General features: G+C 41.7%; 3 protein-coding genes across 3 annotated transcripts; 2 read left to right on the top strand and 1 right to left on the bottom strand.

Moving 5' to 3' along the window:
- Window positions 1-27,984: 27,984 nt before the first annotated feature.
- On the top strand, window positions 27,985-63,267 carry trip10b (thyroid hormone receptor interactor 10b). The gene is made up of 14 exons (XM_079552638.1): window positions 27,985-28,308; window positions 38,147-38,262; window positions 39,859-39,912; window positions 39,992-40,139; window positions 41,662-41,724; window positions 43,180-43,284; window positions 43,373-43,501; window positions 47,400-47,546; window positions 50,970-51,131; window positions 57,928-58,037; window positions 59,769-59,901; window positions 60,104-60,159; window positions 62,630-62,784; window positions 62,879-63,267. The coding sequence occupies exons 1-14, from the start codon at window positions 28,285-28,287 to the stop codon at window positions 63,019-63,021; spliced, it is 1,545 nt and encodes a 514-aa protein (XP_079408764.1). The 5' UTR covers window positions 27,985-28,284; the 3' UTR covers window positions 63,022-63,267.
- A 7,608-nt stretch (window positions 63,268-70,875) lies between these two features.
- On the bottom strand, window positions 70,876-104,657 carry sh2d3a (SH2 domain containing 3A). Its single transcript, XM_079552625.1, has 19 exons — window positions 104,560-104,657; window positions 103,535-103,626; window positions 102,799-102,916; window positions 102,558-102,616; window positions 99,468-99,619; window positions 91,288-91,327; window positions 89,828-89,947; window positions 88,023-88,166; window positions 83,011-83,264; window positions 81,513-81,598; window positions 80,961-81,080; window positions 80,489-80,646; window positions 79,347-79,511; window positions 79,078-79,239; window positions 78,705-78,820; window positions 78,376-78,547; window positions 75,745-75,856; window positions 73,211-73,396; window positions 70,876-71,077 (listed from the first exon to the last, which is right to left on the bottom strand). The coding sequence occupies exons 2-19, from the start codon at window positions 103,622-103,624 to the stop codon at window positions 70,884-70,886; spliced, it is 2,448 nt and encodes an 815-aa protein (XP_079408751.1). The 5' UTR covers window positions 103,625-103,626; window positions 104,560-104,657; the 3' UTR covers window positions 70,876-70,883.
- A 2,703-nt stretch (window positions 104,658-107,360) lies between these two features.
- On the top strand, window positions 107,361-135,683 carry vav1 (vav guanine nucleotide exchange factor 1). The gene is made up of 28 exons (XM_079553195.1): window positions 107,361-107,430; window positions 109,417-109,512; window positions 110,259-110,375; window positions 114,956-115,072; window positions 120,257-120,315; window positions 120,403-120,468; window positions 122,604-122,712; window positions 122,811-122,903; window positions 122,994-123,062; window positions 123,138-123,241; window positions 124,590-124,689; window positions 124,770-124,865; window positions 124,968-125,036; window positions 125,384-125,470; window positions 125,538-125,623; window positions 127,145-127,280; window positions 128,059-128,168; window positions 128,287-128,388; window positions 128,609-128,703; window positions 128,883-128,905; window positions 129,938-130,108; window positions 130,204-130,269; window positions 130,338-130,369; window positions 132,499-132,609; window positions 132,681-132,768; window positions 133,002-133,137; window positions 135,055-135,206; window positions 135,315-135,683. Exons 2-28 carry the CDS (start codon window positions 109,426-109,428, stop codon window positions 135,369-135,371), a joined length of 2,538 nt encoding a protein of 845 aa, XP_079409321.1. The 5' UTR covers window positions 107,361-107,430; window positions 109,417-109,425; the 3' UTR covers window positions 135,372-135,683.
- The last annotated feature ends 8,496 nt before the right edge of the window (window positions 135,684-144,179 follow it).

Below are 144,179 nucleotides of genomic sequence, written 5' to 3'. Positions count from 1 at the left end.
CAGTGGATAGTGTGGATACAGTGGATAGTGTGGATAGTGTGGATAGTGTGGATACAGTGGATAGTGTGGATAGTGTGGATACAGTGGATAGTGTGGATACAGTGGATAGTGTGGATACAGTGGATAGTGTGGATACAGTGGATACAGTGGATAGTGTGGATACAGTGGATAGTGTGGATAGTGTGGATACAGTGGATAGTGTGGATAGTGTGGATACAGTGGATAGTGTGGATAGTATGGATACAGTGGATAGTATGGATACAGTGGATAGTGTGGATACAGTGGATAGTGTGGATACAGTGGATAGTGTGGATACAGTGGATAGTGTGGATAGTGTGGATAGTGTGGATACAGTGGATAGTGTGGATACAGTGGATAGTGTGGATACAGTGGATACAGTGGATAGTGTGGATACAGTGGATAGTGTGGATACAGTGGATAGTGTGGATAGTGTGGATACAGTGGATAGTGTGGATACAGTGGATAGTGTGGATACAGTGGATAGTGTGGATAGTGTGGATAGTGTGGATAGTGTGGATACAGTGGATAGTGTGGATACAGTGGATAGTGTGGATAGTGTGGATAGTGTGGATACAGTGGATAGTGTGGATACAGTGAATAGTGTGGATAGTGTGGATAGTATGGATACAGTGGATAGTGTGGATACAGTGGATAGTGTGGATACAGTGGATAGTGTGGATACAGTGGATAGTGTGGATTCAGTGGATACAGTGGATAGTGTGGATACAGTGGATACAGTGGATAGTGTGGATAGTGTGGATAGTGTGGATAGTATGGATACAGTGGATAGTGTGGATACAGTGGATAGTGTGGATACAGTGGATAGTGTGGATACAGTGGATAGTGTGGATACAGTGGATACAGTGGATAGTGTGGATACAGTGGATAGTGTGGATACAGTGGATACAGTGGATAGTGTGGATACAGTGGATAGTGTGGATACAGTGGATAGTGAAAGTCTCCTCAGCCCTACACTTTCCCCACATTTTGTTACAGCCTCATTACAAAATAGATTTTAAAAAGAGAGATTTACAATGTTTTTACAAATGGATTAAAAATAAAGCTGAAATATTGCATGTACGTAAGTATACACAGCCTTTGCTATGACACTCTGGACTGAGCTCAGGAGCATCCTGTTTCCACTGATCGTCCTTGAGATGTTTCTACAGACTGACCAGAGTCCACCTGTGCTAAATGAAATGGTTGGACTTGATTTGGAAAGGCACAGACCTCTCTGTAAGGTCTCACAGCTGACAGATGCATGTCAGAGCAGAAACTAAGTCAAAGGAACGGTCTGTAGACTCGGGGACAGAAAAATTGTTGCAGCATTGAAGGTCCTGAAGAGCACAGTGGCCTCCATCGTTCGTAAATGGAGGAAGTTCTGAATCACCAGGGTTCTTCCTAGTGCTGTCCGTCTGTCCCAACTGAGTGATCACGGGAGAGGGGCCTTGGTCAGGGAGGTCAGGGAGACGATCAAGGTCTCGGTCACCTCCTCTGTCCCCTTCCCCAGACACAGTTCCTTTGACTTCAGGGCTTAGTTAGGCGCGAGAGAGAGAGAGAGAGAGAGACCAGTCAAGTCCAACCATTTCATTTAGCACAGGTGGACTCTGGTCAGTTTGCAGAAACATCTCAGTGGAAACAGGATGCTCCTGAACTGAGTATCATAGCAAAGGGTGTATTGTGCACTTATGTGATATTTCACATGATGTGTTTTTAATCCATTTGTAAAACATTCAACGAACTTTGTCAGTGGGCCTATGTGTTATTGTGTGTAGATTTATGAGAAAAAAAACAAATTTAATCAATTTTGGAATCATAAAAAAACATGATAAAATGTGGAGAAAGTGTAGGGATGTGTAGACTTGTCTGTCCACTGTAACTTAAATAGAGCCTGGTGTTGATCAATTGAACAAACCTGAAGGGTTAACTGGCTGATACAAACAATAACAAGTGAACAAGTTACCACAGTGCCAGTGTGTGTATCAGCCAGTGAACCCTTCAGTTTTTGTACAGTCAACCAAGAAGAGACCGTCTGCTGCTGACTTTTGGTCTTTTTTCCCCCTTCTCCTTGCACTGTGAGGATTTCACACTAACCCCACAATAACCTCTACTGTCCCTCCGATCCTCATCCCAGCATGTGTCAGGGACTGACTGGACCGTGTCGAAAGCTCAGCAGTCACTGGTTGCACGTAAAAAGCCACTTGAAATTCAGCCGGGTGCTTATTTACTGCTGTGGAGGATCTGTGTGACATAAACCCGTGGGACAGCGGGAGGGATTAGAATGAGGAGGCGAGATAAGAAGAGGAGACAGGTGTAGTGTACCGAATTAGCTGTGGGTACAGAGGCTACGGACTCACGTCATTTTCATTCCAAACACGTCAATGTTCGGAGTTGGTCTGAGCGCTAAAATCAACTTGCTTGAGCTTTTGAGCATATTATGTTATGACCTCATGCAGAAACTCTCGGGGCCTGATTTAGTAAACATTTACAGTTTGCTCACGTGCAAACATGATAGTGCGTACTATCGCGGAGCAGGGTTGCCAGGTCTGGGCAGCCAAGCCCGCCCAAAAATATCTGATAACCGTGGAAAACCCACAGACATATGGCGGCTGGAATTTTCAATATTATTTACTCGTTAACAGAGCCCATGTGCTCCATGATGAGAAACCGCCCCTACCTCCCTCCCTTATTGGAAAAGCAGCTTACAGAGCCTTGGATTTGCCTTCGAAATAGTGATTTTGATCAAAAATGAGATAGAAATAGACAATTTCACATTGATTACATTAAGGCAAAAAAACATGTTTTTTTCACCCGCAGAATGGCTTTAAACACACCCAATTCTGGCAACCCTGTCCGGAGGAAAAAGCGTGTGCAGTTCATATGTGCGTGTCTAATAAACGCCAGGAGGCCACTGGCAAAGTTAGCACATGCCACCTGATTAATAAGCAAACTGGGCGATTTTGCCACAATGTGCAACATTTGAGGCAGAGAAAATAGAAATGTTATTGTTCAGCAAGTGCTGTAGTATTTTTCAGTTTGCGCACACCAACTTTTTCAAATGTTTGTATCTGGATCACCTACAAAGATGAAATCATAATAGCGTTGTTTTGAAGTTATAAAGAAAATACATGTTACCTGTGGCGTTGTGTCCTGTTGCTCTCCTACACTGACCTGCAGTTCACAGCTGTTTAGAAAGGCTCCAGGAGTCTGTCCCATGTTTCTTCATCCGTATGAAATCCATGTGGTCTGTGCTGTTCACCTGCCGTCTCCAAAGTCTTCAGACTGTTTCTTGCCAGTGGCTGTGGCCTGTGCACGCTGTACACACTGCACCTGACGGTACGCACTGGTTTGTTTTGTTTTTCCTGCGCCAACACGTGCACACACACACAATTAAATATCTGATGGCAACAGACACAAATCACAGCCAGAATTGGCTATTTCTTTATAGCCTGGAAGATTGATTTACTATGACAATAATTAATATGTTTTTTAAGTAAAGTGATATTTATTGATTGTGGACATCTTCCATTTATCCTTCATAAATGTTCCCTCAGTGGTGGTGGTCAGATCTGTGCAGTCACAACAGCACTTCTGCCAGTCTACCCCAGAGCAAACTGAAGGAGAAGGGTATAGCTGCAGACCAGGAGCCGAGACAGAATTATCATGAAGCGAATCCACCGTGATAGTGCGCCCTCTGCTGGTAAAGACGGATATACGACGGTCTTATGTCTTGGGAAGATTGATTGTGATCAACGAACGTGATTTCATTTTTTTATTTCTTATGAAAAAAATTATAAAAAATCCCAATTACACGCTACACAAATAATGCAATTGCATGCTGTAAAGTAAATATATAATTAATTCATAATGATGTATTAAGGGTACCTTTTACTTTCTGTGGCAAATTATTGCATATTTTAATTTGAAAGAATCTTGGCCAGGACACTCTTGAGATTTTTAATCTCAACGAGTTATGGATAAATAAAGGACAAATATAATTAAAACTAATGGCACATTGTTGCATGTAGTATGTCATTCCAGACTAGTTTTGACCGTATTGTTATTATTATTATTATCATTATTAGGCCAGAATTACAACATTTGATTTTTACACATTAATGACATCAGTGTTGATCTTTTGTTTTACTGAAGTTGACAGAAAGATGCTGCTGAATTTAGGAAACAGGGAAGACCCTGACGGTACAAATGTTATTTTTTTACTTTGTTATTGCATCTGCAAGCTAACATTATTAAACCATTTCTCTCCTTTCTTTACTCATTACAGCAATGGCCTGTTACCACAATAAACATTTTATTTTGTTCCAAAATATTGTCAATGTCCCTTATTGAACAAATGAAGGCACTGTCCTACAAAATACAATGAAATATTGGAGTGAGACATACAGTTTTCATTTCATAAAATAACCCAAATAATAGTACATGTAAACTAAGTTACATGTCAACACTAAATTACACAAAATAATCCCAACAATACAACTGTAAAGCATGAGCTAAATACCGTCGTATATATCCGTCTTTATCAGCAGAGGGCGCACTATCACAGTGGATTCGCTTTTCACCGTAGATCTGTCTCGGCTCCGGCTCTGCAGCTTTCCATTATTGAACTGAAGCTACATACAGTACGTAGCTTACCCACCACTGCCTGTGGAGTGAATAATGAACTAATTTCTGACACTATGAAAAAAGGCCGAGCGCTTTGGGAAATTTGAGTATGATGGAAGGCCAGGTTCATAATTGACTTGTTGAATTGAAAAGTGCCACGCAAATAAACTTCCATTCCATGTGTGTGAATGAAGAAGTATGGCGCTGACGGAATAATGATGGAGCTTCTTTCTAACTTGAAGAGAGCCCTCTCACACGGCGTCAGGTCAGCTGCTCCTGCTTTAGTTCCAAACTCCGGAGAGAGTCTGTAAAGTAAAGTTCTGTGACAGTTTCTGCATCGTTTTCTGAATCCTGATAAGACTATAGGGGCTTCCAAACGCGTGATCAGCAGCTCATCAGATGTAAACAAAAGCACCATCTCCAGTATCAGTTCTCGGCCTTTTGTCATTACTTTACATAAAAAGCAGGTGAAGAGAGAAGAGGCCGTAACATGAAGATGACTTAGTGGTCAAATAGGGATCGTGACAGATTAGCGTTAGCCAGACAGCCACCGCACAAACACAAGTCAATGATTTCCTATGATCTCTGTTTGGAGAAGGGTTTGCCAAGTGATCTCCGTGGTTTTTAACGTTCTCAGGGAGGAACTGGAGGATAAGTAAGCCAGGATTAACTTTCAATTCGAGTAAACACGAAGGGCTTTGGATGCAATCAGTCCCCGGCAATAGCTGGGTTATCCTTGTTTGATGAGGGCTAGGTTAAACTGCACAATTGCACGGTTCTGGAACAAAACTGCACTCCTCTCGAAGGGCTTCAGCAATCCAGGTAAGGAAAGCACTTAATTTACATGTCCCAGAGGTGTAGCCATGGACCATTTGAGCCTCGTGAATGGGCACTTGTGGTTTGCGGTACAGATCAGGTCATTGGTATAGATGTTACAGGGTCGGACATACCATCATTTTTATGCCTATGTGTGAATGGTGCGTGGTTGCCTTGCGGAACATAAATAGGGCAGCATTCCCGTTGTTTATCCCACCTGACCTCTCACCCCGTGACGTCACCCGCCGACCAGGAGCTAGCATGGCTGTGAGCAGTGGTTAATGTGGACTTTGGGAGGTGGTGGAACTCTAATCTGGGAGCCTCCGAACGCTGCATTAGGTGGATATGTGTATGTATCTATAGAAATAATAAAAACATTTATATTACTTTTAATGACATACTTTTAATGACTTGACAGAATAAATTTCTTTAAAGGGGGGGGGGGTATTATGCAAAATCGACTTTTTCATGTTTTTATGTCATTCCCTCATTAAAAACATGCCTGAAGTGTTGCCTTGGCACATTCACATATTTTGGAGTAATCTGTAAAAACTCTGATGGCAGCCATTTTAGGGATAGGTTTGCCTGAGTCCTCCTAGGAACGCCCCCACCTCCTGGAGACGCCTTCGAGCTTTCGTCACCAGCCGAGTAACCAACCACTGCTCCTCAGCAGAACCCCTCCCCACTGATGCCACAGACAGCGTGTGGAGGGGGCGTGTCGGAAAGGGTCAGAGGTTCTTAAAGAGACAGAGGCCTATTTTAAGACATTCATTACAGCCATTTTGAGAGAGCAATTTTATACAAGGCAGTTATTCTAATTTACTGCATTTACAGACCAACAGAAGGTTTGGTCATCATTGTAGTGTGATATAGACTGGTGCTGTGTGATTGAAACAAGCATAATACCCCCTCTTTAACAATATGCTGTTTAAGTCAGGCTTACACAGTGATGAAAATCAGAACTGTCTACATTATGATTACTTTCCTAAAAATAATTTAAAAATAATAATAAGCAACACTAATGTTTTTTAATAGATGCAATTAGACTATGTTTATTATTTATTCTAAGTGTTTATTGTTTTTTATATGTGCTGTCAAAATCCTGTGTAAGTGTTTCCCAGTGGGGCCCCTCTGCTGTGGGGGCCCAGTCCCTCTGCTGCCTGTGTCAGCTCCGCCCCTGTCCTTCCTCTGCACCTCACACTGAGCTGAAGAGGAGACACAGGCTCCAGATGAGGCTAAAGACTAAACTCTTGCTTTTAAACCGAGCAGATTCAAAGGATCAGATCCAAGGACAGATTGTGTGAAAAAGGCCAACACTGTGCCGTAACTGTTTTACTGCCATTTCTCTTCATTATGCTTCCTAAATTAATCTATAAAACCAGAAATATGTGGCCGATTGTTGTGGAATAGGGAGTGGTAAAGAGATCATTGTTGTTAGTAACTATCGGCCGGGTGCTGTTTGTAGCTTCTCGGCTGTGCAAGGTTGTGTGTGTATCTACTGAGAGTCCGGATGGGACCATAGGGGTATGTGCAAGTTTAGTGCCTGTAAACTGTTATATAGATTATTGTAACGTACTAGGCTGCTGGTCGGTGGTAGAGCCTCCACTTGGGTGAAAATCATATGAAACAATAACCATGTTTGTTTTGAACTCATGAAACGTGAACCTGTTGGTTTGAATGAATGAAAATGAACTGTGACTGCAAATAAAATGTGTTTGTTTAAATACAAGGAAACAAGACTCATTAATAAACTAGAAATGCAATGGCTGCGCCATTGCGATTGACTGCGGAATTGCGGGAAGCGAATGCAGAAATTGCATAAACTGTTCAAATTGCATAAATTGCTTAATTTGCATAATCTAATTTGCATAAACTGGTAAAATGCATAAAATGTCATGTTGCATAAACTGTATAAACTGCATAAAGTGGTAAAATGCATGAATGGGTTAATTTGCATAAATTATGTAAATTGCATAAACTCTTTAAAATTCAAAAGTCCTAAATGGCATAAACTCTTAAGTTGCATAAACGGTTTAAAATGCATAAAGTGGTTAATTTGCATAAATTATTAATATTGCATAAACTTTTATATTCCATAAACTGGTCAAACTGTTGAAATGGCCTCAGTGCTTGATTGGCAGAAGCTGCACAAATGGCTGAAAGGCCTGGAGTCTCCCCATTGGCTGGATTTCCCCATACACACTAATGCAACAATTTCAAACTCTCGTATAAAAAAACTGGAAAACTGCAGAAGGCCAATTTTTTCTCAAAACCCACAAGTTGCAGAAGCTGAACCTGCACAAAGTGCAGAAATTGCAGAAAATGCAGAAAAAAGTGCAGAAAAGCATGGATTTGCAGCAGCCCCATTATAAGTCAATGGGAAAAATCTCCGACATTTTGGCCGATTGCGGAAAAAACGTAAGTTGCAGAAGTCCCAAAAGTAATAGCACCCTTCTCCTCAACATGCGGAACGTTTTGATGCATAACTTGCATAAATTGCACAAAGCATGAAGGTGCTGAAAGCTCTAGAAAATCGGGAAAAAGATGGAAGAGGAATAATAACTAGAAATGCAATGGCTGCGCCATTGCGATTGACTGCGGAAATGCGGGAAGCGAATGCAGAAATTGCATAAACTCTTCAAATTGCATAATCAAATTTGCATAAACTGGTAAAATGCATAAAATGTCATGTTGCATAAACTGTATAAACTGCAAAAAGTGGTAAAATGCATGAATGGGATAATTTGCATAAATTATATAAATTGCATAAACGCTTTAAAATTCATAAACTGGTTAAATCCCATAAAGTGGTTACTTTGCATAAATTATTAATATTGCATAAACTTTTTAAATTCCATAAACTGGTCAAACTGTTGAAATGGCCTCAGTGCTTGATTGGCAGAAGCTGCACAAATGGCTGAAAGGCCTGGAGTCGCCCGATTGGCTGGATTCGCACATACACACCAATGCAAAAATTTCAAACTCCCGTATAAAAAAACTGGAAAACTCCAGAAGACCAATTTTTTCTCAAAACCCACAAGTTGCAGAAGCTGAACATGCACAAAGTGCAGAAATTGCAGAAAATGCAGCAAAAAGTGCAGAAAAGCATGGATTTGCGGCAGCCCCATTATAAGTCAATGGGAAAAATCTCCGACATTTCGGCCGATTGCGGAAAAAACGTAAGTTGCAGAAGTCCCAAAAGTAATAGCACCCTTCTCCTCAACATGCGGAACGTTTTGATGCATAACTTGCATAAATTGCACAAAGCATGAAGGTGCTGAAAGCTCTAGAAAATCGGGAAAAAGATGGAAGAGGAATAATAATAAAGAACATGAAAACCAATAATTGACTGCGGAAGAATTCCGCAGTCAATCAATTAACTACATTTGTATTCCTGTCTCTATCCTTCGTTAATACGAACCTGTCCCTTAAGCGTGGGGTAACTTTAGTTTACTCTAGACAACAATAAATAATTTGAGTTAGCCGAAGGGATAGTGGGGCTTAAATGGTAACATCTTGATCTGCACCCCTGTGCCCCCACACACCACAAAAATAACTTTGAAACCTGCTTGAGAAGAATATTATCGTTTCAAAAAGCTTGTGTTTCCTCCTGTGAAAACTCTGAATGGGGTGATGTTTTGTTTTAACAATGTGTGCGCTGTAGACTTATAATAAGGTAATTGTAGAAAAGCACTTACTTACTTACTTAGTTGTATAAAATCTGTCTAAAGACTGGCATGCTGGCCCTTTAAAGTGCATATGACAGGTTTTAATGCTCTTGAAATTATGACTGATTTAGGTCGACAACATCTATCATTGTTATAATAATAATGCGTTGGTTTTACATAGCGCTTTTCTGCACACTCAAAGACACTTTACATTGCATTATTCATTCACTCCATACTCGGTGGTGGTAAGTTACTATTGTAGCCACAGCTGCCCTGGGGTAGACTGACGGAAGCGAGGCAACCAGTCTGCGCCCTCGGCCCCTCCGACCACCACCACTAACTCACACGCTACATTCGCCAGGCTTCCTGGTGTTACCAAACGGTCTCCCATCCAAGTACCGACCAGGCCCTTCCCTGTTTAGCTTCCAAGGTCTGACGGGATTGGGCAGAGCAAATGGTATGGCCACAACTTTGTAAGTAATAATCATCATTTTATTTCAGACTCACTCATTGCCCATTGACATTACATGGTCGGCACGGCAACAGTTTCAAAGAGTTTGCCTCTATCTATGTCACTTCCTGTCAGCGTCCAATAAGGAAGTGAAACTATAAACATCACAAAAAATTGTCAAACTAAAGAAAGCTGGGTAAAAAAAAAAAAAGCAAAATCTTAAATATAGGTTTGAGCAAAAATAGCATCTAATGTGCCATAAGCACTTCAAGGGGCGGAGCCTACCGGTGCGCAGCATGTGGGAAGAGAGAGGAAAAAAGGAGATAAGAAAGAAGACGCATCATTATGTAGTTTATTTAAAGGGACTATACAGAGTTTAAAAATGTTAAAATGATGTATTTTCTTCCCCCTACATGTTCCAACAGTGTCCTCATGTGTACAATGAGCCCAGACCTGTTCACCACATCTGCCTCTAAAATCCTGCACTGTCACTCAAAAATGTGTCACTTCGGGTCCGAAGTGCCGTCATGCACGAGCTTAATATAGAAGGTGCAGTTACATGTATGACCTGAGGTGGCAGTAATGAGTTTAAAATGACCAACGTGCATCTAGCCCCTTTAAGTTTCAGTTCACCGTTTATTTGTCATCCTGCTTTGATGTTTGTGCGTGACATACAAGTAAGTTGTGTTGAAAGTCATGAACCCAGTTTGAGTGGTAAACGTTTTTTTTATATAGCTCAAAGATGGCAGTTGCTGACCACTACAGCCCCACTGGTAAGGGAAACAGTCACTGGAGGTTTGGTTTTCAATGTTTACTCACTTCTTCACAATCCATGATTTCTAAAGAAGACAGATAAGTAGAAAAATACTTCAGTTTGTGAAACAAGTATGAAAAGTGGTCCAAGTGTCCAACCCTCTCTGTGAACAATCTGGGTGTCCACGAAAAATTCCAAGATTGAAAAATAATCTGATGTGCAGATTATTGTACATATACATTGATTTTTGTTTGTCTCCCGAGGGAGAGATATGTATGGGATACAACTAGGTTCAGTTATCCTTGCCCGATCATTCATCCAGTGCCATTTAAAGGGATATTTCAGGATTTTTGACGTAGGGCCTCATTTCCTAGTTATCCAGAGTGTTGTTAATTTCTGGAGATATTTTTTTTGTAATTTATGCAGTTCTTATATTTAAAGAGTTACGTGGTGCTAGGCTAATGCAAGGCTAGCGCATTTCTACGATTTCAGCTAGCCTGCATTAAAAACAGTCTGACCCACTCCACAGTGCACCTGAGGGAAATCACTTATAACACCAGACTAACCATATAAATGTCTGTGTCCATAGAATAATTTTAACCATTTTGCATTTAAAATACCTTATATTTGAGCAGCATCAACTTCGTGGTTGTATAAGCTACGCAGCGGCGGAGTGATCTGCTAGAAAATAGTCCCTCACAACGCGATCATTCATGTGATGCAAGGTCAGTTATTTTTCAAAAATTATTCTATCGACACAGACATTTATATGGTTAGTCTGGTGTTATAAGTGATTTGCCTCAGGTGCACTGTGGAGCGGGTCAGACTGTTTTTAATGCAGGCTAGCTGATACCATAGAAATGCACTAGCCTAGCGCCACGAAACTCTTCAAATATAAGAACTGCATGAATTACAAAAAAAATATCTCCAGAAATCAGCAACACTCTGGATAACTAGGAAATGAGGCCCTATGTCAAAAATCCTGAAATATCCCTTTGTCCTGTGTGACCTGTTCACCGTCCGGGTCAGTACATGAGCCCCCTGCCCTGGGCTCGGCTTTCCCGCGATGGGGCACCCTGTAAACTCAGTCTAACTAGATCAGAACTACTGTATTTCCTTCCAACTAATTGACATGGGGCTATTAACAGCAGTTCGGACACTAAACCAAACTACAACTAGTAGGCTACTAGTGCAATATTCTACAGAAAGTAAAGCTCGGTACAGCATTAGTAAAGCAGGATTAGCTGACACTGAAGCCCGTGCTGAGTTACACAGCAGTTTAAACCTTCACTAAATCAACAAGACACTCTTTCTCTGAGCTACTGGACTCACAACAGTAATTTGACCTTACCAACCAGCATTATACAGTCACTGTTTCTCCAGTAATGCACAAGTGTCATCTCGCTTTAAATTAATGACAGAATCCACTTAAATCCGCGAATCCATGAATAAACAAACCCCTCTGTCTCTCGTTCGTCATCCCAATCTCCCTTTAGTCTTTGTTTCATCAATTGATCAGCACTTTCATATGCACAAACCGTATTAGCCGTCTTGAATGAGTCATCACGGACCTGTTCAAATAGAAATCAGTGTGAGCGTTTGGGCTTCCGGACGTCAGTCTTATTACATCTAAGTGTAGGCTCGACGCTCTTTTGATTACGACTTGTTGTCTTTTCCTTTTTGGATTTGCCTATGAATTGCTGCGAATTAAAACGAGCTGCATGATCAGGACTTTGGAAATGAAGGAAGAACGAGTCATTTTTATGAAGCGATTCCAACGAGCCAATCCTTTTTACTTTTTCCGTTTCAGGTTTGACAAACATATTGGATCTGTTGCGAGGACCAGCTTTATCCAACTTCGTCCTTGCAAAAAAATCAAGGAGTATTTGACACAGAGAGACTTGGAGAAGACGATCCATGATTCTCTCATCCTCATCCTTTCACATGGCTGAATCAGAAGTGCCTGAAGTCCAAAATGCTGCGGCCTCAGGCACAAGAAAACACCAGCACATTATTTCTATTTGCTCTTTGTTTCACACACACTTCACTGCTTCTATTTGGTCACTGGTTTCCTGATTCTTTGCTTGTGCTTCGGTGACGGTGGAGTCGTTTTACTCCCTTTCTCTGACACTTGACACTTAACATGAACCTCGGCTCTTTCCTTCCTCCTCCCTCTGCGGGATATTATTTAAATATGTGTGGGTTTTAAGTGTGTAGAAGCTGTCCGTCCGTCCGTCCAGCCTCATGTCATGATAGATCCCATTTAACACATTTTTGTGACCCAGTGCATTCTTTATTGCGTCCGTGTTTTCAGAAGTTTACTGAAGCGGAAAAGGCATTTCAAACTGTCATGAAGCTCTTTCCAGATGGTGTTTCACTTGTGTCTTTATGTTGTAGCAGAGGTGGTTATGTTGCTCCAAATTCTGACAGATGATCTCCTGTGTCCTTTTTCCTAAATGTGTGTGTTGGACTCAGAACCTCAGAACAGCTGATGCCACAAAGCGTTATCCACACCGCCCTTCAGCACCTGCCGCCACACGCAGTTATTAACAGTTATTAATGCACAGTAATGTCCTGCACCTGCTGTGGGAGCCACGTGAGGTCTGAATGCAGCTTTACTCTCCTTCCAGAGCGCCGAGGTTAGTTTGTGTCGAAGATCAGGCTTGTGTCCAGAGGAGACTGAGCCTTTCAGTAGTGGCCCCTACACTGTGGAAGGGCCTGCCTCTCCATGTGTGCACAGCTCAGTCTGTGGAGGAGTTCAAAATTTTAGCCAACTGAGAATGTTCTAGGAATTATATTGACATTTACTGTTAGAGTAAGCGCTCATGGTATGATCACATCAAACACGTCGAAAGCGTCAGGTGTGGAGATTTCTATGTTTTGGCAATGTGAAGGAGTGCACACGTGTGAATAATTACCGGTGTGAACAGTGTGTTGGACAGAGGGCGAATGCGGAGGCCTAGCGAATGTAGTGAGTGGTTGGTGGTGGTCAGAGGGGCCGGTGGCGCAAATTGGTTGCCTCGTTTCCATCAGTCTACCCCAGGGCAGTAGCTTACCACCACCGAGTGGAGTGAATATAACACCAGACTAATGATGTAAATGTCTGTGTCGATAGAATAATTTTAACCATTTTGCATTTAAAATAAGTTATATTTTCAGCTGCATAGGCTTCGTGGTTGTATAAGCTACGCGGCGGCGGAGTGATCTGCTAGAAAATAGTCCCTGAAAATGCCATCATTCATGTGATGCAAGGTCAGTTATATTCCAAAAAATATTCTATGGACACAGACATTTATATGTTTAGTCTGCCATTATAAGTGATTTGCCTCAGGTGCTCTGTGGAGCGGGTCAGACTGTTTTTAATGCAGGCTAGCTGATACCATAGAAATGCGCTAGCCTAGTACTAGCCTATGTCAAAAATCCTGAAACATCCCTTAAGTCAGGGGTGTCCAAAGTGCGGCCCGGGGGCCAAATGCGGCCCCCAGACCAATTTTTGGTGGCCCTCTGCTTCTTGCTGAATCGGGACACATTGTCAGAGATAGTCCTTTTTATTTGAAATGTAATAATTCTACACAATTCTAACCAAACAACTAACCTTTTACTGTGAGACAGAGCTGGCATGAAGGTTTTGAGCATAAATAAAGGTGTGGGGCACAATTTAAACCTCTGCTAGTCAAAGGTTTTGCGGCACTAACCACCGATCTATGGCCCTTCACCCTGTGTACGCTTCAGTATGCGGCCCCACAGGAAAAAAGTTTGGACACCCCTGCCTTAAGTCAAACGGAGCCTGCAGTATGAAATCCTTGCAGACCCAGGCATTCCAATCAGAGAATTATACGCTTCAATAAACTAATGAAAGCAACAGACCCTGGATTACAAACAGGTTTTGAACAGGATTTTATTATGACATGATCACTGGATAGACAGGTACTTGAGGCACGGCTTTAAAGTGACAGTGACATAATCCTGTTCGAATATCAACGCAGAACCACTAATAACGCCGCTGATTGTATTTACATCCGGTAAATACCATGCGCCACCATAAATAAAAAAGTAGTTTGAAGTACGAATACCAAAGTGCCAGGATGTTCTCATGCATGTGCTTCCATAGTCACTGCACTGAACGCAGGATCCAGCTGTTCTATGGAGAGCCTTACAGATGCAGGGCCCACTAATGCATTCCTGTGGTAACTTCCCTGTGCCACAATAGCAGTGTCGTTTAGTACGGTTTGAGGCGCAGACAGGGCATCAGGTATTCTTTCTACACACTTCCACAGCCGCCTCATGATTCAACACGCGACCCACGACACACGTCTGTAGCCCAGGGTTGCCAGGTTGAATTGAGAATGGCCCTGGTGAGTGGAGTGTTATCGCTATTGTTCCACCACAAAGCTTGTAGTAGTGGACAGGGGCGTACACACATGTTGAATGTTATTGTTTCCTGTTGGTGATCGAATATTGGTAAATACTAAAAATAAAATACAAAAAATATCTGGTTAAACTAGAGTTGGGTAATAAACGATGAATCGGTGGAAACTGTGTATTGAGTGAAAGAAGGAAAAAAATCCTTTGTAAAGTGCTTTGTGACTATGTTGATGAAAAGTGACCTATTTGGGTGGATCAGTCATCACTTTTTAATACTTTTTTTTAATTGAAATGATGTCTGTAAGAATTTAAATAGTAATGAGGAAATACAGGCTCTAGACTAGAGCTAAAGACTTTGACTGGGGCTCCTCCTGCTGGCAGCTGTAGGAATAACTTATTAAAAAAAACTAAACTTCGATTTACGGCGTGGTTTACACCTTCAGCTCAGCCTGATAAACATAGTTTGAACAGAATGGCTCAGAACCGATACAAACTGTGATATAAACTACAATTATTGTGCAAATTGTATTTCAATGTCATAAAGGTTAAAAAAAAAAAGGTTTTCAATTAAACTCATGGATGGCGCTTTGTCTCAGGGCTCTTTGAATCACTGACATTAATCTCAGATGCCTGTGATAATAAGTTGCCAGGTTAAGTGCAGAAATGGAAAAAAAACTACTGAAAAAGGACGTTCCACATTATTAAGCAGATCACCATTTTCAAGCAATATGGGGAAGAAAATGGATCTCTCTGCTGATGAAAATCGTGAAATAGTTAATTTCCTTGGTCTAGGTACCTTCAATATTTTACAAAAGATTAAGCTTAATCATCATACTGAAAAGAGATTTGTGGCTGATTCAGAGCACACACGGGTTTGAGCAGATAAAGGAACAATAATGGTTTCTGCCAGACAAACACAGATGAATAGAACAGCTGCTACAAAGCAGCAAACAGGTATTTGAAGCTGCTGGTGCCTCTGGAGTCTCCTGAACATCAAGGTGTAGGACCCTCCAGAGGCTGCAGTTGTGCATAAACCTTCTATCCGGGCCTCCCCTAAACGGTTCATTGAAGCTGATGAACAGAAACGGCTGCAGTGGCTCAGAAATACATGAGGACTCATTTTCAAACAGTCTTGTTCACTGATGAGTGCCGTGTAACCCTGGATGGTCAGATGGATGGAGTAGTGGATTGTTGGTGAATGGCGACAATGTCCCAACAAGGCTGTGACGTCAGTAAGGAGGGGGCGGAGTCATGTTTTGGGCCAGAATCATGAGGAAAGAGCTGGTCGGCCCCTTTAGGATCCCTGAAGGTGTGAAAATGACCTCTGAAAAATATGTGGGGTTTCTGACTGACCACTTTCTTCCATAGTTCCAAAAGAAGAGCCGTGCTTTCCCCCGTGCAGTTGGATTATGGGATTTAAAAACATTCCACCATAGAAAACGTCGCCATAGAATTACCCGAGGATTATGAAATCTCACCGCAAATGAATCAGATTTCTCGCTCAGCCCTAATCACTAGAGGCCTGATATAGTAACTTATGAGGCATTGATTCGAACAGGTGCTGGGATTGTGAAAGTATGAGTCAAAATTCGTTTAAGCAACAGGATCTGGCAACCCAAAGTGTGCTTAAAGTAAAGTCCTGCTTTTTAATTACAATTTCCTCTCGAGAACCAAAACAACACCGCAATCAGATCTTATTATAAAATAGTGCCAACTCAGCGCTTCTCACGCTCCTTCTGTGCAGCCCAGAGCCGGGTCCGCGACACCGTTTACAACTCCAAAACAAACGTCTGACTCCTCCACGCTCGCTAAGCTCACCCAGGGACAGCTCGGCACTGACACGTACAACAAGCTACCGCGCTTTATTTATGTGCCTTTGTGACAGAGCAGCGCCAGAGGACACGGCCCGGTAAAGAGGCTAATTAAAGTCTCTACGGCCACGGGGGACGAGCGCCGCGTTCCTTCTGTTTAAGCACGCTGAAGTGGAAGACACCACTCCGGTCCAACGTCCGGCCCCCGGGGAGAAGGGAGCGCTAACGGGGCGTGAAAATACTCATCCCACCTCCGTCACGGTGGGAGGAAATAAACCGACAGAAGGCCTGACAGGACCGTACGAGTGCTGGATGAAAGAGGATAAATGTGTGGTTTGAGAAGTGCTTTTTGGTCAAATGCTTTGTTTTATTCTATTTATGGAGCAGATTAAGGTTACTTTCGGACAAATCCTTGCCTTTGTTCCTCTACTTTTGTTATAAAAACACTTGTTTGCAGAGACAGTTATTCTGTTTGTGTGCTATCATGTTTTTTGATTTGATTATTACTTTAAGTTGTGGACCTTGACCCATAAGCTCTATAAAAAGTTCTTTTTTCGATTACCATAGTGATTTTGTCTGATTTTTGTCAGTTATGTGGTTAAAACGGCCAAATGTTTCACCGGTTGCTGACAGTGTGTAAAGAAAGAGGAGCCGCACACACACACACACAGAACTGGGCTCGTCCATTCAGCGTGCCTTGAACACATTTTTAAATTATAATTCTTGCGAGAGCTTTTCTTTCATTTGGATAAAGAATCTGGCTCATGCACGAAACATTTAACCTGTTAGTTTAACTTTTTAAAAAAGGTCTGTGCCACACATTTCTACAATAACTGTAGCCAGTGCATTATATTTCACTGCACGGTTTAGTAGAGGCGTTTTAAACAGAAAGAGGATGATTGAAAGTAGAGGTCGACCATATCGGCCAGCAGATATATCGGGCCAGTATTTTGGTATTTTACAATATTGGCTATTGGCCTATCTAGCGCTGATTAAAGTGATAGTCTGAAAGTCTAAAGGTTTTACAAATTTTATAAAATGTACAAAAGCGACCACCTCGTCTTTCATTTTGATGTAAAGTGAGTAATAATATATCTATAGGATCTCAGCGAGTAATCAGTCTAGAATCCTCCCTCGTCGAACAATGATCTTTTCCTGTGAACCAGCCCGCGAGGTCCAATCAGGAGGTAGGGGGAGGAGCTTGATCGTTTACTTTTGAAAATTCTGTTCCTGCTCTCCTCATTAGGGTGACCAGATCATACCCAGCCAAATGTGGGACATGAAGCATTTTTAAGAGGGACAAAGCAGGACAATGAGGGACATTTTTAAGGACATTAAATTACATTCAATTGAAATAATATCATTATTTCAGATTCCCATTAATAAATACCCACTGTGCAATGATAATAGCTTTTAATTAAGGGCAGGCAAAAAATGTAATAACAGTCTGCAGCAAAGAGGCAGAAGAAAAATGTATAAAATATTTCATTTTATTTAAAGGTCGTATATCATGCAAAATCGACTTTTTGGAGCTTTTAGCCATGTTGTTATGCTATTTCCTTATCAAAAACACCCCCAGAGTGGTTTGTGGCTTCATTCACGCAGCTCTCAGTAATCCTCCTGAATCCTGCTCTCTGAGCAGCTGCTCCTCCCTCTCCTGGTGAACGACTGAGTGTTCAGTTGTGTCGTAACAGCGGAACGGAAGTGCTCGACGTCTGTAATGTAATGTCTTAATTCTATGCTTACGGCCTGATTTTAATTTGTAAAACAGCGTTTTCATTATTTCTGTCGTAAGAGAGAAACAAAGAGAGAAAAAAAAAGAAAAAGAAAAAAAAAAGAAAAAAGGATGTGCCCGAGGTGCTTCCAGGTCAGCTGAGGCCAAAACAAATCCTGAGCGTCTGAACAGATCAGTCATGTTTGTGCTGCAGCTGAAGATGGAGCTCGTTATAACTGGACACACCTGTTCTTTATTCTTACCTAACGATAATGTCACAGAGAAAAAGAAGCGCGTTTGGCTATGGAGTTTATTCAACCTTTTTCAGTAAGAGGCCACTCAGCTGTTTTTTTCTCCGGGATTCAGCGACTATCAGCCAAAATATTGTTTTTCTGTGACTGTCACTGATGGATGTTTGGTGAACCTTTGCCAGAATCAAAGTGGATTAACTTTTATAACCAACGCGAGTCCCATAATGTAAACAGCGATGGACCAGAGCGGTGAGTCAATCCAATCGCGGGTTAGCTTGTGTGTTAGCATATTAGCATGTGTGTTAGCCATTTATGAAGCTGTGTTGCAGATGTCAACTCCTTATAACTGCATCGTGAAGCAATTTCACTTATTGCTGTTTATTTATATTACGGTAAAGTATGTGCGGAGAGAGGGGGCGGAGTTACCTGAATCGAAGCGTTGTGTCTTCCGGGTTCGAAAAATACCTCCTGAAAACACTTATATTTATCACAAAAATGAGTGCTCAATAATGGTAGAGGTACAATATATCATATAAATGCCTATACTTAACTTTGGAATGGCTAAAATAGCATGATATAGCTCCTTTAATGAATTTTACATTGATTTAATATTGAACTATAGCAAAGCTGTAATTTTGTGACAAACCCATTGAAGTGTTCAGACCTGTGATTGATCTCGTGTCTCTGTAGCTCCTGTCACTGAAGTGTTCGACTTTAAACAGACCCTCATCAGTGAGCCACTTCAATCAATTATGTCTGTAAAACACAGAGAAAGAAAGTTTTCCCCCTTGTAGTTTCGTCTTGTTCCCTCGTGGAGTTCTCATTCGAGTCTGCAGCATCTGCAGTCTGCACAGGAGCGAATGAGAGGCGGGCTTTAGAGTAGAGTATCCAATCAGAGACAACCTAACGCGTCAAACCACAATGCTATTGGCTGTCACAGTCGGCAGTCACAGCGAGGGGAGGATCCTGCCGAGCGCTGTCTCCATGTCTGAGGAATGAAATAAAGTTTGTGCAGAGTTAAATTCGGGACACGACTCCAATTTGCGTGATGTGGGATTTGAGTTCAAAATGTTGCACAATGCGGGACATCTGGTCACCCTACTCCTCATTTTGCAAACTCAGAAGGGCTTTCTGGATAAAGACGGGAGGAATTTTATTGTTTACTTTCAAATTTCACTTTACAAACTTACAGACTGTCGCTTTAAAGGCTGATATCTCCGGAACCGAAAGTGATAAGGGACTTTTTTGTATTGGGAAAAAAAATAAAAAAATAAAATGAGTCCCTGCACAACTGCCTCGACATCAGGGCACATGAGAAACATCGCGGTGAAAATTGGTCACAAGTTTCTGCATCTCGGATCATATTTTATACATTTTATGTTGCAAACTTTTGCTTGCAGACTTATGGTTTTTAGTTTGGGAATCTGCTGATGTTTGTCTTTAAAACAAGTTCCCTCTGAAGAACCTACGAAACATGAATGTCCTGAATGAATCAGCTGTATGCCCCTTCTGTAACAGGCCACACACATAAAAATCGGCCAAAAAACGTCAGACATTCATTCATAAAACCTATCAAAATCACCAAATATCGCCATCGGCCTGAGAAAACCCCATGCATATCACTCGACCTCTAACTAAAAGTGAAAACGTTATTGATTACACCGTTTTTTTTAAGGCTGAAATGCGATAGGCAATTCTCTATAGTGAAAATAAAGGCAAGCCCTTGTGTTGTCGGTGCAGCTCGCCAAGATTAATCACATCTTACCTCGCGGGCAGTGTGTGTGTGTGTGTCATGATGAGTCTTTTGCAATTTTAAACCCCAAAATTATCTTTTTATTATGACCCCAGCCCAAAATGATGACAGTGTCTTCCTGCAGTTTTGTTGACTTTATTTTGGAGTCTGTACAACATGTGCCAGGGGAATTCAATTTGAGTCATATCCTCTCTTGCTATGAAGGAAATGAGTCATCATGTGTCTTTATCACCGAGGAACCTTGGAAGTTGGAAGCCTACAGTTGAGATAATAAAAAAATAATTCTGTTCTTACGTCTTTTTTCCTACTTAGACATACTGTATACACGCAATGAGTAAACAAAAGTGCGACTGCCGTGTCACTCCTCGTAAATACACTAAACATGCAACTAAAGTATTTCACATTTTAAACTTACAGTGGTTTATTATAACGGAATGTGCCAGTAATAGCAGAAAACCCCCGGCTGTGCAAATCAAACCCAGAGATTAGTTTGAGTGTACAGCACAGAGTGCCGACAGGAGGTGAAGTGCCGGCTCACTTCAGGCTAACCTTTAATTATGTGAAAAAGCCGTGTGCAGAAGCCGACCACCGCTGACAGGGGACGTGGATTTCCTCTGTCACCGTGTTCATAAAGCTGGAGTGTTTATATTCAGCCAGGAGAACTGACTTCCCACGTCTTTCATCCTCACAGTGCACGTCATTATGAGCCCCTTCTGAGGGACTGCAGCTTGTTAAGATGTTTCACCATCTGAACAAACTCTACTCAAAGTCAAGTGTCCCATATATATTGGTCATGTGGTGTTAAAAAGTGCAGAAATACTGTTCACTACTAAATACTGTTACTATACTGTTTTAAAGTAGGAAACAAATGTTATATTTGTTATATATTTGTGAATGATTTGTTTGACAGAAGAAAACCGAAGTGTGGTCGGATGGTGACTAAGAGAGGGAAGGTAGTCCACACAGACGGGGTCTCACTCCCAGAAGGAACAATAGCAGACATTGAGGACAGTTACAAGTACCTCAGAATCCCACAAGCAAATGGCAACCTCGATGAGGTGACAAGGAAAGCGGCTACGGCCAAATACCTCCAACGAGTAAGGCAGGTCCTAAGAAGCCAGCTCAATGGCAAGAACAAGTCCCGGGCAATAAACAGCTACGCCCTACCAGTAATCAGATATCCTGCAGGAATAATAAGCTGGCCAAAGGATGAGATACAGACCACAGATGTTAAGACGCGAAAGCTCCTAACCATGCACGGAGGGTTCCACCCCAAATCCAGCACTCTGAGACTGTCGGCTAGCCGTAAGGAAGGAGGCCGAGGACTAGTGAGCGTGAGAGCCACTATCCAGGATGAAACAACCAAGATCCATAAGTACATCAAGGACAAGGCTCCAACAGATGACGTGCTCAATGAATGTCTCAGACAATGGAGAACAGAAGATGAGGTGCTGGAGGTCCCGTCATGGGAGGACAAGCCCCTACACGGCATGTACCACCGAAACATAACTGAAGTGGCGGATATACAGAAATCCTACCAATGGCTAGACAGAGCCGGACTAAAGGACAGCACAGAGGCACTCATCATGGCTGCACAGGAGCAGGCCTTGAGCACCAGAGCAATAGAGGCCCAGATCTACCACACCAGACAAGACCCCAGGTGTAGACTGTGCAAAGGGGCCAATGAGACAATCCAGCACATAACTGCAGGGTGTAAGATGCTGCAGGGAAAGCTTACATGGAGCGCCATAACCAAGTGGCTGGTATAGTGTACAGGAACATCTGTGCAGAATATGGGCTGGAAACTCCAAGGTCAAAGTGGGAAACACCTCCAAAGGTGGTCGAGAATGACCGAGCCAAGATCCTGTGGGACTTCCAGATACAGACGGACAAAATGGTAATGGCGAACCAACCGGACATTGTGGTGGTGGACAAAGAGCAGAGGAAAGCCATTGTGGTCGACATAGCAATACCAAGCGACTTCAACATCAGGAAAAAGGAACACGAGAAACTAGAGAAATACCAGGGGCTCAGAGAAGAGCTGGAGAAAACCTGGAGGGTGAAGGCATCAGTGGTGCCCGTGGTCGTTGGGGCACTCGGGGCAGTGACCCCCAAACTGGAGGAGTGGCTACAGCAGATCCCAGGAAATACATCAGACATCTCGGTCCAGAAAAGTGCAGTTCTAGGAACAGCAAAGATACTGCGCAGAACCCTCAAGCTCCCAGGCCTCTGGTAGAGGACCCGAGCAGGAGGAAAAAGAGACCGCCCGCGGAGGGTGAGGAAGAGTTTTATATATATATATATATATATATATATATATATATATATATATATATATATATATATATATATATATATATATATATACATATATATAGGTAAAATATCACCACCACACTCAGCTTGACGTTTACTTACGTTTTCTTCTGTAATTTTTGTTAAATGTGAACAGGAAGTCGTCTTCACCTTTCACTGGCCAAACATTCTGCTGTTAAAATAACTGGTTTGTTTTCATCATGACTTTTTTTGAACTTAAGTCAAGTTTATTCGATGCTTAAGGCAGGTGAAAACCCAGATTTCACCTCCTTTACAGACTCCAAAGTTTACAGTCTTGGATTCAACATTATTTAGATTTTTTAGTGGGATATTTTAAATAAGTAATTCCCTGGCTGTTTCATTGAGCTTTAAACTGAAAAAGAAAAAGAAGGGAAAAAAATCACTTCTAAATACCTTATTCTAATACTAAACTAAGATCCAACTTGAAATTAAGATTACATCGTCAATTTGAGTTCAGACTGTGCACTTTTTAGGAATATGAAAGTAGCTGGATCATATGTCTTATAAATGAACATGTTCCTGTTTATTCTAGAAATAGTTCAAATTGAATAAACGCATTTAAATGTATGTTGGACTTAGGAACACATACATTTGTGTCTGCCTCCATCTAGTGGCAGAGTGTGGTCAGTACAGCCCATTATTCAGATCTGAGGTAGGGGACTTTATTGAATAATGCTGCAGGTGAATAAAGGTTATTTTTTTTGGCACATCTTTTCATATGAATCTAAGATAAATACATAGAGTCCACATTTATATTCATGTGATGCATCATTGTGACCAGCAGAGGGCGCCTGGAGTATAGCACTTTAAAAGCACCCACTGGCAATAGTCTTGCTTTGGATTATTTTCGTCCTGAAAAGATAAAGTTCAGAGAAGGTCTGTGGACATACATGGGCATAAAGGAGAACCTGAGTTTATAGAGACTGAAAAAGAAACTGATTCTGATCCTGTCTGGTCTGGTCAAAGTTTCGTTTCCACATTGGCTCTTTTCATTAGCAGTATACAGTGTTGTGAAATAAATTGTACAACACACACATATAATCAGACAATCATTAACAACACACACATTTTCTGGAGAAACTGATGAAAACCAATACACTATATGTTACTTATTGTTTTTTTTTATTTGTTAAAGCCACACCTGCCAAAACTGCCAGTGGGATAGGACCAGCTTTCTTTGCCCATTGGCAGATAAATCAACCTGAAATAACAGAACAGGTGAACTAATCTCGGTCCACAGCCCAACTAAATCTTAATTACTCCAAACAACTCAAATTTGGATTATTATGCTCAAATTGAGACATTTAATTAAACGAATCTCGCTAATTACTTTTTGCAGCGCTCTTGGCCAGGTCTCTTTGAAAAACAGATTCATCTCAAGGGACTTCCTGATTAAATAAGTTCAATTAGTGGCAGTTGGATGAGGGGTTGGGATTTCGAACATTATTATAATATTGTCCATGACTATTATGCATATTATGGCAATCTTAATTCGTACATTGTTACGGATACTTGTGTTTCCTGGGTTAGTATTCTTATACTTTCGTCCAAATACATTGGGTATTTAAGAAACAGGTGAACAATGGATTCAAGTTGTGTGAAGTTTTTTTTTTTTAATGTGCATTTGTCTTTATTTGTTTGATAAATAGGTTCTATTATGAAGTATTCTATGATTTGCACATTTGTTGATACATGTTTAGTTTTTTTTCCGTTTTAGCACGGTTGCACTTTCACAGGAGGACATTTAAGGAAAAGAAAGACGCCCTCTGCTGGCATGTAATTCAACTGCATTTTATGTCATCTTTAAACTTACAGCTACACATTCATGTTAGGCTGTTATACCACAAAAACTACCAAGGCTGAAGTGTCTAAAGGAGTTTTGTAATGACGCCGCTTTACACTATAACAAATACAGTTTTAATTTTTTGTGTCATAAAGTCTCCTTTTATAATTAAGTCTCTCAACGTGTTTTGTAATAACACACTATCAAATAATGCATTGCTTAGCAGTTCATAACAAACGTTCCCTTATAGCAGCGGTCTCCGTGTCTCTGGTTCTGAAAGGGCTTTGTTCTCGTTGCCTTTTATTAGTCATTATCTAAGCCAGTGGTTCACTGAAAGGAAATGTATATGTATATGTATACGTTTTTACCACTTTAAATCAGTAGGGGAGACAGGGGCTATTTTGTGCGGGGTTATTTGTCAATTTGCTTTTTATTGCCACACTAGAGGGCGCTGTACGCTGTTACTGATATATAATATGTGTATTGGTATTCCTCTTGTCTTCCAATAATAATTCTCTCATTTGGACTGAAGACATGAGGACAGGACACATTTGAATTTCTGTAATGAGAGCTTTCCTTTAGTTAGTGCCTTAAGACGGGAATGTTAGCTTTGGTTTGAGCCGTTTTAAAGCTAATTTGCTAAATCCGTTTGTTTGTTTGTGTGTTAGCTAGCTAACATTGTTGTAAAGTGGACACTCGGGGGTATTTGTCACAAAAACTGAGGGGTCTTTGTCACATGGGGAATAAATGATGGGACTTTTTTTTTTCTTTTGTGTCTAATTTCTGATCACATTATATTTTAAAGAGCCTGTATGTTTGGGTTATTTTAGTGAATTTATTTTTTGGAAAAAAAATAAACAGTTTGTTCAAATGAGTGTCATGACCACATCTGGCAATGCATTGCAAATTTCAAGTTAACATTAAAAACAATAGTGACAACCAACCCCACGCCTTGTGACAACTTGCCCCACATATAGGGCACATTGTCACAGTCGATTTTGTTGTGTTTGACGGTTAATAACTATAAGAGAGTGAGGTCTACTTCAAGTCAAGGGTTCAAGCTTTCATTTAATGCATGTCCAAAGTCATTTCACAGTGGCACAGCGGTTAGCTCGTGCGCTTCACTGACGTCACTTCCTGCTCCTCCTCCCTCATTTTGGATTGGTTCCCCAGTAATCAAGTTAATTACCCTCGCTTGTTGCAATCACTATAAGAAGCCTGCACCCGCTCACCTTCCTTAGCAGCCTGCCATTAACCCGAGAGAAGAAGAAAACCTTCCTCCATTGTTCCTCCTCACATGGGGAGGCTTTCCTTCGTAAGAGTTTTTGTTATGCACATTTATTTAGTTTTTGTATTATAATAACTGCCAGTTTGAGTTACTGCCTTACTCTTGTGTTTGTTTTGTTGCAGAAACCCGTGTGTGTCACTGCCCTCACTTGTTTGCATATCAAAGGCTTTGCCCAATAAATATTGTGTGAACTGCTCCCGCATACTGGTTTCTGTGGTTAATAGTGCAAATCATCTGAACTTCAGATATCCTGTCAAACTTTGGGTTTCACAGTTTGCATGTTCTACCTATGTGTGGGTAGGTTTCATCCGGGTACTCGTGTTTCCCCTACCACTAAAACATGTAGGCCAGGATGAATGTAGTGAGTGTGTGAGTGGTCGGAGCGGCCGATGGCACAGACTGGTCTCCTCACTTCCGTCAATCTACCCCAAGGGCAGCTTTTTGAAGGTGATGAAATCAAATAAACTAGTATATTATGAAATGTTCTGCAATGTAGATAAAACAAATAGAAAAAGAGAGGAGTTTACTACAGCAAATAGGCTGTATTTAAAAGGGGAGTTTTGTTTTTGCCATGTTATCAAAATCAGTATTAAATCGAGTTTGAAATTTTAGTATCATGACAACACTACTGAGCCACTTCTTTATGTTTATTATTACTTTTTTTTTTTTTTTATTGTTGCAGCCTTTTAAAACTGCCATTGTGTTGTGCTGTACTGACAGTAATAAACGAGTCTTCTTTAAAATGTTCCAGTTGTTTCTACTGAGTATTTTCAAGGCAATCGGTTTCCTGGAATTTTATTAGTAAAGGGATAAATGCACTAGAAGTTGAAATATGCAAGTATTCCGCATTAGAAAAGCTCAATTGAACAGTACTGGAGATTGGTGAGTTAACAGCACTGGAGATTGGTGAGTTTACAGTACTGGAGATTGGCAAGTTCACAGTACTGGAGATTGGCGACAACAGTACTGGAGATTGGTGAGATAACAGTACTGGAGATTTGCAAGTTAACAGTACTGGAGATTGGTGACTTAACAGTTCTTGAGATTGGCAAATTAACAGTACTGGAGATTGCCGACTTAACAGTACTGGAGATTGGCGAGTTAACAGTACTGGAGATTGGCAAGTTAACAGTACTTGAGACTGGCAAGTTAACAGTACTGGAGATTGGCGAGATAACAGGACTGGAGATTTGCAAGTTAACAGTACTGAAGATTGGCGAGTTCATAGTACTGGAGATTTGCAAGTTAACAGTACTGGAGATTTGCAAGTTAACAGTACTGGAGATTGGTGAGTTCATAGTACTGGAGATTTGCAAGTTAACAGTACTGGAGATTTGCAAGTTAACAGTACTGGAGATTGGCGAGTTAACAGTACTGGAGATTGGCGAGTTCATAGTACTGGAGATTTGCAAGTTAACAGTACTGGAGATTGGCAAGTTAACAGTACTGAAGATTGGTGAGTTCATAGTACTGGAGATTGGCAAGTTAACAGTACTGGAGATTTGCAAGTTAACAGTACTGGAGATTGGCGAGTTAACAGTACTGGAGATTGGCGAGTTCATAGTACTGGAGATTTGCAAGTTAACAGTACTGGAGACTGGCAAGTTAACAGTACTGGAGATTGGCGAGTTAACAGTACTGGAGATCTGCAAGTTAACAGTACTGGAGATTTGCAAGTTAACAGTACTGGAGATTGGCAAGTTAACAGTACTGGAGATTGGCGAGTTAACAGTACTGGAGATCTGCAAGTTAACAGTACTGGAGATTGGCGAGTTAACAGTACTTGAGATTGGCGAGTTAACAGTACTGGAGATTGGCAAGTTAACAGTACTTGAGATTGGCAAGTTACCAATACTTTACTAATAATTTCTTTCAGTGTAGTTTTGAGCTGTAAAACATCACACAATGTTGGAGGGGCCCTGTCGGATCTTTGGAACGATTAGGGGAACAGAATGCTCTGGACAGTGGGAGTGGCTGAGGAAAGCTTTACAAGTGTTTTATACATTTGTGTAATGTCATTGTTAAGTGTAACATAGCCTACAAAATTATTACGAAATGTGATTTTATTACACAATTTTATTACATTTTGAACAGTTATTACACAGCCCACGCTAATGTGTAATTGCAAAATGTGGCTCTGCAAGTGTATAACATGTCTAATAGGAAAAAAGAAAAACAGGAAGGAAAAATATGACTGACTTGAGAGGGCTGCACACACACACATCTCTGGACGCTCCACTTCCTCCGCTGATGAGAGAGCGCAGAGCAGAACCCTTGCGCCCCGGTCTTCGGTCCCGTCCTGAAGTAGACCCCTCCCATACACCCTGCCTCCCCTCCTCGCCTCTCCTCCTCCTCCTGCCTGAGCTGCAAAAGAAAAGAAAAAAAAAAAGTCAAGTAAAAGCGCCTGTCTGGCACTAAACGCCGTGCGCCCTGGAGGAGGAGGAGGAGGAACAGGACTTGCGAGAGAGCGAGAGGCGTAAACCAACTTCCTTTCCCTAAACATTTCCTCGACTCTCGGGCCGCCTGCACCTCCGGAAAAACCGCGGAGAGTTTCTTTGGATCGCTGCAGCCGACTCTCTTCGCGCAGCCTGGGGGAAAAGTTCGGTGTTTTTTTTTTCTTTCTTTTTTTTTTCTACAGCCTTCGCGAACATGGACTGGGGAACGGACTTGTGGGTAAGTTGACAGCTGGCACCTCCACAAAAAACACCGCGTTCGCTTCTACGCACATCCCGGGGGGAGTTGGGTTAAAGTTGTTGTGGTGGTGCATTCTTGTACTTTTGTGCGTGAGTGCCTGGTTGTGTCACGGGAGCGTAAAGGGTGCACAGTGCCAGGAGGAGTCACGTCCTGCCGCATACCTTTACGCGAGGAACTCCGGACAAAAGTACCTGATCCGCTCTTATCTGCGCTAAGGCCCAACACTTCATAAATTACGCGCACTGACGCTACCCTTGTGTTTTAGAACTGGTTTAATCTGTTTTCTTTCTTTGTTTAGTCCACGTTAACTCGGGGATGGTACCTGGCTAAACACTGTAGTTTCGATTTAGATCCTGGTTCTGTCTGTTTGGACACTTTTGCAAAGGCGACACCTGGTTCAGGACTAGTTAATTGTAGTTTTAGTTTAACCTCTACTGTATTCGTGATTTGTTTAGTCCTGGTCTAGACATTGTCCAGGTTAATCAAGGTGTGTTTAGTCCTGTTTTGAATAGGCCTGGTTTTGTACTAGCTTGAAGGCTATAGTTTTGGTTCAGATTTGGTTTGGAATAGTCCCTGATTTAGGTGCCCACAAGCTTAATAGCTCACGACCTGGCTTACACCTATTACTTTAGATCTGGTGTAGTCTTGCTTTGGTTAGTCCTGGTTTAGTACTTGCTTGAAGGCTCGTTTTGGTGTAGGTTTGGTGTAGCTTTGGGCTACACCTGGATTAGTCACTGATTTATTAGCCCACAAGCTTAATACTGGCTAGCTAAACACTACCTTGCTTATCATATTAGATCTGGTTAAGTCTTGATTTAGGCCATGTTCAGGTTACGATAGGTGGTTTAGTCCTGGTTTGAATAGACCTGGTTTAGAACTTGCTTGAAGGCTATAGTTTTGGTTTAGGTTTGGTGTCCCTTTGGGCTGCCTCTGGATTTAGTAGCCCACAAGCTTAAAGGAACCATCGTTTTGCCATTCTGAGATATGTTCTTACCTGAGCGTAGACGAGTTGATACGTACCTGTCTGGTCTTTGTGCGTGCCTGTGGAAGAGCGTGGCAGCTTCCAACTTCACCCCTTGAGCTATAGGAGTACGCTGGGAGAGACCAAATGCTAACAACATCTTTGATCGCTGTGCGTGACTGAGGGCACGCACAACGACCAGACAGGTACGCATCAACTCGTCTAAGCTCAGGTAAAAACATATCTCAGTATGTAAAAGCGGTGGCCTGTTCCTTTAAGGTAGCTAAATGGTCGGGACAGTGCATGTTTATGAACATATATGGGACTCATGCATGTAAACACGGCGCGCCAGATTGTAGCTTTGGGCTCATTTCCATCCGTTGTCCCCCATGCGCACTCTCAAACACTCATTCATCCTATTGTACATGTTTTAGAGGTAGGGGAAACTGGAGTACACGGAGGAAACCAACACAGACACGGGGAGAACATGCAAACTCCACACAGGAAGGCCCTGTCCAGGTGGGAATCGAACCTGGGACCTTCGAGCTGTGAAGCACAGGTTATGCTAGGTTTGTTTAGTCCTGGTTTAGGCCTTGTTCAGGTGCAGGTTCTGCCAATGTACTCCTGGTATGAATAGACCTGGTTCAGTACTAGCTTGAGCGTTTTGGTTTAGATTTGTCCCTGATTTATTTTCATTTATTTTATGAATTCATTTGAACAGGGACAATGCACATTAATCAACATCCCTGTAAATGACCCGGTTTTAGCTCTAAAGCTAGTTTTCAAGCGTAGTCCCTGGGCAAGATGTAGATCGCCAGGAGCAAACGATGCACTATAACATTCATTATTAGCACATAAAATGGTAAAACAACTCACTAGTCTCACTAATCTCACACACAACCTATGGCAGGGGTAGGCAACGTCAGGCCCCGGGGCCAAATCCGGCCCTCCAGCACAGAACCTCTGGCCCTCAAGATGATTTTGAAAAACAGTATCACACAAATCAGAGAGTACTTTTAACATTTTTAGAGTTACATGGGAGAAAAAAAAGGCAGAAATACTGTCAATACACCCAGTTAGCTCATATATTATGTACAACGCTGGCATTTGAGGGAAGTGCACTGGAAAAAGAATAATCGTTTTAAGGAAGAAATGACATAAATCCACTTGAATAAAGAGATTAAATCCAAGGTTTGAGTAGATTTGGTCCGGTTTTAGATGAGATAAAACCTCTAGTAGTAGTTATTCTCTTAATTCAGATCATTTTCTGTCATTTCACGTGAATGACACAAAACATGAGTTCAAGTGGGTTTTATTCTTGTTCCATTGGCGCTAGCTTTTTTATCTTGGACTAGTTCAAACCGACTCAAATTCAACATAGAAGAACTTTAACTCAAGCAATTTTAAGTCATTTATCTAATTTAAGATGGTCATTTTTCCAGTTTTGTACTTAACTTTGGGCTAATAATCAGCGGCTTCGGCCCTCGGTCTATTTACAATAAAGAAAATCGGCCTCCGCCAAGAAAACCACACAAGATTTTAGTAGCTGATTTAGTAGCTAAGCTTAATGCTAGGTAGCTGAATACTCAAGGCCGTGGGAACCCAGGGTGCTGAGGGCGCCACAGCACCCCCTGGTGGATCGCCTATGCATTACAGGCAATGTTAAATTAATAGGAAATAATCTGGTTAATAATCTGGTAGATCTGGTTTAGTTGGTTTAGTCTTGGTTTGTTTAGTCCTGGTTTAGACCTTGTTCAGGTTTATCTGTGTTTGTTTAGTCCTGGTTTAGTACTACCTTGAACGCTAGTTTTGGTTTAGATTTGTGCTACACCTGGATTAATCCACAAACTAAATAGTTTAGTTTAGCTTAATACCTGTGATGATGTTAGTGTAGATCTGGTTTAGTCATGGTTTAGACCTTGTTCAGGTTAATCTAGTTTAGTCCTGGTTTGCCGTCATGCACGAGGTTAATATAGAAGGTGCAGTTACACGTATGACCTGAGGTGGCAGTAGTGAGTATAAAATGGCTAACTTGCATCTAGCCCCTTTAAGATTAGGTGTAGCTTTGGGTTTAGACTTGATTTGGCTCAGGTTTAGTCCTGTCGTTGACCTGATTTAGTCCTGCATCCTGATTTCATCCTCCCCGAGCCCTGGTTTAGTCTTTGTTCAGACCTGGTTTAGTCCTGGCTAAGATCCTAGCCTTGCTTTTTGGTTTGGATCTGGGTTCGTCCAAATGTTGTCCTTGTTCAGGCGCATTTTGTCAAAGCTACACCTAGATCAGTCCCAATTTCGACCGGATTTCGTAAGATGTAGATGAATTGAAAGAGTACAGCCATAAATCATTATTGAGATGAGCATTTTAAGATCACGACAGCGCCATTCACCTGCTGGACAAGCTTCGGCTCAAACTGACTGTCCACACTGTAGTTGAAGATTTAAGCAGAGTTTTCATCATTAGTTACAATCCAGACTGTCGCTCTGGAGGTAAAAACCAAAGTAAAGTTGGAAGACGTGAAAGATCTCCTATTAAAATGATCACTCACACAGTGTAGACAGAGAACAAAGGGGCCTCAACGCACATATCTCATTCTGAAACTAACATTGATGCCCCTACTCCTTCATAAATAATACTGTATACTCTTAACCTCTTAACCCCTGCCTTAACTGAGCACATTTTCTCCAGTTTGGTTTTACCCAAATCTAAAAGCTTCTCGGCTGGAGCTTGCAGCATATAGGCCAGTGTAACGCCTCATTTGAAAGCTATGACCTACAAAAGTAATTAGGACTTTTTTGTTATGTTGTAGCTCTGTTTTTGTCACTTTTTTGGGGGTCATGATTCCTTCTCTTTTTCATTGTGTTTTCGTCATGTTTCAAATCGTCATATTGTTGCTTTTTGTTAGCAATACAAGTGTTGATGGGATGATTGGAGGGTCTTTCATCTCCCCCTGGTGTCTCTGGCAAGAAAACCACAATTGCAACTTCGCTGCCACCGGGGCGGAGTCACCAATACACGCCAATGGAATTCCGAAGAAGACGCTAATGGGCAAAGCTAACTGCGGGCTAGCACCACGTAAACAGTGTTTACAGCCCAGATTGAGTGAACACTTGGCTGCAGTGGCGCTTATGGCCTCTAGGGGCGTGAGCTACTTAGTACTGCTTTAAAGCAATACTAAGTAACTTGTTTCCCTTAATAAATCATTTTTGTAGTTCCTCTGGGGGTAATACAAGAGTTAATGGGACGATTGGGGGGTCTTTCATCTACCCCGGTGTCTCTGGCCGAAGCAACCAACACACTAATAGAATCACAAAGAAGAAGCTAACAGGCTAACTGGCAAAGCTAACTGCGGGCTAGCGCCACTTAAACAGCCAAGTTTGAGTAAAAAAAATATTTCCATTGTGTAATTAGATGTACAATATCCCTCTCTCCCTTCGCCTTTTCTGTCAGCGTAGTATTTACTCTCACAGACAATTAATACGTTAAAAAAAACACAACTTGCTATGACACCTGCTGTTGCGCTTATAGGGGCAAGAGTTACTTAGTACTGCTTTAAGAGGTTAAAACAAAAATGTCTCTCTCTCCTATAAGACATCTAGCATGTTACCTGCATGACAGTGGAAGATAAATTGATTAAGCAAATTGCTTGATATTCAATATTGTTTAGTTCTGGCAAATTCTAAGGCGTATCGGCACAACCAACCAATAATTTTAAGTCTGGAGTCCTGTTTCTCCAGTTAGATTTAGTGAAACTGGTCAAATGTGCTGCATTTGGAAACACATTCATCAGTGCGAATGCCTTGACTTCTTCCATTTGAAAAGTGAAAGCAATATCTCTATAAGTAAGACCTTTAATAATGTCATTTAGTCAAACTGTCCGGGCAGAATACACAAGAAAAATTAAAAAACGCTACTGATATTGAACAGGCTGACGTTTTATCAGACCAAACCCTCAAGCAAAATGAAGTTGTATTTGAAGCCACATGCCAACACTACATAGAAAACGCCGTGAGGCAAGTGTCCTTTTTGAATGAGATTCCACACGTGCTTTAAAGTACGGGCTTCACGGCGAATACCCGCCCCGCCCCAGTCTGTATCTGCAGGGCCACTCCACTGCACGGCTCCACTGACCTCCAACTTTCTCCACGAAAACCTTTCATCCACAAAAGCCTGCCCAGCCACTCCAGACGCCAGATTATCCGATCGGTGTGAAAAGGCCTTGGGAGGTTAATCGTCTGAAATATGTCAAACATGATTTCACAAGGGGAAAAAAGTCATGTCAAAATGCCGCACTACACTTGTGCTACCTGCAGGATAATAGGTATTTGAATAATGAAGTAATCTCAATGTGGCGTAAACACGGTAAGAAATAAGAAACTTGGCTAATCAGGAGGCCGTAGGAATGATATTATACAGACAAATGAAAACTTCCAGTTTGCTGCATGCTAGCAAATCCATGGCGCCACGATGAACAGACTTTAAGAGAAAAATATTATGATTGCTTCTGTAAAAAAAACTCATTACCCCATCTGAACCGAGCACACTTTCTCCAGTTGGCACAAAAAAAAGCGTAAAAAATGTGATGTATGTTGATGGTTAGTGGCCATACCGCCTTTGCTCTGCCCAATCCCGTCAGACCTTGGAAGCTAAGCAAGAAGGGCCTGGTCGGTTCTTGGATTGGAGACCGTTTGGGAAACACCAGGAAGCCTAGCGAATGTAGTGAGTGAGTGGTTGGTGGTTGTCGGAGGTGCCGATGGCGCAGACTGGTTGCCTCGCTTCCGTCAGTCTACCCCAGGGCAGCTGTGGCAACAGTAGTAGCTTACCATCATCGAGTATGGAGTGAACAAATAGTGCAATGTAAAGCATCTTTGAGTGTCCAGAAAAGCACTATATAAAACCAGTGCATTATTATTATTATGTAATGTAAAATATGACAAAAAGCAATAAAAATATGTCAGAAAAGCAAGAACAAAAAAAGAAAAAAGTGACACAAAGAGTAACGAAAACACAACAAAAAAAGCCACACAAACGCCAGACAAGCAACAATAACACAGCAAAAAAAGTGACAAAAACACGTCAATAAAGCGACAACTAAAAGAAACAACAAAAAATGACAAAGAGAAATGAAAACATGACAAAAGTGCTTCAAACATGCGACTATGAAAACCGCGAGAAAAAAGTTACAATCAGTTTTCTTTCAAATGACGTTGGCGTTATACTGTTCCTCTCCAGTCGAGAAGTTTTTAGATTTGGGTAAAGCCGAACTGGAGATGATGCGTTCCGTTAAGGGGAGGGTTAACTGGTTAAAATATGCATAATTAGCATTAGCTTCTCTTCTGTCTATACTGGGACTGCACTCACAGACACTGCAGACTCAGAGACACAGCACTCGCTCATGTTTATGGTTATGGGTGTGTTGGCGTCATAAAAGTGATGAGACGTGATAATGAGACGACCAAAAAAAAAAAAAAGTTACCCTTTAGGCCAAGAGTTTTTGAACTCCCCAGTTCATACACCGTTACCTAATCATTTCACCACACCACTTGCCTTCACTAGAATTGAGGTCTTGCTATTACTATTAATTTGAGCCTCAGCTTTATAAGTCACAATCTAAGGGACCTGTACTGTATATATATCTTTTTCTTTCTTGCTGTGGAATGAACCTTCAATCAGACTTTTGTGTGTGATGCATAAGGCCTTTTTATTGATCATGAACTGGCATCATGTTTGCATTACCACGACAGTTTTGCTACCTGGAAGTTGGAAAATGTGCTTGTAAACTTTTGCTCCCCCTTTCACACAAACAAAACAAAAAGATTGGATTTAGAACTTTTAAACTGCTTAACTCCAGTCCATGAGACTTCACAAAAATTTGGCCTGAATTGTTTTAATCTTTCCCCCTCATGTAGTAAGAAAGAAGTAAGCGAAGGTATTCGGAAAATCAAAATAATGTACAATATGCGACATCAGAACAGCAGATATTCCCATGTTGACAATCCTGCATTTCCCACAGTCCTGATATATCTACAGGGATGTGCCAGTCTGTGGTAAAGTAAACACAGCACTGTGCTATTTTTATGGCATACAAATCTGGCTGTCGCAAAATGTCATGTTTGAGCAGAAGCACAGATGAAGGTCCCGGGTTCGATTCCCAGACCGAGTGGTTTACTGTGATGTGTTCCTTTCTGCGTCTAATAGGTTTGATTCGAAAAACATATTATGCTGCTATTTCATGGACTGAGAGAGGAATTATGTTGTACAATGTAATGATATCGCCACTCAGGATGAACAAAAAGGACAACTTGTTTACTGTAGCGCTTGTATGTGATCGTAATCAATGCTCAAGAAGATGCTCAAGAACGAGGATGTCCCCAGAGAGCACGTGGCTACGTAAACAAACCAGCACATGGCTATGTTTATAACGCAAAGAGTCAGGATTTTGCCAAAGATCTGCTTCAAGGCGTTAGCATCGTACTGGGGTTGGCATTCTACTGCGGTTAGCATATAGCATTTAGCCCGTCCACATGTGCAGCTCACATGTACCTTTGTCACATGTTGTATCCAAGGCTAGATATTTGGAGCGTGGTTCATTCTCTTGGAGTGGTTTGTCCAGCCTGTAGCTCAGCAGCTGTGTCCATGTTATCCAGGGCAGGCATTGTTGCTTTTTAGTGGTGTCAGTGTCAGTGTGTACGACGTACAACGTGTATTGTAATTCAAATTCTGTATTGTTTGCTGCCTCTTGTCCAGGACTCCCTTGAAAAAGAGGTTTTTAATCTCAATGGGACTTTCCTGGTTAAATAAAGGTCTTTTTTTAAGTATCATCCCTGCACATGCATGAGGTGAGCTATTAGCAGCTAATGTATGAACCCACTTGGAGACCTCTGGCTAACACTTTGTTATCTTCATATATCTATAACAGGGAGATAATATTTAACACACCTCAGCACTAGTTCAAGTTGGTTGTATCCAATCTATACGAGTCGGTGCATGGGAAAATGGAATATCTGTGGTCAATTTGTTTGAATGTGGACCGGTCCAAAAACCGAAAATTCTAATCAGATGAGTGCGACTGGGTGACATTTTTTGCTTTAAAAACTCTCCATAAGTGGGTTCCAGTTCTGACAGTTTGTTGAATGTCTCTCCCCACAAAAACTTTGGAAGGAAATATTTGTGCATGGCATGCGAGTCCTGCTAAACCCAGTCCACACAGAAACCAGCGGAGCAGGTTCTTCCTACATTGTTTTCTCCTGTCTCTCCTCCATAGATCTATACACACATGCACATTCACACAGGGAGGGGCCCCCGAGTGTCCTTGGTACCAAACACAGCACACACAACTGGACCCCACCTATCTGTTGTGCTCTGGTTTGGGCCCCCGGGGGTCAGCCAGAGAGAGAGAGAGAGAGAGAGAGGGAGAGAAGGGAGAGAGGTGGGGGGTGAGTTCCTGTGCCGTGACGCCATGTTTACTGCAGGAAATACTGGAAGAGCACACGGAGAGGCCTGAGCGGTGAGATAGCGCGAGCCTCCACCCACTGACGGACGGTCCCAGGGGCCAGTCCCGGGGCCGGAGCATGTCAGACAAGTCCCGCCCCCCTCCCAGCTGATTACACAAAACACAAGACGCAAAGGTGGGGGGGCCAACGGAGGGATAGCCGGGAGGACTGTGAGCTAAGAGAAGTAGTCCACTGCTTAATCAGGTTTGCATGCGTTGTCCATGGAGGTCCAAGCCCAGAGTTTGCTAACAGACTTAAGGTATAGAAGAAGGTGTTTAGCTCTGATCCCTATTTCTTTCGGGCCTCTATGGAACTGATTTTTTATCGCTTTAACCATGTTACAATGTTTAACCTTAAAGGTGCATTATGTAACTTTTTATGCGGAAAAAAGTGTGACATTTGTGTGTATTTGACCTTGTAGTGACCCAGCAGCTGCATGAATGGTCAGCGTGGCGCCTTTACTTTCCATCACAGTGGTCTCTACAACGCTCCAGGATCAGTTGTTTTGTAGGTTTTCTGGTGAGAGGCTCCGTCAGCAGTGAAAACCTTCCAAATATTTCATCCTAGAGAGGATCCAGTGAGATGGAAAGTAAAGGTGCCATACTGACCAATCATGCTGCCACTGGGTCACCACAAGGTCAAATACACACAAATATCAACTTTTATTCCACATAAAAAGTTACATAATGCGTCTTTAAGATAAAAACATACCTGGAGTGGTGTTTTGCTTCATTCACACCATGGCTAAACTCTCTCCTTGTACTGATTAACATGTTTGACATAGCTGCTTTGTAACTTTTGCTTTGCATACATTTGTTTATTTATACTAGAAAGAATATTGAGGTAAGAGGTGTAAAGCAGTTGTAAAGCATGAATCTGGTACTGAGGTTTGATTTCCCACTGGATAATTCTGTCTCACAAGAGGCCGGGCTGCAGGGATGCTGCATATCCAGCCTTTGAATTTAGCAAACTAAACTAATTTGGGTTCTTATTGTCACAGTATTTGCCAATGTCCCGTGATACTATGTTTAGAAGAATGTTGCCTCAGACCCCCCTGACATTTCTCACAGATTTATTCCTGCGGGCCCTGTTTTGTTTCCCTCTGGTCTGCCAGTGGAGGGGCTGTCCTTGTTGCCAGGGCAGATGACACTGTTGTGTAAACCTTCGCACATGGCGTGCTGATGTGTGCTGCTGTTGTACAGGGTCACTCTGTCACTCAGTACTACATAGAGATACTTTTGCTGTTTTTCCCATGGAGTGCACGTGTGCCCTCATAAAAGGTTCTGTTCTAATGTACAAACTGTAACTGAAATATATCAGTTTCCCTCCCTGATGAGACATTAATGCCACATTATGCTCTCTCTGCAGGACCAGAACGATGTCATAGACAAGCACACGCAATCCGGGCTCGACCTGGTGGAGCGCTACATCAAGTTTGTGAAGGAGAGGACCGAGATCGAACAGAACTACGCCAAGCAGCTACGGTCAGTGCCTGCTCCTGGTTACTACAGCTTTCTCAGGGAATTTGTAAGGAATGCAGAGCCAAAGACGAGAAAAACAAACAGCTTATAGAGAAGTGCAGCGGTTTGCAGTGGTTAGTAGCGGTTAGCATTGATAGTAGTGGTTAGCAATGGTTAGCAGCGGTTAGCAATGGTTAGCAGCGGTTAGTAGCGGCTAGCAATGGTTAGCAGCGGTTAGCAGTGGTTAGTAGTGGTTAGCAATGTTTAGCAGCAGTTAGTAGCGGTTAGCAGTGGTTAGTAGTGGTTAGCAATGGTTAGCAGCGGTTTGTAGCGGCTAGCAGTGGTTAACGGCTAGCAGTGGTTAGTAGCGGTTAGCAACAGTTAGCAGCGATTAGTAGTGGTTAGCAGTGGTTAGTAGCAGTGCTTTATTTATAAGACGCTTTTCATACCGAAAGGTATCACAAAGTGCTTTACAGATTACAACATTTAAAACAATGCGCCTGGCACAACCTCCCACATATATTATTAGAACTAAATAAATAGATTAGTCAGTTAAAAGCTAAGCTAAAAAGGTGGGTCTTGAGCCTGCTCTTAAAAACATTTTCGTTCTCTGCAGCCCTGAGCTCCTCCTCAGGTCGTTCCAGAGGCGAGGGCCGTAATATTGGAAAGACGCCTCACCATGAGTCTTTTTGTTGACTTTAGGAATAACTAGGAGACCCCTGCCGGGGGCAGTTCTGATTCAGGTAAAAGTGGTTAGCAGTGGTTAGCAGTGGTTGGCAGCTTGTGAGGACTTAGCAGCCACAACTGAAAGAAAAATCACTGTGATGTTTCTGGGAGGGCTAATTTTAAGGCTCTGACTGAACTCTTTCCAATGCGAAAGACGGGAAGTCTCTATGATATCATCTATATTCAGTTCTGGAGCTATTGGCCTTTTATAGCTGATCTTGCAAAATACATGTATATCAGCCCGATATAATCTCTACTTTTTACTAAGCCATAGCCAACAATAATCTAATTGCAAACATTTAGGTGAGAAACAGAGTTGAGTGATTCATTGCTTTGAACTCTGATACAAGGAAACTACCTTCTGCCAAATACCGCCCTCTCGTCTGCATAGGTCTTCTGTATGTAGCCCTCAATAAAAGTAGAAAGGTTTGGACATTGTTTTAGCGCGAGGTGGGAATGTGCGTAAAACCCGAGTAGAGCCAAGCAGGCCCTGATGGAAAAGGCCTCAGTGTGTTAGTGAAACCTGGTGTTGTGCACAAAATAAATCCTGCCTCAAACAAATGTCATGTAAAGTCCAATCCACAACACAAAAGCCTTTGCATAGGCGCACACAAAGGCGTAACCATATTGTGCCAGTCAGTGGAGTGGAGATGTTTGAAGACCATTTTCTTTTTACACAAACACGGAATTTGATGTGTTTTTGGTTGAAAACAAAAACAAAGTGTCCAAAAACAAGCATTAGAAACCAGATTTCACATGTTTTGCTCTAATTCCATTTTACGGTGCGGGGTCCAGAGTTATTTTGGAAATCCCCGCTCCACTGTACCGCTTTTATCCTTGACCGTAGTTGATTATGCTCAGTGTCTCCACCTAATAACTCTGTGCTTCTTCCAGGAATCTGACCAAAAAGTACATCAAAAGAGAAAGCAAAGAGGAGCAAGAATCAAAGTAAGAGAAAAGTCTCAAATCCTCCAAACCGTAGCTGTATCAGGATAACACTGGAGACATGTTCAAATCTGTGCCTCAGATTCAGCAACCACGCGTCCTTCCAAGACATCCTGAACGAGCTGAACGACTACGCGGGGCAGAGGGAGCTGATCGCCGAGAACATGATGACGGCCATCTGCGTGGAGCTCACCAAGTTCCTGCAGGAGATCAAGCAGGAGCGCAAGAGCGTAAGACTATGGTCCATTGCACTAAAGGCGTTTTCATAGTCAGTCACACCCTCTTCGTACTTAAAAGGATGGTAGTATTATTTAAAGGGAGGAGGTATTGTGCAGAGGTCAGATGGATTCAGTTTTCTACAACATAATAAAGTTGCTCCGTCGTCTAAAAAGCTGTGCCGGACTCAGTAATTTGAAATTTCTGCTGCCGTTTCTGTGTGAGCTGAAGCCACTTGGTTTCAACTGTCTCCGCCTTCTTCAAGTATCCCCTCCCACTACAGGAAGGCTATTTCATGTTTTATCATATCATAGAGCCTGCCGAAACAATTCTGTTGGCCCACCAGAGAGTGACCTACTTTTGCGCTGCGTGGTTAATACTAACTCTCCATTCATTCTCAATGGTAAATATGGATGCAGTACACTTTTTGACCACCAGCGTCAAATTGGGGGCGCTGTTTCACTCCTTTCGCAAAGTTAAGGAAACACTGTTGTGGTGTCTTGGTATTTATCAATTACAGAGCGTTGTAGCCAGGGGTGGACTGGGACTTTTTCATTACTTTTTTGTGGCTTTTTGGCGTGTTTTCGTCACTTTTTTGTCACTTTTTCGTTGTGTTTTCGTCTCATGTTTTTTGGGGGGGGGTTTCATGTTATTGTTGTTTTTTCATCGCTTTTTTCATTGCTTTGTCGTCACGTTTTTGTCACATTTTGTTGTGTTTTTGTCACTTTTTTGTCACTTTTTTGTTGCTTTTCCAGCACATTTTTGTTTTTGGATGCTTTTCTTTTTAAGCTTTAAGATTTGGGTAAAGCTCGATTGCGCCCGGGGGTAAGGTGCCAGGCCGGTGGCCCTAGGGCCAGTGGCCCTTCTGTGCTCTTCCAGAATGGACATATGGCCAGTCCGCCCCTGGTTGTAGCAGCAACTTTCACAGTTTTCCAACTTTTATAGCAAAGGTTTGTTGAGATCAACAACAGTACATGTTAAAAAATGACTTATAAAAGAACTGATGCTGAACGGACACTTTCAAAATAATCTAATGTGGCATTTTCTTTGAGTTAACGAATGAGCTTTCTTTTTGTTTTTTTTTGTTTTTTGCACTAAATTGCTACAGATGTTGATTTTGTTCTACTAAAATTAGGCCTTTGCCATAGTTACCATTTGTTTTAATATAGCATGTTATTTGCATAGATAGAATCAAATGCAAATGTGGGCCATCGAAAAATAAAAAGTAAATAAAATAAAGCAGCTTTATAATTTGCTGTTATATGTGTTTTTCGTGCTTGACATCGCCGTGTTTGGCCCACGACTCACAGGCACTTTTTCATTTTGGCCCTCGGATACAAAAGGTTTGGGCACCCCTGTCATAGAGTGATTTTCTTTTCTTTTTTTCATATTAAAGTTTTAGGAATTAAATATAGTTTTATGGTCAATTCATCGAATGTGTTAAAATTGTTGCTGATTGAATGACATGTGACTGCTCTAAAAAATGTTACTTAAGTAAATGTATATCATTAAACTCCTCTGTGTATGTGTGTGCAGCATCTGTCAGACGTGAAGAAGGCCCAGCAGAACCTGGAGAGCAGCTTCAAACAGCTGGAGAGTGTAAGTGCTCTTCTCAATCTAAGCCTCCTGACTTACTGAAATAATATCATTTTGCCCCGTTAATTATGGCACTGTCATTTGTGGAATAACGTGGTTAAGTAATCCCCCAATTGGAAACTCTTGCCTTTATCTATAACCTTAATAGAATCCTCTCTGTAATTTTTTATTTCATTTTTTACAACAGTGTACCTGTCGTATTACAACCAGCTATGTGTCCTGTGGTTACCGGTGTTAACAAACCACTATCCCACTATCCGGCTCTGGTTCAGCCTTTGAACAAAGTGAATTCAAATGAGTGATGAGCGACTTAAAACAATATGGTCGCCAAAATGTGCCAGAATGCTGGAAGTGACATACTGTATCTACATATTAGTCCAAATTCCCCCATCCAAATCCATGCATATGAAATGAATATTACTATGTCTTATTTTTTCTTACTATGTTTATAAATAGGCCTATGCATCATTGTTTGCAGAATATACTGTTGCAATTCTTTCTGACTAAGTGTGGACAAAGACCCTCCTGTCATTTTGTGAAAAAATGAAGAAATTATATTTTTATAGTTCATTATGGATCATAACTAATGCCTAATGTCATGTCATATGTATAATCATTGTAGTTTTACAATGATTATACACTGATGCAATGATCTAATGACGATTTTTGCCACAGGGGACAGTAAATGGGATAGGTTAGGTTAGGTTTGGTTAGGTTAGGTTACTTTATTTATACCCGTGGGTAAATTCGTCTTGCAATTCTGAGAACTAGTCAAAACATTAAAACACATTATACAAAGATAAAACATCACACATATTTAAATCTAAAGCTTGTAAGTGCTCCAGATACAGGATGTGCCTTTGGTACAGATACAACTGAAATTGAAGCCACTGGACAGTAACAAAGATAAAAAACTGAGTCAGGGGCAAATAGATCCTTACTTGTTCATCAAAGAAAGGGCAGTGGGAACAAAACCTTTCTTAAAACGGTTCGTACGGCTTATTGGCATCAAAAACGACGCCCAGATGGAAGCAATCGAAACTCTGAATGCAAAGGATGCTCAGTGTCTTGGTGCCATCCTCTCTAACTGTTTATCATGCAGAAAGTCCAAACTGGTCTGAGGCCGATGACTTTACTTGACCACTTGACCGGCTGATTCAAGGCGTTTTTGTTTCTAACAGAGGAGCTCCCGTACCATGCGACCAGGCAGAAAGTTAGGGTCGCTTCGATGAATGCCCGATAGTAAATGGGATAATGGGATAGTTTTTATTAATGTGGAGCATAATCTCAAAGCATATAGGTAACTGTAGAGAAAACTCAAGCAATTTTCTTTGGTTTTGTTGAAATATCATCTCGGCTACTAACTTTCCGGCGTGTGAACTTAACCTAGGTTGCATAGGTCCGCAATTGCCATCGGAACATAAGTGGTCATTTCTGTTGATGTGTTTTGTATTACAGACAAAAAAGCGCTTCGCCAAAGAGTGGGCGGAGGCGGACAAGGCCACGCAGCAGGCCGAGAAGACCGAACACGACCTCAACGCCACGAAGCTCGACGTGGAGAAGGTAGCGCCGAGGCACCGCGTCTATCAGCTCAAAGAGACGGAGATGAACTGAACCGGCTGTTTTTCAACGTGTGCCTTTGTGCTTTCAGGCCAAACACTACGCCCACAGCCGCACCCACATCGCGGAGGAGAGCCGCAGCGACTACGCCGCCCAGCTGCAGAAGTACAACAAGGAGCAGAACTACTTCTACTACACCGACATTACCCAGATATTCAACGTGAGAGCTTACGCTGTTCTGCTCACCATAAGTCGTAAAAAAACGTTTTTCCCACGCTTATTCATTCAGAAATATTGACATGTTTGGTATCCACGTGTAGCAGGAAAGGCTGCCGAGGTGACGCTGCAATCCAAATATTATTATTTTCTTTCTAGAAGACGGCACAGATGTTTGTGCATGCGCAGATGTTACACAATTTCAGGTCCTGTTTTCTCACTTTTTCATTCCTCTCTTAATATAATAATAATAATACATAGGTCTTATATAGCGCTTTTCAGGAAACACAAAGACGCTTTACAAGTGAGACAGACAAACAAAAATGGCAGAGCTATTGTTGGTTGTAGGTGAGCTGAAACAGGTGTGTTTTGAGCAGTTTTTTGTAGGTGGCCAGTGAGTCTGAGTTTCTGATGTGGATGGGGAGTGAGTTCCAGAGGGCGGGGGCGGCGATGGGGAAGGCTCGGTCCCCCAGGGTTCGGTGCTTTGATTTGGTGATGGGTTTGAGGAGGTTTAAGTCGGCAGAGCGGAGGCGACGGGATGGGCTTGCAGTGTTAATTTCGTCGACTAAAATTTGTAGTCTTAATTTTAGTCAAAGTGTTATTTTTGACGACTAAAATTGGACTAAAACTAAATTAAACGTTTCTCATGAGACTAAAACTATGACTAAAATGTCCAGATATTTTTGTCGACTAAAATAAGACTAAATAAAAATGAAAAGGAGAGACTACAATCATCCAAACTTCTACTGACAGTCTGAAAGAGCCTCAGATCATTTAAATTCACAGCCAAATGAACAGGTCTGAGCTTTATTCATGTGGAGCAGCTCCATGAAGTCGAGGACCTGGATTAAATATGATTATTATAAATATTATAAATGCAAAGTCGACTAAATTAGTCTTACATTTAGTCGACTAAATTGATATGCAATTTTAGTCGACTAAAACTAGACTAAAATTGAAACGTTTTTTTTTTACCAAATCTCGACTAAAATTAAATTACATTTTAGTCAAAAGACTAAGACTAAAACTAAAATAAAATATGTTGTCAAAATTAACACTGCTCTCTTGTAACATCTCCAGTATTTTTTCAGTATTTAATATGTACTGAGCTTTGAATTTTTTTTAACTGATTTTTCTCACTAATTCAAAAACCTAGAACTAAAATCTTTGTAGGCTATATCCATTACTCAGATTTGGTCATCAAAATGATTGCAGTTTCTTTCACATAATCTACAATAATCTACAGCAGAGGTTTCAAATATGATATTATCCTCCTTATTCCTGGGTTGGCTCATGTAGGAACGAGGATGGGGGGGATTTCCGGTGCGATGCCGGAAGATGCGCTGAGCCATTGGTTTTCGTTTCACAGAGCGGTTTATTTCACAATTTCAAGATGATTTTCAAAACAATCGGCCTCTGTAACATTTGGACAATGTCGTCGCACAGCTCAGGAAGATGTTTCACTGTTTATGGTTGAATTAACTACCAGACATTTGTGACTGCAGTGTTTGGAACATGTTTGGGCCGATTTTGAACATACTGACTCTCATAAGAGGAGAGTCTTAGCCCACAGGGGTGTTTCACATTGTAAAGAGCGATAACACGACTGAGCTGCTCACACTGTACGAGTGACGTGAGCCGAGCCCGTGAGGCGACACAAGCTGAGGGTCTCGCATGCAATCCATTTTACATGTCTTAGACCAAAACCTTTGACCTGATTAAAGGGACTAGAAGCAAGTTGGTCATTTTTTATCCTCACTGCTGCCACCTCTGGTCATGCGCGTAACTGCAGCTTCACTTCGGACCCGAATTAACACCTTTTTGAGTGACAGTGCAGGATTTTAGAGGCAGTTGTGGTGAACAGGTCTGGGCTCATTCTACACATTAGGACATTGTTGGAACATGTAGAGGGAGGAACATGCATAATTTAAGCATTTTTAAACTCTGTATAGTCCCTTTGAACCACAGACATGGCGTGTTTCCGCTTAAATGCAGCGCATGTAATGAGGCTTCATAAACAGTGTTTAATCCGAAAATGTGAAGATCTCTACAAATATTTAACCAATCAACACTGTCTCAGCCTAAAGTACCACATATGAGTCAAGTCTTTGAAAGATCACAGAAGTAGAAGATATCCACAGGTTCAGTGGAGACCTGACCAACATGCCCATAGGTCAGATAACTCTTGGACAGTGCCATTTTCAGTCCTAAGCTTATTGTGAGCAGCTAATCAGTTTTGTTTCCGCTGTGACAGCTCGTGTTCCCACATAGTTTACGTCTCTAAAGCTCATAAAAAGTGGATTACAGATAACGGTCGACATGCAAACAAACAGGAAATCCCACCCAGACCTCACGCAAAGGCTCATGGGGAATAAGGTGAATAGTGTTCTCAGGAAAGGCCGTACTGAGCGCATGCTCCAGCTCTGCCTCAGGTCCTGACCGTGCCAGGAGCTGCTGAAAACCATCAACAGCCTGATGTAAACATCACCAAAATGTTTGCTTGCACTGGAATGTCAACAAATTAACTGGGCAAAAGTTTAAAAGTTTACATTAAACATCAAAATTAGTACGGCAGAAACACTCACCAAATGAAGAAGTAGTATTTATTAAAACGCTTCAAAAATCATGACAAGAAAAAAGCTAATTAAATATCTCAATCTGGCACACACAAAAAAAAACTCTTCATGAGTCTACATCCTGGACTGACTCAGACTCGTCTTGGTCCCATGGATTCTACCCCTAAAACCTGTGTCACAAATCTCCTCAGTTTTAGCATGACATGACTTTTTATACTTTTCCAAGCACATATCATGACATTATTCACGCTTACAGATACAGTTTGTTTATTCATTGGTCCAGGTTTGCTACAGCTGTGCTGTCTTAGCTTTGCCAACCATATTTAGTAAAAAAAAAACATCACAATCTGGACACATGCAGAGAGGCGTTAAACAGCAGCAGACTGAAGTTATCTTGCCCAGTGCTGATGACCTTCCACACACACTCCTCCTTTGTCAGCCTCTCTGGAGCCGGACAATATACACTCATTTATATAGTGCATTCTCAACATATATATACTCTATACACTGAATATGTGTTTCCATTTTTCCCTATTCAACTGCCTTCATTTTCAAGCCAAACCTTATATATTATGTTAACCTTTGTCACGTTTTTGTAATTTTTTAGTCATGTTCTCTATGCTTTTTTATTGCTTTTTCATCATGTTGTTTGTTTTCATCCGTGTTTACGTCTTGTTTCGGCCGCTATTTTGACTCTTGTGCTCAGTTAAGGCGGGGGTTAAGAGGTTGGGGTCTGTTACGAAGGATTAAAGTTAGTTTTGTTGACAGTGATGTTGCTCTCAAGCGCTCGCTGCAAATACGTGGTGAATATGTACACACGTTGCTTAGGTCCGTGCCAGGCTAGTCGTAAATGTCATCAGTGTAAAAATAGATTCTGGTGAGATTTATTGTTACTCATTTTAATTCAAGTGCAGGGAAACTAAGAGGGAACATGTCTGGAATAGAAAAAGGGGAAGGCACTTAGCATTTCATCACTTCAAGGCCACTTTTAGACTTAGAGAGGGGGAACAATATCTCCACAGAAGTACTGCAGTATTGGTGTTGGACATGTTACTATTACTGTCATATTAAAGGTGGATATTTCATTTGACAGCTGCATAGCGAAGGGGAGCAAGAGTAAGGCATGGGAGGAGCTTAGAGTTAGCTTGTGAAACTATTGACTACCTGCGCCTTAACAAAATGGGTGTAAAGTTCCATACCATACCCTCTGTGTGGAGTTTGGACATTCTCCCTGCGTGCTCTGCGTCCATGTTCCATCCTCATCCTCGGACGAGCCCGTGAGTGGGTCTGAGAGGGTCATAAACGTGTGCTCTGTGCTGTGTGTAGAAGCTGCAGGACATGGACGAGCGCAGGATCCGGCGACTGGCCGAGGGCTACTGCCAGTTCTCCGACATCGAGAAGAAGGTGCTCCCGATCATCTCCAAGTGTCTGGAGGGCATCACTTCAGCGGGAACACGCATCAACGCCAACCAGGTCTGTGGCGCGCAACGCACATACCCATTGGGCTGGGTACCGTTAAAGGGATATTTCAGGATTTTTGACATGGGGCCTCATTTCCTAGTTATCCAGAGTGTTGTTGATTTCTGGAGATATTTGTTTTGTAATTCATGCAGTTCTTATATTCGAAGAGTTTTGTGGTGCTAGGCTAATGCAAGGCTAGCGCATTTCTATGGTATCAGCTAGCCTGCATTTAAAACAGTCTGACCCGCTCCACAGTGCACCTGAGGCAAATCACTTTTAACACCAGACTAACCATATAAATGTCTGTGTCGATAGAATCATTTTTGGAATATAACTGACCTTGCGTCACATGAATGATCGCATTTTGAGGGACTATTTTCTAGCAGATCACTCTGCCGCCGCGTAGCTTATACAACCACAAAGTTGATGCTGCTCAAATATAAGGTATTTTACTTGCAAAATGGTTAAATTATTTTATTGACACAGACATTTATATGGTTAGTCTGGTGTTATAAGTGATTTGTCTCAGGTGCACTGTGGAGCGGGTCAGACTGTTTTTAATGCAGTCTTGCACTCGCCTAGTGCCACGAAACTCTTCAAATATAAGAACTGCATGAATTACAAAAAAATATCTTTAGAAATCAGCAACACTCTGGATAACTAGGAAATGAGGCCCTATGTCAAAAATCCTGAAATATCCCTTTAAACGGTACCTACTTGGTACCGACCGAAAAGCTCCGGTAGGGGACGGTATCGAAAAACCTTTTTTTCCCGGTGCTATTTTTCAGTACTTTTACTCTCCAGACGTCAATAAATGATCCGAGTCTGCAAGTGAGTCTAAAAGCTATAAGCTATAACTTACTAACACTAGAAGAGATGGCAGAGCCAGGACTAACCAGGACTTACACAAAACTGGCTAAAACCAGGACTAAACCAGGACTCAATAAGAAACTAGAGCTCTTGAGAAAAGCAGTGACAACAAGAAACACATGGGCTTTACCTTTAGCGAAAGACCCATGCCGGAGAGCCTGAAGTTACATCCTGTTGTTTTCTAAACTCCAGCTGCAACGGAGGAGGAGATCAACGATTGTTTCTGGGAAAAGTGAGCGCTCACTCTGCCACTATTTACCAAAACTGTTCCAAAAATGGCTAAGAGTGAGCGCTTGCACTATGTAACAGATCTTTGCTGTGTGGACTGCTTTCACTTTGTCGAACAGTGTGTTTAGAAAAGTTTATCTATAAGAAAACGGTGCCTGATGTGGATCTGGTCTGTCTCTGCAGCTCAGGAGGGAATAATGTCCTTTCTCTCTTTTTATTGCTGCTCAAGTGGGAATTCTGCTCATAAAGAGAAGTTACAGGTGACGCTGCTGCGGCCTGCGTTCTTTCTGTTGTGCCGTTTTTGGACTTTCTCCTGAAATACACATTATTTTACCTTAAAGGCACCTGTACAGAAAAAAGAAGGTATCGTTAAGGTAGTGGTATCGAAAAAAAACAACGGTACCCAGCCCTACACCAGGTCTGAGGCGCACACACACCCGCTACAACTGCAAGATCAATCGCAATCAGATGGGAATTTTGAAATGTAGATGGCAGTTTTTGATGTGCTCTACCTGCCCTGACATGGAAGCCGTTTGTTAAGGCGAGACACCACAGGTGAAAACATAGATTTTTCATGCAGTGATCAAAGTTGAGATTTTTATCTAGTTTTCTCCTTTAACATATAGTTTTAACACTTCTTTTATGACGTTATGCCACTAGCGAGACTACTACAACAACATTTGTACAACACAGCTCCACAACGGGTGTTTTCCCACGCGTAGATTTTGTATTCATGTGTATGTGAAAGGCGACCAAGATGACGCTGTTATCCAGATATGGTATAGACAGCCGCGGCAAAAGACGGGAAAAAAGCCGTTACAAAAGCAATTTTCAAAAAGCTTTTAGATTTGGGTAAAGCCGAACTGGAGAAAATGTGCTTGGTTAAGGCGAGGGTCAAGAGGTTAACAGATTTTTTTCACATAAATAGCTCATTCAGAAACTAAACAAGATCCATTTGCGGTCGTTTCTAAACCGAGAAGACACAAAATAAACTTCTACATCGTGTCAATTCTTCTGTGAAACTCAATAAACCAACATTGCAGTCGCTTCATCAGTAAAGTTCATATTTGAGGTTCACACCTTCAGACATTCAGCATCTCCGGAACAAAAAGTGCATTGGAAAGAGAAGGGGTAGTGATTTGAGTCTCCTCGCTCTCCGGGAAGCCGTGTGTGAAAAAGTGCTGAAGATTTGTGTCCAAAAGTGCTCCCTCCTTTTGCAGAGCTGCTCTGCGTGTTACACAATCGCCCATGCATTCCAAGCGATATTAGATAAATACTTGGGCGTTAAACTACACTTTTTCATCTTCAGAATGTGTTCAATGGTCAGCAGCCATCTCATTCTGTGTTCACATAGCCTCTAGAGCAGGGGTAGGCAAGTTTGCGTCACGGAGGGCCGATTTTCACCATCGCCAAAACACAGAGGGCCGAACCTCACCATGGTAGCCTTAAGTTAAGAACCATTTTGTGCAAATGCCAATGTTTTTCATCAGTGGTTCTAAAGTGGTCCGGCTTCAAGATCCGCCATTACCTTAATGACAAGCTGCGACCCAAATAACACTGTACTTTGTCATATATTGTATAAAATATTGTATTTACCACATGTTTTTATTGAACAAGCCGTAGATTTGCTTTTAAGACTGAAAATTATGATCAAAATAACCCAATAATATTAATTTTAAAAGACTCCAGTGTGTTTCCGTGTAGTTTCAGATGGAAAATATTGAAAAAAAAGTTTCCTGTAGGCTCGCGACCCACTATTAAGTCCCGACCCACCAGTTGAGAACCACTGTTTTACATTATATATGACCAAGTGGGATGTTCTGCAAGGACCTTTTCAAAAATACACTATAAAAAGATACTTTCTCACATTTTTAGAGTACTTTAACAATATTTGATCCCTTTGCATAATAATATTTCTCCAAATCATATTGGGGGCCAGAGGTTCTGTGCTGGAGGGCCGGATTTGGCCCCCGTGCCTGAAGTTGCCTACCCCTGCTCTAGAGCATAATGGACGTATAGAATGTCAGTAGTGTCCAGAATGTAGCACATGTAGGTTTGGAGCTAAATCAGTGCCAGGATAGTGAGAATAAATGCAGGTGGCACATAGAAGGTTCTTATTATTTAATACTAAGTGACAATGAGCCCAAGAAGCCTAAATGCAAGGAGCCAAAAGCAACTTGGGTCTAAATCTAAGTGTAAATCTAAGTGTAAGTAGATTTCACGGCCCATGTATCGGCTTTTCCAAACCCCTTCGTATCAGTATCCGTATCAAACCTACAGCGGTCGGGCCCTGGGTTTGTCTTTTATTCTAACTGTTCCTATCCTTGTGTGTGGCAGGACTCCATCCTCTTCATAGAGCACCACAAGTCGGGCTTCGAGCGGCCCGCAGACGTGGACTTCGAGGACTACTCTCAGGGAATCAAACCCGCCACCTCCGAGTCCAGCCTGAACCCGCCCAAAGTCCGGGCCAAGCTCTGGATCTTCAGCAAGAAGCCCAAGGTGAAAGATCCTGCTAAGACACACAGCTCGGTAGTCTGTGGCAGACGTGTGAGGGGAAATGTGTTAAAGGTGGTTAGTTTTCTTCATGAGCACCATTTATAACCGAGAAACACATTTACTAACTCAGACAACTATTGCTTTACTTTCTGGCACCGGCAAGAGACGTCAAAGATCATTTATTGAAAGAAGTCATTACTCTGCATTCAGAGAACAGCGATGCTTCAAAAGCCGTCTTTTGATAGGAATGGGACGGTTTATTGCGGGTCGGCCCACGCCTAAACAGAGCCATCCCCTGACACATGTTTGTATTCTCAATCATCCAATCCATATGCAACATGTCTTCCCTCACAAAGGATCACAAACACAGTGATATGCAAAAGTTTGGGCACCCCTGTAAGTTCATGAGTTTCCTTTACAAATCATTGGTTGTCTGGATAAGAAATTTCAGTTAAATATATTATATACGTGACAAACACAGTGATATTTGAGAAGTGAATTATTTAAACAAAGTGAGTCACTGTTACCACAGGCCTAAAAGCAGAAACAAACGTACATTTGTTTATTTAACTAAGGGTTGACTTATTTTGGTGATCAGCAAAACAACATTTAAAGGGGGGTATAATGCGAAATCGACTTTTTCAAGCATCATGTTATTATGTCATTCCCTCATTAAAAACATGCCTGAAGTGTTGCCTTGGCACATTCACGTATTTTTGAGTAATCTGTAAAAACTCTGATGGCAGCCATTTTAGGGATAGCTTTGCCTGAGTCCTCCTAGGAACGCCCCCACCTCCTGGAGACGCCTCCGAGCTTTCATCACCAGCCGAGTAACCAACCACTGCCCCTCAGCAGAACCCCCTCCCCACTGATGCCACAGACAGCGTGGGGAGGGGGCGTGTCGGAAAGAGTCAGATGTTCTTAAAGAGACAGAGGCCTATTTCAAGACATTCACTACAGCCATTTTGAGAGAGCCATTTTTACAAGGCAGTTATTCTAATTTACTGCATTTACAGACCAACAGAAGGTTTCGTCATCATTGTAGTGTGCTATAGACTGGTGCTATGTGATTGAAAAAAGCATAATACCCCCTCTTTAAGCAAAACAAAGCTATCTTATTAGCAACAGCTAGTTTCCGGTTGGGTACTCACTTTAAGAATACACGATACATACAACGATGCATCTCTTGTTTGGAAACTAGTTAAATCAATTGCTAGTTGTATCACAGTGGGGCAGAAAGGGTGAAGCTAATGTAAGTGCTTGGTGATAAAATACTTTCCCTATTAGCTTGAGCATAGCTTTGAACCCTGGGTTTGCTGGGTTTCAGGTGACATCAAAAGGCCCAGCAATTATGGAAAATCAGCCAATCCAAGATGCCTGCCTGGTTCAAACTAATAAGATCAGGCAAAAATCCACAGCATGCTCAAAGTATGAAACAGTGGTGGCATGTTTCATCACAAAGGTGCCTCTGTTGTCCGTTGAAAGGACTTTGTGCTGTAAGATAAACCCAGTGGATTTGTTCAACTTCCCTAATCAAAAATGATTAAGGTCAACCTGTGTGTATTTCCTGTTTGGATTTTTCAACAATAGAGTGTCGCCAATAGAATTACAGACCCCTGTCCTACATTATGACTTCAAATTCTAGAACAATGAAGCCAACACATTGACAGGTTATTTATACTATTCTAGTTTACACAAATGTTTTTCAAATAAGCAACAGCAGCTTATTCTCTTAAGCTGAGGACATGCTGCTCGATTTCTTTTGCCCGATTTTGCTCATCATTTGAGAGTGAAAAACACGCAGAAAATGCCGTAGCTAGCGGCTTTTTTCATAACGGCACAAGCAGCAAAGCAATGACGAAGGAGAAGAACTTTATTTGTATAGCGCCTTTCACAGACATGGTCACAAAGCGCTTTACATGAGACAATGGTCACAGCGAGCCTGATAATGCCAAAAAGCACGCAGAGAATGTCCTAAGAACCAGTTTTCCAGCCACCATTCAACCGCAGACAAACTAGTCTTCTTCACTCTGCCGTCACGAGGCATCTTTCTTCTTTTCTTATTAAATCCACTGGAATTAGGGTGACCACCTGACACTCTTTTGATTGCACTTTAGACTTCTGTCCCCCCGTTCAACCTATTTAGATAATGTCCCACGTTTTCAATACGGTAACATTTACATGACAATGCAAATGACAAATTATCCGGCAGTGTTTCCCAGTCAAAATGAAATGGCCTTTAAATGTCATTGAAAAGTTAAAGCTACATTTCTTGATCTTTTATGCCATAAATTCATTTTAAGAAGTATGGTCTGCAGCACATTCAGCTGCATGTTTTGATGATTTTACGTTTTATTTTGTCCATTTTACACAATTGTTTTGCCCGATTTGTTGAATATCCAATTTATACCTCGGCTTAATCTAATTTTTGCACATGTTTAGAAATGAGAACTGTTAAATTTTGTGTCTTTAAAGCAATACTAAGTAACTTATTTACCTTTAAAAAAATCCTTTTTGTAGTCCCTCTGGGGGTAATACAAGTGTTAAGGGGATGATTGGGGGGTCTTTCATCTCCCCCTGGTGTCTCTGGCCAGAAAACCACCCTTGTAACTCCCCTGCCTCCAGGTCAGAGGCGCAATGCACACTAATGGAACCATGAAGAAGAAGCTAACAGGCTAATGGGCAAAGCTAACTGCGGTAGTGCTGGTCACTCTCTCCACTGCAGCACCGTTGATTGTTAGAAGAGCTGGACCCGTGCTCTTCGAAAGTCCACAACAACCTCTTTTGTCTTCTCCACATTTAGAGAGAGATTGTTCTGTGTGCACCACATGGCCAGACTGCTCACCTCACTCCTGTAGATTGACTCGTCTCTTTTGCTGATGAAGCCCACCACTGTTGTGTCGTCTGTTAACTTGATGAAGATGTTTGAATCGTACTTTGGAGTGCAGTCATGGTGTCAGCAGAGTGAACAGGAGGGGGCTCAGCACACAGCCTTGGGGAGACCCCGTGTTCAGTGTGCTGGTTCTGGAGGACTTGCCGCCGACACTTACACCCTGTGGTAACTCCGTCAGAAAGTCCAGCAGCCAGTTGCACAGTGACGTGTTGATCCTCAGGTGGAGCAGTTTGTGTATTAGCTGCTGTGGGATTATAGTGTTGAATGCTGAGCTAAAGTCTAACGTAGGAGCCCTTTGTTTCGAGGTGAGTGAGGGCTGTATGAAGCGCAGTGGAGATGGCATCTTCAGTTGAGCGATTGGACCGATAAGCAAACTGGTTTGGGTCCAGGGTGGGAGGGAGGACAGACTTGATGTGGTCCATGATGAGCCGCTCGAAGCACGTCAAAATTTCCAAGTGCATATGATGACCTAAAAAGAACCATAGTTGTGTTGAATGTGTAGGGTAATCATATCAAATGCATTTATACATTACAGTGATCCAGTGGAGCCGTCTTCTGTCTTTGGGTTGTAACCAGTCGAGTGTGTTGTACATATCACTTTTTAGGTTCGTTTTGCCAGACACTACGAGATACCATGCAAATCATGCAAAAATCATGCAAAAAATCATACATAGGAGAAACAGGACGACCTTTCCACATAAGAAAAAAGGAACACCAAACAGAATGCGAAAAAGAAACAAGGGGACGTCTCACACGAACAAAAAAAGAAAAGGCAGAACAGGAGAATTTAAAATCGGCTATTTCGGTCCACTGCAAAAGAAACAACCATATCATGGACTGGGATGAGGCTCGGGTCATTGGATCGGAAACCAATAAATTCAAACGCTGGATAAAAGAAGCCATAGAAATCAGGAAACGGAGCACTGACACCATCAACCGTGACGAAGGAGCGTTTCTCCTGTCCCACACCTGGGACACCCTCCTCCAATAATTACGCCCCCTGTCGCCCTGAATCCAACGGGCGGCAGGGGGCGTGACCAGTCTGTCGGACCTGTTGGGACCGTCAGACTGGTCACGCCTCGGAATTAAGAACAGCTGATAAGTGACACGTCACCGCATGCCGGTGATACTTCTGATGACGGCCTGCAGATGGCGGCTGAAACATGTAAAGGTAAAAGATCTTTAACATCTCTAACCTTAGTGTCTGGCAAAACGAACCTATAAAGTGATACTAGAACACAAGTAGACGCAATGAACGTTACGAAGTTTATTGTGTTGTACATAGCCCAGTGATGAGTCAAATAATTACACCGAAGCACAAATCTGCAGAGCGAGTTTGTGAGCGTTGTCAGCGGTTCAAGTGGTTTAACGTAGAAGTATGAGTTGCTGAGCTATTCTTTCCCTAATATTGAGGATGAAGCATTTGATGGATCTATAGGGTTGACCAAGACAAGCGTTTACTTTATTTTGGGCCAAAAAAACCCCCAAAGGAAGCGCTTCAATGCTGCTGATCTAAGTCTGAATTTTCCCAGTGTCCCACTTTGACTGCTATTTGAGGTGCTCACCCTTTTGGAAATATGGCCGAGGTCCTACTGTCTAATCAATCAATTCAGTTGTGTTGAGTTAAAAACATCATCGCTTATTCCCCCCAGTGCCGCCGTTCCCGGGCATCATGTGCTGTGAGGGGCACCACACTGAGGCCAATGTGACTGAATGGCATCGTACAGTATTTACACTGCTGTTTTATTAAAGCAGCAGAAACAAACTGTCCTGAAGCTTTAAATCCAAAACCCTCTGGACTGGAGTCTACAGCTGATAGCCTTCAAATGAGGCAAGACACTGGCCAAAGACCTACAATACTGATCCTGAACTTTTTACACGTACTTTTTCAGCATTTTGTAGTTTTTTACTTTTACTTTACTTTTTCTTCATCGCATTTTTGTCACGTTTTTGTCGCTCTTTTGTGGCTTTCTTGTTGATTTTTTTTGGTTGCTTTTCCATCACTCTTTAGCTGCGTTTTTGGAAGTGTTTTTGTTGTGTTCTCATCTTTTTTTTTTAAATCCCTTTTTGTTGTGTTTTTGTTTCCTTTTTTTTTTTTGCTTTTAGATTTGGATAAAGCCAAACTGGAGAAAATGTGCTCGGTTCATGTGGGTGTAAAGAGGTTAAATGAGAATGAGAAAGAAGAGCCACAGAAATGTGTGACAATGTGACCGATGATACAGCGCTCGTAGGAATCCTGTGCTGAACGTAGTGAACTCACTGCAAACTTAAAGCAACACCGCGTAACATTTTACCCAACAAATGGAAGAAAAATACAAGCATTTATTTTATTGCAGACATTTGTATCATTGGCAAAAAATACCTTATAAATTGACCAAACAAACATGTGTTCGTTTATAAGCAGCTCAGCAGCTTTACTGAGCGGGACGTCCCCAGCTCGTCTCCATGGAGATTTTCGATTAAAGGCGCCCAAATATAATATAATAATATAAATCCATTCTTTAACCTCTTAACTCCCACCTGAACCGAGAGGATCTTTTTCCTCACGTCATCAGATTTTTTTTCCATCATTTTTTTGTTGGGTATTCAACTCGTAACTTTTTTGTCATTTTTTTGGTCATTTTTATCACATTTTTGTAAAAACTTTTTGTCACATTTTGTCACATTTTTGTCATTATTTTGTTTTGTTTTTGTCAAATTTTTCATCAATTTTTTTTATCAATTTTTTGTAATTTTTTTGTCACATTTTTGTCACTTTTTTGCCACTTATTGTAATTTTTTTGGTCAAATTTTGTCGATTTTTTGTCATTTTTTCATCAATTTTTTGTCAATTTCTTGTGACGTTTTTGCCACTTTTTCATAAATTTTTCGTCACTGTGTCAATGTTTTCTCACTTTTTTGTCACATTTCCATCATTGTTTTCGTCTCAGTTTTGTTGCTATTTTCACAGCTTTTTTCCAGAAGCTTTTGGACTGGGGTAAAGCCAAACTGGAGAAAATGTGCTCGGTTCAGGTGGGAGTTAAGGGGTTAATTACCCACTGCAAAAACTGCATTTTCAGTGTCATATCGGGTCATTAGGAGCATGTTTTGTATAGCTGGCAATAATATACAAACAAAATGTTACGCAGTGTGCCTTTAACTTCAGATCCTGACCAAACCTTTGGATCATGTAGTGTTCTCTGGTGCCTGCACTCGCAGCGGCAAGTGAAAAAGGAAACAGGGGAATGCGCAGAGAGAGAAGCTGAAGTTCACCACAGGGCAGAGAGACTCAATGAAACTGTTACATCTACACTGAATTCATTTAATCCTACAAATACAAATACAAATACAAACCCTCTTCACCCCCACCTGACCTGAGCGCATTTTCTCACAGTTTGACATTTCCCAAATTATAAATCTTCTTTAAAAAGTGTAAATAGCTATTCCTGATTCCTGCCATAGAGTTGAAGACTGAGACATAACACAGATTTAGTTGGGAGGAGCTGTCATGGCGGACGTGTGTAGAGTAAATAAACAAGGGTGACGCTTTACGCTGGTGCAGAAATCCTAAACTAATCCCAGTGTAATGATATAATTAGACTTGGTTTAAGGGCAACACAAAGCAGCACGCTCTTGTTTGTCGTCAGAACAAACGCTCCAGTCTCACATTCCACAGTCCCGCCGCCTGAGGGGCCACAGCTGCAGGGACCTGCCCTCAACACGTCTGCTCAGGTCCCCGTGCGCTGTGTCGGCCTGTAACATACCAGGGGGAATGACACTTCACGCAGACAGAACCATAACTAGGATTGTGCAATAGACAAGAATCTGCCAAGTGTGGTTTCTCCCACTGCTGGGTTATAAGTTATAACGGCTCAATATTTAGGATTTGTGTGATTTGACCTTGTTCTTTTGTGTTCCCTCGTGCAGCCCGTGGCAGCGGAGGATTTCTCGCACCTCCCTCCAGAGCAGAGGAAGAAGAAGCTCCAGGCCAAGATCGACGAGCTCAATAAAGAGCTGCAGAAGGCCCAGGACGTCAGGTGACCAGTGCTCCTTTTGTTTACTGCGTGCATTTCACTAAAACTAAAACAAGACAGGTGAAAACATCGGCATCTTCTTCTACATTGTTGCACCAACATCTCCACTTTAGTAGCTCCTACAGATTCCAAACTTCCCAGGCATAAACTGAACACGGTTTTAAAGCTTTTATTGGAGGGGTTATTCAATATCGAATTTCTTCCCTTATTTGTTGAGCTTTGAACCCCCAAAAAACAGGCAAAATGTGATTTTCCTTCAGATTTTTCACTTGTATGTAGGTCATTCAAAACCTTAACAGGAAATCCAGCACTGAGGCTGACAGACACAGTACATAATAGATTAGAAAACAATTCCATCATTATTCAGTGCTTTAGTACTACAAGTGCTGTGTCATTCTTCAAATAGATCAGTATCAATGACTCAGAGAAGGAGGGGTGTAAGTAGCGCCAGATAGAGCAAGTGGTGAGATGATGTAACTGCAGCACCATCGTCATTAGGAGCACAGTAGAAAACACTAGAGCCAGTGTTGTTTTTGGGCCTTTTTGTTTAAGTCAGTCGCCTGGACGAAAATGCTTTTAGTTTTAGTCACGTTTAGTCAGATTCATTATAAAAAGCAATAATTCATTTGGATAAGTATTTGAAAAAGTGATAAATAATAATAATCTCTTGGCTTTATATATCTTTTGACAAACAGATTACGCCACAACAGGCAGAAGTGTCATTGTGAACAGGACTTTTCACAAAAATACCTGTTTTACCAACAGCGCTGTCTCCACTTTCGTTCATCCACCTGCTTTCTGCATTCATACGCTACAGTATTTAAAACTGTCCTGAGAAAAGTTATAGTCCCTGTGACATCACTGTGTTCTCCGGCTCTGTCCACAAGCTCTGTTTGCAAACGGTCTGACAAACCACTTTCTCCCATTTTCGTTTTGTCTCAACAACGTACACTCTTAAAACTTTTGTCGTCATGTTTTAGTCCCCAAAGAGCTGTTTTTAGCTCGTCATGGTTATGCTACCGTCATTACAAAAAGGTGCATAAACGAAATGATATCGTCTTCATTGACAAAAAACACACTGTCTAGAGCAGTGGTTCTCAACCTCTTGGAGCCACGACCCCCATTATAACAGTTAAAGGGGTTCGTGAGCCCCCCGCCCTGGTCACACCATGAGAAATAGGCACATTAGTCTACATAATTCTTAAAAACAAAGAAAAAAAAACAAATGGCTAAAGTAAAATTCATCAAATTACGTACAAATAATGGCACTCCGGTAAAATAGCACACACATGCTACAATAAAATACTGGATTATATGCTAATGAAAATATGTGTATTTTCTCTCAATTTGTCTCGCGACAGCCTTGGGGGTCCCGACCCCCAGGTTGAGAACCACTGGTCTAGAGGGCCCTTCATGATAGACTGCTTTTCCTAAAGGCAAGCTACATCTCTGTCAGGCTCTTTCCATTACTTAGAGTACAAAGTATTATTTCATCTTTTTTTTTTGTGGGTTAATAATTAGAAGTTTTAGTAGATAAATATCTAAATGATCAACATGCACGGAAGCTGCACAAACAATCTGGACACAAACGTGAACCCATCCTGGAGGTGCTGGTATTTTCAAAAGACAGAGCAGTTCATTCAGATTCCCTGTGTTGTACATGACGGTAGAAACCTCCTGTACGTAAACGACGGGACTATGTTGTGTCTTTATCGATGTATATCGTGTTTGCAGTGAGGCGTTGGAGAAGATGAAGGGCGTCTATGAGAAGAACCCAGCCCAGGGGGATCCGGCCAGTCTGGAGCCTCAGATCACAGAGACCACGCAGAAGATCGGCAAGCTCCGAGGAGAGACGGTCAAGTACGAGGTCAGGAGGACGGCCCGCTCTCACTTCAGCCTAACGTAACATTAGAAGTTCTGTTAGTGCAAACTTTCCCCAATAACTGTGTCTGAAAGCTCACTACATTTGTTTACCGGGATAATGTTGGAGATGTGGGTTTATTATGTGTGGAGTGCACGGTCGCGTCTGAATCTAAAATGAATGTAAGTTTGTGACTGTTCTTGTTCAGACCTGGCTGTCAGAAGCGATGGGAGGAGAGGACTCAACAGACAACAACCAGAACACGTAAGGCCCCAGGGCTCTCTCTACACTCACTTTCCAAAGCTTAATGTGTAGAATACTTGATTATACTGACGTGTTGGGTATCAAACTCAAATTTATATAGTTTTTTTTAAATTTGTCCAAGTTAAAAAAGAAACAGATGGACCTCAGATTTCTCCTTTGCTACTGATCTGCTTTTATTCCGGTCTCCTTCAAGGTTGAATACAGTGATCTGAGGAGAAATGCACTTTAATCAGCACATGGAGAGGAAGCTTTTACTGCAGCAGGAAGGGAAAAAGGGAAAGAGAGACGTACTTTGATGATTTAAAATTGATCCATTTTGCATGATCAGAGCAGTAATCCAAATGTCCTCATGCTGCGTGTATTCATTCTTTCCTGACCCAAAAATCTCCTGGAGCGGCTGTTCAGACCGACTTAAAGTGCTGCAGTTGGACTCACACTGACTCAAAAGTGCCGCTCTCGGGTAGACACTTTAGGTTGACCTAACTAGAGCCTGTGTGAAAACGCCCAAAGTCCTGTTTTTGCCTTTGAGGCTGACGTCATGAGGTCAACCTTGAGGAACCTTTTGCAGTTCGGAACAGTAGCATCAGCTGCTCCTTCTGCGTCAGGACAATCTGAGGCTGCTTCTGAATCAAGCAAATTGGTCAGAGGTCAAAGCCCAAACCGGATGTGCGTCAGCGTCCGCCATGATAAGAAGCGTCCGAATAGGGCTGTCAGTGTAAAGGAGGAAGGGAAAGGAGCCTCAATGCTTCCTATCATCAATCAATCAATCAAACTTTATTTAAAAAGCGCTTTTCATACCGAGAGGTATCACAAAGTGCTTTACAGATTACAACATTTAAAACAATACGCCTGGCGCAACCTCCCATACATACATTTTATATATTAGGATTAAATAAATCGATTTGTCAGTTAAAGGCTAAGCTAAAAAGGTGGGTCTTGAGCCTGCTTAAAAACATTTTCGTTCTCTGCAGCCCTGAGCTCCTCCTCAGGTGGTTCCAGAGGCGAGGGCGGTAATATTGGAAAGATGCCTCACCATGACCTTTTTGTTGACTTTAGGAATAACTAGGAGACCCCTGCCGGAGGAGCGAAGGGGCCGTGAAGGTTCATAAGGCAAAAGCAGTTCAGAAAGATAAGAAGGACCAAGACCATTAAGACATTTAAAAACCATTAAAAGAACTTTAAAATCGATCCTGAAACATACGGGGAGCCAATGCAGCGATTCTAAAACCGGTGTAATGTGGTCCCGCCTCCTGGTCTTCGTCAGGACACGAGCTGCTGAATTCTGTAAAAGTTGCAGACCTGAGATCCTCTTTTTGGGAAGACCAGAAAGCAGGGCATTACAGTAGTGGATACGACTGGTGATAAAAGCATGCATGAGCGTCCCCTTGTTGGCCCGAGAGAGAATGGGGCGGACTCTGGCTATGTTCTTTATTCATTATCATACCCCCTTTAGCTTAGGGACCTCTGGTGGTTCCTCACCAGCAAGGAGGAAGCGTTCTGGAGCTATGTGCCATCCCATAAGCCACTGCGCCACCAAACCCCCAGACCTTCAAGTGATTCTTCATGCGCAGCCACTGTTGATTAACAGGTGCACATTTAATTCAATAATAATAAAAAGATTCTGCACAAGCACAACTTTATAAAAGTGACAAGATACATGTTGTCGTCACCACAGCTCAGTCACCTGTCAGTGATTTAAAGAGCCGCCTCAGTAAATGGAGTGAATGAGCAGTTTGTGCTTTTGCTTTTATTTAGAGGAAACTTAAGCCACATGGATCAGACATTGCGCAGCGGGCAGGAGCTCGGATCAGGACATGAGGTATTATTTGAGGAATTCAGAAGCAGCCTGAACCTTCCTGACCCAGCGGAGGGAACAAACAGGAAGTAACGACGTACAATATACGCTCCATATCCTCCTGCAATGAATTTAAGACAATTACCAACCGGACAAATATAATCTGAGCAACTGCACAAATGTCAGGATGTGTTAAATAAACATCTGCACTGTTCGATTATCACTGACTCTGACAGTTTCAAACATGAACTGTAGAAAAAAAAAACATGTACAATAGATTCCCCTCAGGGGGCTGGACTTCCCTGAAAAAGAGATTCTTCATCTCAGTGGGACTATCCTGGTTAAATAAAGGTCAATAAAAAAATGTTTTTAAAACTGCTGTGATATGAAGCTACACAGACTGATGATGAATAAACTGTTCTATCCTAAACTCTGCGGCTACAGCTCTGTCAGAACCATAACACGCTCTGGTCAAATATTCACCAAATCCCTTATTTTAGTTCACTGTGGTTATGCAAAGGATCCATGTGGATTAGGTTGAACGTCGCCATAAGTTCATAGATTTCACGACACACGTCCGGGTCAGCGATGAGGAGAAGGAGGGTCCTTGGCTGATGTACATGTTTTAGATGCAGGTGACTCATAGTGTGATTCTTTTGTGTGTGGCGTGTCCAGGGTGATGTCCGAGGAGCTCCCGGAGCCCCCACAGGACGAACTCTCCGAGCCCACACTGGACTGCGCCCCTGCTGTCAGCCTGTACACAGACTTCCAGGAGTTTGACGACGTTGAGGCGCCTCTCGGCCAGTATGTGGCGCTGTACACGTTTGAAGGTACGTCTGAACAGATCGAGTTTGGGAAAATATGTGAAAACCTACATTTTAGATGTTGCTCACGTGAATGTCATTTTTCCTGGGTTGTGCGCAGGGAACAGCGAGGGCACGGTGTCCATCGATGCGGGGGAGCAGCTCAGCGTGATGGAGGAGGACCAGGGCGACGGCTGGATGAGGGTGCTCCGAGCCAACGGGGACGAGGGATATATACCCGCGTCCTACGCGCAGCCACTATAACACACTCACACGAGGGGCCAGGGAGCAAGGCGCCAAATCCTACCGTGTGTATCACAAGACATGCTCTATCCACTGCCAATATATTACCACCAAAACATCCACCGCCTTTTCAAGAGTTATTGAGAAGTCCTGTCTCTTAAAACTCCTGTACCTCGCTCTCCAGTACGAGTCCAGGGGCCAACAAAATCTATTTGGACAGGGCTGCGATAGATGATGTAATGAAAGCAGTTATTGTATTACGAACTGCTTCATATTCATGCGCTGGCGGTTGTTCAGAGGTGGGTAGTATTACTTTTAATCATTTTACTCGTATTGGCCCAAATATATACTCAAATAAGAGTAAAAAAGTACTTGAGTAACTGTTTGAGCGTAAAAGTCTGATTCATGTTTCAGTCATGAGTCTCCTGACATAAATTATGAGAAACAAAATGTGAAAATTGCAATATTTTCAAAGTTAATACCATAAAAAACATATAAAAAGAAATCAATTTGAATAATTAAGTAACAAAACAAGAAATACATCTTTTTTGCGCGTTAACATGAAGATTTGTCACTTTTACTCACAGAGGCACGAGTCAGAGTACAGATACTTTACTCAAGCTGAAGTAAAAAGTACAGTTACTTCAAAAAGTCACTGAAGTACATGTACTTAAATGAGGATGTATTCAGACCAGAAAAGTCATTTGCTCCGCTGGTTTGTTCCGGATCAGAAGCTGACTTTTTTTTCCCCGTTTGGTGCAGTTCGTATTCAGACTTTGCTTTTTGCAAGAGAACTATATTTTGTAAACACATACACGAGTGTGGTGATCGAGGCTCCCATTGGACAGCAAGGACCACAACAAATGAAATAAAAAATGAAAATTTGACAGTTACTATGATAATAAAAGAAACGTGAGAGGCTAAACCACCTACCATTAACCTCAGCGCATTTTTGTGTGTCTTGTCTAGCAGTTGGGTTAATGCGCATCTGCCCAAATATCCAGGAGGCTCCGGGTCTGTCCACGGCTCATTGTTTTGTAGCATCCAGTATTAGCGTTTTAATTTTTCCCACGGTGCCTTGCTACGGTGGCTTGTTAAGCCCAAAAAGGCGCATGTATCCCGCAGTTGGTTCGGATCGACAGTGGTTTATATTCACACCTGGCGCGAACTGGACCAGAGTCCATTTGGAAGCGGACCGAGACCACCTGAAGAAGTGGGTCTCGGTCTGGTTCTTTGATCCGCAACAGGATTCGTTTGTTGCATTCACACCTGAATAAAAAATCCGGACCAGCGTACCCTGATCCGTTTAAAGTGGACCAAACAGTGCAGGTCTGAAATGTAACTGAGTACTGCCCACCTCTGCAGTTGTTTTTACTTTTGCCATGAAATCATCGAAAACACTGTCAGCTACTTGAGTCCGTTCCTTCAGTCCCGATGTAAAAGTGTGGCGAGGCATGACACACCCGTTTCATGGCAGTTCTATCACTTCTGTGGTTTCTCCAACATGAACATTTTATAAGATAATGTTTTTTAGCGGCCACTGAACGTGTATCTGACCCCACATATAGCATAAACTCCACTGGATATGAAGTTAGCATTTAGCTAATGATGCTAATTTGGATATATCTGTGCATTAATGAATTATTTCTAGCTAGGCTTTGGCCATGGTTGACAGCAGCTGAAAACATCTGGATCTTTCATCAGTTGTGATGCTTCGTAAATGCTAACGTCTATAGCAAAAATACATTCACGCCCAAAAGCCGACTAGCTAACGGTCTGGATGAATCGGGTACAGGGCCTTTAACACCGGGGGATCTCTCAATAAACGGACCGAGCCTTTGAATGTAAAGCCATAACATAGTCTACTGCCTGTGTTCATCCGCTCACTTGACTTCTTCGTAGCCACTTTATACTTTTGCTGGACTCTTGACGTTCCATTCCAGATATCATAATGTGACGACTATGATGTGATATTTCTATGTTTTTTATTTCTTTTTTTTTCTCTTTCTCTCATCTTAAAACTGAATTTAAAAATAACCACTAGCCTTTATAGAGAGCACAAAAATGTAACATTCCTCATCGACTATCAGTCAAATGTAAGCATATCGAACTATATTTATAAAGAATGGGGGGGGGGGGCATATGCAAAGGAGAAAAGGGACACCGCTTGGATAGACGCTGCTTGGTTAAGTAAAGGCACCACCCGGAGTTCTGTATCTATGAGGAGAATGAGGTCAGCTGACTGCCTGAATATACTGAATGACCATTAACTGCAATCAAAGCTACAGCAGGTCCAAAGACTTTTGCGGTGGCTAATTACATCATCTTGGAATATGCCATTATTGGAAAAAACTGGTCGTTGACTATATAAAGATAGTGAGCTCATCTCTGTCTTGCAGCTGAACATGTTGTAAAGGTGAGACACTGCAGGTAAATAAGGCAAAAATACTGTTTTCTATTATTTTTTACTTTCATCTGGAATTAAAGGGCCTGTAGATACAGACGGCATGGCGTCATATAAGGGGGCGTGGCCTCTCCGAGGGGGAAGGAAGTATCTTTTGGCAAACGCCATTTTTTTTAACCGTTTTCCAGCGGACTTATGTTTCACACACAAATAAAGTAAAGTCTAAATCAGGTCCATATAGATGTTTTTCACAGCAGATTGTTATGTAGAAGCGAAAAAAAAACAAAAAAACGGCAGTCATAGCTAGCGTTAGCATGTAGCGTGATACATGAAGCGTCATGTTAGCGTTCTCTGTTGTTTTTGTATTTATGGGCTGTTGAACTACTTTGCTCCTCTCCATGTCTTTGCATCTTGATTTAGTAGAAAACTATATTCAGAATTCAGGATTTGTTAAAGAAGTTTTGGAGAAATTATAGAAAGTTGAGATTTTCTCGTCTGTTTTTCCAGTCAACTGCTTCAAACATGACCATAACCACGACCACGGGTGATTCCAGAGGTGCCGTCTGTATCTGACCTTTTTTTTCCTTTTGTAGGGAAACATTCTTTTTGCCCCATAAAGGTTTGCTGTAAAAGTAGTCATTTGTGATCAAATCAGCCTGATACGTGAAGTTTGCATCGTATTATGATTTATTGATGTTGTGTATGGTCACCACCTGAATGTGAAGGGGTTAACCTTTTTCATCACATACCGACTAAAAAGTTTCAAATTGAGGTGCCTTTAAGACAATGCCTGTGTAAATATCAAACCTGTGTTTTGTGGGAGAAAATTGGATTTTATCTTTATTTAAAGGTGCATTACGGAGCTTTTTATGCTTAAAAACCTTGATATGAGTGTGAGTTTAACTATAAGTGATCCAGTGGCTGTTCCAGTGGTTAGCATGGAGACTTTGCCTACCCTCACAGAGCCCTCATTGATGCTCCAGGATGAAAATAAAAATGGGTTTCTGGTAGGTTTTCTCTCCTGATGGCACCATCTCCATTATGCAACATTCTGTCAATCCAAACTACCAGAAACCCCAAAGAACAATTGATCCTGACTGTGATGGAAAGTAAAGTTGCCATGCTAACCCTGGAAAGCTCAAATACTCACTAATATCAAGTTTTTTTTTTCTTTTTCACATAAAAAGTTCAATTTTACGCCTTTAAGGATCATTAGTCTTTACTACAGTAGAGACTATTGTTCCTGGAGCCCATTATTTATGAATTAATTCAGGTTTAAATTAATGGAGTTACGGCGTCGACATGTTTAATTTGGTTATTAATCAGTTTTCACCTTGTGTTTTTTTGTGGGTATAAAAACAAATTAGTTGTAAAGGAAGTGCATTTAGAGCAATACTTCTCAGCTGGTGGCCCGGGACCCAAAAGTGGGTCGGTGAGCTATTTTCAGTGGGCCGCAAACCCTGGTCTAAAATGACATTAACTAGTTTTGATCATCAGCCAGAGAATCAATACGTGACACTTTGTCCCTAAATCCATGTGGTGTCTTATTCCAGGCCGTGTACCTAAAAACATTTGTCATATATTGTCGTAAAACACAGATTATATAGTATACAAGTTTATAAAAAGATGTTTACAGATGATTTTCCTTATTCAATGTTCTGCATCTACTTCAGTGCCCACATTGGTTTGCCTCATGAGCGGAGGGTGCGTGGTTCATTCGAGTTTACGCAGAATTGACCTGCACTGGTTGTGAATGACGTCCCCAGGGGCCTTTACTATGCAACTTATTAACTCCTTTTTTTGTATATGTCATAAAGATTTTAAATACAACTGTGTCCGTGTGTTTTATGAGTCAAATCAAATGCCACAAATACAAAACAAAAAACACATTTATTAAAAACTATAAGAAGGAGGAAAAAAGGTGCCGTTCACAGCAGTAGTTCAAAAGTGGAAAGTTTAGGCTTGGAAATGACAATATCACAAACAAATATATTTACAACGGGGCTGCACAACATATAGGCACATTATTAGTATATATGATGTGACACGATATCACAAGAAGCCACAATTGCAAAACCACTTCCATCTGACTGAGATCTGCACTTTATTTTTTACAAACGCAGCCTTAAACAAATATAAAAGTTCACTTAACCTCTTAACTCCCGCCTGAACCGAGAGGATCTTTTTCCTCACCTCATCAGATTTTTTTCCATCATTTTTTTTGCTGGGTGTTCAACTAATTTTTGTAACTTTGTCATTTTTTTGTCACATTTTTGTAATTTTTTAATCACATTTTTATCACATTTTTTGTAATTTTTATCACATTTTTGTCATTTTTTGGTCACATTTTGACACATTTTTGTCTTTTTTTGTCACATTTTTCCGTCCATTTCTTATGACATTTTTTCCACTTTTTCATCAAGTTTTCTCACTTTTTTGTCACATTTCCATCATTGTTCCAGTTTTGTTGCTATTTTCACACCTTTTTTCGAGAAGCTTTTGGACTGGGGTAAAGCCAAACTGGAGAAAATGTGCTTGGTTCAGGTGGGAGTTAAGGGGTTAAACATAAGCAAAAGTTCAGATTATTGAGTGCGTTCACATGCACTTGTGTATCCTGGTTATTGATGGGGGTTTTAACTATCCTGGTTTGGTCTGTGTCCGTGTAAACGCAGTATCCTGATTTCAGTTTCCCGAAAAAAGTCGATATCCTGGTCGTGAGAAACTGGGATATTCCCAAAGTTTCCAGTATCCTGGTTTCTCACGACTGCTGACATGCAGAAACTTTCCCAAAGCGACTGGACTGGACTTTTTTCAAGTGCTTCCTAGGATAGTTCTTTTCAATGTCCAGGATACTGTAGTCGCATGTAAACATCATATGGAGACTACTCTCAAAACCAGGATTATAGTAACCAGGATAAATGTTTATATCTGTAAAGCACTTTGATATGCGCCTGTGTATGAAAGGCACTTAATAAATAATGTTTGATTGATTGATGTTTGAGTGCATGTAAACTTCATATACTGTCATAACCAGGCTACAGTATAATTAGTAACCGGCATACTCAAATACTCAATGGTTGCGATTTAAATTTAAAGGAATGTATTTATTGTGTTGAAATGGTTGAGGAAAAATATTGCTGCAATATTGTTATTGCGATATTTAAGACAGCTTTTCCTCACATCGTGCAGCCCTGAGATGCAGATATTACGGTGAACCTAGAGGCAAAAGTGGAGTAAAGGGAGTTTGCCCATAAATGAATTCAAAAACGTTCCTCCATGTTTGTGCACGGCTACAGGTAAACACATTCACAGCCTAAAACGTTGTCCACACAAGGGGCACCACTTGCAAATACTTAGAGTTTAAAGGTCATACAGCAGGAGAGGTATCGAGAAGGGTCTGAACGCAGCCGATGGAGGGGGGATCAGAGGAGCTCCACTTTTACACAGGATAACGCTATCTTAAGCTAATCCAAACTATCCTTAAAGTTAGTTTGGATTAGCTTAAGCTAGTCACTGATCACGTGACTCCCCATCGGCTGTGTTTCGACCCTCCTGAAGGTATCAGGTAACACATTTGACAAAGAGGTTTTACACTGAAATAAAGCCAGTTCTTGAAATGCACAGTTCTGCCACTCAATCCTCTTGAAGGGCCTTGTCTGCTACTTTTATTTCTCTCTCTCATTTGAAATCTTTGGAAGCACATTGCACTTGCCATAACAAATGTGTAAAACAATTGAAAGTGCTGTACTGTCTATAGCAGGGGGGCCCGAATGCGGCCCTCAGACAAATTTGGGGTGGCCCTCAGGCTTCTTGTTGAATTGATAGTACTTTTGACTGCAAGTTTCATAGTTCCACACAATTAAAGGGATATTTCAGGATTTTTGACATAGGGCCTCATTTCCTAGTTATCCAGAGTGTTATTGATTTCTGGCGATTTTTTTTTTTCTTTTTTTTAAATTCATGCAGTCCTTATATTTGAAGAGTTTAGTGGTGCTAGGCTAGTGCTAGGCTAGTGCATGTCTATGGTAACTAGTAGCCTGCTTTAAAAACCTTTTCAAAATCATGTCCTCCAAATGTTGCCATATCTGATTTGTAGAAAGCTCCTTTGTGAATTCCACGTGTAGTAACACGGCCACAGGTAAACAAACTACTATAGATCCGGTAACCTCGCAGATCACTCCGCCGCTGCGTAGCTTACAACCAGGAAGCTGATACTGCTCAAATATAAGTTCTTTTAAATGCAAAATGGTTATATTTTAAAAATTAGCCAGGACATGTATATTAATAGTCTGGTGTTATATGTGATTTGCCTCACTGTGCTTGGGTCAGACTGTTTTTAATGCAGGCTACTGGTTACCATAGACATGCGCTAGCCTAGCACTACTAAACTCTTCAAATATAAGGGCTGCATGAATTGAAATAAATATAAATACAAATGAGGCCCTATGTCAAAAATCCTGAAATAACCCTTCAAAGTAGTACTAAGTAACTCTTGCCCCTAGAGGACATAAGCGCAACTGCAGGTGTCGTAGCAAGTTACGATTATTTTACTTATTAATTGTCTTGGAGAGTAAATACTACGCTGACATTAAAGGCGAAGGGAGAGGGATGTTGTGCATCCAATTATACAACGGAAATCATTTTTTTCACTCAAACTTGGCTGTAAATAATGCTTAAAGTGACGCTAGCCCGCAGTTAGCTTTGCCCGTTAGCATGTTAGCTTCTTCTTCGTGATTCCATTAGTGTGTATTGGTGGCTCCGGTCCGGTGGCAGTCAAGTTGCAAACATGGTTTTCTGGCCAGATACACAAGGGGGAGATGAAAGACCCTCCAATCATCCCATAAACACTTGTATTACCTCCACAGGGACTACGGAAACGATTTAATAAGGTAAACACGTTACTTAGTACTGCTTTAAACCCACATTTTTATTTATTTTTTCCGTTTTTTTGGAGGGACAGAGCTGGCATTATAGTTCCGAGCCAAAATAAAGGTGCGGGGCTCGATTTAAGCTTCCCTTAAATGAACGTTTCACTGCACTGACCATCGATCTCTGCCCCTCCACACCACTACACTTCTATTTGCGGCCCTTGATGAAAAAAGTTTGGACACAACCGGTCTGTAGGGTACTATGCTGTACTGTGCAGATAAAGTCCTAATAAAGAAAACAGATTCGAGCTAATTTTCAGAAATAGTGTCCATCAGTTCAGAAAAAGCTGTCATGTACTTAAAATATATTGGTAAAGGCATCGCTATCCTTGGAATTCTCGCCTTGGAATTTCTTGGAATGGTTTCAAGATTATTATTGTCGCTATTGCCTCTGCCTGGTGAGTTCAACAGCCGCCACAGCCACAGGTATGGACTCTCTGAAATGTTTCCAGCGCTTTGTTCGCAGTATTCAGGTGTGCGTTGTCCTGTCCAGCGCCAGAGTATTTCCCTTCCCTTGTGTGGACAGAGAGGTTTCCCGCCGTGTGTCGCGGTCACTCAGACGTGCTGGAGTCGGTGTCGGCCCGCTGCTCCACGGGCTCCAGTTTGTCGGACAGGACGCTCAGGATCTTGTCGAACTTGTCGTAGCGCTCGGCCCGCTCTGCCCCGGCCCCGGTCTGACCCCACAGCAGGCGCAGGGCGAACTCTGTGCGGAAGGCCTCCAGCAGCTCAGGCACGGGCTCCCAGCCTGCCAGAGGACAGAGGCTTTAAAGGTTAAAGTGCAGGTGCGGGTCAGGCAGAATGTGTCGTTATTGAATTAAATAGGTATGAGTGAAAACATCGGCAGCTTTCTAATTCTGCCTTGCAATTCAAATCAATAAATGAAATCCGGAATTAGATGAAATATCCCTCTGAAAAAAATAAACCCTTCAAGTGCATGACAGGAAAGTTTGGAGTCTGTAGGAGCTGTTTAAGTGGAGATGTTGTTAAGTGTAAAGAAAAACCTAATTTTGAATAAACTGGCCCGAATATTTTGTAACTAGGGCTGGATACCAGTACTTTAACAATACTTGGTTTACAATACCGACACCTAAAATATTTTTCACCTAAAACTGAACAATAATGTGTGGAGAATAAGTAAATTTAGATTATCGGGTTCACATCTAATTTGGGGGAAAAATGGGTGAAATTGCAGCAAAGACCAAATAAAAAAAGGTATTACTTTATTTTACAGTACGATCGATACCACAGTGTCGACATATCGATACCAAACGGCTATTTTTTAAGTATCGATATTGGGCAAAAAGTATCGATACTAATTTGCATGTGTAAAAAGAAGGCGTGGCAGCAATTTTAAACATAAAAGAATGATTTACATCTTTGTTCTGTACCTATAAACTACACCTACATAATTGTGTATCTAATCAATAGGTACAAGTTATTACACATTCTTACAGAGTACATAACATTGTACTAAATATAGTTAGGTACAATGTATTGTGTGATACCCAAAAAAAAAATGTCAACAAAATGGGAAAATGGGGAAAAAAATCGGAAAGACTACATAAAAAACAAAGGGGTCTTAGGGAATACAAATAAGGAGAGAATTTGGGCAAAAATAAAGAAAATATGTGTAAAAATAAATAAATTGGGGGAAAAATGGAGCAAACATTCACAAATTGGGGAAAAACACATTTATTTGAACTGAAACAACCAAATCACTTCCTGTAACTCCTTCCTGTCCCTTGATACTTTTGTTTTTTCCATACCAGTAAAATCTAAACTTTTTTTTCCATGTCATACCAGTATTGTTTCACGGTACCCAGCCCTGTTTGTAACATCTTTTATCCTATGCTTTAGCAGCGGCTGTCTCCCACAAAGGAAATGACCATATTTGGAATACTGCAGGTGCCTTTATTGCTACACGCGGAGAACCAAACATGTCAATATTTGTGAATGAGTAAGACGAGAGAGCGTCGGGCTGTTGGAGTGATTTCCTGGAAAGATTTGACGTTTTCACCTGCCGTGTCTCGCCTTAAAACACCTGGGCATTTACACTTTTATCAGTTCAATCATGGCGAGGCGCCGCGGGGGGATACGGGTACACTCTATAAACTCAGGACAACTACAAGGGCTGGGTACAGTTTCAATACCAGTAAAAGTTAAAGTTAACGATACTCGGTTTTCGATGCCGATACCTGAACGATACTTTTTTCGATCCCTACATTAAAATATTTGTCATCTAGAACCAGATAACAGAACAATAATGGAAGATTTGCAAATGTACAATATATTTACAATAAAAATGGGGAGAAATTGTGGCAAAATTAATGAAAAATTCTGTGAAAAAACAAAAATGGGGAAGAAAATGGGGCAGAAATAGGGAAATATATGGGAATAAATTGGGCAAAAAATGGGTGAAAATAGGAAAAATATTAGTAAAAAAGTGAGCAAAAATAAGGGAAAAACGAGAAAAAATTGGAGTAATGTTAATTGAACCTGAAACCCTGCAATAATTTGGGGGGAAAATGTGTAAAAAATGGAGGAAACTGTGGCAAAAATAGGGGGGAAAATGTGTAAAAAATAATTTGGATAAAAATGGTCAAAAATAGGGGGAAGAAAATTGTGAATAAATTGAGTAAAAAATGTTTTTTCCCTAATTTGGGAAAAAATAATTAAATTCATTTGAGCTGAAACACCCAAGTCACTTCCTTTAATGCTGTCCCTGGACCAACAGCATCAAAACTTGAATCTAAAGATAGTATTTATTTTTTTGCAGTTTTTGAAACTTTTTTCGATATTGGTAGTACCTGAACTTTTTTCCCCGATACCAAACCGGTATGGTTTAACGGCACCCCGCCCTAAAGACAAAATCGCGTACCCGTGAGCAGCGTGTGTGCGTGCCGTTGGTAGTCTGCGGCGTGCAGGGCGGAGCTGCGCGCCGACTGGAGGACGTCGTACAGGGTCTGGCAGCCGCGCTCGCTGTTCTCCGCGGGGTCCTCGCCCTCCATGGCCATGAGCAGGGGAACCAGGTGGGGCACCGCGATGGGGCCGTCCAACGCCGAGTCTGCAACGCAACGTCACGCGGTTAGAAGGTGCTTCCACTCGGTGAGGTGTGCGTTATCAGGATCCACATCATCACTCTCCTGGTTTAACTTTGTCTGGAACGCGCTCGGCTGAAATGGCTCCGCTTTGGTTCTTGAGAAAACAAACCAGTTGAAAGTCGTTTTCTCGTGATGTGCGATTAGTCACTTTCTCATGATTCACCTCCTCCATGAACTCATCTGCTCATCTGGAGCTGTTTTAACATGTTTTTAGTCCAAGATTCAGCCACGATCTCCCATTTTTCCTCTGTCACATTAGATGTTCCTACTTTAATAAGAACAACTCTAAACTCTAAGTCAGCCCTGATATCAATCTAATGCATGTATTTGTTTATTTGGTTGGGACAGTGGACGCTCATGAACACATGGGACTCATGCAGTGCATTCGTAAAGCATTGAATCTCCTTATTGTTCTTAAAGGGGAATGTTCGTTTTCAGAATAAAAACAACTGGACATTCATTTTTCATTTTTAACCTCTTAACTCCTGCCTGAACCGAGAGCATTTTCTCCAGTTTAGCTTTACCCAAATCCTGTAGGCCAGTGTAACACCTCATTTGAAAGCTAAGATCTACAAAACTCATCTAAATGGATCTTTTTCCTCACGTCATCAGATTTTTTTCCATCTTTTTTTGGGGGGGGTATTCATCTCATGTTGTAGCTTTTTTGTCATGTGTTTAAATCAATTTTTTGTAATTTTTTGGGTCATTTTTTGTCACATTTTTTGTCTTTTTTTCCGTTACTTTTTTGTCAAAGTTTCTCACTTTTTTGTCACATCTTCATTGTTTTCATCTCAGTTCTGTCGCTATTTTCACACCTTTTTTCCAGAAGCTTTTGGATTGGGGTAAAGCCAAACTGGAGAAAATGTGCTCGGTTCAGGTGGGAGTTAAGGTGCAATATGGAACTTTTTGTGTGGGAATTTTTTTTTTGATATTTGCGCATATTTGACCTTGTAGTGACCCAGCGGCTGCATGAGTGGTCAGCATGGCGCCTTTACTTTCCATCACAGTGACCTCCAGGACGCTCCAGGATTAATAGTTTTGTAGGTTTTCTGGTGAGAGGCTCCGTCAGCAGTGAAAACCTTCCAAACATTTGATCTCGGAGCGTTGTTAATAGATGACGTCAGCCTGACTCACTGAATCAAATGCTCGCCCGGCTGTGGTGAGCGATGCATTTTAACTTGGGTGGATGGACTGATGGAATAATAACTATTTCACGATGGTCTAAAGCAGGGGTGCCAAAAGTGGGGCCCGCGGGCCAAATGTGGCCCGCCGAAGCAATTCTGTTGGCCCGCCAGAGAGTGACCTACTTTTGTGCTGCTATGGTTAACCTCTTAACTCCCACCTGAACGGATCCTATTTCTCCAGTTTGGCAAACTGGAGAAATAGACAAAAACTCAACCAAAAAGTGACAAAAATTCAACAAAAATGTGACAAAAATGTGACAAAAACTCAACCAAAGAGTGACAAAAATTCAACAAAAAATGACAAAAAATCAACAAAAATGTCACAAAAATTAAAAAGAAAAAAAAAACATACAAAAGGTGACACAACACAGCAACAATGCGAGGAAAAAGATCCGTTTTGTGGGTCTTAGCTTTCAAATGAGGTGTTACACAGGCCTATATAATAGCCAAAGAGGACAGAATGCATTTGGTTTAGGCGGGTGGTAACACTACCTCTCTCCCATTCATTCTCAATGGCAAATTTGGATGCAGTACACTTTTTGGCCACCAGCGTCAAATTGGGGGCGCTGTTTCACTCCTTTCACAAAGTTAAGAAAACACTGTTGTGGTTATACAGAGCGTTGTAGCATCAACTTTCACATTTTTCCAACTTTTATTGCAAAGGTTGTTGATATCATCAAAGGTCATGTTAAAAATTGACTTATATAAGAATTTATGCTGAACTGACACTTTAAAAATGATCTAATGTGGCATTTCCTTTGATAGATTCTTTGTTAACACATGAATGAGGTAAAGTCACTGTAGGTACTGCACATACAGGTGGTGTTGTTTACATTTTGCACTATATTGCTACAATTGTTGATTCTGTTCAACCAAAACTAGGCTTTTGCCATAGTTAACATTTGTTTTAATGTAGCATGTTATTTGCATAGATAGAATCAAATGCAAATGTGTACCGAAAACATAATAAAGTAACTTTTAATATTTGCAGTTACACGTTTCACGCTTGACATTGGCGTGTTTGGCCCGCGACCCACCAGCACTTTTTTATTTTGGCCCTCGGAGACAAAAAAGTTTGGGCCCCCCTGGTCTAAAGCTTTAGGTCAGAATGTGGCAGCAGCACCCACCGTCTCCATCGTTGAGGGAGTTCATGAAAGGCTTGAGTTTCTTCTCGTACAACACGGCCGTCTCTGTGTGGTTCCTCCGCACTGCTCTCCACGTCTTCTCCAAACGCATCACCTGCACACACACCTCAGGGCTAAAGACTGATCTTCTCTTTTGTTCTATGAAAGTCCTTTTTCTTTTCTCCCTCTAATATCAATCAACCTTTATTTGTGTAGCACTTTGCAGCAGCTGTTGAGCCAAAGTGCTTTCCATAAGACATAAAGTAGAAATCTAGAAAATATATATGAAATACATATGTGCAGCCAAAAGCAGATCTAAATGAGAAGGTGCAAGATTTGAAAAGAAACATTAACTCTTGCATGGACTGAGAGCCAGTCCACGGCAGCACTGGAGTGATGTGACTGCGCCGGCGAGGGTTTGTGAGCAGCCGAGCCGCAGTGTTTTGCACCATTTGCAGCTAATTTAACCTCTTGACCTCCACCTGAGCCGAGCACATCTTCTCCAGTTTGGCTTTACCCAAATCAAGAAGCTTTGTCAAAACAGAAAACAGAAAATACAGCAACAAAAGTCAAAAAAGCGACAAAAACGCAACAAAGAAGCAACAAAAGAGCAACAGAAACAAGGCTGGAAAAGCACTAACAAAACAACAGAAAAGCAACAAAAACATAACAAAAAAGTGCCAGAAAGCAAAGGGAAAAAAGCGATCAGAAGAGTTACAAAAAATGACAAAAACACGACAAAAAAAACCCCCATAAAAGCCAGGCAAAAAAAGAGAGACAAAAATGCATTGATAACGCAACAAAAAAGCCACAATCAGTTTCGTAAGTCTTAGCTGTAAGCTCCAGTCAAGAAGCTCTTAGATTTGGGTAAAGCTGAACTGGAAAAAAGGCGCTTGGTGAAGGCTGGGGGTTAAGAGAAAAAGCTCGCCTTAATAAAACTACCTGTTTGTCAGTTTTCAGATGGTCATCACTGTTAAAGGATCAGGCCACCGTTTCTCCATACTGAGATATGTTCTTACCTGAGCTTAGACGAGTTGATGCGTAACTGTCTGGTCTTTGTGCCTGTGCTCAGTCACGCAAATGTTGCTAGCATTTAGCCTCTCCCAGCATAGGTATAGCCCCAAACTGGGGTGAAATTAGAAGCTACCAAGCTGTTCCACGTTTTCTCTATTTAAAGGGGCTCGATGCAAGTTTGCCATTTTATACTCACTACTGCCACCTCAGGTCATACGTGTAACTGCACCTTCTATATTAAGCTTGTGCATGACGGCACTTCGGACCCGAATTAACACCTTTTTGAGTGACAGTGCAGGATTTTAGAGGCAGTTGTGGCGAATACGTCTGAGCTCATTCTACACCTTAGGACATTGTTGGAACATGTAGGGGGAGGAAAATACTTAATTTTAACATATTTAAACTCTGTATAGTCCCTTTAAATATATTTTTTTATCCGGTTAGAAAATCGACATGTTTAATTTTGTGTAACTAGACTTGGATTGTGTATTTAAATGGGGAAAATGTGGAACAGCTTGGTCACTTCTAACTTCACCCCAGTTTGGCGCTATAGAGGAGAGGAGGAGAGGCTAAAAGCATTAGCATGACTGAGCGCACGCACCAAGACCAGACAGTTATGCATCAACTCGTCTAAGCTCAGGAAAGAACATATCTCAGTATGTAGAAACGGTGGCCTGTTCCTTTTACCTCTAAATGTCTCACCACTGTTTGAGAGAAAGGGGCAAGAGCACCAAATATCTTTGATAAAAAAAGGTTAAAAAAAAAAAAGACCAAGGACCAAATATACTGTGGTCAGTATCAAAACACAAACAATGTCAGCTATTTCTAAATCTATAAAAACAATTACCTCAGACTTAGCTCCCTGTAGTCATGGCAAAACAGCTACATCTCAAGCTGGTGATGTCCCAGCAAAAGTCTGGTCTACTCCCAGTAAAGATGCATTTTTTTTAAAACAAGTTTTTCGCCAATGAAACAATAAAATGAAAGCTTTTCTTCTCATTCATTTGCTAGTTGGAATGTTACGCAGTGTGGCTTTAAGTTCCCATCTAACATAACCAGACCACGCTTTAATCTCTTAACTCCCACCAGAACAGAGCACATTTTCTCTACTTAAGCATTACCCAAATCCAAAAGCTTCTTGAAAAAAGTGTCAGTAGAGACAATAATGTGTCGGAAAAGCAAAACTTCAAAAACACAACAAAAAAACTAAGAAACCAAATGGCCTTACACTGAACTATAGGCTGTAAGCTCTAGTTGAGAAGCTTTTAGATTTGGGTAAAGCTGAACTGGAGAAAATGCGCTTGGTTAAAAAAGTGTCTCAATAACACCAACATCTGCCAACATTAAAAGACAAGCCTGTTGTGCTGTATTGAAATATATTTATGGTGTAGTCTTTTACTGCAGGTTTAAGTGCCTTTCTTTAACATTTATGACTGGTGAAGTGATCTAATCTAATCTAGTCTGTCCAGGTAAGAGAGACACATCCAGGATAAGTTCAGGCAGCTTTGAAGCAGGTCTCAACTTATGGCATTTCCAAACCACATCAAAACCAGGTGATGAAACTAATGAAACCAGCCCGCGAAGAACAGCGGTTTGAGAAGCCCGGCTGTAGTGCACTACCTGAGGAAGCTCCATGACCTTCATCACGGCGGAGAAGGAGAACAGGTCGTGGGCGTGGTCTTTCAGGGCCTGGGCCAACATGATGAACTTGTGTATGACGGTGGCCCTCTGGCTCACAGTGCCCGTGCAGCCCAGGATGTCCACCGCCATGCCCAGGGCGATCAGGTGGTGCCTACAGGAGAGCTTAATTTCATTAGTTATTCTGTACTTAAGAATAAACTACTTTCCACCAAACAAGAGAATGCAACCCATAGACAGGGAATGTCTGATCCAGTTCATACAGTTGTAGTTTATTTCAGAGACAGACTAAATTAAGCCCATGTGTTTACCTTTCGAGCAGGTCCTGTCGGAGCTGGTGTCCGTGTGGCAGTGTGACCAGCTCCAGACCTGAGGCCACGCCCATACACCTCCTCTGCTCCTCAGTCACACCCACTATACGAGCTACCTGCAACACACGGGCACAGTGTGGAAGAAGCAGGAAACGTTCCATGGTCATTACTGCAACAAAAACTTTCAAAAAGGACTACTAGCGGTGTCACCAGTTCAGTTTGCAGGACTGCTTTGGCACATTTCAGAAAGTTTATGAAGGAAAGGTTTGAAATTGGAAGTAATATTGAGCTGAGTGCAGATGAAATACTGTGTTGTGATGTGCGAAGCTGACGTAAATGTGGGATTGTTAGCACTGTTAGCAGGGCCGTGTACCTCACAGTCCACACTGAGCATGTGCAGAGCGGTGGCGTTGGCGTCGTGGCGGTTGAACAGTTCTTTGAGGGACATGAGCACAGTGGTGTCCAGAGGTTTGTTGTTCTCGGGCAGCAGCAGAGACTGGAACTGATCCAACTGGAAACACGAGCTGCTCTCCACCTGCAACATACAGCAATTATACTTCAGACTCTTGTGACAGAGACAGAGAATGATCTATAACGTATACTGTACACATTATGCATGGACATTGTATAATGAAAACCTACTTGTGGCCGTTGGAAGGTCCAGCCGTCCTCTTCATCCTTGTGCAGAGACGCCTGGTTCTTTTGAGCCTCCAGGAAACCAAAGGAAGTCTCTGTGAGGCGAGCCCGGCTCTGCCACTTCTCCTCAGCCCTCAGACGGTCCACGTGTCCCTTCCGTCGCGTCGGTACCTGCAGGGGAATAAAGAGCGTCCTAAATCATGACAATATCACTAATTTACTGCATTTACAGACCCACAGAAGGTTTGGTCATCATTGTAGTGTGATATAGACTGGTGCTATGTGATTAAAAAAAGCATAATACCCCCTCTTTAATGTTTTGTGACCTCTTACTTCAACAACCTGTCTCGTACGGGACGCCCCGGTGTAGGGTGATGTTTTGTGCCAGCAGTGTGAGCACCATTGGACTATAATAAAATGCCTTTATAGCGTGTGTTAATGCAATAGTCTGGGAATATATTGCTGTATTTTCATGGGTAATACGTTATATTACTGCGTTACTGAAAAAAGGATAATGTTTTACAAAATGACAAAGTACAGTTACAGTCATGATGGTCATAAAACAACCCTTAAAGGGATATTTCAGGGTTTTTGACATAGGGCCTCATTTCCTATCCAGAGAGTTATCCAGAGTGTTGCTGATTTCCGGAGATATTTTTTTTGTAATTCATCTAGGTCTTATATTTGAAGAGTTTCGTGGCGCTAGGCTATTTTTGGAACATAACTGACCTTGCATCACATGAATGATCACATTTTGAGGGACTATTTTCTAGCAGATCACTCCGCCGCCGCGTAGCTTATACAACCACAAAGCTGATACTGCTCAAATATAAGTTCTTTTAAATGCAAAATGGTTAAAATTACTCTAATTACTCTGGTGTTATAAGTGATTTGCCTCAGGTGCACTGTGGAGCGGGTCAGACTGTTTTTAATACAGGCTAGCTGATATCGTAGAAATGTGCTAGCCTTGCACCAGCCTAGCACCACGGAACTCTTCAAATATAAGAACTGCATGAGAATGATGAAAATATCTCCAGAAATCAGCAACACTCCGGATAACTAGGAAATGAGGCCCTATGTCAAAAATCCTGAAATATACCTTTAATCTACTGGCATTAACACGCTTTCAAAAACAAGTTCAAAGGTACCTGTATGACCAGCTCATCGTAGAAGCGGGAGGGGTCAGTGTCTGCGTCCCTGGGGGGAGGGGGCACGGCGTTGGGGAAGACGGTGGACACTCGGAGGGGCTTTGGTGGAGCTCTGGAGTGCAGCTGTCCGTCCGAGCCCCGTAAAGTCCCTCCTCCTCCTGCGCCAAACACACAGAACCAGGGACACACGGGTCAAAAGTTTGTACCAGCTGCTACAGCAGCAAGAATGAAAGCTTTTCTTTACTCTGACATTAAAATTAAGATGTTACGGGAGAAAACTTGCTAAAAATCTCAATACTACCCACTCAATATTTCACCTGCCGTGTCTAAATACATTTAGGATGAAGTTCAGTCAAAACTGTTCAGCTGTGATCAATAATGAAACCCAACACTCATCCAAACAGCTCATTTGCTTCAGTCCTCACGCTCAGAATATAAATAGTGATATCATCTGTCCTGGCAGCAGGTATACCTGGGGGGCAGGGCCTTGTGTGTCCCGCCCGAGGGCTCAGCAGAGGCTCACTCCCCGTGCGGAACACTGGGGACAGCGGCGGGGGCACTCTGTCCTCTGAAGCCTTCTTCCGTGGGACGCCTGAAAGAGAGAGACTTGATATGCTGACCAAACTAAAGACACTACCGGAATTTTAAACAGTGAATCAGTGGACGCTCACTTTGGAAACTTTCTGCATGTTTGAACACAAAGAAAGAGGATAATACTTCAATGTCCATGTCTTAAGTTAGATTTGCTCAGGATTTCTAACTTGTAACACATCATTGAAATGCAGAAGACTCTCAAAGGTCCACTAAACCACTCTTCCATGGTTCCAATTTTGTGGCGGCGTCAAATGGGGAGAGACTTTTAGCAAATTTTAAGGGCTGGGAATCAACTTCACAACACTAGCACAGCTCCTGGCATGTTTGTGTCCGTCAGGGCTGGCCCTGAGCATAAGTAAATGCTAAGGCCATTAACCAGTAACTTTGGGTTCAGGAGACAAACTCTCTCCGCAGCAGAAGTTGGTCTTACCTGTTCGGAGATTGCCGTCTGATTGTGCGGATTGTAACGACTGTGAATAGCCCACGTTCTCCAAGTTGGCCGGGTGACTCCCACTCCTACAAGAGACAGGAGTCAAATGAAGAAACACGTGTAAGACACTGATCATTTCAAAGTGGTCTGACCTTTAGATGAAAAGATCGATTACAGTTGAATTGAAATCTGAATGGCTCCAATGAGCAAAACACAAAGGGCCAGATCTTGTGACTGGCGCAGTCCGTGCACAACTCTAAACGCAACATGGTGCACGCGCGATCTTGCATGTGGCGCAGGTTTTGCGCTAAAGGCTGCGCCATGAGGGAGAGGGCGTTACTTAAGAAAAAGAGGCCGACTGAGGCGTGGTTCATTACAAGCAGCACTCGCGCTGCCCTTCTATGGCAACCTTCACATTATGTTCCTCTTTACATCGCGCTGCCTTGTCTTCTTCCTTAGAATCGACGTCAAATTGAAAACAAAAGCGAAATTGCCTTGAAAAGTCTGTTTGAGCGTCGGTTACGCACGGGCTTACTTTGATACAGTAGATCAACGCGCACGCCCCAAACACCAAAACAACAACAGTTTTCCATAAATAAACCACAACCTTTCAAGTGCCACAACACCACGTCTGATCTGCCTTTTAAGGAGACGTTTCCATCGTGTATCAGTGTTTACCTCCTGGTGATGCTCCTTGTGTAGCCACAGCTCAGTCCAAAAGAAAGAAGCACATTTTACAGGGCGCATAGCAACTTTTTTTTTCTTTCCAATTCAGCCGCTCCGAGAATCCTGCAATTGTAGCGCAAATGTTCCAATACCCTACAGTTTTCTTGCAACTGCTGCATAACTCTGCAACTCCTCCGCAGCCGATATAACAGTTTCTGATCAATTAAATCCTGTACATTTTGTAACTTTGCGCATTCAAACGATGTCCAACGCGAGGCTGCTGCCTCTCTGTCCCCGCCCGCTCACCTTGGATCTGCAGTGAGTGGCTGCAGCAGCGGAGGGACACTTTTATTTCTTTAATCCTTATTAAACATTGCGCGCTGCATCATGCATGTTACGCGTTTACAGGAGAACCCCCCCTCGCAAACCACCGCCTTCCGCAGGTCTGGGGAAAGCATGGGGACGGGGCAGCCCCACAACATCGCAATGCGAGTCTGTCCTGCCCACAGGTATGACACTGTAGATTGCAAGGAGCACCACCCGTCTGCACAGTCGTCTGCTCTACAGCCTGCGCTATGAACCACAAGATCTGGCCCATGACCCTGTCCAAATGACAAGTTTTGAAAACATTAGCTGTTTGAAAACTGTTAGACACCTAAGCGTTTACTCAAACAAAGGCTGCAATTATGTAGTTCTGGAAACTTTCCTTAAAATGCAGTTCTTTGTCACATAGAAGAGTAAATAAATGTGAACTGAATCTCGAGTCTAAAACACACATTTGAAATGTATTGTAGATCGGTCGATAGTTCCAAAGTATTTCCCCCTGACTGACCTGAGCAGAGGGTTGACGAGGTGCAGCGTGTCGGCGTGAGTGGAGCTAAAGCTACGTCTCTTCTCTCTCCTCTTCTGAATCTCCTCCTGTCGCTCGGTGATGACCCGTAGAGGGAGGGTGCGTGCGATCGGGTGAAAGATGACCGCTCCGGAGGCTTTGGAGATGGGCCGTCGGTCCCCCACGTAGAAGCGGATCAGAGCCGGGACGCTGTCGAAGCGGTCCTCCTCGAACTGGAACAGCTCCCGTGAGTAACCCTGGGACACGTGGACGCACACGGGGCGGAACGGTCATTTGAATAGTGTGTCACAATACCAACATTTCAAACTCGAACTAAATATGAAAAAAGAACTGAGATGATACTGATTTCAATCCCTCAGCCTTTAGAAAAACTCATCAGGCCTAAATGAACATAGACAGTATTTATTTATTTAGACTATAAAAAACTCATAGCTTCTTATTTGACTAAAAAGGTCACGCACTCTAATGATTGGTTGTAATCAAAGCTTTATGCTTTTTTTTTTTTGCTTTAATTACAGACATATTTGACGTGGCATTGTTTCAATAAGCTTGCAATGTTAAGGGACTATATGGAGTTTAAAAATGTTAAAATTATGTATTTTCCTCCCCCAACATGTTCCAGCCATGTCCTAATGTGTAGAATGAGCCCAACCCTGTTCACCACAACTGCCTCTAAAATCCTGCACTGTCACTAAAAACGGTGTTACTTCGGGTCCGAAGTGCCGTCATGCACGAGGTGCAGTTACACACATGACCTGAGGTGGTACTAGTGAGTATAAAATGGCTAACTTGCATCTAGCCCCTTTAAACTGAATTAATTTCTCCTCAAACTCTTGTGTTGATGACAAGCGAGTGTGATGTTCAGGTCGTCGGCTGATGTCACTCTTTGGGCACATGTCCAGATCAGAATAGTGAGTTAAGTCCAGGTGGCCTAAAACTATTCTGATTCTTATACTCCAAGATGACAAAGCCAGGATTCACAGGGCTCACATTGTGAAAGAGTGGTTCAGGGAGCACCAGATGGACTGACCAGATCTTAGCCTCAGTGAGGATTTTTGGGATGTGTTGGAGAAGGATTTACACAGTGGTCAGACTCTCCCATCATCAATACAAGATCTTGGTGAAAAATAAATGTAACACTGGATCGTTTGACATAGAGGCTTCTTGAAACAACGCCACAGCTGTACACTGCGTTCCAAATTATTATGCAAATGACATTTTTCTAAGATTTTCTAAATTGTCAACTCAAATGAGAGTCAGCATAATTTGTAAGTCTTTAACTGGTAGAGGATCATTTAAATGTGGTGGAAAAAATTTCCTAGTGATAACAGTATTTTTTTCAAAAATAAATATAGTAAAAACCTCAAAATCCACTGTTCCAAGTTATTATGCAACTCATCGTTTCAATACATTTTAAAGCTTGTAGTTAACTGAAAATGGTCATTTGTTGTATTTGTAGCATTAGGAGGAGGCATATTTACTGAAATCAAAAGCTATTTCAATCAAAAAAATATTAACAGGTCAAGTTATATTTTAACATAGGAGCCCTTGTGTGATTGCAGCTTTAAAATGCTTAAATCCATTAAAATTGTAAGTTTTTGGACAGTTTCTGCTTGGATTTGTTTGCAGGATGTCAGAATAACCTCCCAGAGCTGCCGTTTGGATGAAAACTGCCTCCCACCCTCATAGAAGTTTTTTTTGTTGAGGCTCCAAATGTTCTCAACAGGGTTGAGGTCAGGGAAAGAGGGGTCCACATCATGAGTTTCTCTCCTTTTTTGCCCATAGCAGCCATTGATGCAGAGGTTTTCTTTACAGTATGACATGGTGCGTTGTCATGCATGAAGAGGATTTTTTTAGGGAAAGCACGACTCTTCTTTTTGTAGCATAGAAGACAGTTGTCAGTCAGAAACTCCACATATTTTTCAAAGGTCATTTTCACACCTTCAGGGAGCCTAAAAGGGCCTAATGGGGCCGACCAGCTCTCTCACCATGATTCTGGCCCAAAACATGACTCCGTCACCTCCTTACTGACGTCACAGCCTTGTTGGGACATTGTGGTCATTCACCAACCATTCACTACTCCATTGAGTTGACCATCCAGGGCTACACGGCGCTCATCAGTGAACAAGACTGTTTGAAAATGAGTCCTCATGTATTTCTGAGCCACTGCAGCCGTTTCTGTTCATGAACATTCAATTCACAGTTTAGGGGAGGCCCGGATAGAAGGTTTATGCACAACTGCAGCCTCTGGAGGGTCCTACACCTTGATGTTTGGGGGACTCCAGAGGCACCAGCAGCTTCAAATACCTGTATGCTGCTTTGTGGCATCTGTTCTCCTAATCTGATGTGTTTGTCTGGCAGAAACCGTCCATATTGTGCCATTATCTGCACAAAACGGAGTGTGCTCTGAATCATCCACAAATCTCTTATCAGTTCGATGATTACATTTAATCTTTCATGAAATATCGAAGGTTTTCATACCTAGACCAAGGCATTCAACTATCTCACGCTTTTCATCAGCAGAAAGACCCTTTTTCTTTCCCATATTGCTTAAAAATGATGATCTGCATAATAAAGTGGAACACCCTTTTCAGCAGTTTTTCCCTTAACTGGGCTTAACCCCACAACTAATCATCCCAGGTCTCTGAGATTAATGTCAGTGATTCATAGAGCCCCAAGACACGATACCATCCATGAGTTTCATTATTTTATTTTATTTTTTTACCTTTTTGACACAAAAATCCAATTTGCATAATAATTTGGAACGCAGTGTAATCCAAGCTCGAGGCACAACCACCAAATATCAGAGCATGACCTTTTTTCTGTGGCGACTTTCTTTGGGTCAGGCAGTGTACACGCACGCACGCACGCACACACACACACACACACACACACACACACACACACACACGCACACGCACACGCACGCACACGCACGCACGCACGCACACACACACACGGCTGTATTTATTTATATCCAAATATCCTTGGGTCATAGGGTTTTATGGTTAAAAGCTCTTAAACTTGAAGTGTGGCCCTTTACAAACATGTTCTTCTGAGCGTCTTGCACAGTAGCTAAAAACAGATTGCCGCAAAGCATCATGGGATGTAGAGCAAGTCAAACAAGCGCTCATTTTTCATAGCTGTCTATGGTCTGAGTCACTTCGATAGTCAGTGATCGTCAGTTTTCTGCAACAAAACATGTGCAAACGCCAAGGATCAAAGCACTATACAGTAGGCGGCGACAAGAGCCTTAGTTTGGCTCGCCGTCCACGATTATGTTGAAAGAAGAAGAAGACGGAACTTAGCACTGCTGTTGGGGCTTGTGGAAATTGGACTCTAGAGATCCAGACCCGTTGCTGGAGGAAACATTTTTGATCCCATTTTCCAAAACTCAGTCAGATACGCGACAGCATGACACGATTGGAAAGAGAACGGGCCAAGCAAAAAATGGACGAGGCAAAGCGCTGACAATATTTCTGTGGACGAGCGACTTTCAGTGTGTGGAGGATAGCTTTGTTTTCAGATTTGTTCTTGCATAACGAGCTGATACTAGCAATGCCCTCAGATGTGGAGGAAACAACTACGGCCAGGGGGGGGGGGGGGGGGTTAAGATTCCATAATCATGCTAGATTTCCTGCATTCTGGATCATTTTTGCACCTGGAGAGTGATAGATTTTAATAAAAGAGACTGACAAAACAAGCCCTATTGGTTTCAAACTGTTCTTTAAGTCTGAAAAGAGCAGTTTCAATAAGATTATAGACTAATATCATCCAAAGGTCATAATTAATAGCTAATATAAGGGCATCATTTTATAGTAATGTTATTCAAAGTATAGGGCAAAGACGTACTTCAGGAATAAATCACTGCACCAAACCAGAGAAGAGAATGTTGCTATAGACAGACACAGGCTGATAGAGCTCACACACAGGTGAAGAGTGCACATCAATCCTGTTGGCCCCTCCCTCCCCTTTCTTTAGTGCACACATCCCTCTGTGCCCTTCAAGGACCCTCTGCTAGGAATGTTTTTCTGACTTTTGTGGGCTTTTCAGATCAGTGACAGTCCGTGTGACTGCAGTTCATTCGCAGCGCTATTTCAACTTATAAACGAGCGCCATATTGAGGAGTGTATTTTTTGGTCTTACCGAGCTCGTTGTGTGCAAACAGCAGCAGTTTGCCGTGAAAGTTTAGGTTTGTGTCTCCACTGTCCGGGAGAACGAGTATGAGATGAACGGACAGGATGCTAACGTACTGATCCTGCGTGATTACTGTATAACAGTGACCATAACTACGCAAAAATTTGACCAATCTTCACCAAATAAATACCAATTTAAAACACCATGCACAACAAAACATATCACCGTCAGCATAGCATTCTAAACAGTTAAATGCAGACGGTTCATGTGCATTATTTATAACCCCCTATCCCCCCTATAAATTACGCCTATGACTACGCCCCAGCTGAACGTCTCGACCAAACAGCAGCCCACCCAAACGTGAGCCAAAAAGGCTTTTAACAGATCTAAGCCACGGAGAAGGCTCATCATTACAAGATCCTGAACTCTGTAACAAAGAAGTCATCTGTGATAGCCTGAATGTAAGTCAGCACATAAATGTGGTTTGTTTGTCTAGCTTTGTGACGTCAACTGTAGAGTTGGCAATTCATGAGGTTCTTCCATCTTTCATTCTTCTCTCGAATGTAACCCTCCTGTTTAAAATGTGCTCAGGGAACTGAATCTTGATAGTAATATGTTTTTCCAAAATTGTGCAGCAGTGTCCGGTGATCCTCGGCGTTACAAACAATAAGCCCCACATTATGCTTTATTCTGGCTTTTCCAACTACTTTGGTCTCCCTACTCCCTACTCTTAATATTTCATGCAATTAGTCATGCACTTCTAGAAAAAACCCTCCAAGACTTTGCAGTCATTCATTCAAATGAAAAAGAGAACCAAGTCAAAACCGCTCACCGGTAAACACATAGCAGGACTTTACCTTTTTGGGCCGGAGAACCACCCGGATAACCTTAAAGTGCATGGGGTCATTTTTCCAGAAGCAGCTGAGGACATAGTCTCCAGCAGCGGAGCTGGACTCGCGTACCAGGAAGTCTCCATCTCTCTCCAGCAGAGCCTCCGACGCCTGTGCAGACCAAGACATGTGCGTTTACTACACCAGCTATTCAGATCAAAGTCATAACATGTTCTAACAGAGCACCAGGAATCACCATAATGGGAGCATAGTTACTCAGAAACAGTTGCCTTAAATCACATGTTGATGTGGTGCTGTAGGGAAGTGTTTCCCAAACAGGGGTGCAGGGACCTTTGGGGGTACTCGGGCAACTTCAGAAACTGCATAGAATTTCAAGATTTTGATGAAGTTTTTCAGTAAAACGTTTGACTTTGAGAGTATTGTAGCTTCGTTTTGAACAATTACTGAATGATCTATGTTTAGTGGCTCACTTTGTCCAAATTTTGGCATGAAATTTTGGCATATACTTCAATTTAGTATAAATTAATGCCTCAAGGGGTCCATGGGACAAACAAGGTTGGGACCACTGCTGTAGGCAGGCTCACTCACACATGGCAGCCCTGTTCAGCAGAAACCAAAAGGTCTTGGGCCGTGTCCACTGGCAGTCTTAAAGCAGTACTAAGTAACGTGTTTACCTTAATAAATCCTTTCCGTAGTCCCTGTGGGGGTAATGCAAGTGTTTATGGGATGATTGTCTTTCGTCTCCCCCTGGTGTCTCTGGCCAGAAAACCATGTTTGCAACTTGACTGCCACCGGACCGGAGCCACCAATACACACTAATACAATCACGAAGAAGAAGCTAACATGCTAATGGGCAAAGCTAGCTGCGTGCTAGCACCACTTAAACAGTATTTACAGCCAAGTTTGAGTGAAAAAAATGATTTCCATTGTATAATTGGATGTAAAAAAAAAAATCGCAGCTTGCTACAACACCTGCAGTTGCGCTTATGGCCTCTAGGGGCAAGAGTTACTTAGTACTGCTTTAATGCTTCATATGTTTTGTTTTACATCATATTGCTATCATTTTTTTCTGCATGTTTGCTCATGCCTCTATTACTAGCTCACACACGGCACGTCTGTACAGAGAAATGTGTCACAGTGGAGTCATGCGGTGGCCTTCATTCATATCCAGTGCACATTGCGTCGTTTAGAGGTCGACCAATACGGGTTTTTCTAAGGCCGATACTGATGCTGAAAGTATTTGGGGATTTTGATTGGCCGACGCTGATATGCACTGCTGATATTTTTGGTCAAATTTTTCAAAATGTCTCGTCAATACCGCTGTGTCCTAGGTTTCATGGTTAAATTTATGTGAATTTTTAATTCTTTTCACAAATGTGACCCTCCTGTTTAAAATGAGCTCAGTGGACTCATGCTCAGTAAAGCATAAAACACAATCTAATCTTATCTATTTGCAATCAAACCGCTCCAGAAAATACTGTACTTCCAGGACTTTGTGGTAATTGATTTCAAGAAAAGAAAGAAAAAGAGAATTCATTCAAAACCACTAAAACTGACAGCTATGCCCACATGCACTGCCGATATTTTTGGCATTTTTTCTTTCTTTCTATAATCCCAAAAGTCTGCAACATAAAGAGATATATCGGCCTTTTATCAGCATTATATTGCCCGATTCGCCGATATCGGTAAAGACCCATATATCGGCCCAATATATGGAGTTTGTAATGTATCTTCTGTATCAGATTTAGGCACACATGTCCTTGTCTGGAGGGACAGTGTTTACATTTCAGTTCTGTGTGGTGTGGCAGTACCTCTCTCCTGAGTGGCCCGTGGTACCAGGCGTGGCTCCTGATGTCGTCTGTGCTCTGCTTCAGCTCCTCCTCCAGCTCCTTCTTCAGTGAGTCCATCTCTCTGCGGCCGCCGCGGAAAACCTGCCGCCACAACGGCCATCAGAATTACTACTATGCCACAGATATGTTTTTCTTAATTCATAATTAGGGCTGGGTACTGGGTATTTTTTTTCCCGATACCGATACGATGCTTTTTATGATACTGATACTAAATTAAAGAACCATAAAACAGATTAATAATGTTATTTTATTCCTTTTCCTTCCATTTCATTTCTTTTGCATTTGTATCAACCAAGAAACTTCCTTTAACAAAAGGGCTTTTCTCATTTTTTGCCAATTTTTTCTCTAAATTTCCCCCAATCTTTCTACTTTTGTTGCCCAATTTTGTCTTTTTCCCTCATTTTGTTTTTATCCCCCTCAACACAATCTGTTTTACAACTTGTATTTGACGTATATTTTTTTCTTTCACATTTTGATGACCAACAGCATCTAAACTTGACTATAAAGATTTCATATTTCTTTTCAGTACCTTTTATTTTTTCGATACCGGTAGATGGTAAATGGTAAATGGTCTCAACTTATATAGCGCTTTTCCACCTACATTAGGCACTCAAAGCGCTTTACAGCAAGGATCCACTCACCCATTCATACTCTCATTCATACACCAATGTACGCAGACACTGGGGGCAATGTGGGTGAAGTGTCTTGCCCAAGGACACAACGACAGTGTGCACTTTCAGGAGGTGGGATTCGAACCCCCGACCTTCCGATCATGAGACGACCCGCTCTACCATCTGCGCCACTGTCGCCCCTAGATCCTAAACTTTTTTTTTTTTTTCGATACCAGACTGATATTGTTTACCGGTGCCCAGCCCTATTCATGATAATAAGACACTTTAATCATCAATTTAATCGTCAATGTATGTGTTGCTGTAAATAAACAGAATTATTTCATAACTAAACCACAGATCAAGACTCGAGTTAAGCCTTGGATAAACAGGACTAGAGAACCTTAACCATGACTAAATCAGGCCTAAACCAGGCTTAAAACACTGAAGAGTGTTTACCCAGGTCTGTACAAGGGTTAAAGAGCTTAACTAGAGATAAATCAGGGCTAGAAGAGACTAAACCAGCTTAAAACACTACAGAAAGTTTAACCAGGATTAAATCTGGGCTAAAACATAAGAAGTGGAATACTGAAATCCACACTAAGACAGAAATATGGAACTAAACCAAGTCTAAACTGGGACTAAATGTGGCTTAGTTATATCAACATCCCCAAAATTCCTCTTCTATTAGTTTCCCTCAATTGTTTGTGCATTTTAACGTTCGCTTGTAAAAAAAAAAGAACATCCCAAGGAAAGGCCCTGACATCTTTGGACAGCATGTGCAGCCCAGAGCCCGTGAGCTTAACCTCCTACCTTCAGATGGCTGAGGTATGCGCCCACACTCCGCCTCTTGCTGCAAAACAAAATAAAAGCAGAGGTGATTTGGGGCCAGTTGAGCGAGCCCAGGGGAGCGGCGCTTCTGCCCTTGACTCTCCGTCTGAATGCAAGGTCACAGTGAAGGACATGAACGCTGGAAAAAGACTTAAATAGCACGTCCTCTTTCCTTCCTCCCCGCGCCCGGCCTTCCTGCCTCTGCGGACGGAGCGAGGAGCAACAACAGCAGTAAAAGGCCTACATGATGACAAGGATCGGCTTTTATTGTTATAATCAGAGGTGGTCACGTTTTTGTTAAGTACTGGACTAAAAAGCCACATCCCGCCTGAACCGAGAGGATCTTTTTCCTCGGGTCATCAGATTTTTTTCTCCATTATTTTTTTGTTGGGTATTGAACTAATTTTTGTAACCTTTTTGTCATTTTTTGGTCAATTTTTGTCATTTTTTGGTCAATTTTTTTAAATCACATTTTTGTCATTTTTTGTCATTTTTTGTCACATTTTTGTCATTTTTTGGTCAATTTTTTTTTAAATCACATTTTTGTCATTTTTTGTCATTTTTTGTCACATTTTTGCGTCAATTTTTTTCAGCACATTTTTGTCACATTTTTTTTGTCATTTTTTGTCACATTTCTGTCATTTTTTGGTCAATTTTGTATCAATTTTTTGTCACATTTTGTCAAATTTTTGTCATTTTTTTTGTCACATTTTTTCACATTTTTGTAATTTTTTTGGCATTTTTTGTCACATTTCTGTCATTTTTTGGTCAATTTTTTATCAAATTTTTGTCACATTTTGTCACATTTCTGTCATTTTTTTGTCATTTTTTTGGTCAAATTTTTCAACAATTTTTTGTCAATTTCTTGTGACATTTTTGCCACTTTTTCATCTATGTTTTCTCACTTTTTTGTCACATTTCCATCATTGTTTTCGTCTCAGTTTTGTCGCAGCTTTTTTCCAGAAGCTTTTGGACTGGAGTCAAACTGGAGAAAATGTGCTCGGTTCAGGTGAATATGAAAATAAATGCGTTCAGATATTTTTATTGTTGTTTGTGTTGTAACTTTACTGGGAGCAGGACATCGCAAACTCATCTACATGGAGATGTGGACTGGAGGTATAGTCAAATATATCTATATAGGTTAGGTCCTGTCTTTTATTACCCACTGCAAAAATGGCCTTTTCTGTGTCATGCTGGTCATTAGGAACATCTAAAATGTCACGCAGTGTAACTTTATCCTCTTACACCCCGCCTGAACCGAGCGCATTGTCTCCAGTTCAGCTTTGCCCAAATCTAAAAGCTTCTCAAAAGGGGAGCAACAGTGTACTGCCTATTCTGAAAGCTAAGACCTACAAAAGTGATTGTACATTTTTTTGTTGCTGCCTTTTTGTCACATTTTGGTAGTGTCTTTGTCATGTCTTTATGTCGCATTTTTCATCACGTTTGTGCGCCACCTTTTTATCGCTTTTTTTCATTGCTATTTGTCGCATCTTCACCACTTTTTGTCATGTTTTTGTATAGCGTTTTGTTGCGTTTTCATCCTTGTTTTTGTTACTTTTAAAAAAAAAAAAGCTTTAAGATTTGGGTAAAGCCAAAATGGAGAAAATATTCTCGGTTCAGGTGATCCAACATAATAATATTAAAAGCCTTAACCTCCAAACCCCCACCTTTACCCAAATCTGAAACTTTGTTGAAAAAAGCGTCAAAAAAGCACCAGAAAGAGCGACAAAAACATGACCAAAAAAATAGACCCCCAAAAAATGTGAGGAACAAAGGGGAAAAAAAGCAACAAAAAAAGCAACAAAACAGTAACAGAAAAGTGACAGAAAGCGATGTTAAAAAACAAAAGCAATGGAAAAAAAGGTTTAAAAAAAAGTGACAACGCGAGGAAAAAGATCCGTCTAAAGCAGACCTGGGCAAAATACGGAGATGATTCAGTCCGGCCCACAACTTTTGGACATTAACAACAATGCAACATGTACTGCAGTGACTACTCTCCACATAACTCTTTATTTTTGCTCTCAGTAGTTCTACAATGTGGGAGAAGTCACATGTATGGTAGCCTGGAGGGATGTCTTCCAGTGCTGCTGTGAGAGCTGCTTGTTTAACACTCAAGGACACAACTCACTCATTGTTTTGACCCAGCACATGACGATATGAGGCTTTACCAAAACTACTACTAAACTGGCAACAGTATCACCTCATACTCTGGCCCCTGAAAGTGGGCTAATGTTTTTAGTCGCTTTATGATACAACCACCAGGTAACTGTGACAACAAATAAACTTCAAATTTAGACATTCAGATAGATACAGACGGCATCTCTGGCATCGCCCATATATGGTTATGTTTGAAAAGAGTTAAGGGGGAAAACAATTTGGAGAAAAATCGAAAGTTTCTCTAATTATTCAAAAACTACTTTTACAAATGCTGAATTATGAATATAGTTTCTACTAAATAAAGATACAAAGACATGGAGAGGAGCAAAGTGGCTCAACAGCCCATAAATATATGAATAACAGAGAATGGCTACATGTTAGCATTGGGTTAAATGCTAACGGTTAGCTAGCACTAGCTACAACTGCCGTTTTTTCACTTCTACTGAACAATTTGCTGTGAGAAAATATCCATAAGGACCTGATTTAGGCGTGACTTTATCTATGTGATAAATAAGTTCATATTCAACCAGAAAATGACTAAAAAGAGTGAAAAATGGTGTTTCTCTAAAGATTCTATTTTCCCCCTCGGCGAAGACACGCCCCCTTCTATGACAAGATGCCGTCTGTATCTATTGTTGGCTGTGGCTATTCCTAACTTTCCCAACATTCCACTTCTTCACAGGGATGAATTTTATCAGCACATTTCACAACTACCGTAAATCAATCAACAAACTCCACTCGCACAAAAAACATTCCCCCCACCTGAACAGTATCAAAATCTTAAAGCTTTGAATGAAAAAAAAAAAAGAGTAGACAAAACTCGTCAAAACGCGCTGGAAAACCAACCCAAAACAGACGAAAACACTTCAAAAACATGACAAAAAACACGGTGACAATGTGAAAACAAAGTTCCGATCACCTTTGTAGGTCTTAGCTTTCAAATGAGGCATTAAAACTGTTGATCTCCAGTTGAGAAGCTTTAAGATTTGGGTAAAGTCGAACCGGAGAAAATGCCCTCGGTTCAGGCGGCCTCTTAACCCCCACCTGAACAGAGCACATTTTCTCCCTTGAGCAAAGCGTGAAAATAGCGACACAATAAGAAGACGAATATGAAATTGCAAAAAAACATCAAAAAGTTACAAAAAAGTGATAAAAAAGTGATGAAAGTGCAGCAAAAAAGGAGGAAAAACTCAAGAAAAATGCGGCAAAGAGACGAAAAATGAGATGAAAAGAACGTGAAAAAAAGTGACGAGAACACGGCAACAATGCAAAGAAAGAGACCAGTTTACATCAGTTTTGTAGGTCTTAGCTTTCAAATTAGGCGCTACACTGACCTGTACGCTGTAAGCTCCAGTCGAGAAGCTTTTGAATTTGGGTAAAGCTGCACTGGAGAACAATGCACTGGGTAAAGTCTTATATCTGCCTGCTCAGGTCCTGTTTGGGCTGTGCTGAGTGACAGTGGAGGGGCGTTGGCCTGTGCTGCTGCTGAAAACACCTGGAGACAACCTGACTCAACAATTACCAACAATTCCAAACACTTGCATTCATCTTTCTTACACCATCACATCCTGTTTCCCATGAGTAACTCGGTGAGCCAAAATAACAGAGGCCAATTTTGTTTTTGCTAACTGTTTCAGGCTAGCCAGGGATTAAGTATTGGGCAACAGGTGAGTTTCCTGAGCAGTTGGTCAATATCTCAAGCTGAGAAATTATTTCATTTATGATATTATGTAGTTCGTTTTACAATCCCTTTTCAAAATAGGCTACAATATATATTACATTTTTTATTTTTTTTACAAGATTTCAAGTGAACTGACTGGCTAGCAGTTACTAACCTCTTAACTCCCGCTCGAACCGAGAGCATTTTCTCCAGTTTAGCTTTACCCAAATCCTGTAGGCCAGTGTAACATCTCATTTGAAAGCTAAGATCTACAAAACTCATCTGAATGGATCTTTTCAGATTTTTTTCCATCTTTTTTGGGGGGGTATTCAACTCATTTTTTTGTAGCTTTTTTGTCATTTTTTAAATCATTTTTTTTGTCATTTTTTGTCATTTTTTTGTCACATTTTTGTCACATTTTTTGTCATTTTTTTGTCAATTTTTTTTGTCTTTTTGTCAATTTTTTGTCACATTTTTGTCAAAGTTTTTTTTGTCACATCATCATTGTTTTCATCTCAGTTCTGTCGCTATTTTCACACCTTTTTTCCCAGAAGCTTTTGGATTGGGGTAAAGCCAAACTGGAGAAAATGTGTTCGGTTCAGGTGGGAGTTAAGGGGTTAACTAGCCAGTGGTCGCAGGTGAGTTACCCTTTAACATCGCTTTCCTACGTAGAAAACTTTGCCGACAACAACAATATGTGACGTTAAATCTAGTAAAATGGCAACTTCTCTTTTTTTTTATTTTATTTGTTTACAAGAATGAAGAATGAGAACGCATAGTACAAAAGTTGCAGCATGTAAAGTCGAGTCTCGTGCCAGCTGTGGAAGAGAATAGCGCGCGAGCCCTCACCTTTTAGCGCCACTCGGAGTTTATAAACGACGACGCCACAGCCATCTTTTCATTAAGTGCCAGTGGTCCCGTGTGAAATCGAAAAAAACTGCTCCAAAAGTCGGCTAGAATCCGCAGCTCTGGTCCCTCCCAGGTCCCGTATACCGTGTTTCCCTCTGTGTCTCTCCTCCATGTCCTCTCTCCTCCTCCTGCTCGCCGCTGCAGCGAGGCGAGTCGGCACAAGTCGCTCCCCGTTTTCTTCCCCGCCCCAGGCCCCGGTGCACCAGCCCCGCTATCTGCCCCGGCATTCTTCAGATACCGACGCCGGGCGAGCTCGCACATCACCTGGCTTCAGTCAGTCTGGCTGGCGGTGCGGTGGGTAAGGTCGCTATAAACACTGACTGTCATATTTTTGAACACAAGGCACTGTTTGTTTTTTTTGGAAGGGGCACTGCTCACATCTGTGTGTGTCTGTGTTTAGGCTCTCAGTCGTACAGGCGTTGTCCATCTTCAATGAAGCTTCTCGAGTCATCTTCTGAACTCATTCACAAGTTTTCAACGCATTTTGAGTTGTCTCTAACCAACAACTTTCATTTTAGGGACTCAGACTGTGCCCTTCTCAGAAAAACAAAACTTCTCAACACGTTTTGCTCCTTAAGTCTGTACCTCCGCCTGAACTGAGCACATTTCTCCAGTTTGGCATTACCCAAATCTAAAAGCTTCTTGAAAAAGCGGCAAAATAGCGGCAAAAACGAGTATGAAAATACAACAACAAAAAAGTTAAAAAGTGATGATAAAGTAACAAAACAAAAGGGCCACGCAAAGAAATGACAAAGACGCAACAGAAGAGCAACAGAAACAAGACTAAAAAGCGACAAAAAAGTGTAAAAAGGGAAAAAAGGCGATGAAGAAAGCAACAAAACCACGAAAGCAAGACAAAACCAGAGAAAAAAGAGACGAAAACAAAACAAAAACACGGCGACGACGCAACAGAAAAGTCACTATCCGTTTTGTAGGTCTTAGCTTTCAAATGAGGCGTTACTCTGGCAATAGGCTGTAAGCTTTAGCTGAGAAGCTTCTAGATTTAGGTAAAGCTGAACTGGAGAAAAGGCACTTGGTTAAGGCGAGGGGGTAAGAGGCTAATTGCCAACTTCCTGTCTCAAAAAATGTGTGTTGTTGTGGGCACACAATGCCTGCTGTGTTGTGGTAAGGATGACCATTTTTTGAATGACCTGCTATAATAGAACTTCCTCTTTTCTGCACATAATTTGAACGTCTTAATTGATCCACATAAATGGTCTGATGTTTGTTAAAATAGTTTTTTTGGGGCTTTTTACAGTCAATGGAACAAAGCCCTCCTTTCCCAGCCCATCTTGCAACACACATCACATGAAAAGGTTCTTTTTTTTTTACACCAGCATTTGCTCTCTTCCTAGACTCTAGAGACTTCCAAATATCTATACAGATACTTAAATCCACAAAATATTGCAATACTATGTCACAATGGAGTAATCTTTGTTATTTACTAGTGCTTACTAACATTTCTGTTCTTTCTTATAGAAAACAACAAGGCCAGGCATATTCGTCCTCTTGCCATTTAAGGTAAAAATGACCACATGATGAAAAAAAGAAAATAAATTACTCAGAAGTTTGAAGTAGTAGGTTGAAAAAGTGGCAGTTTAAGAGCACACTTTTGCACAAAGGGACTGTGGCTGTATTGATTGCTAATCTGAAAGCCGCATTACAGCTAACTCATCAAAAGAAAGATAATTATTTCTCTGTGTGTGAGGAGAAAATTCCAATCACTAGCGTAGCAATTTATTTAACTGCGTAATATTTTGGATTCTACTGTTGCCACGCATACAAAACATGCTCCTAATGATCAGCTTGTCACAGAAAATGCTATTATTTTTGCAGTGGATAATCAAATGGATTTGGATCTAAATCTCACATTTGACTACCTCTAGTCAACATTTCCATGGAGACGAGCTGGAGACGTTCTGCTCGGTAAAGTTTGCAGTAGGGCTGTGCAATTAATCGAAATTCGATTACAATTTCGATTATTACACTAAACGATTAAAACATTAGCATAATTGTAAACAAAACAATATTTATTTATTTTTTCAAAAAAACATTTCATTAAAATTTTTTTTTTTTTTTTTGCAAAGCAGTCTTGCATTATTTCATGGCGCTGGGATTATTTTCCCTTCACATTTCACGTGCCATAAAAACAAACAGCGCTGTGTGATGATGTCATCAAGCCGCGCTGCTCAGTTTACTTGTGCAGTTAAACAGAGACCTCTCCTTAATCGAGGCAAACTTGAAATCATTTGTACTTTAAAGCAGTACTAAGTAACTCTTCCCCCTAGAGGCCATAAGCGCAACTGCAGGTGTAGTAGCAAGTTACGATTTTTTAACTTATTAATTGTCTTGGAGAGTAAATACTACGCTGACAGGAAAGGCGAAGGGAGAGAGGGTTACTGTGCATCCAATTATACAATGGAAATCATTTTTTTCACTCAAACTTGGCTGTAAATACTGTTTAAAGTGACGTTAGCCCACAGTTAGCTTTGCCCGTTAGCATGTTAGCTTCTTCTTCGTGATTACATTAGTGTGTATTGCTTTCTCCGCACCGGTGGCAGTCAAGTTGCAAACATGGTTTTCTGGCCAGAGACACCCGGGGGAGATGAAAGACCCTCCAATCATCCCATAAACACTTGTATTACCCCCACAAGGACTACGAAACGGATTTATTAAGGTAAACACGTTACTTAGTACTGCTTTAATGACTGTTCAGAAAACAGAAAATATGCAGCATAGTTTTTTATAATAATTTTAATTTAATTTAATCATTTAATAAATATATAAATAAAATAAATACTTTTTTTTAAAGGCAACAAATAATCGTTTGAATAATCGTGATTTCAATTATGACTAAAATAATCGTGATTATTATTTTTTCAATAATCGAGCAGCCCTAGCTTGCAGTCAGGTCTGAGGAGAGAGGTGAGGTGCTCACAGAAAACACGCATGTTTTTTGGTAATCTTCTTAATCTGTATTCGATTCTATGTACTGGGTGAAATGTTTGCATGGCGTGGCTTTCTGTCAGTGATCAAGAATGGCATTCATTCAACATTCAAAGAAGCAAAAGAGCAACAACCATAACATGTATTTGTTTCTTTTTTTGTCCTTTGCAGTGTGCTATACAGAGATCGCATAGTTTAAAGCTTACGCCACGATTTGTCAGTGAATGCTCAGACCGGGCCAGCTTTCGTTCATTAGTCATGAAGCCTTGGTGAAGAAAACTCAATGCAAGTGTCTCTCCTCAAACACTGTAACCAGTTCGCTCGTAAAAACCTACCCACGCCACAATAGCGCGCGATAAGAGTTTACGAGGCCGTAAGTTAATGATCAACCAAACATGTGTGGGACGCTTGAAGAAAGTGTGCCTTTGTCCCTTTCCTCTCTTCACCCAGATTTTTGGGATTCCACCACCAGTGAGAGGGGTGGTCCTACCTGCGCTTGCTCTCCTTATCCCGCACGGCGCCGTTGTCCTCGTCCAGGGGCCGGAGCTGGGAGCAGGAGGCCGAGAGGCGGTGCTTTTTGTCTGCGCGGTGGTGGTGGAGGTGCAGCACGCTCTGGCGAAACAGGTCCTTCCCAGGCTTCACCTGCAGGAAGAGGCAGGGACACAAACACACGGCGGCTGAAGGGGAGCTGTGATGAAATACGTGTATGCAGAGTTAAGTCTGACCAGCTGTGTACAGAGGTAAAGGCCCACCCACTCAAAAAAAAAACATGAATTTTTCCGAGTAGACTTTGAAAATGTCTCAAACCATATAAGATGACTAGTATTTTCATATAGATATAAAAAAAAGTATTGTCCAGCTATCAGTATAGTAAGTAAGTAAGTGCTAAGTGCTTTATTTGTCATGTGAAGTATCATTAAAGTAATGTAAAAAAGAAAAATGTAAAGGTACCCAGCCTTGCTCACACTACAGTCAGATGGAGAACCTTGTGGCAATATACTGCAGTGGTTCGCATACTTTTCACACCAAATACCACTTTTATAGAATATTTGACCTTCCAAATACCAGCAGGCTTAGATCAAGATCAAATAAAAAATAGCCCTAAATTGGACAAAGTCTGTCTATGTCTAAACCAGAGAAACACCTTACTATGATGCCTTTCTAAACCATAAATATCTACTTAAAATGAATGGATTTGAACTTTTGGGACTTAATATTTGCTGTCTAATTAGTTCATGAAAAGCCCTCAGTTTGGTTCAAAATTGGCTATGATGTGTATCAGGTATATCAGCGATTGTGTATCCACATGATACCTTTTTCTTGGTTTAGGGATTATGCGGCAATGACTTCCGGTCACCATATTAATTAATAGGAGCAAGTCATTATTTGCAACTAGAAACACTGTTACATGTTTTACACGTTGTAAACGGAATTGAATTAGCTTCACTACATCAAATATTAATCTTTGCCGCTCCAACGACAGATTCCAGGTGGAAAAGTGACTTTTTATTAACAGGTAATCTCTTGTGGAGCCGCGGCTATAGTCGCCTCACCAGACCATGCACCTGACGCACTTTATTTCAATTCATGGACAGCCCATGGACGTGTATTTACACAGTCTATCTGCGATCACATTCATACCAAACCAGAGGGTAAATATTAGTGGTGGGCCGTTATCGGCGTTAACGTGCTGCGTTAACGCGAGACTCTTATCGGGCGATAAAAAAAATATCGCCGTTAATCTATTCTCAAAGCTGGGTTGGGAGCTGGGTCTATACTGCAAGCTATGATGACTTTCACCGTGATATTTTATGCAGGGCTTAAAATATTTTGGCTGGGGGCCGGATTTCCGGCTTGAGGCCTCTGGCGCAAGCAAAGTGTATCAGACTGCAAATTATTTGTCCCGTTTTTCCGAGCATTTGTGAAAAACTCACGTTTCCCGCACTTCTTACGCTCCATGAATGCATCTCACACGCAGCCTCGCTTTTACGTGATTCCTCTGAAACCAAAACAACTGCCACACGGATGCTGTAGCTACTTTTGTTATGGATTAAGTTTTGCCAAATGGACGCTGTGACCAGACGAGTGAGAATCGGATAAAGAGGCGAAGAGCAGCAGGTTCTACAACTGATCCACAGTGAGTTTATTTACTTCTTCTGTGAGTACAGTCGGGCTAACGGGGTCGCATCACCCGCGCTAAATTAAGCACTAAAAGCCCCGCACGAGAGCGCGGTGTCGGACCTGCCCCGCTCCTCCTCCTTCTGCAGCCGTGCGCGCGGTGAGACAGGTGTGCACGGGAACGACACGCTGCGTAAACCCGCCCGAGCGGCTGCCGCTGACCCGCTGTTAAAAGCGAAACGTAACGCCTACAATATTGAACAGAGCCTTGCACTGTCACAAATACCCGATTCCAGTGGAGTCTATAGACTAAAAAATAAGTGAGTCTATTTGTTCCGCAAACGCGCACACAGTGGTGTGAACGCGCACACGTGTCAGTGCGGCCGGTGTTGACCCACTGGACACAAGCTGAAAGTGGCTCCAGGTCATTATTTTACAGCAGTTTTCCTTTAGGCTCAGTCCCAATAGCTCCAGCCAAATCTAACCAACAGCCTGATTAACAAAACATGTATGACACTTAATCCTTTACTTACTAGATTATTTTCAAAAATATTACACTTTACATTTTGGTCTATACTTGTATTTTACCTCCCATATATTAAGTGTTTGCACAAATTGGGAATACATTTTGCAATACAGGCTACATTGCCAATATACAGTAGCCTCTATCTAACGTTTTTCTTTTTTCTTTTAAAGTACCGATAAGAGCACCATTAAAAAGCCCATGTGGAGATCTTCTCATTGTGCGGTCTTTCACAAAGATTTGATGCAGATCAATGTACTTTAGGTTTGAATATAACAAGACGAGCATTACAACACTTTTTTGTTTTGTGTTGATTATTTGCAGAGATTTTGGTTTGCAACTGAGCTAAATGCAGTGTGTAGAATGTGGTTTTTTTACACGCGCCGCCGAGTTCGGTGGTTCTAATCGAATCGCCATGGGCCTGGAGTTCCTCCACGGCATGTGCCTACAACGACTTCATGACACAAAGTTTGTGAAACGCAAAGGTTTTCACATGAGCGGGCACCATGAGCGCACCGCTCTTTACGCACCACTGGATATGGGAAGCTTCGTGCAGCAAGTCCCCAAGAACTGCTCCAGATAAAGGACACCAGCGTCCCACTGTTCACGAAGGTGTGTTGAAGTCCAGAGCACCTGCTCTTCCAGCAAGACCGTGCAGCTCGGTCTGAGGCAGACGAGGGTTTTTGTTCTCAACTCGTCTACCGACTTAATCCACACCGTTATTTAACCATTATAATTAACACGGAAGTCGTTATAACCCCCTAAACCAAGAAATGCCAGTTTTATAGATTTCCTAATTTTGTTTTCAAATGAAAATAACAATAAAACAAATCAATGATTTAAACAAAAAAACAAAAAAACACACGGATTCCACCTGTTATATGTTAAACTGAAAATACCATGTGTTTTGTGTATTTAGTAAAAAGAACATGTTCTGACCAGGTCCAGTGACGATCCCAGAGAATATGTCCGGCTGACCTTGCGCTCCAAACGGACACCTGCGGCAGAATCGTGAAACATATGAATGATGCATTAGTCTTATGTTCTGAGACTGACAGAAGTGAGGCTGCCTATCTATGCATCTGCTTTGTCATGAATTCATCTTCCCATTTTATGCTTTATTCAGTTTTAAACAGTAAGAATTTTGTTCTTTGCGATTTGCTGATTCACGGTTAGTCACCTGAGTGTGGCTGGAGCGTGCGCCTGTGTTGCTCCAGCTGGCTCAGGATGGTCTCTCTGTGCGTAGGGTCCTCGACTCCTGCTCCCCTCAGCTCCTCCTCCGTCACGTTCACCAAACCCTTGACAATGCAAAAAAAACATGAAGGATCTGCTCATGTCAGGGATGTCAAGTACACAACAGCGACCTCCATTCATACTGGCACCCATCATCACCCATTTTGTTTTACCCTCCGTCATAAAACATACATGTAATCTCAGTCAGTAAGTAATACCAAGTAATACTGCGATATAATATAGCAAAATACAGTTCAGCCTTTGTTCAAGTTTGCACAGAAATAATCTGAATCTAAATACATCTTTGGTCTTTTTGCGTGACTGAGGGCACACAGTTCTTCCATATTGTGATATGTTCTTACCTGAGCTTAGACGAGTTGATACGTACCTGTCTAGTCTTTGTGAGCAGACAGGTACGCATCAACTCGTCCAAGCTCAGGTAAGAACATATCTCAGTATTCAGTCTTCAATTTACCATGTATTGTTTTATGGTGTATAGAAACTTACTAGAGCGAGAAACACCTCTGTGAGCCCAAACTAACTAAGATGAAAGAAAAGGCCTCTCATATATATGTAGAAAAGGTTTGACATCAAATTATGGAACGTAAACCCTTATAGGTATGGGTTTCTTTTTTTTCTTTGTCTTGCACTGATGGGGGAACTGCATTTTCTCATTGACTCACCTCCAGTCCATAGAACTCCCTCTCCAGGCATTTGGTGTACTGAGGGAGGTCAATCTGCCTCAACCACCACGCAATGGAGCGGTTATTCATGTCTACAAACAGATAGTACATACTGAGAAGAATGCAGATCATACATCGTGATGAAAGAAGTTACTACATTGGAGTAGCATATGCACTCATGGATGTAAATATAGGATCATGCATAAGCAAACAAAACATTTTTTATCCCATTGTCGCTAGAACCTTATGGCCACCAAAGATTTCACGCGTGTGGTTTATAATGACACATCGTAAATACGTTTGTTGTATTGCGTAAATGTCACTGACTAAGTACAATGTCACAATAAATAGTGACACATCTCATAGCACGCAACAGGAATTTCCGAGTCTTTTGCCAGATCCATATTTCTTTCATATTCAGATTGCAAATTTAATCGCAATCAAATCTAAATTACAATAGGCTGTAGAGTTGATGCAGCTAAGAATTCTATTGTGGCAACTATGGTAACCATCAAAATGCTGCAGTTTCGTCTTGGTTTATGGTTCATGTACCTCTGTTTTGGCTGGATCTATCCACATGAAACAAAAATGTCACAAAAATGTCACTTTGTGACCAAAATGTCACAAAGTGTAACGTATTCCCTCTCAGCACAAAGGAACTACGGTCAAATGACTGTCTCATAAAGGCGTCCAAAAGTGGAGACAATATTCAAAATGATGTTGGTCAGATAAAAGGACTTTCAGCCACAAGATGAATGTGGCAGATTATTGAATCCAATCACTTAAAGAGTTGAATTGTAAGGACACTATACTACAAGCTTTTATGACTAAATACTGTTTGAACATGTATCTACAGGTGTGCGAGGAATGCAATAATTCTCAGTTTTTAAACATTTTCAGAAGAATTCGCTGCCTTGCCTTGTTCTGCTGTGCCTCCACATTTCTCTTAGACTGTTTTCTGTCTGTTGCGCGACAGTCCGACCAGCTGTGAAGTTTGTCAAGTAGCGTACGTATGTTGCACCTACCTGTGCAATGGCTCCAAGTGGGGTCTCCGCAGGGCTGCACCCCTCTGCCTTGCCCCTCTACTCTTTGTTTGACACCCCTATGCCCGCACGTCCACACAGCCTTTCTGTCACCACGCATGCATTAACCGTCAATAATGCTCCGGTCCCTCACTTTTGCTCTTTGCAGTTTCAGAGGAGAACCCGCTTCCCCTCCTCCAAAACCTGCAGGGTCACTCCGCAAGCCAATCAGATACCCCCTGCCCCTGTCAGCCAGTCAGGGTGCAGGGATTAGCATGAGTACCCAGGAGGTGGGGAGAGCAGGCCCGGGCAAGTCGTGCTGAACCAGTGAGAAAAACAAGGAGAAGATGGAGAGTAAGAGTGTCAACATGTCAAGTCACAGAGAGGTATGTGGAGCTGTGTGGAGGTATGTGTGGAGTAATACACAAAGGTAACAGGGACATCTAGTGGTCATCGGCCGATATGTACATATCCAGTACATAGCTGGAAATAGGCCAGTGGTGGATGTTTTATGTGGGAGTAGAACCCAGGGTTGATGTTTTTGTGGTCATCTATTACCAAATTTCATAGAGAGGTGATAAATCTGAGTGGCGAGTGCTTCAAATGGCTGTTAAGTAATCGAAAAACTGTAGACAAACACAGGTGCTCTCAAGGAATAGGCTGAAAAATATACGAAATCAGAAAATAGCTTGCTGAACCCATACAATGTCTGTCATAGAGAGGTGTTGTTGCATATCCGGTGCTCTGATGCATTGTAGAGCAGGCTCACACTGACAATGTTATTATTATTGCACATGCATTGATGTACAAGACTCAAAAACACTTACCCAGGCCTGCTTCTAACCTTGTGGGGTTCTTCAGTGTACCCCAAACTATCCTATCTCATATGAAGCTTAACTGTCCCACCCTGCACCCAATGCTGAAGTAAAAATCTCATTGAAAATCTCTGCAGGCGTTTCTAAAATATGAAGTTGTAAGAGTTTAAAGGCACGTTGGTTAATCATTTGATGAAAATGTAGCAAAATGCTTTTAGAACTTTTTATTTAGTTAAGATAAGAAGATAAGTCTTCAATTTAGAGTTGTGTGTTTTAGGCCCATGAGCTACCACAAACCTCTCAATCGTTCAGGACATTAAACAAATACAAACAACTCCACCAGTGTCATCTTGACCATGAATGATCAAAATAAAAACTACACAGAACAGACAGAGAAAGAAAATAAAACAAAATAAAGACACTACAAAGTCAGGGTGGGAGGGGTAGGCGTGGGGGGATGCAGTACAGTTATTGATAGATTACGTTCATGTTACATGTCACATGTCACTATTGCAAGAACATCTCACTCATGTTTTGAATATTGTCTCCACTCTTGGGCACCCCTCAGAGAAGACAATTGGTTCTCAGTCCAGTCAGAGACTTTTTGTTGTTGTTAATATTTGTTAATTTATAACATGTTTCTATGTTGCTATGAAGGTGCTACAAGAAATAGGTTCCCAAATGTTGAGGAGGTATCCTTGCTCAAGGTATAGTGTTCCATCATCTCCATTAATAACTTGCTCAATGGCCAACAGGTCAGAAAATTCATACAAGCATTTGTCTACCTTTGTCTAAATTTACGTTTTTTCCTATTAATCAAAAATTGTTCTTTTTGCTGCTATAAAGGCAAGATTGGCCATTTTATAGTCTCTTTTTTTATGTAACTGAACTTCCCTGTAACCCACTAAACACATATCTGGACAAAGAGGAAGGGTAACATTTAATAATTTAGAAACTACTCAGACTATTCCTTGGACTTCGGGTCATTGCCATAGCATATGAATCAAAGTTCCTCTTTGCCCACAGCCACCCCAGCAAAGATCGGAGGAGTTTGGGAGTTTCTGGACTTATCTGAACAAAATGCATTTTATTGCTTATAGGGCCTGTTTTTCTGGACATTCAGAGTGACAGTTATTGTTTTGTTTTTTGAACTAAACAATGAATTATGCAACATCTTTATTTCCTCAGCCTTAGTGTACCAAATTCCTTTGGAGATACTAATATACTGAAAAAAAACAGATAACAGGCTTTAGGGGCCTCCACGTGATTGATTAGGTCAGTGCCTCAACACAACACACATTGAAATGGTATGGAAGACTACATAATAACATAACACTAACTAACCGCTGCTGTGCCTTATGACAAAGTGGGAAGGGTTGTCCACAAATCTGCCTCTAAAATGGAGGTTAGTTAAATAAGTTATCCTTTAAAAAATATATTTTGATTTAATTGTTTGAATTACTTGTTTGATTTGTTTGATTTGAATAGTTTGACTGCAGTGCCGTTTCAAGTCTGTCTCCTCAAGAGCTCAAAACGCTGTTTCCACTTGCTGATGTCATGAGGTGGAGACCCATGATTCTCTACTTCTCCTAGATGTGCTGAACTATGTTTTAAAAGCACAAGCACCTTCACCCTTTCATTTCAGTGCTCATATTGCTTTCAGTGTCACGTAAATAGTTACTGATTTTATTCTGACTTCAGTCCATGCTCTCCGCTTGCAACAACCGCATTTTGTGTCCACAGAAATTACTTGCAAAGGGCTTTGTTACTTTCCACCACGGCTGCTGTTATATGTGTTCGCAGCAGAGCCCGGGTGCGTCGCTGAAAAAGGAAGTTGCGGGATGATGTTAAAAGCATTTGACACAGTGCAACGCTGCAGACACCCACCACGGAAGAACGTACGAGAGGAGAGAGAGAGAAAGAGAGAGAGACAGAGAGAGAAAGGGAGAGAGAGAGAGGAGAGAGAGAGAGAGAGAGAGAGAGAGAGAGAGAGAGCGCAAGGCGGCAAAGAAACCATGAGTGACAGAGGAAGGACAAGTGCAGCTGACAACTACTGAAGGTAGGTCTCCTTAAATATATTAAATGAATGGTCGTGTGGCTCTTTAAGAGTTTCATCAAAGTGTTGACAGTACTTGGAAAAGAGCAGAAGCTCTTCCAAACTATGAGTGAAAGTTAGGACAGTAACTTAAGTATTACCACTGTGATTAATAGAATAGTTGCAAATGGAGTAGCTAACAAAGTACTAGAGCATTGGTTCCAAGATCGCGGAGCTTGTACTGACTATTGGAGAATATGTGCACAAGCTTCTTCTTTTGGTATGAATGATCCGTGTCTAGTTTTTTGTTTACAGAAGGTATTAAAACTTATTATCCTCTTTTGTGTTTTTAGCTCAAGCATAGCCAGAGTTAAATCTGAGGGTATGTTGCAAGTGAGGGGTTTTCTTGGTGTGAAAAAAAGGCTGCGCTCAACTCAACTTTATTTATAGAGCACTTGCAACTCAGTTTTTCAGATATACATTTGAAAAAGAACAAACAGCAAATACACATTTTAAGTAAGACTTAAGACATCAACAAGCTTTATTTAGACTAGTTAAGTACAGGAGCTGCAAAGGGGGACGGGACAGCTCAGCAAGTAAGTAAGGAAGCTACAAAAAAGGGAAAATCCAAGTAAGTAAGTTACCGTAAGTAAGTTAGAAAAAAGCTGGAATTTGCTTTACTTTACTTTATATCTTTATTTAAGGGACAAGGTACAGAAATATTAAGATCAACGTTCCTGGTTTCAACAAATCTATTTACAGTGCATATTCAAATATTTGATTACTATAACAATATAAACTTTCCTCTACATCTAATCCCATTTGTAATCACAGCTCTTCAAAATCAGGTATCGGAACAATAACATGGCACATAATGTTTATGACATATTTCTCACCATTATAGAATTATGATTCTATAATCCACCTTGTCCTAGGCGTACATTTTAGGACGCACGCACGCACACACACACACACACACACACACACACACACACACACACACACACACACACACACACACACGACACAGGGGAAATCGTTCACCTTAAGACAGCATAGAATAGGCCCCAAGATTGTTCCCTGGGGAATCCCTGTCCTCATTTCACGTGGGCCTGTTTTTGCCAACATTTTGTATAAATTGTTTTTTATGTAATAATATAACAAACCAAACAGAACACAATTAACAACAAACAATCAGAGGCCAAAATTGAACTCTAATTTGGAGACAATAAGACAAACATAGAATGTAATTGTATTAAACCCTTTGGTAGAAGACAAGATTCAAGATTTTTTATTTGTCAAACCATTTCAATTTGACAAATACAATGACACTTTGCAGTCACTAGAAAGTTTGAATGTCTGGTATGATGGTTAATGAGACTGGTTTGTATAGATATTTTAGTAATGTTTCTTTTTTTTTTTAAAGGCAATGTTTTTCTGGCAGCCACCGCTCTGTATGTGGTCTGTTATTCTTTATGCAGCTTTTATATTTGACATGAGCGTCTCTGTATAAGCGGTGCTATAAAGGGGTTATCATCTGGCTAAGCTAACACTGGCTGAGCGGTAAACAAGTGAAGCCGGTGGAGTCAAATTGGCCAATCACGGACTGCACCACAGAGTCAGTATATTTGAATATCACTAATAAAAATCCAGCTACTAAACTCATAACAGATATATCACACCATGGAAGTCATGTGTATGATCACATTTGAATGTTCAAATCTTGCAAATTGAAGAGCTTGCAAAATAGGTGTGTGCAGAAAACTCTTAAATCTGATTTACTGGAAGCACTGGAGCAGTGCTTAAGTGATATACTGTATCAACAATCTAAAGCTAAAGTCAACAGGAAACCAAATCTAGAACATCTGCAATATACTACAACAAATATTCCCATAGCGTGTTGCTGCTCTTTTTGATCAAATGTTCACTAGAGCTGCTGCTTCTAAACTGGGACAATTTAAGTCAGTGTTTTTTAGCCGGTCTTCTGTAAACTGTTGTGTGTGTTTGCAGAGAGCAGATATGGAGCTGTGGCGTCAGTGTGCGGGGTGGCTCATCGACTGCAGAGTTTTACCAGAGAACCATCGGGTCACCTGGGAGGGGGCGCAGGTAACCCCCCCATCTGTCTGTCTCTCTGTCTCTGCACACCTGGGCTGCTCTTTGGTTTGGTTTAAAGCCTCTGAAAATTTCCCAGGGACGTCAAGCTACTAAACCAGTTCTGCAACTGACCATAAATGACCAACTTTTTATTTTATACATCTGATAGGCTTTTGGAGTTATATGTGTGTTTTATTACACTGTAGGTTTAGGTGATGAGAAACCAGCTTTAGTTTTAACCCTTTAACCCCTACCTGGACATGAGCTTTCTCCAGTCTGGCATTACCCAAATCTAAAAGACAAAAGAGTGGCAAAAGAGCGACAAGAACGTGCCGGAAAAGCTACAAAAAAGTGATGAAAACATGATAAAGTGACGAAAACGCAACAAAAAAGCAACAAAAATACCTCCAAAATGTGACAGAAACGTGACTAAAGAGGGATGAAAAAGCAACCAAAAAAGTTTGGCTTTTACCCAAATCTAAAAAGCTTATTGAAAAAAGCGTCAAAATAGCAACAAATGCAAGGATGGAAAAGCAACAATGATACAACAAAATATGTCTAATGGCATAAAGAGGCACAAAACCACTTCAAAAATGTGACAAAAAGTTACAATCCGTTTCCTTTCAAAAGAGGCATTACACTGTTGCTCTCCAGTCGAGAGGCTTTTTAGATTTGGGTAAAGCCAAACTGGAGAAAATGTGCTTGGTTAAGGTTAAACTGGATACTATTATTACATGGCCTCGATCCAATGTGCCCAGGTGTGTGAGCTGGCGCACGCTCTCAGAGATGGAGTTCTTCTGTGTCAGCTGCTCAACAACCTGCTGCCCCAATCAGTGAACCTCCGCGAGATCAACCTGCGCCCACAGATGTCCCAGGTAACATAACATGACTAACAATACGGCACGTTTGCTACACACACTGCGCTTTGTACAGTGAACCGCTGCAGGAAGAAAGAAGCTGATTGGCCAGTCTGATAGGGAAACGCTTTTATCTCAAGCTCGACTGATAAGCAGCACATGACCAGTGAAGTCGTACTCCTTGTGCCAAAAGAAACATGTCCATACTTTATACTTTTTTCAAAACATGTTGTAAGGTGGTTTCTTTAGGAAGAAAAGCGCATGGAGTTGTGTTTTGAGTAATGCTGGATTCATTTTGTTTCATTGAGACAATAGGGGGATTTGCCTCCCTTTCCTAGAGATCCCGACACTTCACTGGATCATTTCACTTTTGAAATCGCCTTCACTGCAGAGTATTAACAGTGGCGCATGTTGTTTTAGCCTTATTTAAACTGCTTAGATAATCCGTTTATCTGTTTTCCAAATAACCATTCTAAGTAAATAAATATCAATGTATCAATGTATTTACATAAGATAGAACTTTATTGATCTCACAATGGAGAAATTCACGTGTTACATGCTCGTGCAAGTACTCAGGAACATGCTCTGTCTAAGAACAGGATAGTGTGCAAACAAGTACTAGTAATTAAGATATCTTTTATATACAATGCATAGATAATAAACATTTGAGAAGAATATGAATAATATCCAAACGTCAACGCACTGGAAAGTTTACAGTCATAGTGCAGGTGATTGATAAAGTGACACTGATGTGGTTTTGCGTAGAAGTTACTTTACTGTAGTGTTGTACAGTCAGTGGGGATGGAGGACCTTCGGCAGCGCTCCTTGTACTGTGAGTGCCTCGGTCTGACTGGTGAAAAATATTAACGTTGTCCAATCTCCAACGTTCGTCTTGACCACTCTGGTCTTTTGGACCAATCCCGTCAGTGGTATTGCTGTGAATCGGCAGGTTTTACATGACAACAACAAGAACTTTTATTTATAGTAATTACCATCACGGTGATGATATGTGTGTGCCTCACATCAAAAGGATCCCAGGTTCGATCCTCGGGCCAGACGGGGCCTTATTTGTGTGGAGTTTTCCACAAGTTTCCTCCAGGTGCTCCGGTTTCCCCGACCACTATGGCTACAAAGCAGTGTTAAGACTAAAATATAATATAAAATTATATTATTATAAAATTATATAAAATTTTTAGTCTTAATTTTAGTCAAAGTGATATTTTTGACAACTAAAATTGGACTAAAACTAAATAAAATGTTTTTCATGAGACTAAAACTATGACTAAAATGTCCAGATATTTTCGTCGACTAAAATAAGACTAAATAAAAATGAAAAGGAGAGACTAAAATCATCCAAACTTCTATTGACAGTCTGAAAGAGCCTCACATCATGTAAATTCTCTCATGTGCAGCAGCTCCATGAAGCAGAGGAACAAGATTAAATATGATTAGAATGAATATTATAAACGCAAAGTCGACTAAATTAGTCTTAAATTTAGTCGACTAAATTGACATGCAATTTTAGTCGACAAAAACTAGACTAAAATTGAAATGACTAAAACTAAATTAAAACATATTGTCAAAATTAACACTGCTACAAAGGGGCCAGGACACCCCTGAAAAAGAGATTCTTAATCTTCTGATTTTGTCAAACCATTGCTGAACACTTACAAAGATGAGTAACATTTTAAAAACTGATTATTTATTGGCTTTTTTTTAGCTGTGGTTTGAAACCTGTGATTGGGTAATACAATGTTTGGTGGATATTTGCTGCTGATTAGATCAAGCAAATGTTTGTCCTCTCCCCAAACGATTGAAACCAGAGCCTTTCCAGATGGATCACTGTGCTAATGACATTTGTACTGTAGCTGTCAGATTAGCAAAATAGAGGAACTGGACTAAAACGACTAAGACATGCTCAACTCAAAGCCTCCAGCTTTTGGACAAATGCTGCGCTATAAAGCCTCAGAGTGTTTGAGCGTTACTTCTCACTTATACCGTTGTCTTATGAAACCACATTGTGCTCTCCGAGCTGTTGCACATCATTCAGTTTGCGGCTAGTTCAGCTCCTCTGCTCTGGGAGTAGTGCTTTGTTAGAGGACAATTTGATTACTCAATCTCCCACAGCTACCTCCCACATTGCAGAGTGAATTATATATATATTAAGTGAAAGAACTCAAAACAGTAACTATTGCAGCCCTTCTAGCTACTTCTGCTTCTATTGCAAAACTGTGTAGAGGAAAAACAAGTTCAAAACGGTTACATTTACTTTTGGTTCAATTTTAGTCTTGATTTTGGTCCTGATTTTGTATTTCCTGTGTCTTGTTTATTTATTGGAACATACTGTGTTGAAATGATTCAGCAAAATATATTACGATAATATCATCATTGCAATATGTGAGACAGTTGTCCACTGCAGCATTATTTCCCCGTACAGTATCATACCGTCGTAGCAGGAGGTTTAGCTTGTCTCTCTCCATCCTGACTCAGATGAGGCTTGCTATCTGCTGTTTCACTGGTGATTGTGAAACTGTGGGACTCCTGTGATGTCAAGCACAGTGAGTAGAAGCCTGTACATGTGCAACAGAGGCATGCACACACACAGGTCGCTGCTGTAACACAAGACCAAAAGGGCTCCACACTGGTATCGGTCGGAGCGCCATGGTTCCCCTTTTTCTCAAAATGGACTTCCTCTTCTCCCACTGCTCACAGACACGCAGCTGCGAGAGCGGCCGGAAGCGAGTGAGCTGCCTGCACTCACACCGCTCTCAACGTGACATCATAGTATCGGCCCTCTGCTAAACTTCCACCAATTTCAACTGATATGTTTTGTTATGGTGTTTCTCATTGGAAACTGCTGGTCAAAGAGGCAAAAAGCACCTCTGATTTATCCCAAATCTGCGTTTATTTGTAGAATGGTGCTCTGGTCTTCCAAAACGCCTTCCACAAGTAACGATTTTTTTCCTCCGACCATCACCAACTTATCATTCACTCCGTCTCCCATCTAGGTACTAACTAGGTCCGCCACTACATCAACTAAATCTTGACTAAAATACATTTTCATTACCACGAACGCTACCTTTAAGATTCTCACCAACTTTTAGCCCCATATTTTGGTGAGAAGGCAGGAAATCACATTCTTCCTCCTTTTGGCCTAATATATTTAGAATGTTCACTAGCATGGAACTGTAGTGTAAGATTTAGTCGACAAATCTGATGGGAAATTTGACGTCAACCAATGTGCATGATTTGTTCAACAATTTAAAAAGAAAAAGAAATTTAAAAAAGAATTCAGCTTCAGTGGTTTTCAAGTATCTATAAACAAAGGTGCTGTATGTACAATAGAGGAAAGTGATCTGACAAAAGGTATCTAATAATACACATCTAAAATTACCATTCGTAATGTCTTATGTCGAACAAAGAGCCCCCTACACCTGCAGCACAGTGGAGGCGTCACACGAGGAGCAACAGAAAATATAAAATGGACAAACGAGGAGGTATCCAGGCGAGACTCACAGCGAAGCCACACATGCCTTCTATTGTTCTGGATGTTCACTGGAGAAGAAAACAGATTATCTGCTAAGCTCTTCCAAGAAGATGGTGAAAGTTGTGGAGTGGAGGGAGCGGAGGGAGCTGCGCAGGAGGAAGGAGGAGGTGGAGGAGCTGACCAGTGCAGGACACCACGCTCTGAAACAGGGACAAACCCAGGAGACGCTGCACTGTTTCAGAGGATCAGAGGAGACTGAAGGCAGCCAGCCAGGTTTCCTCCGGGTGCTTCGGTTTTCTCTACCTTCATAAACATACTGGTCAGGTTGACCCTCAGTGGCAGCGTGGCTCAGTGGCAGCGGCTCAGGACTAACACCTGAACACTATTTAAAGTACTTACTTAATGCTGTGCAAATAATCCTCCTTATTTCAACATTGGGCAATAGAAGCAGCATGCACATTCCGATATTACTTTTTTTTTTTATGGCAGAAGCAGAAATATAGGGGCAGTGGTTCCAGAAAGGTCTCTTGCAGTTGTGATGCTATAGTTTCAAAATGATATGTTGATTGATGATATATTCTTTGATATGATCGGTCACTCAATTTTATTATACAGATGAGAGCACTTCTCTGTTTTCTGTTTTCTTTTTTTCAACATTTTAAAGCTGGTGTCAATCTTATGTCAGTGACAGAATATTTTGAGCAAATTAATCATTGGAGCTCAGATTGGCATCAAATAACCCATGTAGTGCCACAAGGCTCAGTCCTTGCTCCTCTATAATTGATTCCATGTATCACACCATTATCCAAAGTATTTCTAAACTACACCATGTTGTTGCATTTTTTTACGTTGACGACACTCAAATTAACATAATCTTTGGATGCCTGAAGCACTTTGAGTAGTACTTGCATGAAAGCTAAAGTTGTGTTGCAATTATGGCCAACCTTCTATTGCATATTTCTATTTCTATTTTTGCCCTATTGCAACTGAATGGAGCCTTTAATTAAAATGAAAGTGATTTTAGTATTGCAATCCCCCTCAGGTTAACTATGTCGTACGTATTTCTTTGCTGCAGTTTTCTACATCATGACTTTGTTTCCCATCCCTCCAGTTCCTGTGTCTGAAGAACATCCGCACTTTCCTGGGAGCCTGCCAGGACAAGTTCCACCTGAAGAAGAGCGATCTGTTCGAGGCTTTTGACCTGTTTGACGTGCGCGACTTTGCAAAGGTGAGTGTCGTGAACGCTCGGGGGAATCCACGCAGCCGAACACGCCCTTTGCAGAAGTGGCACAACAAACGCTCTGCTTTCACTTTCACTGCAGGACGTTTACAGTGTTCTCGTCTAAGCAGGTCCTTTTCCTGCTCATGTCTTGTGGCGGTACTTTTAGAAAGGTTTAAAACGTGAAATAGCTACGCCAAATCAACAATGTGACTGTGAATGTGAATACTTCATTGCGAATTTTGTCTGTAGGTCTTTGTCTTTTGAACAAGTTTTAAAGGGGGGTATGATGCAAAATCGACTTTTTCAAGCTTTACATCATGTTATTATGTCATTCCCTCATCAAAAACATGCCTGAAGTGTTGCCTTGGCACATTCACGTATTTTTGAGTGATCTGTAAAAACTCTGATGGCAGCCATTTTAGGGATAGCTTTTCCTGAGTCCTCCTAGGAACGCCCCCACCTCCTGGAGACGCCTCCGAGCTTTCGTCACCAGCCGAGTAACCAACCACTGCCCCTCAGCAGAACCCCCTCCCCACTGATGCCACAGACAGCGTGTGGAGGGGGCGTGTCGGAAAGGGTCAGAGGTTCTTAAAGAGACAGAGGCCTATTTCAAGACATTCGCTACAGCCATTTTGAGAGAGCAATTTTATACAAGGCAGTTATTCTAATTTACTGCATTTACAGACCAACAGAAGGTTTCGTCATCATTGTAGTGTGCTATAGACTGGTGCTACGTGATTGAAAAAAAGCATAATACCCCCTCTTTAAAACAACAACAAACATAAATATAACATTTTTGTCTGTGTTCAAGTCGCGTCAAGTCAAAGTGTTCAAAAAAAGTGTTAGAAATCGCTTTGTCTAGCTCTAATTCAGTGGTCTTTTCAGATGACAATAGTTCAATAGTCAATTGTTTTTGGCGTACTCCTCCAGTTCATGAGAGCACTTCCATTTCCAGTGATGTACCTGAACGCGTTCATTGAACGAAAGTTCATGAACGCGTTCATATTTTGGGCGAACGTGAACTGAACGCACAGTGTTACTGCCTGATGAACGAAACCATGAACACGTTCATTCTGGTGTCTATGAACAGCATTTCCCGTTCCATTTACGTTCGTTCAATATGGTGCCAGATTTCTTATATCAGTGAATATAAAACCCCGCTGCGCCGTCAGAGTTTACCAGTGGGTCTAAACTCTGGCGGGTCCACGGTGTAGCTCGCGCTAGCTCCGCTCCGCCCCCGCGCCAACAGCCCGACTGTATCCAGTTCTGTGGTGGTGTCTCTGCTGTTTATGGCCCTGGCACATGCCCTGGCACACCGGTAACCAGCGGGTCCGCACGGTGCCCGCGAGCAGCCACAGTGTGAGGTTACGAAGCGAGTCTCCCTTGTGTAACGTCTGTCGCTCCAAACTCCTCTCTGCTCCGCGGTGCCACTCATTTACATAAAGCCACAATGTGGAGTTTTTTAACTACAAATTAGCTCCTAAAACAATCTTATTCACATGATTAATTTACCAAATTAACACAAATGCAATTGAATATTTGTAGCTTCATTTTCCACTAAGAATTTACCAACTAAACTAAAAAAAAATTAAAAATAAAATATGATTAACAAAGATATCCAAAATCCACTCCTAAAACAGTGACAGGCTGACATGAAATAGCTTTAACACTAAGTGAGGAGGCCATAATATTTTTGACTCATGGCAGAAGTCAACTTTCTCCAGCTCTCCCAAGGTTGGCCAAAATGCATCTCAAAATACTTCAGATTGTTGCTTTAAGATATGGAATTTAACATATTTCCCTGAGAAGGGAAATATACTTCTCACCTTTTTCACCCCGATCCGTTTTCATGCCTAAATAATAGCTCGCAGCACAAAAAAGAAAAAGAAAAAAGAACTATGAACTAGTTCATTTTTGGAACTATGAACGAACTATTAGCTATAAACAATTATGAACTATGAACGAACTAGTTCATTTTGAAATTTGGGAACTGAACTTTGAACTAGTTCATGTAGAAAATGAACTTTCCCAACACTGGTCCATTTCTTGCATTCTGGTAAGCTTGCATGCATAGATTTGTTGATTATTTATAGCTATTTCCCCATGTTTCTGTGTGATATCTGACTGGCTGTGTCTCATGGGCAGAAGGAAATCCGATGACTCCCTCTTTATGTCACACTTACACTTCTTTCTCCGTGATTGTGCGGTGTTAGTTTGTAGGCCGACTGATATTGACGCTGCCAGTGGTGAGTGTGTGGGCGGGGGGGATGTTTCCACGCCGGGCTCATTTACAGCAATTGCTAAAATATGAGCGGACACGCCGCGGGGAGAATCCTGTGACACGGCACTTCGGCGTCTGTTTGAGTTCCATCTCTGTGTGTGGACTTTCACTTCGACTTTCGGACTTCCCTTTTCACAAGTCAGGCTGACCGCGTTGAGCAATACTTCAGAGCGCTGAACCCTTAAGACGCATTAACATTTGGGAGGTCTTCTAACTTGAAACGAAACCGCTGAACTTTATCTTGACTTGGCTTTTGGTTCTCAATACGAGTGTCCAATCAGGAAGCAGAATGGGCGAGGCTTATGCTGGCTTAACCCCTTAACTCCCACCTGAACCGAGCACATTTTCTCCAGTTTGGCTTTACCCCAGTCCAAAAGCTTCTGGAAAAAAGCTGTGAAAAAGCAACAAAACTGAGACGAAAACGATGATGGAAATGTGACAAAAAAGTGACGAAAAATGGATGAAAAAGTGGCAAAAATGTCACAAGAAATTGACAAAAAATGAACGAAAAACTGACAAAAATGTGACAAAATATGACAAAAAAATACAAAAATGTGATAAAAATTGGACAAAAAAATGACAAAAATGTGAGAAAATGTGACAAAAAAATGACAAAAATGTGATTAAAAAATGACAAAAATGTGACAAAAAATGACAAAAATGTGATAAAAATGTGACAAAAAAATGACAAAAATGTGAGAAAATGTGACAAAAATTTGATAAAAAATGGACAAAAAAATGACAAAAAAGTTACAAAAATGAGTTGAATACCCAACAAAAAATGATGGAAAAAAAATCTGATAACGTGAGGAAAAAGATCCTCTCGGTTCAGGCGGGAGTTAAGAAGTTAAACCAGTTTGGAAATGAGCTCTCGACTCTTCATTCACGCAGGTTGAGTAATCCCGATAAATTTATCTGTTTCTTCTTCTACGGTTTCAGCGCTTCGTTCTGTACTAACTGTCCTCCATGTTTTTAACCTCTTAACCCTCACCTGAACCAAGCACATTTTCTCCAGTCTGGCATTATCCAAATCTAAAAGAAGAAGTAGCAAAAGAGTAACAAAAACATGCAAGAAAAGCAATAATAACACACTAAAAAAAGCATCAAAAACACGAGACTGAAGAGTGATGAAAAAGCAACAAAAGAAATGGTGAACACGGGAACACGACAAAAACACTTCCAAAATGTGACTAAAACGCAGCAAAAGAGCGACAAAGACACAGCTAAAGAGGGATGAAAAGGCAACAAAAAAAATCAACAAGAAAGCCACAAAAGAGTGATAAAAAAGTGACAAAAAGAGTGACAACGTGACAAAAAGGTTGCGATCAGTTTTCTAAGCCTTAGCTTTCAAATGATGCTTTACACTGGCTATAGGCTGTAAGCTCCAGTCGAAAAGCTTTTAAATTTGGTTAAAGCTGGAGATAATGCGCTTGGTTAAGGTGGAAAAACGATCAACAGATGATCTTGATATGAAATACCCATTACCTTTGTTAGAAATTAGTCACCGACGGTAACTTTTGACAATGGAAATGGATTTTGGGCACAATTTCTGTTAACGACACATTATCGTCACGAGTGGATTTAATTTGATAACTCTCTTAATTTTACTGAGCTGATTCAATTTAATTAGAATTGAACAAATATTTAAGCAGTTTGTAATTTATTCGAAATTGTGGTCAAAAGGCAAAAAAATACAAAGCCTGGACCAAAGCAAGACAAGAACTGAACCTTTGCCCATATTTTTCTGTGTTTGCAAAAAACATGTCACTCTCAATGCAGGAAAACCAATAAGTGTATGCTTCAATCATTGTTCTTTCCCATTTTAAATCAGAAACGCAGAAAATCAAAGTGTATTTGTAATTCAATTTCAACAAGATGATTAAATGCTAAATTACTAAATCAGAAAAGTCTATTCTACGACATGTTTCCGAGTTGAAAGAGTGCAACGCGTGTAGACTGTTGTATTAGTCTTTGGATTTGGACTGAAAATTAAACAACCAATTATCAATAACCAAATATTGTCCAGGCCTAAAAAAGTCTCCAGTATTGCTTGAAGCGAAATACTTTGTGATGACTGAAATTCGTGTGGCAATAATAAGCAACAAAATAAGAATTATGGATCAAGGCAGATTTAAAGTGATTGGTTTATTTTGTTGACATTATTTGATATCCTATTTGGTCTTGATCTAAAATAGTCATGTTTTGCATTGGCTTTTGAGGGTAAAGCTTAATACATCTGGCTCGAAATGATGTATCCGCAAAACCTTTTCCAAAACCAAACCTTCAAAATATTGTTACATTTATGACTGGAATATTGTGTGTCTTAATGTGAAACGTTGATGTGAGATATAAGGATTTTAGAATACTGTCCTTGGCAAGTTCCTGAATTAATCTATTGAGAAAAGTTGATTCAATGTAGTAATAAAACTAAAAAATGTGTTTGTTTCCTATGAAAGCGTTTGTTATGAGAGAAAACTATCCCAGTCCCTCTCAATGTAAAAAAGCTGTCTGTCTCTCACAAAGTGTGACTTAGTCATCAGTGTTCATCAAAGTTGTGGGCACAGTAAAGGGCAGTGGAGGGATTTTATGTAAAAAATGACTTTTTGAGCTCTCGACCACGTCATGAAGTCGCACTTTTCCATTAAAAATACAACAACAACTGCAGTTAAGTTTGTCTCATTCATGCTTAATCACACAAGTCATTTTCCAATCTCTGCTGCTGCCGATCCCCTCCTACTCCAAGAAGCACTGACCAATCTCTCTCTCTCTTGGTCGATAGGATGATTTTCAATTCTGAAATTCAAATTGTGGGCTACGGAATAAGACTTGTGTACGACAAAGGCAAGAGCAAATACCGTCATGAAAACAGCCTAATCGACCGTCTCTGTGTCTCCTTGTGTCTTCTGCAGGTGTTGAATACCTTGTCCCTCTTGTCGCGGTCACCTATTGCCTTACAAAAAGGACTTCAGTAAGTTGCTGTTTTTACTCATAAGTACATATGAAGTGCAAAAAAAAGATTCCAAATATTTCTAATCTCTCCAATGTTCACTCACAGGTCTTTTCCTTTGGGAGGCTGCACAGCCGACGATGACATCTACAATGGTCTGTCAGATCAAATTGAGTAAGTCGGCCTTACAGTAACACACCATAAAGCAGGGGTGCCCAAAGTGGGGCCCGCGAAACAATTCTGTTGGCCCGCCAGAGAGTGATCTACTTTTGCGCAGCATCTGGTTAATACTAACTCTCTCCCATTCATTCTCAATGGCAAATATAGATGCAGTACACTTTTTGGCCACCAGCGTCAAATTGGGGGCACTGTTTCGCTCCTTTCGCAAAGTTAAGGAAACTGTTCTAGTGTCTTGGTATTTGTCAGTCATAGAGCGTCGTAGCATCAACATTCCCAACTTTTTCCAAATTTTATTGCAAAGGTCATTGACATATATGACTTATAAAATAATTTATGCTGAACTGATACTTTCAAATTGGTCTAATATGGCATTTTCTTTGACTTAAAGAAATGAATGAGGTAAAGTCACTGTAGGTACTGCAGGTACAGGTGGTGTTGTTGCACTATATTGCAACAATAATTGATTTTGTTCTACTAAAACTTGGCTTTTGTAGCATACTATTTGCATAGATAGAATTAAATGCAAATGTATACCAAAAAAGAAAATAAAGTAATAATAAGTAGTATTATTTGCAGTTGTATGTGTCTGACGCTGACATCGCCGTGATTGGCCCGCGACCCTTTGGCACTTTTTCATTTTGGCCCTCAGAGACAAAAAGTTTGGGCACCTCTGCCATAAAGCTTTAGTTTAAAGTAGAGCCAGAAGGATATGTTCCTATGAGTATAGAAACGGGCTGCAATCACAACTTCACTGCACTGCCTCTCTCCAGCGTTGACGCGAACCACATTAGTATGCTATTATGCCAAATTGTCTTTTTTCAGCTTTTAACCATCATATTATGTTGCAGCCGCATGTGCACCCTCTGCTGGCATGTTGTGTAACTGCATTAAAACCTATGGGTATTTCCTAGACACAGCCAAAATCAAGAAAAAACATTCATTCTTCACGCAGCGGTATATGTTGAGAGTATTTGCTCGTGTCATAACTTAATATCTTAGATTTAGTAAAAAAAAAAGACTAAACTGACCCTGTACGATGTTCATTTTCATACTTTTTGTCGCTAGTGAGTCCTAAATTTCTCGAGAATAACAAAATTGCAGCAGACAATGCACTTATTCATTCACGAATATTGACACATTTAGTACCCGGGCGAATCAAGAAAGGAGGCCGAGATGTCCAAATATGGTCACTTTCTTTTGGGAGACAGGCGTGGCTAAAAACGTTAGAAGTATATGCAGGCATTACTGAAGTTATGGGCCAGTTGAATTCTTATGCAACATCTCCTCTATAGAAGCTCCTACAGACTCCAAACTGTCCAGTCAAGTTTTTTTCTGAGGGATTCTTAACCCCTTAACTCCCACCTGAACCGAGCACATTTTCTCCAGTTTGGCTTTACCCCAGTCCAAAAGCTTCTGGAAAAAAGCTGTGAAAATAGCAACAAGACTGAGACGAAAACAATGATGGAAATGTGACAAAAAGTGAGAAAAAGTGAGAAACAAAAAGTGACAAAAAATTTATGAAAAAGTGGCAAAAATTTGACAAAAAATATACAAAAAAGTGACAAAATGTGACAAAAAAATTACAAAAAATTGATAAAAATTTGACAAAAAAAATACAAAAAAGTGACAAAAATGGATAAGAAATTGACGAAAAAATGACAAAAATATGACAAAAAAATTACAAAAATGTGATCAAAAATGACAAAAAAATGACAAAAAAGTTACAAAAATGAGTCGAATACACAACAAAAAAATGATGGAAAAAAAATCTGATGACGTGAGGAAAAAGATCCTCTCGGTTCAAGCGGGAGTTAAGAGATTAATATCTTATTCCTGGCCTGATTTATTGAACTTTGAACCGCAAAAAAACGAAGCAAAAGTTTAATTTTTACAGATTGTTTCCCTCATAGATAGATTATTCAAAGACTAATATCCCACGTCTCCTCTGAATCTTTGTAGCTGATGTATCAACAAAATAAACCACACATTTAAACCTGGGTCTATCAATTATTTAGATTTGTCGCTGACAATATAGGCATTTTTGGCCATTGTCATTCATAAATGGAAACGTGAAACGCCAGCGCAAAAATTGCCCAGAATCACGTGTTAGTCTCTTTGTACGTTGCCAGTGACACGGTGGACGAGGATGACGACCTGTACGACTGTGTGGAGGATGAGGAGACGGAAGGAGACGAGATCTACGAGGACCTAATGAGGACAGAGGAGCCGGCTGAAACTGTGAGAAACTTAAACTACGCCTATGATTAGCTCAGCACTCGGTAAAAGCGTTTATGAGATTAGCTTAAAGCTGTTCTGACGCCGTTATTGCGCCGCAGCAGAAGACAGTGGTGGACAAGAGGGAGTGCTGCCTAAAGGAACTTCGACAGACAGAGGAGAAATACTCGGAAACACTGCAGTCCATCCTACAGGTCAGACTGCTCTTCCAAGTTTCCCTTTGTGTGTTTGCGGAGAATCAGAAGGCTGTTTCTAATTCTCGAGCACTTGTTTTTCCTCGTCAGCACTTTATGAAGCCTCTGGTGCGGTTCCTCCAGCCTCAGGACATGGAGAGCATCTTCATCAACATAACGGTGCGATGATAATTCGCTCAATTCAACACATGCAGTCAGTTCAACAGCCTGAATGTGGCGTTTTTTGGTGTGTAGGATTTGGCGGACACTCATCGGCTGCTGTTGGAGGAAATCCAAACGTCCATCTTAGATTTCGGGGCCAAGACCCTACACCAGGTGTTTCTGAACTACAAAGAGAGGTGCACTCCCAAATGTCCTCATCTTATTTCTGTTTAATCGTGTTATAATGCTGTACTTTGATTAAAACTCAGCCAACAGTCCGTACTTCTTCACCAGACTTTCACATCATCTTCACATCAACTTTATAGACTAGGCGCGGCTTTTTGAGGAGACACGTACATTTGCGAAGCCGTAATTCTGCTTAATATGCTGCAAATAATTCCTTTACCAAATGCTAACTAGCTTTTAGGCTAACAAGTGCCCAGGGCTGGTATGAGGAAGCAATTTTCCATCCTAGCAGAGTACAATCTGTCACATTTGATTGAAATTGAAAGGTCAAGCTTATATATAAAGCATAGTTACAAAACATCTCTGCCCCAAAGTGCCGTACAGGTTCAGAGTGCACAGTACAATAAACACTGGCTTTCATTAGAGAAAACCAGAATAAACACAATAATATATAAAACAAGTTATACAGTTAAAATCCAATCCACTTTATTTGTATAGCACCAACAAAAATGTTTCCAAAGTGCTGCACATGAGATCCTAAAAACAGATACAATACTTGTTAGCTCTACCACAAAAAAAGATTAAAATTAAAACAAAAAAAGAATATACTAAAACCTGCATAAAACAGTAAATAGTTCGTAAAAGACATTAATAAAAAATAAAATAGATAAAACAATAAGATAATTAAAAACATTGAATAAAACAATAAAATCAACAAGATAAAATAAATAAAAGACACAGGGACCATACAACTCACGCGGTGTTAAAAGCCTGAGAATAAAAATGGGTCTTAAGACGAGATTTAAAACACTCCACTGTGGGTTTAAAGGCAATGCTACCAAATATTAATCAAATGTATGTAAACCTTTGACTAAGTAATATAAAAAGAAAATTCTCTCTCTCATTCTTCTGGCATTTAGCAAATTGTAATTGACCTAAAAAAGTAAAAGTTAATTCTGATTTCTGCATATGTGTTTTTTTTAGTGTATGTGAGCACTGTGCAATGAAAAAAGAATTGACCCTATAATTGAGCCTTGGGGTACCCCGCAGGTCAGGGGGGCTTTCTGCGTGGTAAAAGATCCAAGGTTTACAGAAAATCATGACATTTTGAAGATCCCCATGCTTTTTTACTGAAGGCTGTGTTAGCAAATAATGAGTGAATCTCAGTCAAATGAAAGACCTGTGGGACTTTGTATATACAGTGGCTTCTTGCGACGTCAGCTAACATTACAATAACTAAATACAGTTCTGTGCAGCGTGACCAGTGATGCAAATCCAACTTGCTGTCGTGGTTGTGAGACTGTAAACTTTGGTAAGTGCTGCTAACACTGCTGCCTTTCTCCTTCCTGCCCCACCCAGACTCCTTTTGTATGGGCGCTACTGCAGCCAAGTGGAGGCTGCTACGAAACACATAGACTTGCTTTCTAATACCAGAGAGGACATCCGGATGAAGCTTGAGGTGAGAACCTGAACGCTAAATGATTTTTAGATAATTGCCCTCATTTATAAAAAAAAAAAAAAATGTGTCTGCTTCTATAGGAATGTTCTAAAAGAGCAAACAGCGGGCGCTTCTCCCTCCGAGACTTGCTGATGGTGCCCATGCAGAGGGTCCTGAAGTACCACCTGCTCTTACAGGTTTATACTCGCCTTCACTCACTTTACAAGCCCATTCATATTGGACCGTTCATGATAAGAATGTCTTTGTGTCCTACCTGTGTCTGATTTGTGCATTTGCAGGAACTAATGAAGCAGACCAGTGACCCCACAGACAAAGATAACCTCCGCACTGGTCTGGACGCCATGAGAGTAAGTTACAAGCCACCCTTTCTAGCTAACAGCATGCCTACAAATTGACAGCGCCTTGATAAACACAGTTTGAGGGCAGAACAGGTCTGATGATGATTTTTGGGTTTGAAAACTTCCAGATTCTATCTATTCCACAGCAAAAGCCATGAAAGACCGATCAGAGTGCTTTCCGTAGTCCAAGAAAAGATCAGCATATGTAAATTGAGACTATTTATTTCTTAGAGCTGAGCGATTTGGGAGGAAATCCTCTTATATAGTGTCTAAATGAAGGCAGCCCTTGTGATTTTTGATCCAGTTTGTATTATTTGAACCAAGAGTTGTCAGCGAGGGTTGTGTGTGCGCCGCAGGACCTGGCTCAGTGTGTGAACGAGGTGAAGAGGGACAATGAGATCATCAAACAGATCACCTCCTTCCAGTTGTCCATTGAAAACATGGTGAGACGACACGCCTGTTCTCTTTCCACACTTGCTTTCAGCACTGACCTGATTTCGTACTCTCCAGACGGAGTCGCTGGCGCTGTACGGCCGGCCCAAGATTGACGGAGAGCTGAAGATCTGCAGCGCTGAGAAGAAATCCAAACAGGACAGGTGGCCATTGTTTGTCTGCTTTTCTCTACAGTGATCCGTTTTGTTTCATATGGTCATTGGCATCTAAACTTACTGAAGCGCAGAAGTGTCGTTTTAACATTTTAACAAGAGTCTTATCATGATATTTCAAGAAACACATTTATCACGCAGTGAATCCATATAAAGAATCAACCCTGTGAGTTTTTTTGCGGGAAAATACTGGCATTGTTCGACTAACATATTTGCATGATTTCATTGAAAATCCAAAAGCTTGCACATTCAGCTGTAGTTTTGGCAGAAATTGTCACAATTATTGCTCAAAAGTTGCTTGTTGTGTCAACTATCAAGCTTTCCCCACATGCCTCTGTTTGATGGAATGTTTGCAATCTTAACACATTGAGTGCCAAAAACGAAAAAAGGTTGGTTTTGCTGGGAGTTTTTTTTTAAATTACGAAACTAGACACTCTAATACATGTGTGATTTTGGGAGCTCTGTGATGAACAGAACTGAAATAAATGAAGATCAGCAACTTGCGAAAAGTCACAATCTGAACATTTCATCTGGGCATTTAATCATTTAATTTTTTTATCAGAAGAACAGCAAGCCGACAATTGTATGATCTAAAGATAAACCTTGTGTCAGATGTGAGTGCTGTTTACCGTAGGTCACCACTGCATACTATTTTTGTCACAATAATTTCAGCTCTATGTTCCCTTACCACAAAGTGAAACTCACGCCTAGACATTCTCAATAGTCGATGTTCTTTTCTTAAGCCCCTGTTTTCAGCCAAAGCCCAGTGAAGAGAGTGAAATGAGGGAGACCGTTGTGTTTCATCAAACACGCATTATCTCCTTTTCTACAAACAAACAAAAACACAGCGATTTGAATGAAACCTTTTTCACCTACTGAGAGCTTAGAGTCTCAACTTTCAAACGTCTCAACTTTCATAGCTATAACATAGAACACGCTGTCATGCTACAAAAATCATGAAAAATTATCTGGATTGTTGGCTCTCAACAGCTAAAAAACAAAAAAAGCGCGGCACTCAATGTGTTAAGAGGTGAAATATGCACAGATTTCCTGCAATTGTGGCATTAAAAATCTGACTCGCTGCTGCTTGTTGAAACCCTGATTGGTATTTGTGATGCTATGTCCCTGTAATGATGCGTCAAGAGCCCAGGGTCAGAGCAGACCAGACTGTAAAACGGACAGCTCATGCAGATCAGTTTTAATGAAGCGCTGTGTAAATTCCCAAGTTTTATATGCTACACAGCTGCTTAATAACCCTTGCCCTTCAGCTGAATTTAAGTTGTGTCTAAAATGAGTTTGGGCTCTGTCTCCTCTCCACATGCCCAGAAAAGAGTAGGGAGAGTAACAATGCCGGTTTTAGATTCACAATTAATGATGCCATGATGGATGATGGAAAGGAAGCTTATGTGTACAGGGCTTTTCCCGTGCCACATGTCACCCAAAGTGCTTCACACATGATGTTTTTACCATGTTCACGGTGAGCCTTTCCTTTGCATGTTTGATTGCTGTCAGGTACGCCTTCCTGTTCGACAAGGCCATGTTTGTGTGTAAAAAGAAGAGCGGGGAGACGTTCGAGCTAAAGGAGACCATCGACTTACAGCACTACCAGATCCGAGACGAGACCACAGGAGAGAGGGAACACAAGAAGGTACTGCAGCCAGTCTGCAAAGGCATCATGTCCCAAGGTTTAAACAAAATGGAATATCTTAATTTAACCAGGTCCTACAGCTTTATATTGCCCTAAAGCAGGGGTAGGCAACATCAGGCCCGGGGTCCAAATCTGGCCATCTAGCACAGAACCTCTGGCCCTCGAGATGATTTTGAGAAACATTATTGCACAAATCAGAGAGTATTTTTAACAGAGTGAGTGAAAAAAAATATTTCCATTGTATAATTGGATGCACAGTAACCCTCTCTCCCTTCGCCTCTCCTGTCAGCCTAGTATTTACTCTCCAAGACAATTAATAAGTTAAAAAATCATAACTAGCTACTAGACCTGCAGTTGCGCTTATGGCCTCTAGGGGGAAGAGTTACTTAGTACTACTTTAAGAGATTAAATCTAATGTTTGTGTAGATTTGGTCTGGTCTTAGATGGGATAAAACCTCTAGTAGTAGTTATTCTCTTAATTCACATAATTTTGTGTCATTTCATGTGAAAATCAATTATTTGTTCAAACCGACTCAATTCAGCATAGAAGAACTTTAATTCAAGCCATTTTGAGTCATTTATCTCATTTAAGATGGCCATTTTTCCACTGCTGTGCTTTACTTTGGGCTAATAATCAGCGGCTTCGGCCCTCGGACTGTTTACAATAAAGAAAATCGGCCCTCCGCCAAGAAAACTTGCCCACCCCTGCCCTAAAGAAGTAACCAAAGCTGCAATATCTGTTTTACACGCAAAATAACGCCAGCTGTTGTCCTCACAGTGGTCGTACCTGTTCCTGCTGCTGGACAGCTACGGCAGAGGAGGCTACGACCTCTTCTTCAAAACCAGGGAGCTGAAGAAGAAGTGGTTGGAGCAGTTTGAGATGGCCATGTGAGTGCGGCACCTAAACCCAGAGGCAAAAAGCTACAGCCTTTTAGGGAAATAGTCCTAAATGGTTCAAACGGACACCTTCTTTTTGATAGTTGTAGTGATGACATGTGTTTGGCAGATCCAATATGAGCCCGGAAAACGCCACAGCGAACAGCCATGACTTCCAGATGCACTGCTTTGAGGAGACCACCTCGTGTAGAGCCTGCTCCATGCTGCTCCGGTATGAACCACCGCATTCATTCTTAAGACGGGGTCCTCAGGAGAAACTTAGCAACACAAACTTTTGCTAAAGCGTCAGAGCAGTAATCCAAACGGTGGTGAATGTGTCGATCACTAGCATTATTTGTATATTGTATTTGTCCGTGCTCTAACTCAAATGTTTCTGCTCCTGGACGGGTTTAAACCGTGCAGCTGTGTCTCATCACTTGTGTCCTCCGCAGGGGTATATTCTTCCAGGGGTACCAGTGCACTCGCTGTAAAATGGCCGCCCATAAGGAGTGTCTGGGAAGAGTCCCGGTGTGTGGGAGGAACTCAGGTTAGTGTCCCAGAAGCGTCACAGTAATGAACGTTGTGCTTTATTGAGGCAGGAACATACGAGAAACACATTTGGCTGCAGTTTGGGTGTTTTTTGCTTAAACGTTTTTTTATTATAGTTTAAGTTGTTTTGGTGCAGATACGGTATTGTTTCATTGACTTGATGCTGTTGCGTTTCAGATCACTCAGGCACAGTGAGGAAGGTAAGTTCTGTAAAACAACCAAAACTAGGAATGCACCGATACCGGGCCGATACCACATGCTTGTACTCATACTCGTACTCATTCATGAGGTCCCGATACCAGAAACCGATACCAAACTGGAGAATTCTTTAGTGGAAATACAATATTCCACATAGAGCTGACTTTATTACAGACTGCGCTCTCTAAATCAGAGTCTGTGCTGGATTTAACCAGAGCTTAATGTTGTTAGTGCTGCAGCGTGGAGTCTGCAGTGTTTACAACATACAGGCTAACGTTGCTAACTCGCGGCTAGCAGTTTCGGCTATTCTGACGCCGTTTTAAGCCCAGGGGTTTATTCATCTGAAAAAACTAACCCAGCGACTAAATAGTCCTCAGAAAATCCAAATTAAAGACATACAGCATGTCCATATTGAGCGAAAATGAGCTGCAGTAGAACAATGAAAACGCTGTAGCTAATCGCTAAGTTGCTACAAACACACGAGAAAATCCACACGGAGCTGAAGTAAAGACGAAAAGAGACCATTTAAGTAACATCTCAATACTGTTGTTGAATAAAAATACAAAAATGAATAAAGCACAGGCATTGGGGAGCTTTTGGACATGAGCTTTTCTGTCTATGATGGACAGTGCAATAAAAATTAAAAATGATATTGAATGAAAATAAAATAAATAAATAAATGGCATCAGCACAATTCTGATATAACTGCTCTTAAATGTGTCGCCTACTTTACTTAAGGAAATGTACATGAGTAAATTAACTAATTACAAACCAATCTGCTGTGAAAAAAGTAAGAATGTTGAAGAAAATGCCTTGTGCTCGTATCGGTATTCGGTATCGGCGAGTACTTAAATCCAAGTACTTGTATCGGTTTTAGAAAAAGCGGTATCGGTGCATCCCTAACCAAAACAGTGACATTTATACACAATTCTCATCGCTTTATGCCCTCGCAGCACAAAGCACGAGCTTCAGCCGGTCCCTCGACTGGTAAGACACGTTTACCAGCTACTCCCATCTGTGGCCGCATGACCGAGCTCTTTCAAGCGGTGTCCCTTTTGCCCCCTGTAGGTTTTCCCAAGATGGAGGCGTCGCAGGAATACTACGGAGTGCCCCCGCCCCCCGTGGGCTTCGGCACGCCCCTGCCCCTGTCCAGAGGAGACATCGTGGAGCTGACCAAAGCAGAGGCAAGCATGCAGTGGTGGGAGGTACTGCAGGCCTTTGGTTTTTTTTTTCTCATTTGTACATATTCTAAAAAAATCGAATCAATCTCCTCTGTCCACTTCCCTGCGTGCGATTCCAGGGCAAGAACCTGACGTCCGGGCAGATGGGCTGGTTTCCCAATAACAAAGTGCAGCCGTACCGATCCGTGAGTATCCATGAATGAGAACGAAAACGAGTCCGCTGTCACTCACGACGTCATCACTGTCCTTTCAGAGCCCAACCCCAGACCTGTCCGCTTTCAACTGGTGAGTCTTCCCAAACACGTCCTCCGTTCCCCACGCAGTTCAGCATTACCCAAATCGAAAAGCTCCTTGCAGCCTATAGGCCAGTGTAACGTTACTCTGAATTAAGTACATGACTGTTGTAAAATAACATATTCATAGCATATTTTCAAAGTATAGGTTTTACAACTTTGATAAAAGCAAAGGCCAAATGAAGGAAAACATACACAAAACAAACCTACAAACCTTTCCATCATGTCAACATTAACTTTTTATCACTCGAGGGGAGAATTGCCAGAAAAGCAAAAGGAGGAAGAGTAGTTGTACTTCAAAACATATCTCAATTGCGAGTAGAAATGTAGGTAGCACTTTACATTACGGGCCGGTAAGTCCATGGTACTTACAGTGGTAATTACTAGTAATGACAGTGGTACTTATTGTGGCACTAAAAATGGTAGTTTCCAGTAATCGGGGTTAGGGTTAGGGAGTCACAGAGTTACCCCTGTATCTCTCATTACTAAGAGATACAGGGGTAACTCTTAGTAATGAAGGTTGTACTTCTAATTACTATGGTACTTACTGGTAATTCAAGAATACTACAGCAGCAATTCATAGTTAGTAGATGAGGTACTTCTACAAACGAAAGTAATTTCTAGGACTGTGTGACTATAAAACAACATAAAACAGCATTAGGGAAAACAAGAAGTACAACCTTCATTACTAAGAGTTACCACTGTATCTAGATGTACATACCTTGTAATTCTCACTCTAGTATCCTTTAAAGTGGGGTATTATGCAAAATCGACTTTTTCAAGCTTTACATCATGTTATTATGTCATTCCCTCATTAAAACATGCCTGAAGTCTTGCCTTGGCACATTCACGTATCTTTGAGTAATCTGTAAAAACTCTGATGGCAGCCATTTTAGGGATAGGTTTGCCTGAGTCCTCCTAGGAACGCCCCCACCTCCTGGAGACGCCTCCGAGCTTTCGTCACCAGCCGAGTAACCAACCACTGCTCCTCAGCAGAACCCCCTCCCCACTGATGCCACAGACAGCGTGTGGAGGGGGCGTGTCGGAAAGGGTCAGAGGTTCTTAAAGAGACAGAGGCCTATTTCAAGACATTCGCTACAGCCATTTTGAGAGAGCAATTTTATACAAGGCAGTTATTCTAATTTACTGCATTTACAGACCAACAGGAGGTTTCGTCATCATTATAGTGTGATATAGACTGGTGCTATGTGATTGAAAAAAGCATAATACCCCTTTAAGTACCACAATAAGTACCTATAAGTACACTGTAAGTACCAAGGACTTACTGGCCCGTAATGTAAAGTGTTGCCAAAATGTGCTGTTAAAATGACTCTTTGTAGAAATACAGTGTTTTGCCCTCCTGAGTGTCACAACAAGGAGAAAACAGGCTGTGGCTCGAGTTCATTATTATATTATTTTTATTTTCATTTAGGCTCAGTCCCAGAGCTACAGTCAAATCTAACCAACAGCCTGTGATTAACAGTCGACAAAACACTTATGACATTTAATCCTTAATTTACTTGATAATAGCCTAATAATCATTTAAAGTGTATGTGCTAAGTGAAAATAAATTACATCTAATTGAGTAAATGTGTAATTAAAAGTGTAATAAAAATAAATGCTAGTTAGATAGCCTTTTTTTTCCTTTTAAAGTACTGATAATTGTACCGTTAAAGTACCAGATCGATAAGGAGCATCGATAAACCCTTAACGATACCCATCGCTACTCCTATACCTTGGGGGAGCTGTGTAATGTCGCCATGGAAACTTGTAAATTTACATCAGAAGTGGAGGCTTCCCCTTCTTATAAAGCCGAATCAGTGTGGGTTGCAACAAAATTGTTGGCTGTTTGTCGACGACGTTGACGCTAATCATTACATGGGACATAAAGCTCTACCACCTACACCCAGCAGATGGCACTACAACCTAAACATAAGGCTTTTTACTGCAATGAATAAATAGTCTCACATACAATGGGGGAAAGTAGTTAAAATACAGTAACAGTAACATATCTCAGAGAAAAAGTTGGTCCATGTCCTGAAAATCTTACCTTTAGTATTTTGTACTGACGAGACGGAAAGAGTTTGTCCTCCGAAGTAACTTGTGCACAATGTCCTAAAGGTTTGCGGGGAACATGGACCGGACCGGTGCCAAAAACCTGCTGATCTCGCGCTCGGATGGGACCTTCCTGGTGAGGCAGAAAGACGGGGGAGAGTTCGCCATCAGCATCAAGTAAGTGACGGGAGGAGTCGCTCCACAAACACAGAGAGAGAGAGAGTAACTTTCCTCCTGCGTGTGGCCAGGTTCAACATGGACATCCGGCACATAAAGATCACCTCGTCTGACGGCCTGTACCGCATCAACGAGCGCAAGGCCTTCAAGGGACTCACCGTACGTGTCAGCTGCCCTCTTTGTCTTTATATCCGGGTTACGAGGCAGTTCCTCCCAGTGTGAGCCCCAGGTCCATCCATCTCTATGAGGGATTTCAACTTTTGTTCCGCTCTTCCTTACATCGCTACTTTACAGCTATGATTCATATATACACACCTGCTGAATGATCCCGTCAAACTGGGAGTGTAAACGTGCTGCTGTCCTGTGTACATGTACTTCTGTGTACTCCACAGGAGCTGGTGGACTACTACCAGCAGAACTCTCTGAAGGAGTACTTTAAAGAGGTGGACACCACGCTGAGGACGCCGTTCAAACAGCCCGAGCACGGCGCCACCGAGAGCGCGGCCAACAGCGCCCCCGGGACCCCAGGTGATCAGCTGAGTGTGATCTCATCTGCATGCCCACAACTTATGGGCGTCCAGGCTTAGCACTGGGGGTTCGTGTTCTTCTTTCGGCCGTTTTGTTCAGTCGCAGGCCAATATGTTTCTCTTGTTTGCCAAACGTTTAACCTCTTCACCCCCGCCTGAACCGACAGGATCTTTTTCCTCACGTCATCAGATTTTTTTTTTCATCATTTCTTTTTGTTGGGTATTCAACTAATTTTTGTAACTTTTTTGTCATTTTTTGGTCAATTTTTATCACATTTTTTGACATTTTTTTGTGTCATTTTTTGTCAATTTTTTGTTTTTTTCATTTTTTTTTTCATTTTTTGTCACTTTTTTAAATATATTTTTCGTCATTTTTTTAATCAATTTTTTGTCATTTTTTATCCTTTTTTTTCATTATTTTGTGACATTTTTGTGACATTTTTGCCACTTTTTCATCAATTTTTCGTCATTTTTTTGTTAATGTTTTCTCACTTTTTTGTCACATTTCCATCATTGTTTTCGTCTCAGTTTTGTTGCTATTTTCACAGCTTTTTTCCAGAAGCTTTTGGACTGGGGTAAAATTTACTCTGTTCAGGTGGGAGTTAAGGGGCTAAGTGATGACAAGACAAAACTCACATTTTCATAAAACAGCAGAGGGGGACACATTATAAAAGTACTGATACTGCAAATATTACTCCAATACAAGTAAAAGTTGCTCAAAGTGGACATGTTCTGCATATGGAGCCTAAAAACAGATGTACTGCTATTTTTTACTTTTTAGAAATGTAGTGGAGTAGAAAGCCATATACTCATCTTTAAAATGTAATGGAGTAAAAGAAATAAGCTTTTCATAAATCAAACTACTAAGTAAAGTATAGATCCTCAAAAACTTCACTTAACCAACTCTGCCAAACAGTTTGGCTTTACCCTAATCAAAAAGCTTCTTGGGAAAAAAGCACCAAAACAACCACAAAAAATGAGAAGAAAACAAGGATGTAAACGCAACAAAAATGTGACAAAAATGTGACAAAAATTCAACAAAAATGTGACAAAAATGTGACAAAAACTCAGCCAAAAAGTGACAAAAATCAAACAAAAAAAATGACAAAAATCTGACAAAAACTCAACCAAAAAGTGACAAAAATTCAACAAAAATGTGACAAAAATTCAACAAAAAAATGACAAAAATTCAACAAAAATGTGACAAAAACTCAACCAAAAAGTGACAAAAATTCAACAAAAATGTGACAAAAACTCACCAAAAATGTGACAAAAACTCACCAAAAATGTGACAGAAATTCAACAAAAAAATTACAAAAATTTAAAATGTGACAAAAACTCAACCAAAAAGTGACAAAAATTCAACAAAAAATCAACAAAGAATGTGACAAAAACTCAACAAAAATGTGACAAAAACGCAACAAAAATGTGACAAAAACTCAACAAAAATGTGACAAAAACGCAACAAAAATGTGACAAAAATGTGACAAAAACTCAACCAAAAATGTGACAAAAATGTGACAAAAACTCAACAAAAATGTGACCAAAAAAAAAAAAGCATAAAAGAGGTTACACAACACAGCAACAACGCAAGGAGAAATATCAGTTTTGTGGGTCTTAGCTTTCAAATGAGGTGTTACACAGACCTACATAATGGCCAAAGAGGACAGAATGCATTTGGTTCAGGCGGGTGGTAAGAGGTTAAATCAAACATTTCAAAGAAAAACTACGACACAGGCTGCAGTTCTTGAGACTGTGCTAAGGCCACCCCCTTCATCTCCCCCTGAGTGTCCACTAGATGGAGACAAATCCCCTGAAAGCAGAACAGAAAGTCCTTTTTGACTCAAGCTTTTCTTTCGCGGGTTTGTTTCGGGGACACATTTTATATTAAAACTAAAAGCACATGTTTCGCTTTGAGGTGTGGGCACTCGGAACGTGGGTGTGGCCAGAGCGCGGTACGACTACTCCGCTCGAGACCGCAACGAGCTGAACCTGCGGGAGGGCGACACCATCAAGATCCTGTCCAAGAAGGGCCACAGCGGCTGGTGGAAGGGCGAGGTCTACGGCCGGGTACGCACCAAGCAGACTCACTCAGTCACCCAAGAGGTTTAGTTCACCATGTTGTACAATTTGAAGTCATAATTGGGTGTTTTTTTGTTTCCCCCCCCCTCCCCGCAGATCGGTTTATTCCCCTCCAACTATGTAGAAGAGGACTATTCGGATTATTGCTACTGAGAGACTGACCTACAGCTGTCTGCATTCAAACATGTACAAGTGTGAATGAACCGATTGTATTTATGAAATGTAGGATTTTGTTTTTACAATTACATTAACGTGACCTGTCTGTGTCCCCTAATGAAGTAAACACGCTCAACTGAAACATTACTTTACTAATCAGTGGTTCTGAAACTTTTCACTTCTTTGACCTTCCAAGTCCCACCACCAGACCTAGATCAAGATACTTTCTGAATAAGCTATGAACAAAACAAGACAAAAACAAATCATCAATTACATGTTCAATTGATTGAATATCAGAATGACGCCACTGCAGCACCTCAGCTGGAGCTCCTCTATCTGTCCTTCCTCTCTTATTCACACACAGAAGCTTCCTCCAGTGTATGAATGAATCCATGTTTCCCTGTTAATAAAACAAAAACACACACACTATACCCACATAACATTGGGCTTTGCGGATAATGGTACTTTACTTTGGGCTACAATAGTGAGATGTGGCTCTTGGTGTTTTGGCAGTGAAGAAAATGGGTCCTCCACAACACAAACTTACACCGACCACAGAGGAGCTCCAGCTGAGCAGAGACGGTGCGACAGTGGTGTCATTCTGACTGTGACGCACTTGCAGCAGTGATAAATAAACATGTAAATAAGAATCATTTGTATCGTCTTATTTGTTCATAGCTTATATAAAAGGTATTGAGATGTTAGAATAATTCACCTTTTTTGTAAGTGCAGTATTATAAACAGCCCAGATTTTGAAGACCAGAGACTCCCCAAATGAGGGACAGGGGAGGTTTTTGGGAGGTTCCCCCGTGGATGCATTATTGCTCAAATATTCAATGTAATAAAATACATTATTGGAACCAGTCAGGCTACATAACAATCTGTACACTGTTATAGCAGCAAAGATTCACAATCCATTTACTTCAAAAGAGCTTGTTGCTCACATGACATCAGAGACGAGTAGTAGTACTCTTGAACTCTTTTTGAAATACTTGCACTTCTTAAATTAGTTTTAAAATATCCATCCATCCGTCGCGGGGGCAGCACCTCCTCCAGCTGTTCTGGGGGGACCCGAGGCGACACCAGGCCAGCTTAGAGACATAGTCCCACCAGTGTGTAATGGGCCTTCCACGAGACCTCCTCCCAATAGGACATGCCTGGAACTCCTCCCGCGGTAGGCGACGAGCTGGCTCCTTTCTACGTGAAGGAGTAGTGACTCTACTCTGAGCTCCTCTCGGGTAACTGAGCTCCTCACCCGATCTCGAAGGGTGCGCTCAGCCACCCTGTGAAGGAAACTCATTTTGGCTGCTTGTATTTGCGATCTTGTCCATTCGGTCATTACCCAAATCTCATGACCATAGGTGAAGGTGGGAACTTAGATCGATCGGTAAATCGAGAGCTTTGTCCCCAGACTCAGCTCCCTCTTCACCACAACAGTCCGATACAGCGACCGCATCACTGCTGACGCCGCACTGATCCGTTGATCCATCGGCATTGTTCCTCCTGGATCCGAACTTCGACTATCAGCCGGATCCTCCTCTCCAGCACTGGAGTAGACCTTACCGGGGAGGCTGAGCAGTGTGATCCCTCTGTAATTGGAGCACACCCTCCAATCCCCCTTTTTAAAGAGAGGGACCACCACCCCGGTCTGCCAATCCAGGGGCACTGTCCCCGACCGCCACGCGATGTTGCAGAGACGTGTCAGCCAAGACAGTCCTACAACATCCAGAGACTTAAGGTACTCAGGACGAATCCAGGGAACCGGCCCACTACAGACCAGTCGCCCTGACCTCCCACCTGATGAAGACGATGGAGCGGCTCATCCTCACCCACCTCCGCTCTGTGGTAAGCCCCACCCTCGACCCGCTGCAGTTTGCCTACAGACCCAACATTGGAGTGGAGGACGCTGTCATCTACCTGTCGGAGCGGGCGCTCACGCACCTGGAGCACGCCGGGAACGCTGTGAGGGTCATGTTCTTTGACTTCTCCAGTGCCTTCAACACCATCAGGCCGGCGCTGCTGCGGGGAAGCTGGAGGACGCGGGAGTGGATGAACATCTCACTGCATGGACCATCGACTACCTCACGGACTGACCACAGTATGTGCGGCTGCGCAGCTGTGAGTTTGAGGTGGTCGTCTGCAGCACCGGGGCCCCTCAGGGCACCGTCCTCTCACCGTTTCTCTTCACCATCTACACATCGGACTTCACATACAACACGGACAGTTGTCATCTCCAGAAGTTCTCCGACGACTCCGCCATCGTGGGCTGTGTGTCTAAGTGGAACGACCTGGAGTACCGGTCAGTCATCCTAGACTTTGTGCACTGGTGTGAGCGCAACCACCTGTGCTTGAACATCAGTAAGACGAAGGAGATGGTGATCGACTTCACGAGGAAGCCACTACTGCACACACCGCTGAACATCCAGGGGGAGGACATTGAGGAGGTGGACAGTTTCAAGTACCTGGGTGTTCACCTCAACAATAAACTGGACTGGTCCCACAACACCAACGCCCTGTACAAGAAGAGCCAAAGTCGCCTTCACCTTCTGAGGAGACTGAGGTCCTTCGGAGTGAGCAGGCCTCTGCTCAGGACTTTTTATGACTCTGTGGTAGCCTCTGCTATCCACTACGCTGCCGTGTGCTGGGCCCCGGGCAGCACAGAGCGGGACAAGAACAGACTGAACAAGGTGGTCAGGAGGGCCAGCTCCGTCCAGAGCTGCCCCCTGGACTCTGTGGAGGAGGTGAGGGACAGGAGGGTGTTAGCCAAGCTCATCTCCATCATGGACAACACCTCCCACCCACTGCACGGGACTGTAGAAGAGCTGTTCAGCTCTCTCAGTGGCAGACTGAGACACCCTCAGTGCAGGACGGAGCGCTACCGCAAAGCCTTCATCCCCACTGCTGTCAGACTGTACAATAAGACTGTGAAGTAACGCTGACTGTAACAAGTGAATTTCTCCTTTGTGAGATCAATAAAGGTTTATCTTATCTTATCTTATCTTATCTCATCCACCCCCGGAGCCTTGCCACCGAGGAGCTTTCTAACCACCACGGTGACTTCAGCTTGGGTAATGGGCGAGCCCCCAGCCTCTGCTTCCTCATCGGAAGACGTGACGGTGGGATTGAGAAGGTCCTCGAAGTACTCCTTCCACCGCCCGACAACATCCCCAGTCGAGGTCAGCAGCTCCCCACCCGCACTGTGAAAGGGGGTTGGTGAAGCACCGCTTCCCCCTCTCTTCAATCTCTTCAAGGCCAACCGATAGTCCTCCTCCATGGCTTCTCTGAACTCCTGACAGACCCAAGTTTTTGCCTCTGTGCCCGCATGAGATGCAGCACGCTTGGCCTGCCAGTACCTCTCAGCTGCCTCCAGAGTCCCACAAGCCAACAAGGCCGGGTAGGACTCCTTCTTCAGCTTGATGGCATCCCTTACATCCGGGCGCCACCACCGGCTTCCTCCCCTGCCAGCGGATCCGAGACACGCGGCCGGAGATCAGATGACACAACTACAAAGTCGATCATCGACCTCCTGCCTAGGGTGTCCTGGTGCCACGTGCTCTTATGGACACCCTTGTGCTCAAAACATGGTGTTCGTTATGGACAAACTGTGACTAGCACAGAAGTCCAATAACACTTGGGTTCAGATCGGGGAGGCCGTTCTTCCCAAACACTCCCGTTAAGGTCTCACTGTTGTTGCCCATGTGGGCGTTGAAGTCCCCAATAGAACAATGGAGTCTCTAGTCTGAGCACTATCTAGTACCCCTCCCAGGGACTCCAAGAAGGCCCCCTAGGCCGAGACAACGGTGAGAGACCTGTCGCCAACTCGAAGGTGTAGGGACGCGGGGTGAACTCCAACATGTGCCAGACTAAGGTCGGTAATATTTCACTTATTTTTTATCATTCATTTATTAGGGATGTAACAATTCAATCAATTTAAAAATCGATTTTTAGCTGCTTAAAATGTGAATCAAAGAAAAAATATTAAAGAATCGTTACAGTCGGATCCAAGGACAAAAATGCAGATGTTAAAAAACTGTCAAAATGATTACTTACTTTTCAAGCCTTGTCATGTTTTTGTAATGTAAAGTTTCTTACTGAGACAACAGTTACAGTTTGTTACAAGGACAAGAATACAGATGTTAAAATAAAAGAAACAAATTTGGTTAAAAAATGAGTCATATTAATTCTGAAAAAAAAAAATGAACTAGGTAGCTTCAAATAGAAAATGGAATCAGGCGTGAGTGCATCGTTACATCCCTGTCATTCATTGGTTGATATTTATCACATTTGTTCCTGCAAGTTGCTAATGTTTGTTTGTTCCAGACCTTCCGTTGGTCGACCTGTGGGACGACCCTTTGGACGCGGACGACCTGCGGGACGCTCGCGGTAGACGCAGACGACGACCTGGACGACTGAGGTGATTTTGAGCTGTGGTGGTTTGCAGTTTTGCAGCGTGGGATTGCGTCTTCTGATGAAGAGGAATCAAAACTGCTGCATCATTTTCACCTAATGCCTCCTATTTCTGACTAATGCCATAATATTTAAAGATGAAAAGAAGTGTGTTTTCGTAGGCAGGGTGTGTGTTTTTGTTTTGTTTGTTTACAGGGGAACAAAGCAGAGGGCGTCCTAACCCAACCCCACGTGAACACAGCTCAAAAGGGACATGGGAGTGACCTGTGTGAATGAACCAAGGCCGCTGCTCTCGGTAAAAGGTAAATGGTCTCATCCTTTATAGAACTTATGTACGCAGACGCTGGAAGCAAGGAGGGTAAAATGTCTCGCCTAAGGACACAACGACGATGTGCACCTGCAGGAGCCAGGAATCCTTCCGTTCATGAGACGACCCACCATCTGCGTCGCTGTCTTCCTCTCTTGTTTCTCATCAAATAGTGAGAGAGGAAGGACAGCGGCCACGTGTCACTGGCGTGCACAGAGCCGATAGAGGAGCTGCTGTGACTGTAAAGCACTTACAGCAGTGATAAATAAACATATGTAAATAAGGATTTGCACCACTATTAAAGTTCTTCCATTGACCCGATTAAAATTGTTTGTGTGGTGGCTATAACAGGTCATAGACTGTAGTTGTGAGTAATTTAGACAAGATCCTTTTTTTTCAGTCCAGTGATTCTGAAACACTAGGGCTTCTTCGGGTGGTACAGAGTCCTCTGCAATATTTCACCTGGCTCTGAAGAGTCCAGATGGAGCCAGACTGGACACGGGCGACAGGCTGAGGGTCCAGGAGAAGAACGACAGCGAATGTCACCTCGTCACCCTGCTGGACCTGGAGGCCAGGGGCATGGTGCGGCCCTTCTGCATGGCCTACGTGTGCTCGGACCAGGCCAAGCTCATGGAGAACTTCAGTGAGCTGTCGGCCAGCTTCTCCAAGGCCTCGGACAGCCTGAAGACGGGCAACAGGCAGGCCTTCTCCATGGAGCTGCAGAGGAAACTGCAGGACCTGGAGTAAGTAGCAACAACTGAGCAGACCCATCCATTAAGTTAAAGCACAGGGAGGATTCTAGTTTCACTCTGTTTTGAACCATAGTATGTTTCCACAGTAGCTGCGGTGTGAGTGCAGAGCTCATGTGATGATCTCTTATGAAGATAAAGAAACTAAGACCAACTAAACAGGGCAGGTGTCCGTGAGAGGAGAATCTGTTACAATAACTACAATGGTTAAACAAGTTTACTTGTGTTTATTTAGTTTTCTTTTATTCATTGCTTTATTAGGGACAGTGCATGCCATTCGTCAGTCGCTCTCTCAAGGTTTAGTTAGTTAGTTTAAAGGTCCTATATCATGCAAAATCGACTTTTTGGAGCTTTTAGCCATGTTGTTCTGTCATTTCCTTAATCAAAACACCCCCAGAGTGGTTTGTGGCTTCATTCACGCAGTTCTCAGCAATCCTCCTGAATCCTGCTCTCTGAGCAGCTGCTCCGCCCTCTGCTGGAAAACCACTGAGTTGTGACACTGTGACGTTTTTTACATCACAGTGTCAAACAGGAAGAGCACAACTTCTGTAATGTAATGCCTTACGGCCTGATTTTAATTTATAAAACAGCTTTAAAAATAATAATAATAATAAATAAAATAAAATAATAATAAAAAAAATAAAAAAAATGTGAAGATGGAGCTCTTTCTAAACTATTCTGGACACACCTGTTCTTTTTTCTTACCTAACGATAATGTCGCGGAGAAAAGTGCGTTCAGGACTTTTTTCAACCTTCCTAAAGGAGAGGCCTCTCACCACAATTTGGAATTTCTTTCCGGGATTCAGCGACTATCAGCCAAATAGTGTTTTTTTGTGACTGTCTCTGATGGATGTTTGGTGAACCTTCGCCAGAAGCAAAGTGGATTAACTTTTATAACCAACGTGAGTCCCCAATGTGATGGAGAGGCCAGGACAGAGCAGTGGTGAGTCAAAATGCGTGTGTTAGCTTGTGTGTGTTAGCGTGTGTGTTAGCCATTTATGAAGCTGTGTTGCAGATGTCAACTCCTTATAACTGTATTGTGAAGTAACTTCACTTATTGCTGTGATATTTATATTTATTTTATTGCTAATAATACATAGGCAGATCCGCTTGGAGAGAGGGGCGGAGTTAACTGAATCGAAGCGTCTTGTCTTCCGGGTTTGCAAAATACCCCAAGAAAATACTTATATTTCTCACAAAAAATAGTTCTCCATAGCGGTAGAGGTAGAATATATCATATAAATGCCTGTACTTTACTTTGGGGTGGCTAAAATTGCAGGATACAGATCCTTTAAACCAGGGGTGTCAAACTCATTTTGGGTCGCGAGCCGAAATTCAGCTCCCACTACGGGTTGCGGGCCACATATAACATTTTTTTTTTTTCATATATAAATGAAAAATATAAATATTGTTATAAATGAATAATATTAAGCTGTGATTTGGTCAAAGCCCCAACTTGACTGTAGCTTCATTAATAACAATGGCTTACACTTATATTAGCCTGTGTCACAAGTTTCTCAAAGTTTGTTTGTTTGTTTGTTTGTTTGTTTGTTTGTTTACTTTATTGTCCCCGTAGGGACATTTGTCCTCTGCATTTAACCCATCCTTCGATGCCGCTGGGGTGACCCCGTAAGGAGCAGTGGTCGACGGCAGTGCCGCGCCCGGGGACCCATCTCCATGATGTGGAGCCCGGCTGATGGTCAGAATCACCTGGCTGGAGGATTCACCTATTGCACATGTTTTTAGTGGTAGGGGAAACCGGAGCACCCGGAGGAAACCTACGCAGACACGGGGAGAACATGCAAACTCCACACAGAAAGGCCCCGAACCTGGGACCTTCTAGCTGTGAAGCGGAGGCGCTAACCGCTGCGCTACCGTGCCGCCCTTCAGTAGTACTTCAAAGTACTTCATAGCAGTGATTATTCATTCACTCCACACTCAGTGGTGGTGTTATTGAAGCCACAGCCGCCCTGGGGCAGACTGTCCATTTACCACGTGGCTATATCATGTGTTGTTTACATCCTGAGCTCTTGTTATGTCAGTGCCCTCTGCTGGACACGTGTGGAACTCTTTCCTTTTTTTAATTTAATGCCCCCTAGTGGCTAGAATCAGCATTCTAGTTATTCTTTAAAAAATCATAACTCCGCACAGGAATGGGCTGGAGACTTACTTTTTTTCTACATACTCTGGAATTTATGCTGTACAGGACAGGGGCCGGATTAAATCATCTCGCGGGTCGGATCAGGCCCGCGAGATGAATGGCACCATGTGGCGCCCTTTGCAAGGCGCCATGTGGTGACGCCTTGCAAAGGTTTTGTCCTCACGTGGGGACTTTAAAGGGATATTTCAGGATTTTTGACATAGGGCCTCATTTCCTAGTTATCCAGAGTGATGCTGGTACCTGGAGATATTTTTTTTGGAATTCATGCAGTTCTTATGTTTGAAGAGTTTCGTGGTGCTAGGCTAATGCAAGGCTAGCACATTTCTACGATATCAGCTAGCCTGCATTAAAAACAGTCTGACCCACAGTGCACCTGAGGCAAATCACTTATAACACCAGTCTAACCATATAGAATATTTTTTGGAATATAACTGACCTTGCATCACATGAATGATCGCATTTTGAGGGACTATTTTCTAGCAGATCACTCCGCCGCTGCGTAGATTATACAACCACGAAGCTGATGCTGCTCAAATATAAGGTAAATGCAAAATGGTTAAAATGATTCTATCGACACAGACATTTATATGGTTAGTCTGGTGTTATAAGTGATTTGCCTCAGGTGCTCTGTGGAGCGGGTCAGACTGTTTTTAATGCAGGCTAGCTGATACCATAGAAATTGCGCTAGCCTTGCATTAGCCTAGCGCCACGTAACTCTTCAAACATAAGAACTGCATGAATTACAAAAAAAAATATCTCCAGGTACCAGCAACACTCTGGATAACTAGGAAATGAGGCCCTATGTCAAAAATCCTGAAATATCCCTTTAAAGTTGACACAACTGTGTAATTGTGTATTTTGCTTTGGCTCGTGCCTGATTTACAAATGGACACGGTTTCTTCTCAGTTGTGCAAGAGAGTTTCTGGCCTGTGTAGCTGTGATTCCTGTAGATTAAGCTCGTCTGTCGAACATTGTTCCTGTGCGTATCTGCGCTCGCTCAACATCTCTCTTCTCAGTTTTACGGCAGTCTTCACTTTCCGGGATCAGATTTGAATTTATAAAACGGTGTCTGCATGTGACGTGACTGCAGCCGGTCAAATCGGAAATGGTGAAAGGCCCACTGGGTTTTTTACCGTCACGTGGTGACGCAGACGCAGCTGAGAAAGTGTTTGTTTCACTTT

This window comes from Gobius niger (genome assembly GCF_951799975.1).
Source record: "Gobius niger genome assembly, chromosome: 3".
Taxonomy (NCBI): Eukaryota; Metazoa; Chordata; class Actinopteri; order Gobiiformes; family Gobiidae; genus Gobius; species Gobius niger.
This window is presented reverse-complemented; position numbering and strand designations above follow the sequence as displayed.

Coding starts and splice junctions, on each gene's coding strand:
- trip10b (XM_079552638.1), top strand. CDS start 28,285: ATGGACTGGGGAACGGACTTGTGG. Junction 41,725..43,179: donor GCTTCAAACAGCTGGAGAGT/GTAAGTGCTCTT, acceptor TTTGTATTACAG/ACAAAAAAGCGCTTCGCCAA. Junction 47,547..50,969: donor CACGCATCAACGCCAACCAG/GTCTGTGGCGCG, acceptor TGTGTGTGGCAG/GACTCCATCCTCTTCATAGA.
- sh2d3a (XM_079552625.1), bottom strand. CDS start 103,624: ATGAATAACCGCTCCATTGCGTGGTGGTTGAGGCAGATTGACCTCCCT. Junction 102,917..103,534: donor GGGAGTTCTATGGACTGGAG/GTGAGTCAATGA, acceptor TGCATTGTCAAG/GGTTTGGTGAACGTGACGGA. Junction 83,265..88,022: donor TGGTTCTCCGGCCCAAAAAG/GTAAAGTCCTGC, acceptor CACGTGTCCCAG/GGTTACTCACGGGAGCTGTT.
- vav1 (XM_079553195.1), top strand. CDS start 109,426: ATGGAGCTGTGGCGTCAGTGTGCGGGGTGGCTCATCGACTGCAGAGTT. Junction 124,690..124,769: donor ACATCCGGATGAAGCTTGAG/GTGAGAACCTGA, acceptor CTGCTTCTATAG/GAATGTTCTAAAAGAGCAAA. Junction 130,109..130,203: donor CAAGCATGCAGTGGTGGGAG/GTACTGCAGGCC, acceptor GTGCGATTCCAG/GGCAAGAACCTGACGTCCGG.